This window comes from Corythoichthys intestinalis, chromosome 3 (assembly GCF_030265065.1).
Source record: "Corythoichthys intestinalis isolate RoL2023-P3 chromosome 3, ASM3026506v1, whole genome shotgun sequence".
Classification (NCBI taxonomy): Eukaryota; Metazoa; Chordata; class Actinopteri; order Syngnathiformes; family Syngnathidae; genus Corythoichthys; species Corythoichthys intestinalis.
The window spans coordinates 37,412,761-37,534,656 of NC_080397.1; the positions used below are offsets into that span (position 1 = coordinate 37,412,761).

At 40.1% G+C, this 121,896-nt stretch overlaps 3 protein-coding genes across 5 annotated transcripts; 2 read left to right on the forward strand and 1 right to left on the reverse strand.

Annotated features, from left to right (window-relative positions):
• Positions 1-1,414: 1,414 nt before the first annotated feature.
• npffr1l2 (neuropeptide FF receptor 1 like 2) lies at positions 1,415-18,005 on the forward strand. Its single transcript, XM_057833093.1, has 3 exons — positions 1,415-1,745; positions 10,265-10,364; positions 15,845-18,005. Exons 1-3 carry the CDS (start codon positions 1,415-1,417, stop codon positions 16,875-16,877), a joined length of 1,464 nt encoding a protein of 487 aa, XP_057689076.1. The 3' UTR covers positions 16,878-18,005.
• Positions 18,006-19,874: 1,869 nt separating this feature from the next.
• Positions 19,875-97,910, reverse strand: hk2 (hexokinase 2). The gene is made up of 18 exons (XM_057831749.1): positions 97,690-97,910; positions 91,067-91,229; positions 87,478-87,626; positions 86,735-86,854; positions 85,426-85,521; positions 84,932-85,031; positions 81,367-81,550; positions 66,533-66,694; positions 65,456-65,689; positions 63,726-64,030; positions 61,736-61,881; positions 61,343-61,462; positions 42,161-42,256; positions 31,901-32,000; positions 31,573-31,756; positions 29,966-30,121; positions 22,132-22,368; positions 19,875-22,051 (listed from the first exon to the last, which is right to left on the reverse strand). Exons 1-18 carry the CDS (start codon positions 97,747-97,749, stop codon positions 21,910-21,912), a joined length of 2,754 nt encoding a protein of 917 aa, XP_057687732.1. The 5' UTR covers positions 97,750-97,910; the 3' UTR covers positions 19,875-21,909.
• A 179-nt stretch (positions 97,911-98,089) lies between these two features.
• On the forward strand, positions 98,090-118,426 carry figla (folliculogenesis specific bHLH transcription factor). Of its 3 annotated transcripts, none has more exons than XM_057831785.1 (5): positions 98,090-98,382; positions 101,217-101,363; positions 101,451-101,540; positions 102,513-102,665; positions 118,116-118,426. In XM_057831785.1, exons 1-4 carry the CDS (start codon positions 98,197-98,199, stop codon positions 102,663-102,665), a joined length of 576 nt encoding a protein of 191 aa, XP_057687768.1. In that variant the 5' UTR covers positions 98,090-98,196; the 3' UTR covers positions 118,116-118,426. The 3 variants fall into 3 exon arrangements, with proteins under 3 accessions (XP_057687768.1, XP_057687769.1, XP_057687770.1); XM_057831786.1 differs by lacking the exon at positions 118,116-118,426 and adding an exon at positions 111,970-112,200; XM_057831787.1 differs by lacking the exon at positions 118,116-118,426 and adding an exon at positions 112,020-112,200.
• Positions 118,427-121,896: the final 3,470 nt, after the last annotated feature.

Here is a 121,896-nt window from a genome sequence, read left to right on the forward strand (position 1 = left end):
ACACCAGAGATAAAATTGTAGACCTGCACCAGGCTGGGAAGACTGAATCTGAAATAGGTAAAACACTTGGTGTAAAGAAATCAACTGTGGGAGCAATTATTATAAAATGGAAGACATACAAGACCACTGATAATCTCCCTCGATCTGGGGCTCCATGCAAGATCTCACCCCGTGGTGTCAAAATGATAACAAGAACGGTGAGCAAAAACCCAGAACCACACGGGGGGACCTAGTGAATGACCTACAGAGAGCTGGGACCACAATAACAAAGGCTACTATCAGTAACACAATGCGCCGCCAGGGACACAAATCCTGCACTGCCAGACGTGTCCCCCTGCTGAAGAAAGTACACGTCCAGGCCCACCTGCGGTTCGCTAGAGAGCATTTGGATGATCCAGAAGAGGATTGGGAGAATGTGTTATGGTCAGATGAAACCAAAATAGAACTTTTTGGTAGAAACACAGGTTCTCGTGTTTGGATGAGAAAGAATACTGAATTGCATCCAAAGAACACCATACCCACTGTGAAGCATGCGGGAAGAAACATCATGCTTTGGGGCTGTTTTTCTTCAAAGGGACCAAGACGACTGATCTGTGTAAAGGAAAGAATGAATGGGGCCATGTATCAAAAGATTTTGAATGAAAATCTCCTTCCATCAGCAAGGGAATTGAAGATGAGACGTGGCTGGGTCTTTCAGCATGACAATGATCCCAAACACACAGCCAGGGCAACAAAGGAGTGGCTTCGTAAGAAGCATTTCAAGGTCCTGGAGTAGCCTAGCCAGTCTCCAGATCTCAACCCCATAGAAAATCTGTGGAGGGAGTTGAAAGTCCGTCTTGCCCAACAGCAGCCCTAAAACATCACTGCTCTAGAGGAGATCTGCATGGAGGAATGGGCCAAAATACCAGCAACAGTGTGTGAAAAGCTTGTGAAGAGTTATAGAAAACGTTTGGCCTCCATTATTGCCAACAAAGGGTATATAACAAAGTATTGAGATGAACTTTTGGTATTGGACAAATACTTATTTTCCACCATGATTTGCAAATAAATTCTTTAAAAATCAAACAATGTGATTTTCTGTTTTTTTTTTTTTCACATTCTGTCGCTCATGGTTGAGGTTTACCCATGTTGACAATTACAGGCCTCTTTCATATTATCAAGTGGGAGAACTTGCACAATTAGTGGTTGACTAAATACTTATTTGCCCCACTGTATATACTGTAGCTAGCTGTCAAACGACGTGCCAAACTTACGATTACATATACTAAAAAAAAATCAATTTTGAGTTACCACCACCCTGTCTGGTCTTTGTTTCCTTGAGTTTGGGTCCACACCTCCTTAGTTTCTTGCCTGCTTGCTACATTCCCTGATATGTCTGTTCTTTTCCACATCTATTTCTATTCTCTAGGAGAGCATGGAAATACTCGACAGCTTGCAAAGCAAAATGGCGGAGATGGAAATTGAATCTGACAACATGACCTCAAACATCAGCCTCGAAAAATCCATGAACATAACGTTTTTCCCCTACTACCAACATTCACTATCTGTTGCTACAAGCTATATTCTGGCATATCTCTTCATCTTCTTGCTGTGTATGGTTGGAAACATTATGGTGTGCCTGACTGTGCTTGGAAGCCGTCATATGCGCACGGTCACGAACCTCTTCATCTTAAACCTGGCTGTCAGTGACCTCCTGGTCGGTATCTTCTGCATCCCAACAACGCTTGTGGACAATCTCATCACAGGTAATATCTATGAAACCTTTGAGGGAAGAACTGTTTCCAATATTTTGAGCTGTTTTATGTATAAGATTGTAGTCCAAAGACGAAATGGAAGTGTGCTCTTGGTTGAAGTGTGTTTTTTTTTTTTTTTTTAGTTTAGCAGTTAAATCCTCCTGCAGACATCGGCAGGGTTCCCACGGGGTCTTAAAAGGCCTTAAAAGCATTGAATTTAGGAATTTGGAAATAATACCTTAAGTCTTGGAAAAAGTATTGAATTTTCATATCTGGGTCTTAAAATTTATGATGTATGCAACTTCTCCGTGTATCATTTCTGCTGAAAGTGTCATTTGTCATTTTGAATAAATAACGTAGACCTAAATAAATAAATGGGGCGGAGGAGCCAATCATTCAGAACGCAACGCAGCCCCGGGACAAAATCCTGTCCCGCAGGATTCCCACATGAAGCTTGTGTCACAACGGGAGTCCCGACAAAATGTTATGCTTTAAACTTCACAGATTTTTTCCCCCCCCACATAGCCATACATTTCATGTTTGAGAGATGAGGAAATGGAAATTAACGAAGTGGGGTTGAGTAAACAATCCTTTCACCTTTGGCTCAAACCATTGGATAGCAGCGTGTTCGAGGCTTTTTGCATCAAATGCAAAAAAGAACAGATTTAGCTTGGTACAATTGGCATGAAGGCGCTAGAGTCTCATGCTAAATCGCCCAAGCACATAACCTCCATGAAAGGAAAGAAAAACTCCCTCCATTGTCGGCATTTTTCAATCTGCCTGTATAAGCCAGCTGCTCACAATCCTGAAGTGACAGAAGCTAACGCCAGTCAGCAAGCTGCTAATGTAAGCGAAGCGACAGCAGCTAACACTAGCCAGCTAGCTGATGGCACCCCTGCATCCTAACCCAGCTATGATTGCTAGTGTATTTATTCGAGTGCATCGACGGACATCGTTTGGGTCCACAGCAATTATGAAAGCAGAGGTGTTGTGGTTGCCCAAGAGTTTAGGGTGACGCTCGCCACGCTAAATGCTAATGCTATCAAGAATGCCTCTACTTGGCCTGTGGTCGGTGTGTGCGCTGTGGTGGTGTTGCGTGAGTAGCCTATTCAATACGCTGCATTCTTCTGCACATATTCCACATTTCCACTTTTGAGAAATAAATGACTACAAATGGACGGATTTTGTTTTTCTTTGTCGATATACCTTTGAAATGGGTATTAATTTTTTTGAAAAATGGTGTTAATTAGGTCTTAAAAAGTCTCTCGTTTAACTGAAGGAAACCTGTGAATTGGTGCAATACTTTCGGCGCATGACAAGCTTCCGTCTTTGTCACCCCCACGACCTTCGTCCCCTAAACGCGCTCCACGATTTACCTCCTCCAGGGGTCAATTACACTTCTCGTCTTATCTGCGATTGACTTGAACCGCCTCCGCATCCTGCAACACTCTCCACCGTTTACACGGCCAAAAGGAACTTCCGCCGGCTTTTTTGTCACCAAAAGTCACCTACTCCTCTGATCAACTTTAACCCCCACATCTCTTGTGCTTGCAAAATGACAATGATTCCACAGACCGTGTAAATGTGTTGGCATCAAGTGAGTGAATGTTTTATTTATATAGACAAGTTTCCTGAGCGAAACATGGGCGGCGCCATCTTGGAAAAATTCTACTTCAAACTTCCGGTTTAGAAAAACCTCATGAGTTGCGGTTGAAATTAGCAGTGAGTTGACAAAGTCAAAATCAAATCAAAGGAACCCACTGATTCTCCAAAAATGGATCGCATACAAGTAGTGTTGCCACCTTTCAGATATAGAAATAAGGCACGCCCCCCTCGCGCCCAAAGCCGTACAGGCGGATAAAAAAGGAAAATCTCAAAACTCCTAAAATGCATGGAAATGTATCTTTATCTGAGAATCTGGTATTTTGGCCCATTCCTCCATGCAGATCTCCTCTAGAGCAGGGATGTTTTGGGGCTGTCGTTGGGCAACACGGACTTTCAACTCCCTCCTCACCCCGTGGCATCAAAATGATAACAAGAACAGGGAGCAAAAATCCCAGAACCACACGGGGGTATCTAGTGAAAGACCTACAGAGAGCTGGGACCACAGTAACAAAGGCTACTATCAGTAACACAATGCGCCGCCAGGGACTCAAATCCTGCACTGCCAGACGTGTGCCCCTGTTGAAGAAAGTACAAGTCCAGGCCCGTCTGCGGTTCGCTAGAGAACATTTGGATGATCCAGAAGAGGACTGGGAGAATGTGTTATGGTCAGATGAAACTAAAATAGAACTTTTTGGTAGAAACACAGGTTCTCTTGTTTGGAGGAAAAAGAATACTGAATTGCACCATACCCACTGTGAAGCATGGGGGTGGAAACATCATGCTTTGGGGCTGTTTTTCTGCAAAGGGACCAGGACGACTGATCTGTGTAAAGGAAAGAATGAATGGGGCCATGTATTGAGAGATTTTGAGTGAAAATCTCCTTCCATCAGCAAGGGCATTGAAGATGAGACGTGGCTGGGTCTTTTAGCATGACAATGATCCCAAACACACAGCCAGGGCAACAAAGGAGTGGCTTCGTAAGAAGCATTTCAAGGTCCTGGAGTGGCCTAGCCAGTCTCCAGATCTCAACCCCATAGAAATTCTGTGGAGGGAGTTGAAAGTCCGTCTTGCCCAACGACAGCCCCAAAACATCACTGCTCTAGAGGTGATCTGCATGGAGGAATTAATGGGCCAAAATACCAGCAACAGTGTGTGAAAAGCTTATGAAGAGTTACAGAAAACGTTTGGCCTCCGTTATTGCCAACAAAGGGTACATAACAAAGTATTGAGATGAACTTTTGGTATTGACCAAATACTTATTTTCCACCATGATTTGCAAATAACTTCTTTAAAAATCAAACAATGTGATTTTCTGTTTTTTTTCCCACATTCTGTCCCTCATGGTTGAGGTTTAACCATGTTGACAATTACAGGCCTCGCTAATATTTTCAAGTGGGAGAACTTGCACAATTAGAGGTTAACTACAGTGCCTTGCAAAAGTATTCGGCCCCCTTGAATCTTGCAACCTTTCGCCACATTTCAGGCTTCAAACATAAAGATATGAAATTTAATTTTTTTGCCAAGAATCAACAACAAGTGGGCCCCTGCTAAAAGCTTTGAATAGCTTCTTTGGAGTGTCCGATTCGCCCACCTTAACATGTGAACTGCTAGCGTATGATCATGTACTGTATTTGTTGATGTGCGAATAAACTGAAACTGAAACTGAAACAATCGTGAAGTGGAACAACATTTATTGGATAATTTAAACTTTTTTAACAAATAAAAAACTGAAAAGTGGGGCGTGCAATATTATTCGGCCCCTTTACTTTCAGTCCAGCAAACTCACTCCAGAAGTTCAGTGAGGATCTCTGAATGATCCAATGTTGTCCTAAATGACCGATGATGATAAATAGAATCCACCTGTGTGTAATCAAGTCTCCGTATAAATGCACCTGCTCTGTGATAGTCTCAGGGTTCTGTTTAAAGTGCAGAGAGCATTATGAAAACCAAGGAACACACCAGGCAGGTCCGAGATACTGTTGTGGAGAAGTTTAAAGCCGGATTTGGATACAAAAAGATTTCCCAAGCTTTAAACATCTCAAGGAGCACTGTGCAAGCCATCATATTGAAATGGAAGTAGCATCAGACCACTGCAAATCTACCAAGACCCGGCCGTCCTTCCAAACTTTCTTCTCAAACAAGGAGAAAACTGATCAGAGATGCAGCCAAGAGGCCCATGATCACTCTGGATGAACTGCAGAGATCTACAGCTGAGGTGGGAGAGTCTGTCCATAGGACAACAATCAGTCATACACTGCACAAATCTGGCCTTTATGGAAGTGTGGCAAGAAGAAAGCCATTTCTCAAAGATATCCATAAAAAGTCTCGTTTAAAGTTTGCCACAAGCCACCTGGGAGACACACCAAACATGTGGAAGAAGGGGCTCTGGTCAAATGAAACCAAAATTGAACTTTTTGGCCACAATGCAAAACGATATGTTTGGCGTAAAAGCAACACAGCTCATCACGATGAACACACCATCCCCACTGTCAAACATGGTGGTGGCAGCATCATGGTTTGGGCCTGCTTTTCTTCAGCAGGGACAGGGAAGATGGTTAAAATTGACGGGAAGATGGATGCAGCCAAATACAGGAACATTCTGGAAGAAAACCTGTTGGTATCTGCACAAGACCTGAGACTGGGACGGAGATTTACCAGCTACAAAGCGCCACTGTGGATGTACCCCGCCATACGCCTTACATCAGAAACCAGTAGCAGACAATATGTCAAGAATGTGGATCGCTGCTCTAATCTTAAATTCGTCACCTAAAACATTGTATGTCTGTTGTTATTTTTAAGAAGCTAGTTTTACTAGCCTAGTAATTAGCATGTGTTGTTGTAGTAGCAGCTACAGCAGCAGCAGTAGTTACTAGCCTAGTAGTTAGCATGTGTTGTTGTAGTAGCAGCTACAGCAGCAGCAGTAGTTGTAATAAAAATTATTAAACTTCATACTTACATTGATCATCGTAATATCAATAGCAAAGGCAACAAGTCGTTTAATGCGCCAGATTTTCGTATTTTTGAAGCACATACCTTCCATAACACAGCGGCAGCATGACGACACGAACGCCGGGGACCCGTAATACACGTACAGCCTGCAGTTTTGACGTCTCCCCCCTTTGTTTCCAGCACCCATTCTTTGTGGTACAGAGCATTAAGCCACTGGCTTGGTTCTACATCCGCCTTCATGAAGACAAAATTCCCGCGTTCCTGTATGAGGACACATCCAACTTTGTGGCTGTGCAGCTACTGGAAGGCCTCGGAGCTTTTCAGGTTCCTGATGGCATTTCCGTCCTCTGCCATAGCCAATAAAATCATCCATTTCTTACTGTTGTCTTCCCATGTCGAGATGGCAGAAGGATACGGTATTTCCAAATCGTGGATTTTCAGGGTTTTCAGTGATTGATGCCGCTTCAGCGCCATTGAAGTAAATGGTAAAAAACTTGAAAACGGAAGTTGCTTGCAGACATACGGAAGTAGAGCGAAAGTACCTCGGAAACTTGTCTCTACAAATAAGGAATTTGTAACCATGAAGTCATAGTGAAAGCTTGCCTCTTGACTGAATACACCTCTCTGCGCACACAGAGCCCCTTGAAGCTAGCAGTGCAAATTGAGTCAATATTATATTTTTTTGGTATAATTGTGAAATAGCAAAGCTTGGTGTCATTTTTTTTTAGAGGATTGTAATCCGCGTCTCCTTGATGTGTATATCCCCACATGCATTGTCAACGCCCGCAAGCTTCCGACCGATACACTTTCTCCAAACAGCCAATCAGAGCAAAAAGTATAATTAACTCCAGTCAGCTGCATATTAATAAGAAAAACGGTTTTTGCAACGACCACCTAAAATAGCTTAGAAAGTGACATTCTGGACACTTTCAACACAAATTACCTACAAACCTGGTAAAATGGCATCTAATGTTATAAAAATGTAAAAAACAATTAAATGGTGCAAAATGTAGGATTTACACTTCTATTATTCATAAAAGGGCCATAATACTTCAATTGACATTCAAAAAATGTTTTTTTTTTTTTTTTTTTATATTTCTATAATAATTCTCAATGGTTAAACGGAGATTTTCCTGTTTTAAGACGATTTGCCCTTCATAAATTTGTTTCTGTTTTGCTTCCATGTTCATCATCAGCCAATCACGAGACCAGTTTCCAGTTTTCATTGGGGTTGCCACAGCTCTGTAGAAAAATTAAACATTTGTCTTAATACTAGTCTGGCAAACGATTAAAAATTTTAATCAAGTTAATCACAGCTTAAAAATTAATTAATCGTAATTAATCGCAATTCAAACCATCTCTAAAATATGCCAGATTTTTCGGTAAATTATTTTTGGAATGGAAAGATAAGACAAGATGGATATATACATTCAACATACTGTACATAAGTACTGTATTTGTTTATCATAACATTAAATCCACAAGACGGCATTTACATTAACATTCTTTCTGTGAAAGGGATCCACGGATAGAAAGACTTGTAATTCTTAAAAGACAAATGTGACTTTTTGGTAATTGGTGGTGCTGTGGACCGGCGATTCATGTTGGCTCCTTGTCCGATTACCTTCTGAGGAAGACGGCGGCGTACATATAAACACCGAGAGGCGTTGGATGGCTTTTTGTGGGTACTTTTATTAACAAAACAAAAGCATGTGGGGGACGCAGCACTTCAGCCTGTGCTACCTGCGCACTTTCTCTACTTTCTCGCTCCCTCTCTCGCTCGACCACTTTCATCCTCACTGCTCAATCTGACAAAGCCGGTCACATTGAAAATAACAGCGGCCCCCTTGGCGAGTGCCGGTAACACCTGCGTGCACTCCACTTGCTTGTCTCTGCCCTTAGCTCTCAATATACTTCAAACGGCGCCATTGTAGTCTGTTCGCAGCAATGCTTGAGTGGGTCGTTCCGCGCATGCGTTAATTGCGTTAAATATTTTAACGTGATTGATTTTAAAAATTAATTACCTCCCGTTAACGTGTTAATTTTGACAGCCCTACTCAATACCACTCAAAATTGTCTGTCTAAATAAAAAAAAACTTCTTAGGTTCACTCAGACTTCACTACATTTCTTACAGCTAAGTAGAGTTCACTATATTTCTCACAGTTTATTTTACGTTAACATAGTAGAAAACACATGCAGGGGGACACTTCTCCTAAGCAGCTTCCTACTCAGGTTAGCAAGTTCACATAGTTTAAATGTGATGCAAGTCGGACTTTCAGTAGCAAAATTTATGGTGCGTTTCCCACCTTCACAACAATGAATTTTAAAATTACGTACAGCGGCTGCTGGCAGAAAAAAAACTTCTAATATTCATCCTCTTCGAAGCGGGCGGAGGAGGTGGCATGTCGACATGTACCGTAATTCTGTACTGTGAAAGAATGCGTGTGTGTGTGTGGGTGGGGGGTGGAGGGGTTAAATCATCAGCCAATCAAATGTGCGTTTGAGGAAAAATACATGGACTAGCACATTCAGCAAGTGAAAAAGGGGTAAATGTAAGTCTGAAAATAAGGAAAATAATTGACTTAATAATGGTAGGTTTTGTGTTGGTTACCTCCTTGTGTGTCCCTGTGATTGCCAATTGATTTCACCTGTTGTACCTGCTCCTAGTGTATCCTCCAGCTTGCAGCCCCCTGTGTCACTCACCTGTTCCTCGTTGTCTCGTTACTCCTTGTCTGTGTGTGTGTATATAAGCTCATAGTTTATTTTCACTCCTTGTTGCGTCATTGTCCATGTCCATGTTCTGGTCAGCATTAATTCTCGTCCATCCCTGCCGTTGTGTTCTAAGTAACTTTTTTAAAAAACAGTCTTTTCGTTAGTAACAGTTTTGTTTCCCTCTGTGCTTTCTTTGGATCACCACAGCCTTGTACTTTTTTTTGTTGTTGGCTTTAATTAAATCGTTTTTGCATCTTTCATCTGCCTCACCTCCCTTTCCCTGCATTTGGGTCAACACTACCCGCGAAACTTGACGCTATCTAAATGACCTATATAACTTAACACATTATATAATGCAAATAAGGTTGCTTAAAAGGGGACAACTTGAGCATCCTGAAATGTTGGTAGTGTTTTGTCCCTACCGTCCCTACGCCCTTGATACAGAACCCACTTTTCAAATTTATAACTGTCATTTTAAGAGAATGCAGTTATGTTGATGATATAATTAAGCAAGTGTCATATTTTGTATCTAGGTTTTACTGTTATGTATCAGCACATTCATTCATTCAGTTAAGGTATTGGACATTCGGCCTTGGCATTGTCCAGTGCAGATCATTATTTCGGTACTTGCTGCATTATAAGTGACAAAATACATGGATTAGGAAAATCATCTAGCTGGCGGCATTTCATAACAACGATGTGTGTCAAGTAGGTATTCTAAATGTCTGCTCTTAGAAAGATTGGCAGAGTATGGATACAGCTTTAGTTTGATGAAGGTTGGCATAAACCGTGGAACAAATTTATTTTGGCTTAAACAATCTCTACCTCACTCACATTAGCACAGAGAAATCTGATCACTATTTAATGTGGGAAACGCAGCATGGGCAAGAGGTGAGAAGTTCTTTGTATTTCCCTACCAGTAGGCAGTAGCCTTCACAATGGATAGCGAAACTAAAAAAAAAATGTTTGAGATCTCTCAGAACTTTTAATGAAAACCCCTTTTCTTCCAGGCAAAAACAGGTTGAAAACCTGCTGGAACTTGCATTTACTTCATTCTAATATAAAAACTTACATTGGATTGGAGATTGGAAACTTGTCCATTGCCAAACTGCAAATACGTGTGAGTCGACTGTAAATATCCCATTTTTTGTTAAAATTAAATCTAAGACATCCAAATATCTTCGGACCCAACAGAACGCATTTTAGATTTAAACTCTTTGTATTTTTAGCCTGCGAGAATATCAGCCTCTTCTTTTTTTTTCAGGTTGGCCATTTTCCAACGTCGTGTGCAAGATGAGTGGTTTTGTGCAGGGTGTGTCTGTGTCTGCATCAGTCTTCACCTTGGTGGCAATAGCTGTCGAAAGGTTTGTTAAATTTTATTTTTTGATGGAATGCACTATTTACATACATTTCTTTGGCTGTGTTCCAAAAATGGTTTGAGTTGCCCTCGCTCACTTGCTATGATGTCACACGGAGGCCACTTGGAGGGCGGGGGAAAAGTGGGCAGAGGGGGAGGAAAATGGGTCAATGGATCAACTACATGTTGTTGAGGTGGCGCTATACTGCCTATTCCATATCACACAAAATATACAGAGACTCATGTCATTAAGGCTACTACTTCATACTACATGTCTTAATGCACAGATCCGATTTTTTGTCATATATGTTTTTTTTGGCATTGCCCGTTCAGACTGCCTTTGTCCATTGAGACCTTTCAAGTACTACGCATGCACACTAATTCGCTGTCCGACACGCGCTGACCAAGACGACCCGCATGCGCAGAAGCATCAAAACAAATGACTACACATGCTGGCTGTCATCCGTCATTCCAGGGAATCGTATTTTGCTTTTCAAAAGGAGGACACAAATAACATACATAAATAATCCCAGTTTAGGCTTATATTCAAAGTATATGGATCGATAGCATGCACGCTCTGTCCGTGCATGTCACAAACACATACGGGCAGTTTGCCCCGACTCTCGGCCGTGTAAGCAATGTTGAAATATTGCTTATATGGAGCAGACAGAAAACCGATCATTCTCAGGCTTATCCTCAACCTATTTGAATTTTTTTTATGACTGTTGTCAAATCCGACCCTTCCTAAAAAGCCGTGTTCAAGGCAAGCTAGGCGCTAATAATGCACAGCTGCACTGCTACCGTAGCGTTTCTCTCGCTTTTTAATGATGTAATTGCTGCATGAATTCCGATTTGAGAGACCGGACAGTACAGACTGCCGCGACAGTCTGGAAAAAATTGGCCCAGTTCGGATTTGAACCACAAAAGAAAGTGACCCAGATCAGATTTGAAATGGTCCAGTTCTATGCGACTTGTCATGTTCAGACCGTCAAGTTAATGCCTCACTCGAGTCGGAAAAACACGAAAAAATCAGAATCGTGCATTAAGACCTGTAGTATGAACGTAGCCTAAGACAGAGACGTATTCTGCGCTTGATGGTAATATGTGGGTACCTGGGAACTATCATAATTATTAGTTTTTTTTTAATCAAATTTAATTCGGGCAATTCATTATTTGGCTTCTTACAATGTGTAGACAGATTTGTTGTTTAAATACATTTAACAGACTTAAAGTATAATTGAAATTATTTTTAGTTTCAGTTTGGTATAACATTCAAACACTGTGCTGGCTCCTTAATTCATTTTCTTCTTCTTTAGTGGTAACTAGACAGCAACCAACGGTGTTTGAGCTTCTTTATCATGGACATATTTTCAGTGAACCACTGCAGTGCATTGTGGGGTATAGGGAGCGCTGAATTGACCATCATTATTGATTCGATCACTAAGCCCTCAAATGATCGATCTCACTTCAGCTGTTTAGAGAAATGGAACAGCCCTTAAGATGGTGGCGGGAATTCCCCCGAGGGAAAGTGAGCTAGGGCGACTAAAACTATTATTGAAACGCAGCCTTTGTTTGATGGTTCTGTTTCAAACAATGTCACCGGAATGGCCAAAGGGTAGCATTCCAGTTGGCCTCAGAGCATGTATCATGCTTTTGGTAGTAAATGTAAGTGGGGAAAAAAATCAAGGCGCCTTATTGCATCATGAAGTTGGTTATTGCTATAGTAACAGATTTAATTTATAGAAATTGTGAGAAAGAATAAAAATAATTAAATTAATTGATTAATATTACTGACATCTACCAACATCTGATCAACAGTCGAGCTGCAGTTTCTGGAACAGTTTCTATTCACCTCCAGTACCCTCCCGTAAGCCCCCTTCGGGCTTCCCACAGTTGCTTCCTTTATCGCTAATATCATCCACTCCTCTCTCATATCTGGCATAGTCCCTCTCGCGATCATAATTGCTACCATCACTTCAAGCCTTAAGAAACCTGGCCTTGATCACACCAATTTTAACAACCTCCGACCCATCTCCAATTTACACTTCATCTCAAAAATTCTAGAAAAATCTGTCACCTCTCAAAACTATGAACATCTTACCACCAATACCTTATACGACCAGTTTCAATCCGGTTTCTGCCTACTTTTCAGCACCGAAACAGCTTTACATAAAATAACCAACAGCCACCATATAGCTTCCAATTCCGGTCTACTATAAATTCTTGTTCTTCTCGACCTCACAGCTGCTTTCGACATCACCAAGATCCTTCTCGACCGACTTTTCAATTGGTATCATCCACACACCTGACACACTGGTCGCACACGATATGTTAAATTCGGTTCCCACCAATTCCATTCACTCCCCGTCTCCACTGGCGTGCCCCAGCCCCCAGGGCTGTGTACTGGGGCCGCTTCTCTTTATCATCTACATCTTCCCCCTCGGTTTCATTTTCCGTAAACATAAAATCAACTTTCATTGCTATGCGGACGACACTCAGCTCAACATTTCCTCGAAACCAACCACTTCCAATCCCACCCTCCTCTCTTACCCCCTGTTTACGAGAAAGCAACTCATGGCTCTCCACAAACTTCCTACTAAGTCCTTCTGGTAGCCACCCTCGCTAACCTCACAAATTACAAAACTTTATTCCAATCAACAATGTTTCCATCTCCCCCTCAACTTAGGTTAAGAGTCTGGGTGTCATCCTTGAAAGCATGCGCTCTTTCTGCTCCCATATCAACAATATCTATAGATCAGCCCACATCTACCTTCGCAATACTGCTCATCTCCGTTCATCTCTCAGTCCCCACACTGCCACCACTCTTGTTTGCAGTCCAGTCACCTCCCGGATCGACTACTGCAACTCACTACTCTTTGGTCTCCCCCATAAATACCTTCAGAAACTGCAGCTCCTCCAGAACTACACAGCACGCCTAATACAGGAACACACACCACATCACTGCCATCCTCCGTTAACTTCATTGGCTCCCTGTTAAACTAAGAAGTACAAAATACAGTGATCCCTCGCTACCGCTTCACCTTGAAGTTGAAGCGCCCTCCGTCCATCCGTGATGGACGGAGGGCGCTTCAAACTTCGCGCCCTCCGTCCATCGCGGATTTTTTTTTTCAATTAAAAAAATAATAAAATGTGCTGTCTGAGCCGATTGCGTTGTCTCACTTTCCTTCCATTCCTCTCTCTCCCTGCTCTTTCTTGGTCAGGCAGTGCACAGGAGATGCTTATTAACGTTAACGATGATTAACTGATGTCTGGGTTTGATCTTGCCAGAGACGCGAGTCGTTTAACTTGTTAAACCGTTGCTGTGGCAACTCCTTGTGTGTAAGTGAGCTGCATGAGTGGACTCACTAAATGAAGCATTTAATAAATCCAAGCATTTTTCTACTTTATTCTTTTCTTTAAAAATAATTTGGTGAGACAGTAACATGTTTAAAACTTATCATAATTATTACATTTGAAGTGCTTAAAAACCATTTATCAAAGTATATATAATATATATATATATATGCATAAAAGTTTTTTTTAAAAAATATACTTGGGAAAAAGTGACAAAACATTATATGTCTTAAATGTATCTCTTTCAAATGCTAAATGTGAATAAATACATTGAACACATAATGGGGGGGGGGCGCTAACACGCGATTATTCACTTATCGTGGTGGGTTCTGGTCCTCATTAACCGCATAAAATGAGGGATCACTATAGACCCTACTCACATGACGTCACAACCACGCCCCCGCGCCATATTGTCCGTCAACTCGTCACTGTTGATGCATTACCGCTACGTAAATTCCTCCTATTATGGCGTGTTTTTCTGCTCGTTAACATTAGTAGTCAAAATGGTGAAGGCGTGTGTGGCGGTCGGTTGCAATAACAGAGAAGATAGACGGAGAGACTTGAAGTTCTACCGGATTCCGAGAGACCCGGAGAGGAGAGCGAGATGGGCTGATGCAATTCGACTAGAAAACTGGGCTCCAAACGATTACCACAGATTATGTGGTAGTCATTTTATATCTGGTAAGATGCATTTAATATATATTTAGAGGGTTTTGGGCTGACAACCACAATTAAGATCACTGCTAGGCTAATCGCCGACAATATACACTCAGACGTTGTGAATGAACTACCTGAAAATATATAATTATAAGGGGATAATAAGACAGTTGTCATACAATTAATTTACAATTTCACTATTGAGGTCAAAAGCCAAAAAATAAATTCAACTAGGGACAATCTGGAGTAGTGCTATCGCACTTCATATTTATTAGATATTATATATGTATGTAGTGAGAGTGCTATCACTAAACCATATAAACATTAAAAGCCCTAGCTCCATTGACAAATGACATGAAATACATTAGACTTGACAGTGGATGTTAGCAAGAACAAAAGATTTCGAATTGAAAATTTCGTAAATCACCTTCCCGTGCACAAGATAGATTCCTGCCGAATTTTCGTGGACGAGGACCTGTTTCACCCAACCAGCAACTAAGTATTTATAAGCCTCCAAGCTCTTAAAAGTTTTTCAAACTTTCGTGAGAATAGGCTGATTTTGTGTGGACAAGATAGTTGTAAATATCAAGGTAGCAGATGTCAGGCTGAGACGGCGAAGACAGTGGGTTGAAAAACATCGATTTAGGCATCAAATATGGATCTGGCGAATGGATAAACTGAAGCTTTTCCACATAACGCCTTTTATGCAACGCATCAAATGAGTTTACAGCGTCAGATAACACCGGGGCTTCCATGAATTGCTCTATAAATTGCACAACTAATTGAAACCATTGAGAATAGGGCTAAAAAATGACAGACAAAATGGCGGCCGGATAAAGCGACACGTCATTTTGTGACGTAGGTGAGTAGGGTCTATACTCTTCATCACTTTCAAAGTGATTCATGGCCTGGCCACACCCCACATATCTGACCTCATTTGCATTGCCACTCCTCCCAGCCCTTTTCGCTCCTCCTCTACACCTCACCACTTTGTCCCTTGTATCCAACTTACTACTTTCGGTTCTAGAGCATTTTGTCATTCTGCCCTTCGGTTTTGGAACTCTGTACCCTCGGATCTTCCAAATACAACCTCTTGCTCACTTTTCAAATCCAAACTCGAAATATGTTTAAATTATCATATCCATCCTGATCCCCTGTTGTTGTGTGTTATGATTTATTTCTGCTATTTTGATCTAGTCCAACTTTTAATCATTTTGTTTATTTTGTTTTCATACCTTGTATGCAATATTTGGTTGTAAAGTGTCCCTGAGTGCCATGAAAAGTGCTTTGAAATAAAAAATATTTTTAATTTTGCAAGGCCTCACTCAAAATTTCATGGGGAAAGGAATTCATGCAAAAGTAAAACAAAAAACAAAAAACAACTTGTGATTTGGCTTATCTAATTGACATGCCTTATTTTTTAAATGAATGAATTCAATGTGTCCTTTTGTAACACCCACTACTTTTTCCAAATAGGTTTCGCTGCATTGTGTATTTGCACAACAAGTCAACCAAAGTCACTGCCAAAGCCGCCATTGCTTTTATCTGGGTACTAGCAATGGCAATCATGTGTCCTGCAGCAGTTGCGTTGACTGTGGAGGAGGTTCCTTTTCACTACATGGTCTACAATGATGACTTTAACCACACATTGGTACTCTACACTTGCTATGAAGACTTTGCCAACCCAAAGATGACAAAGTTTTATACTGCAATTCTTTTTGCTCTCATCTACCTAGTTCCATTGATGGTAATCACACTCATGTATGGTACCATTGGTGCCAAACTATGCTCATCTGTGCTTGCAAAAAGAAAGCCTCAGGAGGTCAACATCCAAGTCAGGGGTAGGAGACATGGGAAGCCAGTCTCCTCGCAGAAAAAGATTCATGCGATTAAAATGCTTTTTCTTGTGACTTTGCTTTTTATGTTGTCATGGTTGCCCCTCTGGACCGTCATGATGATGACAGACTATGGGGGCTTGAACAAAGACCAACTGGATTTACTGATCATCTACATCTTCCCTTTTGCTCATTGGCTGGCTTTCGCTAATTCTAGTATCAACCCCATAATCTACGGCTACTATAATGAGAACTTTAAAAGAGCATTCCAAGCAGTGTCCTTTTCCAGGGCTTTCTCCCATCTCGCACGGTGTCGCATGTGGAGGAGGATTACCGTATGTCATTGGAGACGAAGTTCTGCACAAGTACCTTTTGAAGGTACAAATTGCAGAAATAGCAGTGGCAATAACAGCCAGCAGACATTTGGATTGAGAAACAGAGTCTACAATGACAGGTTGAACATTGACAAACATGAGCCAAAAAGGAGGGCGAGGGTGTTGAGTACGGGGGTACGGTCAAGGATGAGTGTTTCCCATCAAGGGATAGAAATGGCAATGATGAAAAACAATGCTGTTCGTAGTGAAGAGGGGGGAAACGCCAGCCAGCTATCAGTTTCAGTAAAACAAGCGTGGGATAACAATTTACTTACGGAACACTTAGAAACATTAAATTAAAAATGATCACTATGTTTTCTTGTTGCCTTAGGAAGGAACACTGGCACTACATACGGAAAATTGCTCACGTTTTCAGCATTCATGCGGCAATCTAGTATTGACAGGCCACACACTGAGCAATAGCATCTGTAGAACTAGCTAGCTATATTGATCTATTTTCATGCATAGTATAAAACAACTGTCCCCCCATTTATGCAATGGACAGAATATTTAATTCAATGAGTGATGAAATGCTGCGCCTCATTGAATGTATCATTTTGTCTTTCACTCATAAAATATTCTTTCTATTGCATTCATAAAGATTCATTATTTTTACATGACCTAACGCCAAGAGGAAAAGTAATTGCCTCTAAACCTAATAACTGATTGGACTGCCCTAACAATAATTGTTCCTCCCCTTGCTATAACAGTTCCAGCATGAATACCTGCTTTTCAACCTTTGGTTTGTTTTGCTGACCTTGGATAGTGGTGGATGCATAGAACACCCACAAATAGATTTTCACTCATACACCCACCACATGACTAAAACTACTGATATATGATGGTTGCGTGTGTATATATTGCATTCAAACATATACTCTATTTATCCTAATTTGGGTTGCTTTGGACTAATTGTGTCTGATTTTATTAATTTATGTCAATGAAAATATTTGATAAAAGTTGCGCATGTGTCTCGATATTGCTACAGCTGCTGAGCCGAGGTCAATGCAATAACACAGAAGCGCAAACATTGTGATCCATTAGTCAATTGAGCAAATAATTTGCTCGACTGTATTTCTGAAAACTGGATAATATTGTTGGAACACCTGTCTGATATTACAGTCTTGTCCCAATGTGTTACTGAATGTGTTCTTGTTCACTTTGTCTATGGTACATTTGCTGTATTGATATTCTTGTATAGTGGTTTCTTTGTCACCTGTATGTGTGGAGTAAAAAAATGTTAACTTTTTGAATTCAAATGTAAAATTTGTCTGGCTGTAACATTTATGAAGTAATATCTTGATGCTATATATTTAGAGCGGCTTACATTATGGGGCGGCATTTGAAAAGCAGCACATGCTGAATATTGCCGCAACACTGTCACATTTAGCACCACACAGTGTTTAAAATATGGTGTGAAAATTTATGTCACTTACTTTTGTCATTTAAAAAAAAAAAAAAAAAAAAAAAAACATTTACAACAATATTTAGTAAATTATTAGAAATCAATTTTTCATTGTTGCACTTAAATGTTTAATCCAGAATTTAATGTTCAATTTAAATCTTAAGCATTATATCTAAATCTTAAATATCTTATACTAAATCTTAATTTTATATTCATATATATGTATATGAATTTCAAATGTTAAATCTATTATATAATAGATATATAATATATATATAATATATATACTGTATCTATCTAAACCGTATATGTATGTCCCAAATCTTGAAATGAGTCAAACTAAATATTTAACCAATATGCAATAAAAATCTAATGACCGGTGACCAGAAGTAACTAAATAAAAGCACTTTGCGTAAAACAGCTTACCTTAGGTGGGAGCGATGATTAAGTATTAGTATAAATCCTTTTATTGACTATAATTTCATGTAGATAAGCCAAAAGTTCAAGGATGTCCTTATTTATGAAATAAGATTCTAAAATATAGGCTCACATTTCCAATTCAACACATTACGTACGTAAAATTATGCGTTATCTCACTTTAGCTGTGATCTATGACGAAGTATTAGAAGAACTCTGCCTACTAATTATAATTTGATGTAGGTGAGTAAAGATTAAGGATTTCTATTTCCTTTAATCCACTTTTCAAACAGCCTCATGAGATACTCTCAATATTGTTGATTTTGACGGAGGCGGCGATATGCTACGTAAAGTACATAACACCTTATTTAGGTACATTAGCCGTACGTAATCATACGACACTTTAATCTTGTAGTCCTATTTTTTTCTATGGCCATATATGGCGAAACTGTCATTGCTGAAGCGTCATCAAAGCGCAAGTAGCACCTGTCATTAGGGTTTCCACCCGTCCCTTGAAATAAGGAACAATCCGTAATTGGGAATTAAATGTTGGGTTCCGTATCGAACCAATACGGAATATATATCAATACATTTCTATGCATTTTAGGAGTTTTGGGGATGTCCCTTTTTTTCTGCCTGTACAGCTTTGGGTGGGAAGGGGGGCGTCCCGTATTTCTATTTCTGAAAGGTGGCAACCGTACCTCTCATTGTTATATTGCATTGTGTTGATTGGTAGATTTTGATTTTTTTAAAGACATGATTAGCGTATTTGATCCTGCGCACACTATAGCTGAGATGGGAGTCGTCGGCCATCAGAGGAACTGCATTAAAGAGTAAAAGACCATCACATACTTAAAGACAAAACGTCAGCACAAAGAAAGATTACAACTCTGCAATTACATCTAAATTATGTAATGATCATAATATAGTTTATAGATTTTCTTTTCACTACTGAATATTTATTAAATGTATGCTATTCTTAGTAATTAAAGCTGACATGTATTAGTGAAGTGTTACATTCTTGAGACCGAAAAATTTATGTTAATAGATGTGCTTTTTGAAACCTATTTAAAGAATACAGGTAATTGAACAGAAGCTGAAAGATATGCACATATTTAGAATGATATTGTTTGGACAATTTAGATTAAAAAAAAAAAAAAGTTTCAGATTTGAATGTATTTCATTGGACTTTCATGTGATTGTTTTAAAATAAAACATTTGAAAACCTCTGGATGTCAGTTTGTTTTGAACTAGAATGTGTTCCTCTTGTTCTTAGTTGAAGCTCAGTCAAATAGTACAGTAATACAGTGTAGGGCTGTCCTAAACGACTAATTTTCTCCCGATTAGTCAGCCGAATATTTTTACGATTAGTCGACTAATCTAATAATTAAAATTTATTTTTTATTTATTTATTTTTTTTAAACTAATTTAGCAATGAAATTTTTGTTGACACTTATCAATTCACAAAAAACATATTGGAACACTCAAATTATTTATTAAAGTACAAATAAACACGTAAACAACAATAATAAATCACAAATAAACAATGAGTTCAAATGCTGATAGAATTAACTAGTGTAGCATCCCGATTGAAAAGATGGTCTCTTAAACTGATGGTTTACAACTTTTATTCCATCCTTGATGTAAACACACTGTAAGAGCTACGGTGCACACAAATAAAGCAACACAATTAGAAATTAACAAAAACTTTTCACCTTTTTCCTTTTAAACCTTATTTATATATCAATGAATTGCCTATATGAATTGCCTTTACCTTAATTTATTACCTTATCATTGACAATCTCTCCCTTGAGTGCAATCACTGTATATACTGTATATATTCATGACCTTTTAACCTCATATAATTTTCTATACCATAAAATAAACCATAACATGAAATAAACCTTTCAATTAGAATTAAGAACAATACTAATAGCACTTATAAGGCCCATTGTCAATGAAACATTATTATTTAGTAAGGCGACAGCACCCTCTGGTGTACAAAAAATGAAAAAAAAAATAAAAATTACAAACTGCGTGAAGGCGCTTGAGGTGTTTATTCACGGCCGACGTGCAGCCAAGCTTGGCATTGAAGAGACAGGACAGAAGAGTACTCTCCTTTGTTTCTTTGAAATAAGGCAAAGTTTTGGACACTCTGGTGCGCTTTTTTTGGCTTTGTGCCGCTTTCCCCGCTTGCAAACAGAGCATCCGACATTCTAACTTTCCACGCATATATTTTTTTTAACCCTTCATTAACCGTCGACGGGATGTTGTGCTCGTCGACGGATTTACGTCATCGATGACGTCGACTATGTCGACTAGTCGGGACAGCTCTAATACAGTGTATCACAAAAGTGAGTACACCTCTCGCATTTCTGCAGATATTTAAGTATATCTTTTCATGGGACAACATTGACAAAATGACACTTTGACACAATGAAAAGTAGTCTGTGTGCAGCTTATATAATACAGTTAATTTGTTTCCCCCTCAAAATAACTAAATACAGCCATTAATATCTAAACCCCTGGCAACAAAAGTGAGTACACCCCCTAGAAACTCATTCTCTACCATTTTCTCTCCAAAATGACACGTGACTCGTTACAGGAGTGCTGTCAGCATTGCTGCAGAGACTGAAGAGGTGGGGGGTCAGCCTGTTAGTGCTCAGACCATACGCTGCACTCTACATCAAATTGGTATGCATGGCTGTCACCCCAGGAGGAAGCCTTTTCTGAAGACTGCACACAACAAAGCCCGCAAACAGTTTGCTGAAGACATGTCAACAAAGCAAAAGGATTACTGGAACCATGTTCTATGGTTTGATGAGACGCGCGGGCTTTCTTGTGTACCGTCTCTGTCACCGATTGCTGGCTCATGTGGGTTTGTCTTTTAACTAGAGAGTTTAGTGATCTTACAAATGTGTGTTATTGTTATCAATTGCCGTTTTCACTGTTACTGCAAATTATGGGTGACTCTTGACAGCAACCAACTGTAGTTGTCCTTGGACAATCACAACACTTTAGGATAAGAACCTTTATTAATGCCACATGGGGGTTATTTGCACTGTTGTAACAGCAAAGAAAATAAAACATAGAATGCAGGAAATTAATTTTTTCGAGAAGCATTAATGAATGATGCATAAACTATCCAATCCAATCCAACTATCTAATGTACTGAAGGGCAAAACTTGTTGAGCTAGGGTTGGCCAACTTGTTCAAATGAATCAACTGTAGAAAATGGGTTTCACTATTGGTAGTCTGAATGTGTTCAGTCAACTTCTCAATGCTATTCATTCATCTTCAGAGTCACTTATAACATTTCTAATCCAAGGCAGTGCATCAATTTCCAAAGTTTCAACTTATTTAATACAGTAGTGCAATTTTTTTAAAGCAAACAAGCATTCACTGAATGGCAATTCACAGTAGAGGTTATCAGAACGACAGCAAAGCAGATGTGATAGACACAGGTCGATATTCTATGCAGCCACACAAGATACAGAAAATTTATTTGTGCTACTGTGCGTTACTCATGATTCTACACGCCACCGCGGTTATGAGTGCTGCTCCTTTTCCACTTCCATCCTCAGAATTATGGAACGTCACCTTGCACTGCGGTGCCAAATTCTGCAATGTCTCTTGCATGACTCCTGCAAAACTGTAGGTTTAAAAAAAATGAGGGTTAATGTTTTGTGTTTCTTTTTTTTTGGGTCAAATTGTGAGCCAAATAATACGTACTGAGGGTGCATTTTATAAAGAGTGCCGTCAACTCCAACTGTAACAGTGAGCTGCTGCAGGTTGCGATTCTGTCTCATTTTATCAACCACAGCAGCTAAACCAGCACCACAGAGCTGTGCTGCCCGGCGGGAGACAATGCTGCAAACCTCTTTAACGAGGACACTGTCATCACATGTTGAGGTGGTAAGACCAAGGTGCTGCAAGATGCAACGGATCTGACGCATGGCCAGACGATCACTTGGGCAAAGAGAGACAAAATCAATGGTACACAATCAAAGTGGGAATGTTTAGGTAGCTTGACTGTAGCACAAGTTGTAATCTCCAAATACAGACAATAAACAATGTTATTGCTTGAGCACAATCGAACCTGTAAGTACGGCTATATAATATTACTCCTAAACAACACCCACAAAAAAATCAGGAGGATGTTAAAATGCACCATTTCAGGTAAACCATAATTTTAAACTTCTTTACTTTGTAAATTTCACGGTGTCAGCAAATCCCCCCAAAAGTTAAATATAGGTAGCAATGAGAGCCTAAAAAATGTCAATTGCTTATACAGTGGTACCCCTACATAGAAATTTATATAATTCCAGGTCCTAGTTTGAAAGTCGAAATGGTTGTATGTCGAGCGAGATTTTCCCATAAAAATATATTATAATTTGATCATTTTGTTCCACAGCCCAAAAACCAATGCTAAAACCTTCATAAATCCTGCAGGTACAATTACAAATAGCAAAACAAATACATTATAAATACAAATAATAATAATAACAATTATAATAATAATCATAAATCAGTAATGAAAGAATTCACCCGCGGAACTATAGTTAAGGTTACGATGTTCCAGGGGGGAAGGTTTTTGTTTAAGGAAAAAGCTGGAGGTTGTTGGTTTTTACCTGTGCCCATGCTGACTGACTTGTGTGTAACATTGCTGCTAGAATGCCAAAAAAGCAGTATGGCTGCTTATTTTGACACACCGCCTCCCGTCCTTACTCTGCTCTACAACCTTAACTTACAGAGACTGGCGAACGGAGGTCGGAGGACACGGCGGGTGGAGGTCTTTTTACCCTTAATCCATATCAGCGAAAGGCATTCTATCACCTCCAAAATAGAGCTACAGCGTTTAGAGAGAATAGTCGTCCCCTTGGTTGCTTTGTCCATTTTGAAGGCTTCCATCTGCTTGAGGATGGTCTAGATCAGGGGTGTCCAAACATTTAGCAAAGGGGGCCAGATTTGGTGTGGTAAAAATGTGGGGGGCCGACCTTGACAGACGTCCTTTACGTAGAACAATATATTTAAGCAAATTTTAGCAATCCATTATGTTTGTCACATTTGCTTTATTATTATTTTTTAATTAATAATTTCAACAATCTCGCAACCATCCTATGTGGCGTTCTCTTTCGACTCTAGGGCTCTTGCGAAATACCACAGCTGAAAAGTTAAAACTAGCTTCAAGTTGCTTCAATTTCTCTATCTTCCTTGTAATCTTGTCATACATGTCAGCGTGTCTTGTTTAGTAATATCGCCTCACACTGAACTCTAAAAAACAGCAACTGTCTCTTTGCAAATGAGGCAGACACAGTTGTTGCGTATTTTAGTGAAGAAATAGTTGAATTTCCACCTATCCTTGAAGCGTCGGCCGTCGCAGTCAACTTTCTTTTTTTTGTTGATTAACGCCATTTTAGAAAATTGGGAGTAAAAGGTCACACTTGGTAATGTTGCTTAGAGTGCTGCTGCCTTTTAGTGGTTAAATGAGGAGCAGCATTTAGTGTGTATGCTACTTCATATGCTGGTAGCAGTACTGCTGACCAATTTATTAAGTCTGTGTGCGGGCCAGACGTTATTGATTTTATTACAGAGGCTGGGGGCCGGATGAAATTTGACCACGGGCCGCATTTGGCCCCCGGGCCGGACTTTGGACATGCCTGGTCTAGATCGTACACATATTCTGGCTGTATTGTCGAGCCAGTTCACTGACACGCACACCACGCTCATATTTTTGTAACATTTCCTTCTTAATTTCAATGCGAAGCGTCACCTTTTTCCCATTTTTATCACTTGCAGTAGCCTTCTACGGACCAATGTTGATTTTTCTCACAAGAAAATCCACCGTGCTGTCGTCTTGCGAGAAAATGAAATTGCATAAATCGTCATATTTCTAGCATGTCGTCATATGTCGAGACAAATGACAAATCAAATTTTACGTCGGATGTCGAAATGATCGTATGTCGATGCGTTCGTTGTTAGCGGTGTGGCAATACATCAATTCTTAGATTCATCGGGATTCAACACGTAACGATTCGATTACGATTCATAAATGTTCAAAAACGCTAATTTTCCCTAATAACAATGACAGCCGCTGCTAGTGGAACGAAATTCAAGACACGTCTGCTGCCCGGACACCTTAAGGGAGGCACAAGGTTGGGATGGCTGCAGCGGAAGTTACTGAGCGAGAGATTTTCTCCCGTACAAAAGACTCGAAAATACATTTGTGTATGTGACAGGCAAGCAAAGGCTGGTCGTGCTTTGAGTCCTCTTCTGTGCGCAACTTATTTTTTTAGAGAGAGGAGGGAAGAGAGATAGTTCGCAGCTACTTGACTTTCAGGCCAGCTGTAGGTTCATGTGATAATTGGAAAATGTCCCTAACTCCAAAAAGGCGCACCCGCAAAATCAGCTGAATCCTTAGTCCTTCTCATACAACAATACGGCTGTATAGTGAAGAGGACTCCTTCCTCCATACACGTCACAGCGCCCTCTTTCTCAACTCGAGACTGTTGCCGGAAGTCACTCATTTTCATGGCGCAGGATTCAAAAATTTCTAAAAATATAGCGATCGCTTCCACACACATCTACGCGGTCCATATCATTCAGGAGCATAAAATACCGCGTGTATTATGAAATAAACATGCTTTTTCGTGTCACAGGCACTTTAAGGGCAGCTTTTTGTTGTATGGGCATGTTTCCATCATTCCTACTGAATCATTAGGATATTTTAAATACATAATGGACATAAATTTGTTCGGCTACTTTGATAATTAATACTGTATGATGCTTGCCTGGCACAGCCAGACTATTCTCCCTGTATTTTTCAAACACTGTGAGAAATAGTCTGGGACCCAGCCCATTAACGGCCTCTCGAGCAAGGTACAAAATCAATCGTCCAATCAGATTTGCTTATTTGCGTGACGTGTTCTTAACGAGTAACGTCACTCTTGCGCGCCGAAAGTCGTGTCTACAACAACACAGATGGCGAACGGGAAAGCCGAGAATATGTTCCAATCCGCGGCAAAACCAGTTTTAAATGACCAAAAACACATCGAAACAAGTCATTGACAACAGTCAACATGGCTCGCGCTAGCCATGTTGCATAAACTTCTCCATTCTCACGCTAATTACTTGTCACTTTAACAACGTCACGTCTGCCCGTCGCTGATTGGTCCACTCTGCTGTCTGTTTGCTGTGGCTTGCTCCGCCCTCGGAATTTGATCCGCCGGACGGTCGCCAGACTCAATCACTGGAACAGCGGTGAGTCTGGTATACCAGACAAGTATGATGCATCTATAATTGTGATAATTGTAACCATCGTCAATACCGTGATCATTGTTCAATGATCGAATCGCAGCAACCTGAACTGTAATCGTTATGTTGAGGTACTACTGAATACCGAATAGCTGAAAGGCCAACATTTGACAAGAATGGGACAGCATTTCTATTTCTAAACTTGATAAACTGTTCTTCTTGGTCCACAGACGTTTGCAGATTGTTGTAAGAAGAAGAGGAGATGCTTCACAGTGGTAAAAATGGCCTTGTCCAAACTTGAGATTTGTTGAGACCATGGAATTTAAAATCAACATATGTTCCCCCCCTCTTAGAAGTACACATTTTTTTTCTCACTTTACAATTTTGATCTGTCATCTGTTCAGAGCAAACATTCACTGAAGCGGGTTTGTCTGTATGTGTATGTGTCCGTAGTGAGATGGGGAACAAGGAGTGCAATCATCATTTCAAGTCTGAAAACGGAGATAACTGAAAATTATGCGGTGTGTCTTGTGCTCAGTGAAAATACGAACAGTGCTTATCAGAGGTACACTAAGAAATACACTTCTACAGACTTTATGTGACATTCTATTTCAGGCAGACACACTTTTGTGAAAACAGCAAGTCCTCGAGTTACGAACGAATTCCGTTCCTACGCTGGTGGGCGATGTAACCAGAATTTCCGCGTAATTCGTACTTCACTGGTAAAGTCGACATTTAGGTTAAAATACTTTGTAGATAAAAAAGTGAAATGTTTTAAAGTTTTCTCCAAAAAATGCTGTTATTATTTCTAAGAGGTGATTGGAATGATAGGATTTTCACCTTTTTTTTTTGCAACTGAAAGCACGCAACACGGCTACTATAACATGCAGCTGACCCAAACAAAACCAACTCACCCATCCCTTCCACTCTTATTCCAGTCAGACATGCAGTGCGTTTAGGTACAGCCCATTAAACACAGCACTCAACATTACAACCTGAAACATATGTCACCTGATTTGTTACATTACTGTCCTTATTTCTACGGTATGTGAAACAGAAGTTGTTTGGTTTCTCAGACTTTTCACTGCTGGCGATGTGTGAAAACAAAACTAGATTTGGCGATGGACAATGCACGTGCGACTGTGTAACTTTGGTCTGAACATAGCAAATCTTTACCGATGTTCGTTGGTGTTCCAACCTTCTCCATTCTTTTCTATGATGTTCACATTTCTTTCCATTGTAATTGCTTTTCTTTTGGCTGGACCTAGAACACCCAGCTTTCTTTTTTTGGGGGGGGGGCCATAATGTGAAAAAAAGGAGGGTCAAAAGGCAAAGATACCAGTGGTGGAATGTAACAAAGTAAAAGTACTCCGTTACGAAGTCAAAGTGCTTCGTTACGGTACTTAAGTACATTTTTTGTGTATCTGTACTTTATTTGAGTACAAATATGAAGTGGTACTTTTTACTTTTCTAGATTTTACAAGACGCATCTGTACTTTTTACTCCACTAGTTTTCAAATTGTTACCTGCGTTACACGTTACTTTAGTTTGTTTTGTTTTTTTCATTGTGAATTGATAGTTTAGTTTTCAAGCCACTGGTGCAATCGATAAACCCAGTGCAACTATTGACTAATCCGAGCAAAAGGAAGTACCTGAAGTACTGAAGTACCCCATCCGCCATTGTAGGAGTGTGCCGCTGCCCTGCCCACAGCTAACGGCAGTTTACTTTACGGTTTACGGAATTCGTCAGCGGAATTAGACCGATTTTCTTTTCGCGTATACATATATTTTCATGATGTCGAATGAACATAAATGTTCCGTCATCAACTGTGCCAACAATAGCAGGAAAATCCTACGATGGAAGAAGAAAGTGTTCCTGCATCAAGCCTGCCTGTGTATGTTGCCATACAGTTCGCATCGATTTCCTGGACGGGCAAAGGACCAAGAAGTTTGAGTGAGGGTGAGTTTTTGTTAATAAAATTGAATTTCTTTGCAGCTGGATTGCTTCATTAAGTGTTTTCATCATCAAGTACACTAGCACTAGCCACCAGGGGTAGTTGTAAACACAGGTAGTTGGCTACTGTGTGCTTCATATTTGATTGAATGAATAATAACTGAGACGATGCAGCATGTGCAGATGTGTATTTGTTGTACAACACTGAATCTCATAATCGCCTAAAGCTACAAATTGTATTTCTCAATGTGGGCATCTAACGTATAAGCTAACGTGCCAGCTAGTTGGGCTACCCAGAGCAGAGAGAGCTTTTTCATCTTTCATAATTTTTTTTATCTGGGCCAGTGGGAATGGGCATTTAATGGTGTATTGTTGGGTTCACTTACTGTATTTACTGATTGTATTATTGTTTACTGTTCAAGGTATGTTGAATACATTTAATTGATGGCAAACCAACTAAAGGGGACCCCTACTCAGTATTGCACTTGGGATATAAACATCATTTTGTAAAATGTATTCCTTTTCCTGGCATATTCTTATCACAGGCTGTGGGGCACGGAATATTATGGGATGTGCAAAAATCGAGAAAAGCCATTTAAAAAGGAAAGTTGTATTTTTTTCTTCTGTCTCTTTACACAGGGGATAGAGACATCTGTCCATGCCCCGCCCAAACGAAGATTTTTTTGCATACCACACAGTCAATACCTCGGTGGTTAACAATTGTGCTGCTGAATCTACTCATGCAGAAGAGGATCTCAACAACCTGGAAAATATTCATCTGCAGAAGTGTGATGCCAGCATCCAGTAGCCAGATCTCACACACCACAATCTGTTTGCCTCCAGGAGTTACTTTAGACACTTCCTGAGCATGAAGTTAAACAAACGCGTCGCTTATCAAATGTCAGAATTTATGTGGCTAGAGCTATTAGGAGATCAAGGTTTTTTAAATTTTGAGTAATGTAATCTCTGGTAGGTTACAACATGTTAATGAGATCCTAGCTATTTGTGCAGGAGTTTTGTTATTTGCAACCTCAGTTAATCTGGGAGGAAACCGAAGGAGAAGAATCAGAGTTGGAAATTCATGAGCAAGAAGGTGATTTATATTTGTGGGATATGGCAGAGGAGATAGAGGAGATTTGAATGATCAAACATCAAATGGAAAAAAAGTTTTCTATAATAACATGTAAAACGTTTCAACAGTAAACAGCATGAAAGAACACTTTAACCTGATTTTTTTTTTTTTTTTAGTTCACATTAATTAAAGTCCAGACTGGTACTTGAGTCCAAACACTGTTATTACTCCATGTGATATTCTGGTTGCAATTGCTGGTAGCAGCTGCTCAAAGTAAACCTTTAGATGGAAAATGTGGTCTTCAGTCCACTTATAATTGTATTTTTTCCATTCACATTAATAAAAGTCCTTGAGTCTACACTTTCATGATTCCATGTGTTATCCTGATTGCATTCTTTGGAAACGTGCATGAAATCAAGTCTGCATTGAATGACACTGAGCTGCTACTTTAGGCGTTTCAACACTTAATTTATAGCGGGGGCGACATACACTAGTCAATATCGTAATTGAGCACTACAGGCAGCAACACAAGAACAGGCAAGATTAGGCAGGTGAACAAGATATTTACCAATAAAAACCAACAGTCAGAGCAGCGTGCCTTCTGATGGTGCTTTACACTCTTGTACAGAGTTAGGGTTTTACACCTGATGCTTGCAATCCGCCATTAAGCAAAGTTGTGGAGTTTTTTGAGCTTGTTAAGCTTCTGTTTACAGTGCAGTCAATTTTATTGCTCCTTTTTTCCATTCTGCACAGTTTTTAATAAAATTGAGCCGTCAATGAATGAATTTTCTGATTCTTTCAATATTGGATCAGATCTCCATATGTATTATATGTATATCACACTTTTGCATCAGGAGAAAATACTATTACTTTTTACTTAAAATTTTAAGCAAGTACTCTTGTACTTTTACTTGGGTAAAATTTTCCTTAGGTACAGTACTTTTACTTAAGTAAATTTTCTGCCCCTGTAACTGTACTTTTACTTCAGTAAAAAAAGTGAGTGCTTCATCCACCACTGAAAGATACTCTGAGTGCATAAACATAGACAAGCACTATCCACTAGCTAAGCAGAAACTATGGTGCCGGAGACTAAATGGAGGACAAAGCACGGGTGTTGTAAAGTTGAAAAATCGTAAGTCTAGGACAACGTAGCCCGAGGACTCTGTAGTTCAGATCATTGCACATATTTCTCTAAATAAATTCCATTGACTAGCGTTGTTGTTGGTAGAAATAAGTGCAAGTAGAAAGAAAAAAACAAAACAAATCAACAGTGAGGAAAGACTCACCTTTCAATTTGTGACAGGAATTTTGTCTCAAAGATGCCCCAGGTCTTGAGTCGCTCAGACTGTTTCCCTCGAAACAGTAAGCCCTTTGCGGTGAAATCCAATAGCACATGTCTAACTATCTCCCCCAGGTACATGCCACTGATCATCTTCTCATACCTTGATGGGGGGGAATGGATGGATTACATTACATTAAGTAGGAACTTAATTTGCCGAGGTTGGTTGTTTTCGTGAGAAAACTAAACAATATCTACTCTTAATGCACTACATTAGGCTAAGGTCACACTGCACTTATGAATTAGAACTGATTTGTCTGCTCTTGATTGACACACGAGGCCATGCTTGCTTCTGTGAACTCACGGAGACACATCACGTTATCACGGTTATCACATTGCATTTAACATGAAAGTTGATTTGTTTGTTGGAATAGGAATGACTAACCTCCGTGAAGTTGGCCCCCCTATCAGATGCAAATTGATAAAAAAATTAAAAATAATTAGTTTGTGCTAGGTTTGTGCTCATTCGTGCTGAAAGAATTTTCATTTGTGCTGCTATCGTTCTTGAGATATCAACAATTCTTTTTTAGGTCAATTGAGGTCAACCAGTCCCCACATTTTGATTAAAAATCGCTAAAAATTGTGTCAATCGTTTGTGCTGCTATCGTTTTTGAGATATTGATATATTAATTTCGAGTGATGACGTCACTCACGCAGCCCCCAATTTATTGCAAAATGGACCCGAAATGGTGCCATTCGTTTATGCTACGTTTGTGCTTGTTTGTGATGTAAAAATTTCAGTTTGTGCTGCTATTGTTTTATAGATATTGAGATATTAATTTCTAGTGATGACGTCAATCGCAGCAACTCCTTTGCGGCTGACGAAATGTACCAACTCTCTCAATAACAGAGGGGTGTCCCAACAACTAGCGCAAATGCAGCACAAACGAATGGTACCCCTTCGGGTCCATTTTGCAGTCAATGGGAGGCTTGAAATATTAATTTCGAGAGATAACGTGACTCGCAGCCCCCTATTTACTGCAAAACGGTTACTGCAAAATGGACCTGAAGGGGTTCCATTCCAGCCCACCATTTACTGCAAAATGGACCAAATGGGGTGCAATTCGTTTGTGCTACATTTGAGCTTGTTCTTGGGATAACCCTCTGTTGTTGAGAGTTGATACGCTTCGTCAGCCGCGACAGCGTTGCTGCGATTGAAGTCATCACTCGAAATTAATATCTCAATATCTCAAAAATGATAGCAGCACATATGAACATTTTTACAGCCCAAACCAGCACAAATGTAGTCCAAACCAGCACAAATGTAGCACAAACGATTGACACCATTTTTGGTCAAAATCGGGGGCTGGTTGACCTGAGATTGACGTATAAAAGAATTGTTAGTATCTCGAAAACGATAGCAGGACAAACGAATAACATCATTTTTCGAAAAATTTGCGTCTGATGGGAGGCTAAGTTCACGGAGGAGAATGACCTGACCACTTCGAAAAATTCCATTTTACAAAAGAAAAATCTGAATTGAGCATGGTGCAGTGTGAACATAGACGAAAACATTGACCATCAATGGAATGGAAAACCCTTTGTGTGCAGTACCTCTGTTTTCCAGGATTGTTAGAGGAGGCATCAACAAGACGATCGAAGTTTGTGAGGATACCATCTAGTTCGCCGTTTTCACCAAATGCTCCCCATTCCATATTTACACACATGCGCCCTTTATCACCATCAACCATTTCAATATTCTCCATCTCCTCCATGTAACAGGCATTGGTCCCCGTGCCTGATATATAAGTAGGCAATACATTTAATTACTTATGGCGAAAATACAGAACAATCTGCACCAAAATAATTCCCATGTTTTTATTCATTTATTTTAATTCCTATTAAAACAATAATAATAACAACAAAAGAGAAAGACACTTACCAACAATGAGTCCCACCTCACACTTAGGGTCCTCATAACCACAAGTCATCATGGTTCCTACAGTATCATTAACGACCGCCACAAAACTTAAGTCAAATTCCTGCAAGCAATAACACTAATCAGAGGGTAATTGGTTTAAATTTAATATCATAATTGAAATGTGTTCTATCCTGCAGTAAATTGTATTAGTAGATGAAAACTAAATGAGAACAAAATTAGATACAAGTCTGCAGGAGAAAATCGGAGCTATATAATCCTTCTAAAAAAATTAGCATATTGTGATAAAGTTCATTATTTTCTGTAATGTACTGATAAACATTAGACTTTCATATATTTTAGATTCATTACACACAACTGAAGTAGTTCAAGCCTTTTATTGTTTTAATTTTGACGATTTTGGCAAAAAAGTCCAGAAAAAACAAAAATTCCTATCTCAAAAAATTAGTATATCATGAAAAGGTACTCTAAAGAAGCTTCTAACCTAATCATCTGAATCAACGAATGTACTCAAAACCCCTGCGAAAGATTCCTGAGGCTTTTAAAAACTCCCAGCTGTTACAAGCCGCCGTCAGCGGCACTGATTTAGTCATTTCATATCCTGTTTTATTTTGTTAGGGTACTCTCTATTCACTTCAGTCAGCTTTTTCATCCTCCCCTAATCACCTGAGTGCCTGCACCTGTTTCCCATTAGATGCACTCCTTAAATACCCCTCTTGTCTCTTGTCATTTGCCAGTGCATTTTCAGTGTTTAGAGATCATTTGGAAACTACGCCACAAACAACCTTGAAGTTAAGTTTTTTGCCTTGCTATGTTTTGCCTTTGACTGTTAGTGTTGGAACTTTGAATTTTGTCATCACATTTCTTTTTCTGAATTAAATGTTTATTGGACAGTGCTAATCTCTCGTCTTGTGCATCTGAGTCTAGCCGTGTGTGCCCCAGTCCTTGACACCAGCCTGGTTCATTACTCAAAACCGCAATCATGCGCAAGACTGCCGACCTGACTGCTGTCCATAAGGCCATCACTGACAACCTCAACAAGAGGCCAAGACACAGAAAGAAATTTCTGATGGCCATCATTGACACCCTCAACAAGAGGCCAAGACACAGAAAGAAATTTCTGATGGCCATCATTGACACCTTCAACAAGAGGCCAAGACACAGAAAGAAATTTCTGATGGCCATCATTGACACACTCAACAAGAGGCCAAGACATGGAAAGAAATTTCTGAGTGAATAGGCTGTTCCCAGAGTGTTCAAGGCACCTCAGTGGAAAGTCTGTGGGAAGGAAAAAGTGTGGCAGGAAACCCTGCACAATCAGAAGAGGGGGCTGCACCCTGAGAAAGATTGTGGAGAAGGGCCGATTCCAGACCTTGGAGGACCAGCAGAAACAGTGGACTGAGTCTGGAGTAGAGGCATCCAGAGCCACCGTGCACAGGGGTGTGCTGGAAATGGCAGAAGCACCTGACCTAGGCTACAGATAAGCAGCACTGGACTGTTGCTGGTCCAATGTACTTTTTTCAGATGAAAGCAAATTTTGCATGTCATTCGGAAATCAAGGTGCCAGAGTTTGGAGGAAGGCTGGGGAGAAGGAAATGCCAAAATGCCTGAAGTCCAGTGTCTAGTACCCACAGTCAGTGATGGTCTGGGGTGCCATGTCAGTTGCTGGTGTTGGTCTACTGTGTTTTATCAAGGGCAGGGTCAATGCAGCTAGCTATCAGGAGATTTTTGAGCACTTGATGCTTCCATCTGCTGAAAAGCTTTATGGAGATGAAGATTTCATTTTTCAGCATGACCTGGCACCTGCTCACAGTGCCAAAACTACTGGTAAATGGTTTACTGACCATGGCATTACTGTGGTCAATTGGCCTGCCAACTCTCCTGACCTGATATAATTAATTGAAGGTAGACTTATTTTGTATTAAAAAACACTTTACTGTGTTGGTCGAATGAAATATGCAAATTTTTTGAGAAAGGGATTTTTGGTTTTTTTTAAATTTTTTTTGCCTAAATCCTCAATATTAAAACAATAAAAGGCTTGAACTAGTTCAGTTGTGTGTAATGAATCTAAAATATATGAAAGTCTAATGTTTATCAGTACATTACAGAAAATAATGAACTTTATCACAAGCAAATTTTTTGAGAAGGACTAGTACAATAAATTCGCGGGGTGGCGTGGCTCAGTGGTAGAGTAGTTGTCCCCCAACCCAGACGTTGTGGGTTCGATTCTTCGCCCTGATGAACTCGCCTAAGTATCCTTGAGCAAGATACTGAACCCCATGTTGCTCCTGGTGCTGCGTCACCAGTAGGTGAATAGTGAGATAGTGTAAAGCGCTTTGAGCGCCTTGAAAGGTGGAAAAGCGCTATATAAGTATAACACCAACACCAATAAATTAACACCTCTTTAGAAATCTACAATGCTTTAAAATCTTCTGAGAAATATTGTATGTTCAAAAATATTTTTGAAGGTATATGTATATATATATATATATACAGTGGGGAGAACAAGTATTTGATACAATGGGAATACCCATTGGCAGTGTATCAAATACTTGTTCTCCCTACTGTGTGTATATATATCTATATATGTATATATATAGATATTAGAGATGTCCCGATACGATATGGATCGGATCGGACGCCGATATGGGCAAAAAAATGCGCATCGGCATCGGATCGGAACACGGGAAAAATTCCGATCCTGTTTTTTTTGGGGGGGAAGTCCGGTCCGGGTTTTCCAGCACACACGATTTACATAATCCATTCCAGTTTTTGCTTCGGTTTCCCTAAAATCCGGTCCGCATTTTACGGCACACCTTCAACACATTACCATCTCCCAATTTACCGAGAAACTTTATCGGTAAAAATGTCAGCTGTGTGGGATCATTTCACCTTAAAGGACGACAAAGAAGAAGAGGCAGAGTGCAACATATGCCACAATAAAGTCAAGTGTGGTGGTAAAGCTGTAAGAAGTTTTAATACAACCAACCTAAGCAAGCATTTAGCGAAATACCGCCACAAACAATATGAGGAGTATGTTAAGATCATCATGAGATCATTAGTAGAAACACCAACAATACTCGCACACTTTTTTCTGTTGTTGACAAACTGACAAACCCACAAGCATCAATACCTCAGGAATTGGCATCTGAGGTGTCCTGTAATGATTTTGCAGCATTCTTTACACACAAAGTACTAAAGATTAGACAGACTGTGTGCAACCCCAGATTAACAATTGTTACACTAAATGCCTCCCAAAATGTCCCCCACGTCAATCTTAGACAGTTTAGCCTCTTGGACTATGCCACTTTAACAGAAATTGTGTGAAAGCCCACAACATGCTGCCTTGACATCCTTCCTTCAAACTTTTTCAAAACTGTTTTTCATTGCATAGCCCCAGACATACTTCAGATTATAAATACTTCTCTCCAAACAGGAGAGTTTCCACAGACTTTAAAAACTGCAGTAATAAAACCTCTCCTAAAAAAACCTAATCTGGATACCTCAACCATGAGCAATTACAGGCCAATATCAAATCTGACATTCCTGGGGAAAATTATCGAAAGGGTTGTGTTCGAACAGATCCAGACTTTCATGATGCAAAACAATCTTTTTGACTCATTTCAGTCTGGACTTCGGCCACAACACAGCACCGAGACCGTGCTTATCAAAGTCCGAAATGATATTCGTCGGAATACCGATGCAGGCAAATCATCTGTTCTGTTACTATTGGATCTCAGCGCCGCATTCAACACGGTTGATCACAACATACTACTCAGCAGATTGGAACAGTGGGTAGGGCTTACTGACACTATACTTCAGTGGTTCACATCCTATTTACATGATAGGGATTTCTTTGTGTCAATCGGAAACCATCAGTCAGAACGAACCAAATTCAGGTGTGGAGTCCATCAAGGGTCAATTCTTGGACCACTCTTATTTAACATCTCTATGCTTCCCTTAGCTCAGATAATGGAACAGTATGACATCTCCTATCACGCCTATGCAGATGACACACAACTGTACATTTCTGTGTCCCCACATGATTATAGTCCCTTAGTCTCCCTGAGTAAATGCATTCATCAAATCAATGAATGGATGTGCCAGAATTTTCTCCAGTTAAATGTGGAAAAGACAGAGGTGATCATTTTTGGGCCAAAAAAGGAAAGGTCAAAAATAAGCAGGCAACTTAGCTCAATGTCACTTACAGCTACAAATCAAGTCAGAAACCTTGGCGTAATTATTGACTCAGACCTAAAATTTGATAGCCATCTAAAGTCCGTCACTAAATCCGCTTATTACCACCTAAAAAATATAACCAGAATTAAGGGGCTTCTGACTCAACAAGACATGGAAAAACTTATGCATGCATTCATTTTCAGAAGATTGGACTATTGCAACGGTATATTTACGGGTCTTGATAAAAAATCAGTCAGGAAGCTGCAGCTAGTACAGAATGCTGCAGCCAGAGTCCTCACAAATACAAGGAAGCTGGACCACATTACACCGGTTTTGAAATCGCTACACTGGCTTCCAGTGATTCAAAGGATAGCCTATAAAATACTACTGCTCGTCTACAAAACACTTAATGGCCTTGGACCAAAATACATGCTTGATTTGTTAGATTCCTATGAGACATCTAGACCCCTAAGGTCGTCTGGAACCGGTCTTCTGCATGTTCCAATAACTAGAACCAAGCAGGGTGAGGCAGCATTTAGTTATTATGCTCCTCACCTCTGGAACAAGTTACCTGAACGTCTGAAGTATGCTCAAACTGTTAGCTCTTTTAAATCAGGGCTAAAAACGCTTTTGTTTAGCGCTGCATATCCATAACTGTCTATATATTTCAATCTACTTGCTTTCTATTCCTCTTGTGCTAATCTCCATTGCTGATTTCAATTATTATTATTAGTAGTAGTTTTTGTTTTATTTGTATTTATTTTTATTCTATTTGTTATTAAATGTGATTTTTATGTATTTGTATTTTATTTCCGATTTTGATTGTCTTGGTTTTTACGTTGTATTGATTTAAATGTGATTTTTATGATCTTCATGTGATGTAAAGCACTTTGAATTGCCTTGTGTTGAATTGTGCTATATAAATAAATTTGCCTTGCCTTGCCTAAGAAAACCGAAGACATAAAGAAAGGTCCTACGCAACTAACACTGGCAGAAACTTTTGCTATGCGTGACAAACTGGCACTCGACAGTCCCAAAGTCCAGGGAATAACAAGAGTCATTGCCGAAGAATTCATTCTGGATGACGAGCCATTATCTCACGTGAGTAAAGAGACGCACCATCCAACACGCGATTCGGCCGTGGAAGATTCGAGAACGATTCACAAACATCCAAATTCCGATTATTGAAATATGTCAAGTAAAGCGGAACTAATACACAGCGCGGTCTTCGGGAGGCAATGTGAAACTGACGGCATTGCGTTCCGAAAGTAAACATAACTTGTCTGAGACCCGGGTAATGCCAATGCTCAACTCACGGCTTTAGCTCAACTCATGCCGCTGGATAAAAAACACAAGAATAGACCCTACTCACGTGACGTCACAGCCACGCCCCCGCGCCATGTTGTCCGTCTACTCGTCATGTTAATGCATTAGCGCTTCATAAATTCCTCCTATTATGGCGTGTTTTTCTGCTCGTTAACATTAATCATCAAAATGGTGAAGTCGTGTGTGGCGGTCGGTTGCAAAAACAGAGAAGATAAACGGAGAGACTTGAAGTTTTACCGTATTCCGAGAGACCCGGAGAGGAGAGCGAGATGGACTGCTGCAATTCGACGAGAAAACTGGGCTCCAAACGACTACCACAGATTATGTAGTAGTCATTTTATATCTGGTAAGATGCATTTAATATATATTTAGAGGGTTTTGGGCTGACAACCACAATTAAGATCATTGCTAGGCTAATCGCCGACAACATACACTCAGACGTTGTGAATGAACTACCTGAAAATATATAATTATAAGGGGATAATAACTATTGAGGTCAAAAGCCAAAAAATAAATTCAACTAGGGACAATCTGGAGTAGTGCTATTGCACTTCATATTTATTACATATTATATATGTATGTAGTGAGAGTGCTATCGCTAAACCATATAAACATTAAAAGCCCTAGCTCCATTGACAAATGACATGAAATACATTAGACTTGACAGTGGATGTTAACAAGAACAAAAGATTTTGAATTGAAAATTTCATAACTCACCTTCCCGAGCACAAGATAGATTCCTGCCGAATTTTCGTGGATGAGGACCTGTTTCACCCAACCAGCAACGAAGTATTTATAAGCCTCCAAGCTCTTAAAGTTTTTCAAACTTTCGTGAGAATAGGCTGATTTTGTGTGGACAAGATAGTTGTAAATGTCAGGGTAGCAGATGTCAGGCAAAGACGGCGAAGACAGCGGGTCGAAAAAGATCGATTTAGGCATCAAATATGGAGCTGGTGAATGGATAAACTGAAGCTTTTCCACATAACGCCAATGAGTTTACAGCGTCAGATAACACCGGGGCTTCCATGAATTGCTCTATAACTTGCACGACTAATTGAAAACAATGAGAATAGGGCTAAAAAGTACGGAAAATATGGCGGCCGGATACAGCGACACGTCATTTTGTGACGTAGGTGAGTAGGGTCTATACCTGACTGCTGCTGATAGCTGCTACAAACTACGTCAACGTCGTTTTACTGGAGATAATAGATATCATATGTATATAGAACCAGATGCTACACAACAGACTCGACTGCGTTAGCAACATTGAAGTATTGAAAACCAGATGCGTTCGTAAACAGCCGCCATCTTAAAGCAGAAGACTTCCCTAGTAGGCTGTTGTGAACCTTCCAAGCGAACCTAATTAACATTTTATCTAAAATACTCCTAAATCGGCAAAATCTTGACATGAATCTATCTTCAAAACAGTTTTAAAACTTTCACATGTCGAAAGTAGACAGAAGGGAAATTATGGAATAACGGGAGCAATTTTAACAACTTTAACAGTTGATTCGCAAAATTAAATGAATTGAATGTAGTTTAAAGCTGCTGATACAGAATGGGGACTTGAGTATTTCATTTACTGTTTTAAAATGTTAACTTCATATTGAAATAGCCGTTTATTTAAACCTGAGAGGCTTTTTATACAATTTTTGTAACTAATGCACGAAACATTAAAAGCATCTAATAGCTTGGGGGATTTGTGGGATTTTCCACTGAGGTTGTTGGTGTGTTTTGCCTTTTTTAAGACAGTTTACAATATTATTTGCACGTTTTACTGACTGACTATGCCATTTCTGTTTGTTATTTATAATGTTTTGTGTTTGTCACTGAATAAACAGGCCAGTTTCTTGTTACCAACCCTTGTGTGTTATTCAAACTCACCTAATTCAGCTGGCTCGTTGTTATCAAGAGTACTAAAACCTTTTTCAACATGAGTCTGACAACTAAGTAAGGAGGCTAAATAACTTTAAACTTTAACACATGCTCAGATAGGTCGGTATCGGTATCGGCCAGTATCGGTATCGGATCGGAAGTGCAAGACAATATCGGTATCGGGTCGGAAGTGCAAAAACCTGGATCGGGACATCCCTAATGTATATATTTATGCACACACATTTATATACAGTGCCTTGCAAAAGTATTCGGCCCCCTTGAATCTTGCAACCTTTCGCCACATTTCAGGCTTCAAACAAAGATATGAAATTTAATTTTTTTGTCAAGAATCAACAACAAGTGGGACACAGTTGTGAAGTGGAACAACATTTATTGGATAATTTAAACTTTTTTAACAAATAAAAAACTGAAAAGTGGGGCGTGCAATATTATTCGGCCCCTTTACTTTCAGTGCAGCAAACTCACTCCAGAAGTTCAGTGAGGATCCAATGTTGTCCTAAATGACCGATGATGATAAATAGAATCCACAAGTGTGTAATCAAGTCTCCGTATAAATGCACCTGCTCTGTGATAGTCTCAGGGTTCTGTTTAAAGTGCAGAGAGATTTATGAAAACCAACGAACACACCAGGCAGGTCCGAGATACTGTTGTGGAGAAGTTTAAAGCTGGATTTGGATACAAAAAGATTTCCCAAGCTTTAAACATCTCAAGGAGCACTCTGCAAACCATCATATTGAAATGGAAGGAGCATCAGACCACTGCAAATCTACCAAGACCCGGCCGTCCTTCCAAACTTTCTTCTCAAACAAGGAGAAAACTGATCAGAGATGCAGCCAAGAGGCCCATGATCACTCTGGATGAACTGCAGAGATCTACAGCTGATGTGGGAGAGTCTGTCCATAGGACAACAATCAGTCGTACACTGCACAAATCTGGCCTTTATGGAAGAGTGGCAAGAAGAAAGCCATTTCTCAAAGATATCCATAAAAAGTCTCGTTTAAAGTTTGCCACAAGCCACCTGGGAGACACACCAAACATGTGGAAGAAGGTGCTCTGGTCAGATGAAACCAAATTTGAACTTTTTGGCCACAATGCAAAACGATATGTTTGGCGTAAAAGCAACACAGCTCATCACCCTGAACACACTATCCCCACTGTCAAACATGGTGGTGGCAGCATCATGGTTTGGGCCTGCTTTTCTTCAGCAGGGACAGGGAAGATGGTTAAAATTGACAGGAAGATGGATGCAGCCAAATACAGGAACATTCTGGAAGAAAACCTGTTGGTATCTGCACAAGACCTGAGACTGGGACGGAGATTTATCTTCCAACAGGACAATGATCCAAAACATAAAGCCAAATCTACAATGGAATGGTTGAAAAATAAACGTATCCAGGTGTTAGAATGGCCAAGTCAAAGCCCAGACCTGAATCCAATCGAGAATCTGTGGAAAGAGCTGAAGACTGCTGTTCACAAACACTCTCCATCCAACCTCACTGAGCTCGAGCTGTTTTGCAAGGAAGAATGGGCAAGAATGTCAGTCTCTCGATGTGCAAAACTGATAGAAACATACCCCAAGCGACTTGCAGCTGTAATTGGAGCAAAAGGTGGCGCTACAAAGTATTAACGCAAGGGGGCCGAATAATATTGCACGCCCCACTTTTCAGTTTTTTATTTGTTAAAAAAGTTTAAATTATCCAATAAATTTTGTTCCACTTCACGATTGTGTCCCACTTGTTGTTGATTCTTGACAAAAAATTAAAATTTTATATCTTTATGTTTGAAGCCTGAAATGTGGCGAAAGGTTGCAAGGTTCAAGGGGGCCGAATACTTTTGCAAGGCACTGTATATATATATATATATATATATATATATATATATATATATATATATATATATATATATATATATATATATATATATATATATATATATATATACTGGACTGTCTCAGAAAATTAGAATACACAATATTCTAATTTTTTGAGACAGTCCTGTGTATATATACAGGACTGTCTCAGGAAATTAGAATACACAATATTCTAATTTCCTGACTGTCTCAGGAAATTAGAATATTGTGTATTCTAATTTCCTGAGACAGTCCTGTATATATACACAGGACTGTCTCAAAAAATTAGAATATTGTGTATTCTAATTTCCTGAGACAGTCCAGTATATATATATATATATATATATATATATATATATATATATATATATATATATATATAGACATATATATATACACACACACACACACACATTGGCATGCAAATGTTTGGCCACCCCAGGGTACGTATTTCCATGACACTGTATATGAACCTGTATTTATCACCTTATGTGCAACACATGAGATAAAAATAACTAGCGGAAATGTGGTTAGACATTTGGCACTGCAACAGAGCACTTTCGATAAATCATTAAAATCCCTAATCGAATATTATATTTACTGTAAGGTCTAGATAAGCAAACAAGTGCTAGGACTTTTTAATTTTTCTAGTTTTGCTCTATCTGCAGTCCATTTATGTGTTTTATGTATCTTTTGAGCATTATACTCTTTTTACGTAGCTTTTGTGCATTTATCATATCTGTAAAGCATTTAAATAAACCTGGACCATGCAATTGAATTAGTTAGGCAATGTCAGTGTTTGTGTGTATGATATTTAATGTATTCAAATAACTGAAACAAGGCTTACAATGTTTTGAAAAGGTTAATATTGTGTGTACAGTCTGGACTTTCCTGCTAAAGCTGCTGCCCCTGCGACCCGACCTCGCATTAAGCGGTAGATAATGGATGGGTGGATAACATTTTTTCAAATGTTAAGGCTTGTCATAATACAAAGCAAGACTTTTTTAACTCACCCCTCGGCATCGCACAGCATCCTTAAGTAATGCAACAACATCATGTCCCTCACAACCAGTAGCTTTGAAACCCTTTGTCCACTTCAGAAGAATTCCCTGAAAATGAAAGAGGAATATATAACATCTGCATAAAATAAAACCTATATTCACATTTTTCAGTTTCAAGTTAAAAACTGGATTCCAAAAAAGTTGGTACTTTATTCCAATTGTGAATTAAAACTTAATACGATGATATGGAAGTTCGAAATTTCAATATCCGCTCAAAATATAACAGATGACAGATAAAAGTTTTGAGAACACGTTTCATTTTGATTGATTTTAGATTTCATGGTGTCAACAAATCAACAAATAAAAAAAGTTGGGACAGGTAGCGTTACAAGGTTGGAAAAGTTAATTGCACATATAAGAATTTGTGTAGTTTAAAGTCTTGGAGAATTGTTTTGTATATGGCTATTTGTTTTGTCATCTGTAATAATCAACTTAACAAATCACTGCCATCTTTGTTGGATGTTTAAAAAACAGTAGCTGTGAACTTTAATCATTAAAAAGGTTAAGAAAAAAATATTTGCTGTTTAGTGTTGACTTATTCAACTGTTCACACGAACGTCTCATTTATAGAATATATTTATTGCAATTAATTTATTCCTGTAGAATAATGCACAATGTATTTAGCAATAAATATCATCACATATTAAGGATACATAGCTACAACCTATTCAAATGAAGTCTTTCATATTTTCAAAAGACACCAATACCCAGTGGTTTTAAAACAGTAAAGTTTCATTTCAATGAAATGTCTAACATTACACAGAATTTCAACCTGTATTAGTTTATTGGTTGATATTTTTAACCAAAACTTGACTAACAATCAAAAAGGGCCTTCCTCAAATAAAACATCAAACGAGGATTGAGGCGATGTGTTTAGAAGTGTTCAAGTATAGTGGTACTGTATCTCAAAATACAATCGCACCGACATATGATCCATTCGAAATATAACGTAAAATTGGACTCGTCATTTGTCACAACATTTTCGAAATACGACGATTCATGACGGTGTCGCAATTGTATTGTTTTCCCGCAACACCATAGGCCACTGGTGTCAAACTAAGTCCATAAAGGGCCAAGGTGGTCCCAGATTTCGATCCAACCAATGTGGAGGTCATCTTTTCACCAATCTTATCTCCTACAAGTGTGATCAATTGCAGTTAGGTGCTGCTTGTTTCAGCAGAAAATTCATTGGTTAATCTGTTTGCGCAGTCTTGGTTGAAATGAAATCCAGGACCCTCTTGGCCCTTTGTGGAATTGGTTTGACACCCCTGCCATAGGCTGAGTTTGACTTTTGTGGGAGGGGGCAAAACATGTTGATGACCCCGAAACGCAGTGTCAGCAGTAAAATTAAATTACTATATGGCGGAAAACACTCAGGTGACTTGAAGTTCCGCTCTGAGACCCCCAGTTTAGCCAACTTTCAAAATTGTCCGATATGCATGTGTGATACATCATTGGAAAGCTTAAAATCTCAATTTTCTGGGGGAAGAAAAATTTTGAACAGGGGGGCTTTAAAAAAAAATAAATAAAATTTTAAACAGCAAAACCCTATCTAGAGGTGAGAGCACGCGACAGCAGAATTACAGACGCCATGACTTTAACGAGATATTATCGCGTACTTACCTTGCTTTGATCATAAAACTCCATGTAGCATGTATCACTGAGTGTCAAGACACAGCTGTGTGTGGCCACAGCCGGATTTTTTGTGGGATTTTATAACAATGGTCGCGATCCAGAAATCGCAGACATCAAGGAGTGATTGAGATTTTCTTTTTCATATATTCGCCCTTTTAAACGTTCTTTTTCAATTTTTCTTTGTTTGGATTGATTATTTATCATCTAACATATCGGAGAAAATCTGACAGTAACAAAAACAAAATACAATTAAGCGATAGTTATGAGGTAGATATCCGTGACTTTTTTACAGACGCCATTTTTTTCATTGTGACATAATTTGTTTAAAAGTTTAAAATATGTGAGTGAATAATTTTTTTAAATCGTTTTTTTTTTCAAACAAAATATTAGACATCAATTAGTGATTCTAAGCTAAAAACGACAGACATTTTGAATAATTATATCATTAATTACCTTCGTTTTATGGCTTGGTTGAAACAAAAGCGGTTGTGCGACATCTGTAAACGGGGGTTTTCAGGGTAAAACGGACAAATTAAAAACAGTTCGGGGCCTTCATGCGCCATGAATCTGCTATGGCAGCATATAGACATATTGCTCTATCAAACAACAGTTGTTTTGGCTTAAAATACAGCAGTTTCTTTTAAAGAGGAGTGCAAGAGCAGAAACCGCTTTTTCAGTCTTGTCTGTGTTTTCCGTCATATAAATATATATATATATATATATAATTATATATACATATATATAATTATATAATTATACCTGACCCCATATTTTGTTAAGTGAAAGTAGGACATGAACAAAAATCTGCTTTTACTTCGGAAAACAACAATTCACATTTTTGCCAATTTTCGGGCATCTAACTGTCTAAACTAGCTTCTTAATAAGGCTGCAAAGGTTCCCATGAATTTGATAATCGATACAGTTGTAGACTACAGTTACGCCAGGAAGCTAATAAACCGGCTTACAACTTCAAAGTAAATTGTGGAGGTAATTGAAAAAAGTGACATCGCCCAATTAATATATTATAAAAAATATATGAAATACATATATACTGTATGTATATATATATATATATATATATATATATAAATGTATGTGTGTGTGTGTGTGTGTGTACACATATACAATGGTACATCTACATACGAAGTTAAATCGTTCAAGGACCTTGTTTGTATGTCAAAATGGTCGTATGTCGAGCAGGATTCTCCCATAAGAATAAATTATAAATCCATTAATTCGTTCCACAGCCCAAAAACCTACACTAAATCCTTAATAAAAACTGCTGTTACTATTGCAAATAGCAATTACAAAGAGCAAAACAAATAAATTATTAATAAAAATCATGTTAATAATAATAATATAAAATAGTAATAATAATACCTGTAATACTGTAACGAATCGGGTTCTAATGTGGCGGACTTTTTTTTTTGCTGTACCTGAATGCACCGCGGGGCTGACGTGACGGTGACCAAGAGAGCGCAGTTCTATTTTACTTTCTGTTTTGATGCTGGCGCCAACAGCAGCGGACACTAGGCGTGTTGTGTTGAACAAGTTGATGGAATAAATGAATAGAAACCTGATGAAGCTGGCGATTTCTTTGACGATGTTACCACAATAAGAATTGTCACCGTCACTTATAAAGAGTGGCGAACGGAGGAGGACCGCCGGCCAAGATCGCCATTCTACAGCCCTATCTTCGACCCAGTTCATGGATGCACACACCATGCTTATATTTTGCTATCATTTACATCTTCATTTCAATGGTAAGCGTCACCTTTACTTTTTTTTCTCCACCTGCACTAACCTTTTTGGATCCAGTGTTGATTTCTCTTACAAGAAAATCAGCCGTGCGTCCGTCTTCCGGCAAAACAAAGAAACTTTGGCGCTGTCAAAAAACGTCCTATTTCGAGCTTGTCGTCAGATGTAGAAACAAATGGCGAGTGAAATTTTACGTCGGATGTCGAAAAGATTGTATGTCGAAGCACCACTGTGTGTGTTTTTACATATATAATATAGTATATACTGTATATATATATGTGTGTGTGTGGGTGTGTATATACATCTTGACACTGTTCGTGTTTGATCCTCTGTTCAAGCCTAGTTGTTGCTGAAGCTTTTGAAAGCTTTGGTTTAAAGAAATTCTAAATATCCATCTTGCCTCCTCAGGTGTAGTTTTGGCTAACCAAAGAAGTAGACAGTCTTTAAGATGCTAGCCACATGATCTGTTCGGAAAATAATTTTGACCTATTATGAAATACTTCATAGGATTCATATTCATTTCATTTACTTTTGTTGTTTTTTTATTGCTTCACAACCTTTATAAACATTTTAATGGCTAGGTTTTTATTTTAAAGTGGATGGTCAGAATTTTTGACATTAGGCTTAATGTTTAAGTTAGCAGGGGTTTAATTAGTTGGTGGAGTTGATTTCAAGAAATTCTGAGAAGTTTGTCAGTTATTTGGTTTTTTTAGGGCTCCGGAGTGGCTAAGCTAGCGCAAATAAATGGTGCCTGCTTAGCATGCTAATAAAAAACAAAATTAACAGATCTAACATAGTCAAATAAATTGACAAAATGCACATTATTGTTCGAAATACCCCTGCGGCCCAAACAATGTCACACCAAACTGCCGTAATTCATTTAATTCTGGAGGACTAATTTTTTTAGATGCGTAATGCGACCACACCATAGAGGAGTACTTCGGCCACTCTTGCTCAGTCTGCTGGGGAGTCCTTTTCATTCCCACAAAATAATCAGCAGTGAAAAAAAACACTATGTGATATCGCCCTGCTTGCCTAGACAGCCTGTTCCCTGCAGAGCTGCTGGAGTACAAATGTTGCTGTTCATAACTTCATACTACAATTATTGATATGCAATGGTAAGTTTGAACAACTTTATCCTGAAAACATAGCCGACACTATTGATTGCATAGGTCATGGGTGATTCTCATGCGTGCATATTAGCGGTGTTCCAATACATTCATTATTAGATTCAATGACATTCTACATGTGGCGATTCGATTAAAATTAATAAATGTTCATAAACGATGATTTGCCCTAATAACTTAATGACAGCCACTGCTAGCGGAACGAAATTCAAGACACGTCTGACGCCCGGACACCTTAAAGCAGCGGTCCCTAACCTTTCTGGCACCATGGACCGGTGTAATGTGGGCCTTTTTTTTTTCTTCATGGACCGGCAAGTGTAGGGATGGGAATCGAAATCCGATTCCAATTCGGAACCGGTTCCGAGTGTTTCGAGGCCTCGACATCACAATGAAAAAGCCTTAACTGTCATGCCACGTCACTTCCTGTTTTATTTTGAAAGCTTCACCCTCTTCATAGTCGCGTACTTGCCCTTCCTCTTGTCATCTAATCACCTATTGTTTCCACCTGTTCCTCATTACCTTGTGTGTGTATTTAATGCCCTAGTTCCCCTTGTCTTGTGCAGAAGTGTCTTTCATGTAAGGTCAGTCACGTCAGCCTCTCGCCATAGCATCATAGTTATTCGGTACATTATCCTCCATTGGAGTGCTTTGCGTTTGTAACTTTTTATCCTAGCCAGCTTGAATTTTTCCTCCTTGTGGAGCGCTTTATGTTTTTGCATTACCTCCCGTTTGGAGCGCTTTGTGTTTGAAACCTTATTTTCTTTCTAGTCACCCTGACTCATTCCTCCGTTGGAGCGCTTTTTGTTTGTGCTTTTTTTCATCCCCGCATGTCAGCGGAAGAACCTGTGTTTTCAAAATAAATTTTTGCCTGAACCTCCGCAGCTGAGTCCGCCTCGTCATCTCGGCCTGACAGAACACTTCTGCCAGAAATGGACCCAGCGGAGTCTCCCGATTTTTTTGCCACGATCCGAGAGCAATCGGCTCGTCTCACCTGCCAGGAGGACTTTCAAGCCACAATGGCTGCACAGCTGGTCCAAATGCACAATCAGCTGAAGGAGCTCACAGCCCAGCTGCTCCCAGCACAACTGGCTTCAGTTTCCAATACCCCTGCCTGCCCCCCTCCTGCTTCTTCCGCCCTGGTTCCTGGAAGAGGACCAAGATTGGCGCCGCCAGAGCGATTCTGCGGGGACCCAGGTACTAGCCAAGCTTTCGTCACGGAATGCAGTATGCACTTTGACTGTTCCCCCCATGAGTTCACGACTGACCGTTCTCGTATTGCCTTCATGGTGTCCCACATGTCGGGACGGGCCCGAGCCTGGGCCATGGCTGAGTGGGAGCGTGATTCGTGTTCGTGCCACAACTTGTCCTCATTCATAGATGCCCTAAAGACCACTTTCGACCCAGTATGCTCCGAAAGAGATCGAGCAAGAGAGCTCAGCAGCCTGCGTCAGGGTAAAGCCTCGGTCAATGACTATGCCATTCAGTTCCGTACCCTGGCCGCAGGTTGCGGCTGATGCCACACCGCACTCTATGACACCTTTTTTAAGGGGCTCTCCCACTCTATCCGGGATCGCCTGGTACCACTCGACCTCCCGGAGGGGTTGGACGATCTCATTGCCCTCGCCATACGCACCGACCATCGCCTTGAGGAGTTGAGCAGGAGCTGGCCAATTCAAGCTGTGAGGCCACCTCCCTAGTCGCTGGTGCAGTCAGGACCTCGCCGCACCCACATCCTACCGGCCTCACCTCCTAGGGATCCTAACAATGCCATACCCATGCAGCTTGGTCCCACACGCACCTCCCCTGAGGAACGCAAGCGCCGACAACTAGAGGGGCTATGCTTCTACTGTGGGAGTTCGGGACACCTTGTGGCAGGTTGCACCGCCCGCAGGCCCAGACCGAGCCATGCCAGTCAACCAGCGAACCCCACCCACCGCTCGACGACCACAGTCCAGGTAAAGCACAGAGCTTTGTCATGTACACTCGCTGCCCTGACAGACTCCGGCGCGGACGACTGTCTGATGCCTTGGGGGGTTTGCCATCTCATGGGCCTTCGTGCTATCCCTCTAGAACGACCCCTGGTGGCCAGATCTCTCAATGGTGAGAGACTGTTTTCTATCACCCACTCTTGCGAGCCTATAGAAGTCACTGTCCAAGGACACACTGAGACAATGTCTTTCCATTTGTTTTCTGCCCAAGCCCAGACATTGGTTTTAGGCCTCTCATGGCTCCGCAAGCACCAACCACATATAGATTGGAACTCTGGGTCCGTACTGGGGTGGGGTGCGGACTGCAAGGGACGTTGTCTGGTAGAGAAGAACCCTGGGGTCAAAGGTCCTGTTATTGGTGAGACCGCAATTAATAAGTTTTCTCTCTCTATCACTCCAGAACCAGATATTGATTTGAGCACCATCCCAGAGTGCTATCACCATTTGCGCCAGGTTTTTGACAAGGCTCGGGCCCAGGCTCTGCCACCCCACCGCCCCTATGACTGCGCCATTGATCTCGTCCCGGGCTCCACCATCCCTAGGGGGGGCCTCTATCCCATCTCCGGACCTGAGAAAGCTGCCATGCGCGAATACATCCAGACCTCCTTGAAAGCAGGGCTCATCCGTCCTTCTTCGTCCGCGGCTGGAGCAGGTTTCTTTTTTGTCGGAAAGAAGGACGGGTCGCTCCGCCCCTGTATCCGCCGGCTCAATGATATTACCGTAAAGAACCGCTATCCCCTCCCCCTCATGTCTTCGGTGTTCGACCAATTGCAGAAGGCCAGGGTCTTCACGAAGTTAGACCTGCGCAGCGCCTACCATCTAGTCCGCATCAGGGAGGGGGATGAGTGGAAGACTGCTTTTAACACCCCAGACGGCCACTATGAATACCTGGTCATGCCCTTCGGTCTCACGAACGCACCCGCATTCTTCCAGGCTTTGATCAACGATGTACTCCGTGACTTTCTTGACCGTTTCGTTTTTGTTTATCTAGATGACATCCTTATTTACTCCCCGGATATAACTACCCACAAGCAACATGTAGAATCTGTTTTAAAGCGTCTTCTCGCCAACAGTCTTTTTGTTAAAGCTGAAAAAAGTGAATTTCATGTCGACACGATTTCCTTTTTGGGCTTCATTGTAACTCCGGGGGGTGTTCAGATGGACCCTGCTAAAGTAGAAACAATAGTTAATTGGCCCACACCGGGCTGTCGAAAGAAACTTCAGCAGTTCCTCGGGTTCGCTAACTTTTACAGGCGGTTTATCCGCGGTTTTAGTAAGATTGCAGGCCCTCTCCACGCTCTTACTTCCTCCAAGGTGCGTTTCGAATGGACCCCTGCAGCTGAAGCGGCTTTCCTGGCCTTGAAGACCCGCTTCACCACAGCCCCCATCCTGACCATGCCTGATCCCTGTCGTCAGTTCGTGGTGGAGGTCGACGCCTCCAGTGAGGGCATCGGGGCTATACTGTCCCAACGAGCGGAGCATGATGGGAAGTTGCATCCCTGCGCCTTCCTCTCCCGCCGCCTGTCTCCAGCAGAGCGTAACTACAACTACAACTTCTCGCCATCAAGACCGCTCTGGAGGAGTGGCGGCATTGGCTCGAGGGGGCGGAGCAACCCTTCATAGTTTGGACAGATCATCGCAATCTGGAGTATCTCAGGACAGCTAAGAGACTCAATTCTTGCCAGGCCAGGTGGGCGCTCTTTTTTGACCGATTCTCCTTCTCTATCTCTTACAGGCCGGGGTCCCAGAACATCAAAGCAGATGCCCTCTCTCGCCTTTACGACCCCGAGCCTGTAGCCAAGGAACCTGAACCCATCCTGCCACTGAATTGTGTGGTAGGGGCGGTAACTTGGCAAATAGAAACGGAGGTTAAGCAGGCATTAGGGGGGGTCCGGACACCTCGGGGGTGCCCTGAGAACCTACTTTTCGTCCCGGCTAACCTACGCCCCCGGGTGATCCAATGGGCCCACTCCACGCCGCTTTCCTGTCATCCGGGAGTCAGGCGCACCATGCACGCCATCTCCCGGAGGTTCTGGTGGCCAGGCATGGAGCCGGAGGTCCGGGAGTACGTCGAGGCTTGCTCGGTCTGCGCCCGAAACAAGACGTCCACCAGACCACGCATGGGCCTCCTTCAACCTCTCCCGATTCCCTCCAGACCATGGGCTGAAATATCTTTGGACTTTGTCACGGGGCTCCCTGTCTCCCAGGGAAACACCACGATCCTGACAGTAGTCGACCGGTTCTCCAAAATGGCCCACTTCATAGCCCAGCCAGCCTTACCCTCTGCTAAGGACACTGCAGGAATCATGATACGACAGATCTTCCGCATTCATGGCTTCCCCCGGGACATAGTCTCTGACCGGGGGCCACAGTTTGTGTCACGCTTTTGGAAGGAGTTCTGCCGTCTCATCGGAGCCAAGGCAAGCCTCACGTCGGGATACCATCCAGAGTCCAACGGCCAGACCGAGCGCCTCAACCAACAGTTGGAGACCGGCCTCCGGTGTCTGGTATCCCAGAACCCATCCACATGGAGCAACCACCTGGTCTGGGTCGAATATGCCCACAACACGCTTCCCACCTCCGCCACAGGTATGTCACCCTTCAAATGCGTCCATGGCTACGATCCGCCTTTGTTTAGTGCACAGGAGCGTGAGGTCTCTGTCCCGTCGGCCCATGCCTTGGTCCGCCGTAGCAGGCGCATCTGGGAAGCAGCTCGACAAGCCCTCGTCCGACAAGGGGATCGGGTGAAGAAGGCCGCAGACCGCCACCGACATCCAGCACCCGCCTACCAGGCGAGACAGCGAGTATGGCTAAGCGCCCGAAACCTTCCCCTCCGTGCCACCTGCCGGAAGTTGGCCCCCCGCTTCGTGGGTCCATATCCAGTCTCGAAGGTCATAGGCCCGGCAGCAGTGCGTCTACGTCTTCCACGCTCCCTGAGGGTCCACCCCACCTTCCACGTCAGCCAAGTCAAGCCTGTGGTGGAGAGCTCCATGGTACCTGTGCCACCCCCTCCACCTCCTCTGGAAATCGACGGTGGCCCTGCCTACCAGGTCAAGAGGCTGCTGGCGGTGCGGCCCCGAGGTCGTGGCTTCCAATACCTAGTGGACTGGGTGGGCTACGGCCCGGAGGAGAGACAATGGGTTCCCTCACGATTCATCCTGGACCCCTCCTTGATCAGGGACTTTCACAGGGACCACCCCGACCTGCCTGGACCGTCTGGCAGCCGGTCCTAAAGGGGGGGGTTCTGTCATGCCACGTCACTTCCTGTTTTATTTTGAAAGCTTCACCCTCTTCATAGTCGCGTACTTGCCCTTCCTCTTGTCATCTAATCACCTATTGTTTCCAACTGTTCCTCATTACCTTGTGTGTGTATTTAATGCCCTAGTTCCCCTTGTCTTGTGCAGAAGTGTCTTTCATGTAAGGTCAGTCACGTCAGCCTCTCGCCATAGCATCATAGTTATTCGGTACATTATCCTCCATTGGAGTGCTTTGCGTTTGTAACTTTTTATCCTAGCCAGCTTGAATTTTTCCTCCTTGTGGAGCGCTTTATGTTTTTGCATTACCTCCCGTTTGGAGCGCTTTGTGTTTGAAACCTTATTTTCTTTCTAGTCACCCTGACTCATTCCTCCGTTGGAGCGCTTTTTGTTTGTGCTTTTTTTCATCCCCGCATGTCAGCGGAAGAACCTGTGTTTTCAAAATAAATTTTTGCCTGAACCTCCGCAGCTGAGTCCGCCTCGTCGTCTCGGCCTGACATTAACGATCCCATTAACGATTCCTAAAGACGCGTATTGCGTCGTGACGTGTCTTGTTGTCCAGACGCATCAAACTAGCATGGCGCCAAGAACCACTCGCTCCAAAGTTTGACTACACTTCACCAGGAAAGAGTGTGAAAATAAAAGGTTACGACGGGTAAGCACGAGCATTGCAGCCATAAACATAACAATGACAGCACGTAGGTTCAAACGCTCGAAAGTGTGTCTTCACTTCACGAGGAAAAATTACAACAAAGCGACTTGCAGTCATTGCAAGGTGGAGATAACTGCATCGGGAGGGAATACGACTGCGCTGTCCTCACAGAGAGGCTAAGGCTCAGTTCTGGCTATACAGCTAGCTAAACTCCCAAATGACGATGTAGAAGATGTTGGTATAATTTGCTGACTTTATTCAACCATCACTTGAAGAGTGAAACTAAGAATAGAAATGAAACAAATCAATTTCGTCCCCAATAACAAACAGGTTTGCATCAACGTAAATCAGCGATGATTAGCTGCTAATAACAGTATGGTTAGCATTCGTTCGCTAGCATTAGCACATCGTTCAAACCACTACACAACTGGATTTAAGTGTCCGATCGCGAGTGAAAACACAACAACAACAACACAAAAGATGATACATACAGGCGTTGCCTCTGTAGATATTAACATTAACAAAGAACGTAAGCTCGTAGAAGTGTTTCCCTCTCTCACTTCGCTCGCTCACTCGCGTGGATGCGGCATTTCTTCGGGTGCCAAAACTGCGGCCCGCGGCCGAAATACAGCCCGCCTCCACATTTGGTCCGGCCATTTTGAAATTTTTTTTTTCTCAATCGTGTTATTTATTTCCTGGCCTTTTTCCTTGAAGAATTCAGAGAGGGTTATTTGGTTATTATCTATTTAATTAATAGTGTTTTTATTATTCATTATTATTATTATATTATTATTTTTATTTTATTTACTTTCATTCCGTAAAGAATCCAGAAAGGGTTATTTGATTGTGGCTTTCTGAAAAACAATATTTTTTTACATTTATGCACTTCTGCAATCGTCACACTTTTTCTTTTACAAACTGACCCCGGCCCCTCATCAGAGAAGGGAAAAGTTATGTGGCCCTCACAGGAAAACATTTGGGGACCCCTGCTTTAACACATATTGCCAAAGGCGGAACAACAACCTATCTGCCAATATACACCAATATTTTTTATTGCTATTAGATAAATGTTTCAGTAAAATGTTACACATTCTTGTGTATTTGCCACTTATTGCCACAGTTAACATTGAGGCTTTGGGCCTCTTTTGAGCTCGTTGTGAGTTTGTAAGGTTGTGAGTTCTGATTAAACAAACTCGATGCCAATCAAAACGTTTGTTCTTCTTTTCCCCCAAATTAGAATCGATAAGAGAATCGATAAAGAATCGAATCGTTAAGCAACATCGATAATGGAATCGGAATCGTAAAAATCCTATCAATTCCCATCCCTAGGCAAGTGTGTGTCACATTAAATATAAAATGACATGACGGGGCTAGAAATAAACATTAAGTGCGAGGAAAATGTAACTCACCATACACTGAATCAACCCTTTTTACCAGCACCCTCTCATAAACCTTGAGAGCAAATATCCTTGGTCGCAGGCATGATAAGTTCTTGTCCAATCGTGAAAGCTTTTTGGCTTTAGCAATACAGTTCGCCACAAAGTAATATGCTCTCAATGCATTCGCTTTTTTTGCCTTGTTTGCTAGCTTTTAGCCGCGTAATATGCAGAATGGAGTTGGTTGCAGGCTCCTCTTCTGGTTAAGTAGGTGGCCTTATCCCCATAAAAAAGCTGTGCAAAGACGTCGCCGTCCGCAGCACACGGATGACAGCGGCTAATGGTACTGTTTACATTGACTGACGCCGAGCTGCTGACGGCCACCCATTAGATGGCGACTTACACAAATCTCTACTTGGATTAGTCAAAAGAGTAGACTGGCATATTGATGTGTTAAGAGGCACTGGCCAGATTGCTGTCATTAACAAATGATTTATTATTTCTCTGTGGCCCGGTAGCAAATGCGCCGCGGACTGGTACCGGTTCATGACACGGTGGTTGGGGATCATTGCCTTAAGGGATGCACAAGGTTGGGATGGCTGCAGCAGAAGTTACTGAGCGAAAGATTTACTCCTGGACAAAGGACTCGAAAATAAATTTGTGTATGTGACAGGCAAGCAAAGGCTGGTCACGCTTAGGGTCCTCTTCTGTGCGCAAGTTATTTTTTCAGAGCGAGGAGGGAAGAGAGATAGTTAGCAGCTCCTTGCCTTTCAATTGTCCAGTAGTAGGTTCATGGGATAATTGGAAAATGTCCCTAGCATGTTGCTAAGTCCCATGTGAGTCTATAGGAGGTAAGTACACCAACCCTCTTGTACTGTTTAGCCTTTATTGTTGTTGTTTTTGAGATATTACTAGTTAGCGCCGAGCACTATGCTAATTAGCGAATTCGCTAACCTGTCCATTTGTGCATTGTTTGATTGTGTACAAAAATTACTCCAGATGCAGAACGTGTAAAACCAGGATCAAGTACAGCGGTAACACTACAAATATGCAGAAAATGTGGAATTCATTCCACTATTGTAAATTTTATTGTATTGATTAGAGAAATAAGTACTGCCTTCGAAATGGTTAAGGTTTTTCTTGTTTAAAAAAAAAAAAAAAAAAAAAAAAAAAAAAAAAAAAAAAAAAAAGCAGCTTAATTAAGGGCAGCTTTTTGTTGTTAGGCCATGTTTCAATTGCTCCTGCTGAATAATTAGGATATATTAAATAAATAATGGACATACATTTGTTTAGCTGTAGAACTGTATAATGCATCGATAATCGTAATAATCGTTAATATCATGATCATTGAATTGTAGCACCCTGAATCATAATCGAATCGAATCGTGGTGTGCCTTAGATGGCACACCCCTCTGCATATGTTGCGCGTGCATAGCCACTCTGGAGCCCAGAAGCAGACAATCTGCACAGAATTCTTTATAATCAACTCCACCGACTAATCAAACCCCCGTTAACTCGAAGATTAAGCCTTATGTAAAAAAAATCTTAACTTCCACTTTAAATTCATTTATAGAAAAGTCAAGTGCCACCAAGGGGCTGGGGCGGCTTTGCCAACCCCCCGCCTCCCTCAATCTCCGCATATGCGCAAGACTGACGCATGGTGGATTTTCTTGTGAGAAAAATCAACATGGGTGATGCTTACCATTGAAAGTAAGAGATGATAATGACAGAAAAATATGAGCGTGGTCTGAGTGAACTGGCTCGACAATACTAGTATAGTCGGTTTCCGCCAACCTCCGTTCGCCCGTCTCTATAATTTGAGACAATAGCAACGCTTTTTTCTAAATATCCGATTTATTATTAGTATTATTGTAATATTGGCAAGGAAATCGCCAGCTTTTTCAGGTCTTTTATATTTAATTTCAGAACTTGTGTAACACAACACGGTTCCTATTCACCGTAGCCGATGCCAACAAGAGAAAGTAAAAACTTCCCACTCTACTGCAACTCTCTCTCTCTCTCTCATAAGTCACACGGTGCGGTTAGGAACAGCATGCAAAACACACCCGCCACATTAGAACCCGATTTGTTACATTATTTTATTATTATTAAAATTCTGATGTGTATTTATTTATATTTATTTGTTTTGCTATGTGTAATTCATTCATTCATTTTCCATGCCGCTTATTCCTCACGAGGGTCGCGGAGGTGCTGGAGCCTATCCAGGTAACTTCGGGCAGTAGGCAGGGGACACCCTGAATTGGTTGCCAGCCAATTGCAGGGCACAAGGAGACACACAACCATTCACGCACACACTCACACCTATGGACAATTTAGAGTGTTCAATCAGCCTACCATGCATGTTTTTGGGATGTGGGAGGAAACCGGAGTTCCCGGAGGAAACCCACGCAGGCACGGGGAGAACATGCAAACTCCACACAGGAAGGCCAAAGCCCGGGATTGAACCCTTGATCTCAGAACTGTGAGGCAGACGTGCTAACCACTCAGCCACCGTGCCGCCGCTATGTATAATTGCTATTTTTAATTGTACCAGCAGTATTTATTAAGGTTTTAGCATATGTTTTTGGGCTGTGGAACAAAGTAATCGAATTATAGTGTATTCTCATGAGAAAATACCACTTGACAAACGACCAATTTTGACTTAAACAACAGGTCCTGGAACGAATTAAATTCATATGAAGAGATACCACTTTATAAGGTTTTACACTAATTTGAAGGCATTTTTTAGAGGTGACATAAGACAAAAAGATCAGTATAGGGAAATCTTAAACTTAAATTTGGGTGACCTTGAAAATGGCCTGTAATTTGGTGTTGGCAGAGCTGGTGTTACAAATAGTATTTCATGCTTAGGTGGGAACTTTTTTAAAAATTTGATTTCAGGCAGTAACATTCAGTTTTACAAATACAGTCCTGCTTTCAACAACGGCAAAAAACTAAAAATGCCTGAAAGAGGGTGCGACGAAGAAAACGTATTAAATCCCACCCCGAATTCTCAATTGTCTTACAAATAAGTAAAATATTATCCAGCAACCAGAAAGATCAGAACCCACAATGGCAATTTCCTGTGTCAGCAAGAGAGAAAAAAATGACAATTACTTTGAAAACAAAGGAGAGGAGGAAAATTATATACAGTGCCTTGCAAAAGTATTCGGCCCCCTTGAATCTTGCAACCTTTCGCCACATTTCAGGCTTCAAACATAAAGATATGAAATTTAATTTTTTTGTCAAGAATCAACAACAAGTGGGACACAATTGTGAAGTGGAACAACATTTATTGGATAATTTAAACTTTTTTAACAAATAAAAAACTGAAAAGTGGGGCGTGCAATATTATTCGGCCCCTTTACTTTCAGTGCAGCAAACTCACTCCAGAAGTTCAGTGAGGATCCAATGTTGTCCTAAATGACCGATGATGATAAATAGAATCCACGTGTGTGTAATCAAGTCTCCGCATAAATGCACCTGCTCTGTGATAGTCTCAGGGTTCTGTTTAAAGTGCAGAGAGCATTATGAAAACCAAGGAACACACCAGGCAGTTCCGAGATACTGTTGTGGAGAAGTTTAAAGCCGGATTTGGATACAAAAAGATTTCCCAAGCTTTAAACATCTCAAGGAGCACTGTGCAATCCATCATATTGAAATGGAAGGAGCATCAGACCACTGCAAATCTACCAAGACCCGGCCGTCCTTCCAAACTTTCTTCTCAAACAAGGAGAAAACTGATCAGAGATGCAGCCAAGAGGCCCATGATCACTCTGGATGAACTGCAGAGATCTACAGCTGAGGTGGGAGAGTCTGTCCATAGGACAACAATCAGTCGTACACTGCACAAATCTGGCCTTTATGGAAAAGTGGCAAGAAGAAAGCCATTTCTCAAAGATATCCATAAAAAGTCTCGTTTAAAGTTTGCCACAAGCCACCTGGGAGACACACCAAACATGTGGAAGAAGGTGCTCTGGTCAGATGAAACCAAAATTGAACTTTTTGGCCACAATGCAAAACGATATGTTTGGCGTAAAAGCAACACAGCTCATCACCCTGAACACACCATCCCCACTGTCAAACATGGTGGTGGCAGCATCATGGTTTGGGCCTGCTTTTCTTCAGCAGGGACAGGGAAGATGGTTAAAATTGACGGGGAGATGGATGCAGCCAAATACAGGAACATTCTGGAAGAAATCCTGTTGGTATCTGCACAAGACCTGAGACTGGGACGGAGATTTATCTTCCAACAGGACAATGATCCAAAACATAAAGCCAAATCTACAATGGAATGGTTAAAAAATAAACGTATCCAGGTGTTAGAATGGCCAAGTCAAAGTCCAGACCTGAATCCAATCGAGAATCTGTGGAAAGAGCTGAAGACTGCTGTTCACAAACACTCTCCATCCAACCTCACTGAGCTCGAGCTGTTTTGCAAGGAAGAATGGGCAAGAATGTCAGTCTCTCGATGTGCAAAACTGATAGAAACATACCCCAAGCGACTTGCAGCTGTAATTGGAGCAAAAGGTGGCGCTACAAAGTATTAACGCAATGGGGCCGAATAATATTGCACGCCCCACTTTTCAGTTTTTTATTTGTTAAAAAAGTTTAAATTATCCAATAAATTTTGTTCCACTTCACGATTGTGTCCCACTTGTTGTTGATTCTTGACAAAAAATTAAAATTTTATATCTTTATGTTTGAAGCCTGAAATGTGGCGAAATGTTGCAAGGTTCAAGGGGGCCGAATACTTTTGCAAGGCACTGTACATATATATACATATATACATATATATATATATATATATATATATATATATATATATATACACATACATACATACATAAATACATATACATGTACATATACAGTGGGGAGAACAAGTATTTGATACACTGCCAATGGGTTTTCCCATTGACTTGTGGCAGCTACGCGTTTTACTGACGTCGGCCGGTTTGTCCAGGGTACTCTCCAGCTGCTTCCCCGGCGAGCTTTCCTGTCCGTAGTAGCAGGGGAACGAGCTGTAACTTGCTCTCCGTGGGTTGCCGATTGGTGAAGACAATCAACAACCCCGCGGCAGTGTGAAATGATCCGGGCTCGTTTTGTGTGATTTTTCGCTTCAAAAGCGAAAATAAGACTTTGAAGCATCACTTGGTTCGTGTTAGCATGTCGGCTAGCTGTCACGCCTCTTGGTTTGTTTACATTCTCCGAAGCCGGGGGGCAGGGAAATGTCAAAAGCCTGACTAACTACGGCGACATAATATAGCGTTCAGGAGGTGCGACAGTAAAGGTGAAGTCGACAGTTTTGACCATTATGGAGTAATTTTGCCATGTAGTACTGAATAAATGCCTTCTTATTATTTCATATTCCATTTCACACAAGATTGTTATTTGTCATGACCATACCATTTATTTAGCAAATGGGAAAAATACTTAGACAAAAAGAATATCCTTTACAAATATTGGAGTAGAGAGACTGAAACAATGACATTTTGCGGCTCTTTTGGTCGCATTTTCCTCATTATGAATAATTCCCCCTCAATGGGCTGCATACTAAATCAGATGAAACCATTCTCCCGCTGACGTCATCCACCTGTTCGGGACGCTAGAGCCCTATAGTGGTAGGCGTGGCTAGACGGCGGATTAAAACACTAATTTCTCGTCATCTGCGCTTTGCCAAATTGTTGTATGTAGTTGAATCGTCTCAAAATATGATTCTAATTCACATAATAATGCTATTTAAGACTTTTTTATCCTGTCGTACGCACTTTAAATATGTGAGTATTTTTACAATGCTTAAGTGGTTAACTCAGACTGTTCCGTAATTTAACTCCGCGTACAGACACACAGAAGCTTTTGCAAGTTGTTCTAAATTTAGGAAGCGTGAACTCCCCGTAAGCTCTAAATTCATGAGCTCTTTCTTGAATGGTGCAATGTGTTTGTAAATTTGTCGGTAACATATTATTAAAAGCTTTATACAGAATTATAGATGTGTTATAATCGACTAGGTCTTGAAATGTAAACAATTTAGATTGCAGAAATAGTTCATGGGTGTGTTTCAGATATCCACTACTATGAATGATGTGAATACTCGTTTCTGTACTGTGACTAATGAATTTGTCGTACAGTGATATGTGTTCCCCCATACTTCGGCACAGTATGTAAAATCTATGGTAGAATATGGAAGAATCGAGGTACAGTACAGAGTGCATTCTGATCGAGATATATTCTAACTTTATTCAAAATTGAGAGGCTTCTTGAAATCTTGGTTTGTATGTGTCTGACATGGGTTTACCCAGACAGTTTATTATCAATTGTAACTCCCCAAAAATTTGTTCTCAGCAACATTTTCAATTTGTACACCTTCAATATTAAATGTTAGTTAAGTGTCAATTTTTGCATTCCCCAAAATCATTGCTTTAGTTTTACTTATATTCAATGAAAATTTATTTATATCCATCCATTCTTTAGTTAAGTTTAGTTCCTTGTTCACAGTAGTTACAAGTTCAGTGTAACGATTGCTACTGTAAAAATGTTTGTGTCATCTGTGAACAGAGTGAGTTTTATTACTTGGGATACATTAAAAATATCATTTATATAAACAGAGAAAAGTTTAGACCCCAACACTGATCCCTGTGGAACCCCCCATGAAATACCCAATTTATCTGATGAATATGAGCCTATTTTCACATATTGTACCCTACCTGTTAAATAACTTTTCACCAGTCCCCAGCTACCCCCCGAACACCATATTTTTCAAAATTTTCAAGTAAAATTAAATGATTTATTGTGTCAAAGGCCTTCTTGAGGTCCACAAAAATACCAACCGCATATCTATTTTAGTCAAGTGCATTAGTCATTTCCTCTACTGCCTCAATTATTGCCATTGAAGTAGTTCTTTGTGTTCTAAACCCATTTTGTCCTGCATTTAGTATTTGATATTTCTCCAAGAACTTTTCAAGTCTAGAATTAAAAGGTTTTTCTAAATTTTTTTTAAAAAATAGAGGCAATAGAGAAATTAGTGTATAATCTGTAAAATTGTGTTTGTCGTTGGTATATGCTAATAATGGTATTACTTTAGCAATTCTCATTTTGGGGGGAAAACAACCAGACTGAAGTGATAAGTTTCAGAAATATGTTAAGAGCTTCAAAATGGAAAATATAATCTTTTTAATTACTAACGTGTTGATATCATGATAATCCATTGATGATTTACGTTTGCATTTCAATATGAAATTAATAATGTCCTGATAATCTGTAGCTGTGAGGAACATTAACGATGGATTTCTTTTAATTGTTAGGGGTGACTGTTTTTAACAAAGGAAAATTGAACAAGCTCACCTGATCCAGTTTAGTTTGGTGACAGGGGAAGGAAAATGTAAATCCCAGAGGTAAGGATGCTCCTTTCAAACCCATCCTTTCCAAAAAGTTGGCCATGCAATCCACAATATATCTAAAAAGCTGCCACCCAGAAATATGCAGGAAAATCAGTATTCATGTGGAATAAAATTCATTACAATTAACAGTAGTGGTTCATAGGAAGGTTTTATGGAAATGTATTAAATTTGTGATGTTTAAAAAATACTTGTGGATCACATTGTATACTTGGAGCAATTTACAAAAAAAAAAAAAAAAAGCTCAATATTGTACAGTGTACAAGTCGTTTTAAATATTATGGATATAAAAGAGGCAACAAAATATTTCTTAAGGTGTGCAACCTGTGAGATACTTAACCTCTTCTCCTGTGCCCTGCATTGTCTCCTGAGGAATAATGTAGTTCTTAGCGTGCATCTCCACATGTCTCTTTTCACGGTGCACACGCACGAGCAACACTCTAAAACTTGAGCCGCCAAGGTCCAAAGCCAAGAATTCTCCATGCTCTGAAAGCATGAAATAGTTTTATGCACTACTCAAGTCAAGGGAAGCAAATAAATTGTATATACAGTGATCCCTCCCTACTTTGCACTTTAAACTTTGTGTCCTCAGTCCATCGCAATTTTTTTTTCAATTACAAAAATAAATAAATAAATACAGATGAGCTGTCCTGAGCCAATCGCGTTGTCTCTTTCTCTCTCCCTCCCATCTCTTTGTTTGTTAGGTAATGCATTGGAGTTACGTATTAAAGTTAACAATGATTGACAGACGTTTAAATTTTGATCTTGCCACGGATGCCTGGAACCCAAAACTTCAAAACGCTGCATGTGTCAATCATCGTTTAACTCGTTAAACAGTTGCTGTGGCAACTCATTGTGTGTAAGTGAGCAACTTGAGTGGATTTGACTGGACTCACTCAATGAAGCATTTAATAAAGCCAAGCATTTTTATACTTTCCTCTTGTTTAAAAGTAATTCGGTGGGGCAGAAACATGTTTAAAACGTACAATTATTACATCTGAAGTGTTTAAAAACCATTTATTAAAATATATATATATATATATACAGTAGGGAGAACAAGTATTTGATACACTGCCAATGGGTTTTCCTATTGTGAGTGTATCAAATACTTGTTCTCCCCACTGTATATATATACAGTGGTACCTCTACATACGAAGTTAATCCGTTCCAGGACCTTGTTTGTAAGTCGAAATGGTCGTATGTCGAGCAGGATTTTCCCATAGGAATACATTATAATTCCATTAATTCGTTCCACTGCCCAAAAACCTTCACTAAATCCTTAAAAAATACTGCTGGTATTATTACAAATGGCAATTACACATAGCAAAATAAATAAATTATAAATCAAAATCGGAATAATAATAATAATAATTATAATAATAATAATAATAATTCCTGTATTAATGTAACGAATCGGGTTCTAATGTGGCGGACGTTTTTTGCTGACCCTGAACGCACCGCGGGGCTCACGTGCCAGAGACAGACCGGTGAGCTTGAGTTTCACTTTCACTTTGAATGTTTTCTTGAGAACGCCTCAATTGCGGCAGACAGAAGGTGTTTTTGTTTTGAATAAGTTGTGAAATAAATGATAAAAACGTGGCGAAGTTGGCGATTTCTCTGGAGATGTTACCACAAAAGGAATTGTCAGCTTAACTTATAAAGACTGGCGAACGATGGTCGGAGGAGGACCGTGGAGATGTATTTTTGAGCCATTTCACGGATGCCCACCCTACGCTCATATTTTTCTGTCATTTGCATCTTCATTTAGAAGGTAAGCGTCAACTTTTTCCTTGTTTCACCACCTGTACCAACCTTTTCTGAAACCAGTGTTGATTTGTCACACAAGAAAATCCGCCGTGCATTCGTCTGCGGTGCTGCCATTGTCGTCGTATTTCGAGCATGTCGTCGGATGTAGAAACAAATGGCGAGTCAAATTTTACGTCGGATGTCGAAAAGTTCGTGTGTCGAAGCGATCGTATGTAGAGGTACCACTGTATACACGTTTTTTTGGGGGGAAAAAAGACATGACTTATATGTATCTCTTTCCAGTGCTAGATCTGAATAAATACATTGAACACACACATAAAAAAAATTGAGGGGGAGGGGGGGGTCGCTACTTCGCGGTTTTTCAGTTATCACGACGGGTTCTGGTCCCCACTAACCGCGAAAAACGAGGGATCACTGTAGATATTAATCTTCCAAGGGAGATAGATATTCAGTGTCTGGCTGCAGAATCATTCATGTGCAACACGCACAATAAATAACAAACAATGCTTAGATAAAGGTTACCATCAACAGTAATAAAGTCCTCATATCAAAGAGTCAAGTACCTGATCCATCTGGGGTCGAGCCAACAAATGTTGGAAGCATCTTGATGCTAGCCTGATTGTGGGCTTTCTTTGACAAGCCTCGAACCATATTTTCACTTATCAGCCTTTTCACTTCCATCAGCTGCTCATCATTCAAACGCAGGCTGTCAAGTATGTGCTGACGCTCAGCATTCTGAGCAGCAAGGCGTAAGGCTACAGCTGTTACCATGGCTGCACCTTTCCCGCTTCCAACCTCAGATCTCAAAAAACGCACATCACAGTCAGGCACTAGTCTCCGTACCATCTTGTGAAGCCTCCTCGAAAACCTTGGCAAAGGGAATTAATAACATAATAAGATCAAGTCTCAGATGTAATTCAGATCAAATTCGGTTAATGCTGAAAGCAGTACCAAATTCTTAAAAAGGAAATTATGAAATAAAAGAAGAATAAGAACAAAGAAGAAAGACACATCTGATTAGTCATTCACTCGTAATTTCTGTATGTTCTTTGCACCCAATTTGTTTTAATGACATATTGGCAAACAATTATAGAGCAGTTACTGAAAACGGTTTGAAGGTATGATTGGCAAGTTTAACCAAAGCAAGTATGACCAATTTAAATTTACAGAGTTCTAATAGAAAGATTGCTCTAAATTAATTGCTATTGCATCTGAGTGTCTGAGGCCTGAAACACAAATCGATGATTTAAAATTGTTGGAAAGGAATGTCATTCTAGCTCGGTTGTGTCGCACAATTATTTCAGTCACCATCAGCCAATACACTCCCCTGGCATGTGTTGCATTGGAGCAAATGAAATCATTGCTGTAATTGTATTTGAATTTTTTACCTACCCATCCTGCTCAGATGCTTAGCCAAAGAGAATGGGAATTTGTTTAGGTAAGCATTTATTTAAATTCACCTGTTGTGCTAGTACTGCCATCATATATTAAGTAGTATAATTGGTGATAAAATAGATTATATTTACTTCAAGTCTAGTATCATACAAGGACATTTAAATACATGTGGACTTGAGAGAAATGATTCATTCTTTAAAGGAAAAGACAACACCTAGTAAAAATGACCTTAATGTGCAAGATGATTGCTCAAAGTATTGAAGTAGGCAAATCATGCATTTATTTAGACCTCTGAAAATGGGAAGAAAAAAAAAGCACTTCTAACGAGTGCAGCCATTGTGTGATGAACATGACGTCAATCACATGTACAAATGTACAACACAAACACTGACACACTGGAAACAGGGAAAACTTAGTTTTAAAAAAAACAGGCACACACTCGTGATACTTTTGTACCTGTTGAATATGTCATTGTCTTTCTTCTTTCTCCATCTGACTCTTAAGACTTTACTTCCGATGTTCATTCAAGCTTTTCCCCAATAGTTGCGCATACTAAGGTAGGCAACCAATGTGTAGACGGGACCTTCTGACTTACTCGCATTTGATCGGCTAAAATAGCAGTGGCATTCCAAATGTCTGACAACGGCTATTTCGTCTACCTGCGGGAAATATTGGCTTTTATCTAGGTTTTTCTTCACTGTCAGACAAGGGAAAAATAAAATTCTGTGTTTTTCACTTCATGAAACAAGATTGTTTCCTCGGAGGTCCACACAACAGAGGTGTTGTCTTTCTCTTTAAGAACACAGCAGGGAGCTGTGTTTAACAGCAATTCAAATAAATAATCAAAATATTGTCTTGCTTGTAATAAATCACACTTCGCATTAAAGGGGTAACTTACTCTTGATGATTTTTGTATACAGAGCCATCCACTCCAATGGTTGTTCGCAATTTCTCAGCTGCTTTGTTGTCCCTGATTTGTCGGAGCACCGCAACCAATGTAGCTGCACACAAATGTGCAGCCCGTGTAGAAACCATTTGACATACTCTCTGGGTCGCTATGCAGTCCTCAATTGTTGGGTTGAGGTCAAGGCCTTTCAGCACACTTTCAGCACTCAACAGACCCTCCTCTCTGCTGTGGATGAAACAAATACATATAATATAAAATACAAACGATTAAGGTAAAATTATCAAATAAAAAAGATTGGCCATGACTTCATCAAGACCTCTCTTCCGGCATTTGGTAAACATTCATTACAAAAGACTTTAGTTCATGTGTAAAAAAAAATAAAAAAAAGTAATAATGGACATATTGAGTCATTCATGTAAATTAGTGAGTGATATGGTTACCAAGATTAGTTGACTAGTTGTAACGATGTTGACAATCAAATTTTTCGACAACTTAAAATTTAAATTTGTCGGGTTTTTTTGTGTTTTATTTTTCTCTGTCTTATAACAAGCTTTGTAAACAGGCCGTTTTGTTTTAATCAGCTTGGCCTGACTGTTAGCAATGTAAGCTAAACATTTTCTTATTATGTTACCCACATCTTGGTTTCAGCGAAGAGTGTGCACACTGCATGCTACATGCCCATCTCAGTTGAATGCCACTTTTTTGAGTGTATACACATAGTTGGAAAGAGCGAGCGGTTTTGCATATCTTTATTGATTTAAAACAAGGGTGCTCATTGTTTTTGCTCAAATATCCACTTTTCAAGGAGACAACCTCCCGTGATCTACCTTAACAGCGTGGGGGGGGGTGGGGGGGGGTTCATAACCACATATGTTGCCCACACAACATAATTAACTATGTACATTAAAAATTATATATTTGATGCCACGATCTACCCACACTAGGGTTGAGACAGACTGGTAGATCGCAATCGACGTACAGTAATCAGCAACGCCTTGTAATAGTGCATTATTCGTAGTTCGTTAAGAATTCCTTAAAAATGCTACTAAAAAAACAAAAATCACTTACTTTTCACTGTCTATGGAATAGATGTAGTTGGTGGAGAACTGTCCAGTCATTAGGAGCTTAGCTGTAGTCTTGCCTTTAAAAAGTAGTTGGTCTTTTGTCATTTTCACAAGGATGAGACGTACCAGTTCCCCCATGTACATTCCACCTATCATCTTCTCAAAACTGGAAACAAAAAAAATAAAGCAATCTGATTAGAAATGCTCTGCCTCTATGTAAGCAAGTGCACATTTGGGAGTCAGATTTGTGAGGTCTCCCCCCCCCCCCCCCCTCAATATTACTTTCTACTAATGACCTTTAGCAGGATCCATACAGTAATAAGTTGTATAGCATTATATTTGTGCCACTATTCTGAGCGAGCAACGATAGATTTTGAGCAAAGTAAAATAGATTTCAAGCACAGAAAAATATATTGAGCAAGCAATTAAAGATTTTGAGTGAGCAGTAATAGATTTTAAGCACAGAAAATAACCAATGCAATGTCTTGATCCATTTGTCGTCTTGCTTTTCAGAGTCACTGAAGAAGATGAATTTCCTACCACGTTAAACGTTTGGTGTGAAGACTGCCCACATGTCTGGGTCCATTAATTGATCTCATACGAAACAGAACTTCTACTCCTACTCAAGAAATTGCTAAATTGGCTTCTGCCGATTCAGACACGTGTTTCCCACCGCAGTCATTTTCACGCAAGTCCACTTTCAAAAAGAAATGGCAAACTCAAGGCACCTCGGGGCACATTCAGCCCGACTTCCAATAACAGTATATCCTATTCTGATACATAGTGACTAGAGGCGCACGATAATTATCGGTCCGATAATTATCGGTCCGATAGTAGGAATTATGACGCCATCCCAATAAATCCAATAACAATATATGTTATCGGTCCTTTTAATAATATTTTTGGTGTCGGAATGGGATGTGTGCGTTTGTTTCCACTCCTGTTTTGCCAGTATGCAAAGTTTTGTTACTGTTCTAGAGGCCGTATTTTTCCTTCACTGAGTTACGTATAAACCTTTCTATGGCAATTAGCAAATGTTTGCATTTTACAGTGTTATGCTTACGAGTTATTGAAAGGCCTTTTGGTTATTGATAGGCTTGCTGTTCTATAATTGCCAGGCTAAGAAAGTTGTTTCATGGACCAAGACCACAAAAGTCTCCCGTTGCACCAAATGTTTTATCTGCTGACAAAGCACAATACCTGTTGGGTTTATGTTTGTTTTAGATCAGTGCTCATTGTTCAGGGGAACACATCGTCAGCGATATTGACTGATTGATATACATTAAAAAAATTATATATATTATCGGTTATCATATTGGTATCGGCCTTGAGGAGCAGGAAGTTATCAATATCGGTTTCAAAAAATGGATATCGTGCATCCCTAATAGTGACCGTAGATTTTCAGCTTTAATTACAGGGTATATACTCCCAAATAACAGGAACACCAACTGTGTAAAGATAAGTTACAAAAGTATCATATGCTTGCCACCTTTTAAATGTACAAGGGTAATGGGAGAAAATATACAACAACAACACTTGATGAACTCCTTGAACGGTGCCTTTTTGGAGCAAGCTCCTTTTGTCTAAACTAGAACCCTTGCACTCTCATACCACACACTGGATGGCTATTCGTTTGAAATCTGGCTAGTCATAAATTGCTTCACTTTCGCAAAGATGACAACCCAGTGAGTTCCTCAGTAATCCAAAGAGTTTTTGGAAAATAAAGGAACACTTGCACAATATTTTGGGCAATATTTTGTTTTTACATCAATTTACTCAATGTAAATTGCCGTACACACCTAGTAATATGGCATCCTATGTTGTGAAAAAAAAAATGTAAAAAAAATAAAATCAAATTTAAAGTGCGAATGACACCAAAAATCATGTTTATTACATATTTCACGCAGTGTTTTATGCTCGTGAATGAAATGGACCGATTCATATATTCAATTTTTGAATCCCGCGCCATGAAAATGAGTTACTTCCGGCTCCAGTCTCGGGTTTAGGACGAATGCGAACGTGACGTCACCCGTGTCAGCGTCTCACAAATTCACAATACAGCATTGTTTTATAGCATGCAGTTGGACTGCGGATTCAGCTGATTTTGCGGATTAATTTGTTTATTTTTCGCATCACGCCAGCCAAACGGCTGAAGGCTTTTGTGGCTGCACGAGGGAGAGGCGTGTGAGCCTTTTTGGGCTTCAGAAAGTTCCCGTTCACCCTCAGATCGGCCAAAACAACTGTGCGACAACTGTGGGACCATTGGACTTACGAGGAAGTGAGTAAACATCGTGTTTTGTATGATGTGAAATAGGGCTGCAGCTCTCGAATATTTTAGTAATCGAGTAATCAACTGAAAATCCTATCGATTAATCGAGTAATCGGATAAAACATTTTTTTTTTTTTTTTTTTAGGTGAAGAGCAATTATAAATATACATGAGAAAAACAAGACAGTTCATCTAATATTGAACCATTTTCAGTCAATCAATGTCTTTATTTTCGATGTACATTGTTGAATGCACCGCGTGACGTGCGGGGGTGAAGGGAGGTGCGGGAGAGCGAGAGACCTGCCTTCCTGTTGTTGTTGTCGTTCCACAAGTTCCCAAAAAAGAAATAATTGCAACCTAACGAAATGGGTGACTCTTTGTCAACGTTACAGTATGGTACCTGTTGTATTGGAGCACATTAGGGACCAGGGCTACTTGGTGTTTTATCCAGCAATTACTACTCAGCTAAAATTGACAGTTAGCTTTATCATATTTTCATTTTACACCCTCATCACTCTACAGCAGGGGTGTCCAAACCTTTTGCAAAGAGGGCCAGATTTGGTGCGGTAAAAATGTGTGGGGCCGACCTTGGCTGACGTCCTTTACGCAGAACAATATATTTAAGCAAATTTTAGCAAGCCACTCTGTGTGTCACATTTGCTTTATTTATTTATTTTTTTAATTAATAATTTCAACAATCTCGCAACTAGCGTTCTCTTTCAACTCTCGGGCTCTTGCGAAATACTGCTGCTGTGAAATTAAACTAGCTTCAAAAGTTGCTTCAACTTCTCGCTGCGTATCTTCCCCGTATTCTTGTCGTACATGTCAGCGTGTCTTTTTTGGTAATATCGCCTCACATTGAATTCTTTAAAAACAGTGACTGTCTCTTTGCAAATGAGGCAGACACAGTTGTTGCGTATTTTATTGAATAGTCCAATTTCCACCTATCCTTGAAGCGTCAGCCGTCGCAGTCAACTTTTTGTTGTTGTTGATTGTCGCCATTTTAGAAAATTGGAAGTCAAGGATCACACGGGGTAATGTTGATTAGAGTGCTGCTGCCTTTTAGTGGGTAAATGAGGAGCAGCATTTAGTGTGTAAGCTATTTCATATAGTGGTAGCAGTTCTGCTGACCAATTTATTAAGTCTGTGTGCGGGCCAGACGTTATTAATTTTATGACAAAGGCTGGGGGCCGAATGAAATTTGACCACGGGCCGCATTTGGCCCCCGGGCCGCACTTTGGACATGTCTGCTCTACAGCGCTATGTTTTCACAGATTAAATAAAGCCTGTATGTAAGACACAGACACGTTCGCCACGCATCGACAGTGGTCTTAATAGAAACCTAGCCCTCCACAGGGCTAACGTTACGTGAGCGAGTGACAGTAACGTTAATCTTATTTATTAGCGCTGAGAAGTGTACTGCTTTAAGATGGCGGCTGTTTACTAACACCGCTGACTCTGTCATTTCGCATCTAGTTCAACATACATGTGATATCTATGAGACGCATCAGATGTGCTACCACCGTAGCATCATGCGGGCCACAATCTGGATTTATGAAAAATAGGCACATTTCAAACAACATTAGACTTGTTTTGGATGTCCTTGATTACTCCGACTACTCAGACAATTCCTTTATCCTCTTCTTAGATTTCTACAAAGCTTTTGATTCAATTTACCACGAATTCATATTTTTAACACTTTCGAAATTTGGCTTTGGAAATTTCTTTTGTAAAGCAGTCAAAGCTCTTTATGCTAATATTAACTGCTCTGTTAAACTGAAATTTGGCACAACTACCAGATTTAACCTTAACCGTCGTATCAGACAAGAGTGCCCAATCAGCTCTTACCTATTTTTGATTTGCTCTCAAATTCTTGCGTCACACGTCCATAGGAGTAACTTAAAAGAAATTGAAATAGCAGAAAGGGATATTCTTATCAGCCAATTGGCAGATGACACTGAAATTTTTCTAAAGGATAGAAATCAAGTACCTGAAGCTTTGCAGTGCATAAACAGTTTTTCCGAAGGTTTGGGTTTAACATTGAACCTAAATAAATGTCAGCTTCTCCCAATTAAAGAATGTGACGCATTAAATGTTTGTGGCATTAGAGTTCTAAAAGAAGTGCATTATTTGGGTATCTTCATTTCGAAGGATTCAAAGATAAGACTTTCCTCTAACTTTGTCCCGATCATTAAAAAACCCCAAACCAAATTAAACCAGTGGCTTCAAAGAAATTTATCTTTAAGGGGACGTATTCTACTCTCTAAGGCAGAAGGATTGTCCAGGCTGATTTATGCTTCTTATTCTCTTCATGTAGATTCCAAAACGTGCAAGGATGTTGACCGAATACTATTTGACTTCATTTGGAAGAATCGAACTCACTACATTAGAAAAAATGTACTTATGAACACATATGAACAGGGAGGTCTGAATGCCATTGATTTTTCTAGTCTGAACTGCACCTTCAAGGTTAACTGGGCCAAACGTTTCCTTAAAAATCCACTTTCAATGTGGAATTTTATCCCTAATTTTATTTTTTCTAAGTATGGTGGCCAGAACTTTATTCTGAGTTGCAGCTATGATGTTGACAAATTGGCAGGAAAGGTCTCTGTTTCACAAACAAGTATTGTTAGCATGGTCCATGACATACAAACACAACTTCTCACCACACACACACACACATAATCTGGAATAACAGGACAATTCTTTATAAAAACAAATCCTTATTTTTGGACAATTGGGTGCAAAATAATATCATTTTTGTGTCCCAACTTTTTAATCGCAACAGGCACCTCATGTCTTATACAGAGTTTTTGGATTGTTTTAAGTTCCCAGTTAGACCACAGCAATATGCCATTGTTTTTTATGCTATTCCGTCAGGTATCATGATGCTATGCAGAAATGTAAACTTGCCATTGCAAAGTTTGGCTCCTCCGAATATATTAAACTCATGTGTGGGGAAATTGTGTTTGCGTCATAACAAGTGTTATGTTTCCTATATTGTACCATCTTTATCAGTTGCTAAAGCGCCCCATCTTGTGGCCGGTTTAATTATTGTTTCCGCCAAAACAGTAGAAGAAGAATGCAAATAGGAAGTTCTTCAAACGTGATTCGGTGTGTTACATGGCAGCTTCGCTCTCAGAACTTCTGTGGAATTTGTGTTTGTTAGAGCAACGTCTGTAAGTATTTTGTGGTCAAATTGAGAGTTTCACTCAGCATATTGTGTTTAGGTTGCATATTTGAGACTGAATGTGTTTTATATTAATAATTAAGCATTATTTCATACAAGCCAATTGTATTTGTATGTATGGATGGCTTCTTTTGTTACTTCCAGCACTGACGCTGATTGCATGTATTTTTTATTGTTTTAGTTTCACAAAAAAAAAGGAAAAGAGAGACACATAAAGGATTTTGGAAAACATCCGGAGTGTGAGCCTTTTCAATGTTTAGCTGTTTGGATAGCGGAAGCGAGGCCATTTACAGTGAAAAGACTGCAATACGGCATACAGCAGAGCTACAGAAGCCACTACGTGGAGCCACTGCCATCTCAAAGAGCTAAGTGAAATACACTGAGGCATCAGACTTAACTTAGCACATTATATGTGATTTAACTGAATCAAAATGACTGAAAACAAATCTCGCAAAAGTTACACTCAGTCATTCGCCTCAAGTAAATCTTCATCACACGCAAGCTCAAAGGCGAGCATTGAACTGCTAAGAGCTAAAGCAAGAGCAGAAGCTGCCCAAGCCAGGGCTTCCTACGCACAAAAAGAAATTGAAATAAAAGTTGAACAAGCTCGTTTACAAGCCACTCTTGATGCACTTAGAGCTGAGCAAGAAAAGGAGGCTGCTTTAGCCGAAGCTAATGCTCTTGAAGCTGGCCTACATGAATTAGGCCTTGAAACACGCAGTGAAACTTATGAGATCTCTCTGCCTGATAACCAGCAACAACGAACTGCCCAATATGTTTTAGAGCAAGCTACTGTCGCTGCAGCTCAACAGATCAGTTTCCCCAAGGCTGATAATCTCTCTCGAACACCTCCTTCTCAGTCAGAAGACGTAAAGCAAGAAGATATGTCAAGCCACCTGTTAAACAGCGCTGCACTCGACAACAGCCTCAATGCACGTCAGTCAGCTAGCTTTAAACCACTCATGCCTGTTATCCAAACTGCTCCTAAAGCATTCAATCACAGTGAATGTGCGCCAACTCAGCCAACCTACGACCTTGCCAAGTACCTCGCCCGCAGTCAGCTCATAACCACCGGTCTTTCTGCCTTCGACGACCAGCCGATGAACTACTGGGCGTGGAAATCATCTTTCAAGAACGCTGTAGCAGGGCTAGACCTTTCCGCGGTAGAAGAGCTTGATTTGCTAATCCGGTATCTTGGAAAAAACTCAGCCAGACAAGTCAAACAGATGAAGGCAGTGAACATCAGGTGCCCTGAAGCTGGTTTGAGGATGGCCTGGGAGAGGCTTGAAGAAACATACGGCTCTATAGAGGCCATAGAACAAGCTCTGTTCTATAAGATAGAAAGCTTCCCCAAAATCGCAACACGAGAACCTTTCAAATTTCGAGACCTGGCTGATCTACTATTAGAGCTAGAGGCTGCTAAGCTTGATGGTTACTTACCTGGCTTGTCGTATTTAGACACATCTAGGGGGATCCAACCGATCGTTGACAAATTGCCTTACAACATACAGGAGAAGTGGATGGCCTACGGCTCCAAGTACAAGCGTGACCATGGTGCCAGCTTTCCACCTTTCACCGTTTTTGCCAACTTCATACGTATTGAAGCCAAAATACGTACTGACCCCAGTTTCAACCTGTACAGCTCTAACCAGCCAGCACCTGAAAGAAAATATGGTCCTAAAACACCCATATCCGTTCATAAAACTCAAGTGTCATTAGAGGACAAGTCAGAGGGAGAAAAGATGAAAACGCCAGCAAACCCAAACAAACAATGTCCGGTTCACAATAAACCCCATCCATTGAAACGTTGCAGAGGATTCAGAGAGAAATGTCTGGATGAACGGAAACAGATTCTCAAGAAGTTCAACGTCTGCTGTCGTTGCTGCTCATCCTCCGATCACCTAGCAAAGAACTGCACCGCAGAAATTGTATGTACAGAATGTGGCAGTAATACTCACATCGATGCCCTCCATCCAGGTTCTGCTCCCTGGGAGTCTAAAGCGTCCCTTCCCATCACAAGGCAAGGCGGGGAGAACGACAAAGCGGACACCCAAGAAGTTACTTCGAGCTGCACTGAGGTCTGCGGAGAAGGTGTGAGTGCAAGGGAATGTTCAAAGATAACGCTGGTGAATGTGTACCCTGCTGGTCAGAAGGAGCTGACAAGAAAAATGTACGCAATCTTGGATGAACAGAGCAACCGCTCACTTGCTCGCTCTCAGTTCTTTGACCTGTTTCAGATCCAAGCAACAAGTCATCCCTACGTGCTAAGAACGTGCGCTGGGCTCACAGGAGTAACAGGAAGAAGAGCTTGTGGCTTCATGGTAGAGTCAGTGAACGAAAAGTTAAACATTCCTCTGCCGACACTCCTCGAATGCAATGAAATTCCTAACAATCGTTCAGAAATTCCTACACCAGAAGCTGCACGTCATCACTCTCATCTGCAACAGATCGCTGACATGATCCCGCCACTAGAACCCACAGCTGACATACTGCTTTTGCTCGGCAGAGATGTTCTAAGGGTGCATAAAGTCAGACAGCAAATAAACGGACCAGGTGACTCCCCATTTGCTCAAAGACTTGATTTAGGATGGGTGGTGGTAGGTGACGTCTGTCTGGACGGAGTGCATAAACCTTCACAAGTCAATGCCTACAAAACCTTCATCCTCGAGAATGGCCGCACAAGCTATTTCCAACCATGCAGCAGTCAAATCAGAGTCAAAGAGACGTTCACAGAGGTTCTAGAACACCTTCACAGCTCACCACAAATCGTCCCAAGTGTTCACAGTCCAACGTATAATGTGGACAACGTCGGCCATCAGATTTTTGCACGTACAGCAGATGATCACAAACTTGCTCCTTCATTCGAGGACGCACAGTTTCTCCAAATCATGGACTCGGAGTTTTATCAGGACAGTGATAATAGCTGGGTGGGCCCCTTACCCTTCAAGTCGCCACGACAACGGCTTCCCAATAACAGACAACTGGCTAATGACCGGCTCATGTCTCTCAGACGCACTCTAGACAAACGTCCTGAAATGAAGGCACACTTCATCGAGTTTATGGAAAACATGCTCAGCAGAGGACACGCAGAAGTTGCGCCACCTCTTGAAAGGAATCAAGAATGCTGGTACCTTCCTCTGTTTGGAGTTTATCACCCTAAGAAACCTGGCAAAATCAGAATTGTGTTCGACTCAAGTGCTCCTTACGAAGGAGTTTCGCTCAATGATGTGTTGCTAACAGGCCCTGACCTCAACAATAGTCTCGTGGGTGTACTAATGAGGTTCAGAAAGGAACAAGTCGCGACAACAGCTGATATTGAACACATGTTTCACTGTTTCGTCGTCAAAGCCAACCACAGAGACTTTCTCCGCTTCCTATGGTACAAAGATAACGACATTTCTTCAAAAGTCGCTGAATACCGTATGTGCGTGCACATATTTGGAAACAGTCCTTCACCTTCTGTCGCAATGTACGGCCTGAAAAGAGCTGCAGCTAGTGGTGAAGAGGATTATGGAAGTGATGTAAGACAGTTTATTGAGCGAGATTTCTACGTTGACGATGCTTTGAGGTCATTTCCTACTGAGGAGGAAGCAGTCCACGTCCTCAAACGAGCACAAAGCACCCTTGCATCTTCAAACCTCAGACTACACAAAATCACGTCAAACCGTTCATCTGCCTTAGAGGCCTTTCCACCTGAGGACAGAGCGAAAGACATCGAGAACTTAGATTTGTGTGCTCAAGATCTACCAGTTCAACGCAGTCTATGGCTGTTATGGAATATTGGTACAGACTCTTTCGTATTCAACGTCGATGAAGATCAAAAACCCTTTACACGTAGAGGCGTCCTCTCTACTGTTAATAGTCTGTACGACCCACTTGGGTTTCTCGCCCCAATCACGATCCAAGGTAGATTCATCCTGAGAGAACTCAACACAGTTACAGCAGACTGGGATACAGCTCTTCCAGACAACATGAATGCAGAGTGGAGTAACTGGAAAAACTCACTCCAAGACTTACAAGGTCTGCAAATACCACGTCCATACACATCCATTTCCACAGTGAGTGCTCAGAAAAAAGAACTTTGTGTATTCGCCGACGCCTCCGTGAAAGCCATTGCTGCTGTTGCCTACATAAAAGTATCCACTGCAGACAAAACAGAAGTGGGCTTTGTATTCGGTAAAGCAAAGCTGGCTCCTCAGGCAGGTCTGACCATCCCGAGGTTGGAGTTATGCGCAGCGGTTCTCGCAGTCGAAGTTGCAGAACTAGTTGTTGCAGAAATGGACATTACATTCGACAACATTGAATTTTACACGGACAGTAAAGTTGTACTAGGCTACATATACAATCAGTCCCGAAGATTTTATGTGTACGTGCATAACAGAGTGCAACGCATCCTCCAATCAGCACGTCCCAACCAGTGGAAATACATTCCATCTGAGCTCAACCCAGCGGACTATGGGTCCCGGTCTGTACCAGCTGCACAGCTTAGCACCACAACGTGGTTAGAAGGACCAGCTTTCCTAACCAAGTCTTCTGTGCAGTTTCCATCTCCCGACACGTACCATCTTGTTGATCCTGCCCTCGACACAGAAATACGTCCCGCAGTGACAACAAACTTCACTCGTGTGACAACGTCTACACTAAGTCCCACACGCTTTGAAAAGTTCTCCAACTACAGGACTCTTCTCAGAGCACTAGCTTGTCTAATCCACGTGGCTCATTGTTTTCACCACTCCAACCAAACTTCTAGCTGTCACGGTTGGCACCGCTGTCGACCTACAGAAGAAGAGCTGATTAAAGCCAAAGTTTGTGTTGTAAAGACTGTTCAATACGAGTGCTACAAAGAAGAATTCAGATGCATACAAGAGAAGACCAAAATACCTCCCTCAAGCAGTCTTTGGAAACTGAACCCCATTCTCGACAAAGACGGACTTCTAAGAGTAGGAGGTCGTATTACACAGTCTGAACTTGGTATTGACATCACCAACCCTCTCATCATCCCAGCGCGGCACCACTTCGCTATGCTTCTAATACGCCACTACCATGAGTCTATGAAACATCAGGGGAGACATTTCACAGAAGGTGCTATTAGAGCGGCTGGATTCTGGCTGGTAGGAGCCAAACGAAGCATCAGCTCAGTTCTTTTCAAGTGTGTCACCTGCAGGAAATTGCGAGGTAAAACAGAATGTCAACAAATGGGAGAATTGCCATGTGAGCGAATCCAAGTGGCACCCCCTTTCACATATGTCGGCGTCGATGTTTTCGGACCATGGGATGTCATGTCGCGTCGTACAAGAGGAGGACAAGCTAACTCCAAAAGATGGGCAGTGATGTTTTCATGTCTGTCGACAAGAGCAGTCCACACCGAGTTAATTGAAACAATGAGCACCGACAGTTTCATCAATTCCTTGAGACGCCTGTTCGCAGTCAGAGGTCCTGCGAAGCAAATAAGATCTGACTGTGGCACAAACTTTATTGGCGCTGCCAGAGAAATGAAACTGGATAAGACAAACCTCAACATGAAAGACATTGAGAGCTACTTAAATGGACAAAACTGCTCATGGGTCTTCAATCCGCCGCACGCCTCACATATGGGTGGTGCCTGGGAGCGAATGATTGGAATTGCCAGACGTATTCTCGACTCCATGCTCCAAAATTGTAAGAAGATGCAGTTAACACATGAACTTTTGTCAACATTCATGGCTGAAGTATCCGCCATCATGAATGCTCGCCCACTAGTTCCTGTGTCGACCGATCCAGAGTCACCCCTCATCCTTACACCTTCGATGTTGCTCACAATGAAGACGGGCTCAGCATCACCACCTCCAGGCAACTTTGAAAATGGGATGCTCCTGAAAGAACAGTGGAAAAGAGTACAAACTCTCGCCGACACGTTTTGGTCCAAATGGAGACAAGACTATCTTCATGCTCTTCAGTTGAGACACAAATGGCAGGATAAGAAGACAAGTTTCAAAGTAGGAGATGCTGTTTTGCTTAAAGACTCGCAAGCGAAAAGGAACGAGTGGCCTATGGCTATCATCTCGGACATCTTCCCAAGTCAAGACGGATTAGTGAGAAAAGTCGACGTAACAACTTCTCATGCAGGCATCAAAAAGACTTTTCGTCGGCCTGTAACTGAACTGGTCTTACTTTTATCTCCCGAGTAGTGTATATCGTTTATACAGTTTATGTGGGATTATAATCCCAGGCGGGGAGTGTTATGTTTCCTATATTGTACCATCTTTATCAGTTGCTAAAACGCCCCATCTTGTGGCCGGTTTAATTATTGTTTCCGCCAAAACAGTAGAAGAAGAATGCAAATAGGAAGTTCTTCAAACGTGATTCGGTGTGTTACATGGCAGCTTCACTCTCAGAACTTCTGTGGAATTTGTGTTTGTTAGAGCAACGTCTGTAAGTATTTTGTGGTCAAATTGAGAGTTTCACTCAGCATATTGTGTTTAGGTTGCATATTTGAGACTGAATGTGTTTTATATTAATAATTAAGCATTATTTCATACAAGCCAATTGTATTTGTATGTATGGATGGCTTCTTTTGTTACTTCCACCACTGACGCTGATTGCATGTATTTTTTATTGTTTTAGTTTCACAAAAAAAAAAGGAAAAGAGAGACACATAAAGGATTTTGGAAAACATCCGGAGTGTGAGCCTTTTCAATGTTTAGCTGTTTGGATAGCGGAAGCGAGGCCATTTACAACAAGAATTCAAATAGATATGTTTGATCGCTTTTTCAGAATCAACTTAGATTCACGGCATATGTTCAATCGTTTTGGAATCGATTTGTTGGAGATATAATTTTTAATTTTTATAATTTGGACTATCCCCAACATGTTTCTGTTGACTTCACGAATGAAGATATTTTTATCATTAATCTACTTCTTTTGTTGTCGAAATTCTACATCCACAAATGTATGTTCAGCAAGCTGTTATCATCTTTTTCTCACTTCCACAATGAAACGGTATGCTACATAAACTTGTAGAAAAAAATTAAAGAATAGGAAAGCGGTGAAAATAATTGATATTTGTGAAAAGCTGTGACTTTTTTGTGAATAGTTGCTTATAGTATTATTCATTCTTTTTTTCTTCTCTGATGTGCAGTGTTCGGTATGTTGATACCCCCTGGCATATTTGTGTTTGTATTCTTTTTTTTTTTTGGTTTCTGTCATGTTGTCGTTGTTAATAAAAAAAATAAAAAAAAATTAAATCATGCGAGCTAGTTTTTAGCAACGTCTGCTTAGTTTGTTGCGGCTGTCAGCTGCAGAAACGTTTTTTTAAAAATATTTTTTTATTGCTTCTTCCGCTACGCACGTGACATCAGAGAGTTGTCCCACATTAAAAGTAGTCCGGGCAAAACATGATGCTTAGAGCTGGTGTGACGGCCCCTGGCCGTTTAATGGTTAACTTCTGAGACTCTTCCAGACAGCTGATCGCCGCCTCCACCAGCTGGCTGTTTACCCTCCCACTGTGATGACAGCTGATCGACGCAGGACGGACCGACGACGTCACCGCCGCTGATTGGCCACGGAAAAAGGCGCCAAGCTTCTTAAACCTGCCGCTGTCAACGTTCTGGGAGGTCGCAATTTGGCAGCATTCTGTCGCGTTCCTCCTCGCTAGCTGTTTGCTCGCCATTCACGCTCGTTTGCATTTTGATCGCTAGTTTGATACACTCCCGCTTTTTCGGTGAGGTCTTTTGTGTTTATTCATTATTGGATCGTTTTTGTTCACCACTGTAAATAAGAGCACTGAAGCAAGTAAGGGTAAGTCGCCATTTCTGTTCAACCCGTTTTCTCCTGTTTTGTATAGAGTAGGAAGTTAGGTTAGACGCTGTCTTTTCTTTGTTCCTTTTACATGACCAGGGTTTAGTTAGCAGGTGGGGTTTAAGTGTAGTTCCTTTTGTTTGTTGTTTTGGCCTGGGCTTACCCTGAAGTCACGCTTCGTCGGCATTCTGTATATATTCATTGCGAGTTTTATCATTGTGTAAATAAATTTGTGTCCACTTGTACCTTTGTGTGGATTGTTTTATGTTACGCCTTTCGCGAGCCATCTTTGGCACGTAACAGCTGGCAAAATTAAACAATTCCTCGAGGTGAATAAAATTACTCGGATCAGTTTTTAAACTCGAGTTACTCAAGTTCCTCGAGTATTCGTTTCAGCTCTAATGTCAAATACTGGGATCATTTTAATACGGAGGTGTCTTGCATTTTGTGGCTGACATGCTCATTGTCCACTCCACAGATGACTGGCGGCTTGTCGCACATCCCCCCGCCAGGACAGCACAATACTTGGCTTATTGCCCTCTTCCTGTGCCCGGTGTTCTATCAAATTTTCAACCCCATCAGAAATTGCAACTTTGTGTTAAAAATGGCTGCGAATACAGCGATTACAAAGTAAACACTACAAACTTTCTTTAAATGAAGGACTATTTACTTACATTTGATCATGGACGATATGTAGAAAAGTTTTCAGACACATCCTGTCATGTTAGCTGCACAACAACTGCAGCCGCGCTCTCACCGTTAACGTCTTCGCCGTGGAGTTAAGCATTAATTTACGCTATATTCGTGTTGACCATGTGGCAGCTACGCGCTCCTCCGACGTCGGCCGGTTTGTTCGGGGGTAATTCTCCAGCTGCTTCCCCGGCAAACATGCTCTCCTGCCTGCAGCAGGGACGGGCTGTAACTCGGGTTGCCGATCGGCAAAGACAATCGACAACCGCGCCGCTGTGTGACATTATCCTGAGTAGTTCTGAGTGTTTTTTCGCTTCGAATGCCGAGAATAGACTTTGAAACATCACTCGGTTCGGGTTAGCATGTCGGCTAGCTGTCACGCCTCCTGGTTTGTTTACGCTCTCCGAAGCCGGGGCAGGGAAATGACAAAAGCCTGACAAATTCCGGTGGCATAAAATATCGTTTGGGAGGTGCGACAGTGAAGGTGAAGTCGGCAGTTTTGACCATTATGGAGTAATTTTGCCATGTCGTACTGAATAAATGCATTTTTTAATATTTCATATTCCATTTAGCACAAGACTGTTATTTGTCATGTCCATACCATTTAGCAATTGGGGAAAATACTTAGATAAAAAGAATATCTTGTAAAAATATTGGAGTTGAATAATTCCCCCTCAATGGGGTGAAGTCTAAGATGAAACATTCTCCTGCCGACGTCATCCTCCTGTTGGGGACACTAGAGCCCTATAATGGTAGGCGTGGCTAAACTGCAGAATAAAAGACTAATTTCTCATCATCTGCGCTGTGCCAATTTGTTGTATATAGTTGAATCGTCTCAAAATAATATTCTATTTCACATAATAATGCTATTTAAGACTTTTTTTATCCTGTCGTACGCACTTTAAGATACTCACAGCTGTTTGCCAGGGTTTAGAGAGCCAGCATCTATTTCTCTGTCAAAATGTGTTCGCAGGTCCTCCAGGGCACCGTCATCTCCAAAAGCGCCCCACTCTGTATTGACACACATCTGACCTTCATCACGATCTAGCAACTCAAGGTTCCTCATTTGTTCCATGTAACAGGCATTTGTTCCTGTCCCTGTAAAAAATAAAATAAAATAAAATAAAATTAAAAAAAAAAAAAAGTAACTAAATGTTTTGGAAAATGTGTCCTCGTTCTTAAGAAAGTACAATAATCAGAAGTGAAAAAGACACCAACATGATTAATAAAATTCTTCTGAAAACTTAATAGTGAACAGAAGTAGAAAAATGTATGTTTTGATGTCCTGTATCTTGATGTAAAAGTATACAATTTGGAAACTAGGAGTAGGAATGTCATCAAATAGTCAGTGGTGAACATAATAGCAATAATTGTAAAGTTAAGCCCTTATTTTAGCTAATCGGCAAAATCAACCCTCTGACAGGGAGCCATAAAATTTCTAAGTCTTGTCGATAATTTCCACATAGCCACATACAAAATTAAAAGAGGGAACGTGTGTCCGTTTTCACAAAAGAAGCACAATTGTGTCCCAGCACACTGACAGGCTGAAGGCTTAGCTCTCAAGCCCTCGACTGGCTAACTCGTAGCCTACAGGCACTAAAAATAAGCAATAATTAATCAGCCTTGATACCAAGAATCAAAAATCGGGCTCTAAAGATAGAAACCAAGCAGGAAGGGATTTGAAGCCTCAATCTCAAAACTATGAGGAGGAAAAGAGAACCACGTCTCTGTGCTGTCCACTTTTTCACTTTTTACACAGAAAAAATGTTTCCATCTAAACTAAATCTTTTAACAATATTTAAAATTAAGTGTTGGGACGCTTCCTGTATATAAACTGTTTAGTCACGTTTTGTCCGACAAAAATTAAATCCACAAATTCCTCCAGCATAAGTACTGCAGATTCACTGGCCGATCATAGCAACTCTTCCCAGAGATCAGTGCTCTTTAAGCGGCCATATGCTATATACTAATCGACTGGAAGTACCCCGTCTGCCATTGCTGGGGTGTGCTGCCCACAGCACACAGAGCCAGCAGATACTACAGTTGCCAACCGTCCATTGAAATATTGGATAGTCCCGTAATAAAAAATCGTCCTGTTTTAAGCTTACGAGGGACGCACTCTGTCCTGTATTGCCACGAAAATTGAAAATAGTGTTTTGTATGTAGAACAAACGAATACTGGTATGGTGCTTTTCAACAATTTGTAGGGGAACGCATTCCCCCGCCTCTCCTGTTTTCTGACCAGTGACCTGAAAGAACAATGACAATCTTTTTGTGAAGCATTTTCACATTATATTTGGAGTGATCATTTAAGAAACTTATTGCGGAGGAGACTTTAAACGCACCTCAGTTTATGTTCGAACTTTTAGGTAAGTATTGAAAAAACATTGCCAATAATTAGTTTTATAGTACAATTACTGAATGAATTTTAAAAAACCCAAACACTTTTTACATACATTATCAGGCCGGTTGGCTCTACCAATGAGGTGTCCCTTTACTTTTGAACATATTACCCCTGTGCTATCATCGCTCCACTAGACTTCAAGTTAATTTTAGAACTGATTTCAACTTTTACTGTTTGTTTTTAATTCTAATAATGGCCTGACTCCTTTTTATTTGTCGGAGATTTTAATCCTCAGTAACTCTGGCATGGTTCTTTGTTCTACCAGCCAGCTTCTTCTGCAACTCTAAAGGTCGAGACTTAAACAGTTGAGTGATCGATCTTTTGCGGTTGCTGCCCCCAGGTTGTGGAATAGTCTGCCCCCTGAAATCCGCACCATTACGAATATTGGCCTTTTTAAATCGCGATTAAAGACCCACTTTTTTACTTCTTCCAGACTTGGGTAGCCTGGTTTTATTTCTTAAAGGGTACCTCAGACTTAAAGACTTGTAGGCTCTAATAAGCCACAATTGTTCTCCTTTACTAAAATATGTTATTAGAAACAGATAAAATATTGCCATTGATTTAAAAATCTATAATATTTAGTAGTACATGTTTTGACCTACGGAGGGAACCATGTTTTAAGCGTGCAATTGACGCTCGGGGTGATGACGTAGATTGTCACTGTCACTCGACGAATACTACCGGGTTCCAGCAATTCCTTCTAAGCATCTAAGCGACCCCAAACTTTTGTATCATGATCACATATGATACAAAAGTTTGGGGTCGCTTAGGCCCCAAATTTTTGAACGGTAGTGTACTATTAATGTTTTTATTGAATCTTTGATTACCTTTTCATTGCCTCAAAATACTTTTTTTTGTATGCGTTTCCCTCTCATATTTTCAAGCATTGTGTTTTCTTGTGGTATTTTTAAAGCAGATTGTTGATCCGTTGACCACATTGATCACATAGCATATTTAAGTCACCCTTATTTGATATTACTATGTTTAAGTATTTTCTTAAGGTATCTTTAGTATTTTTCTGTCTGTACGCATGTAAGAAAAACAAGCTGAAAGTGCACGGTCGTATTTTGGGTGTCAAATTCGCCTCTTGTAGGGCGTTTCGCCAGTGTAGCAAATTTTGGCAGAACACCGTTTTTTTTTGCCTGACTCTCATCTCATCCCGTTTTTCCTGTTCATTTTGCTTTTGCTGCTCGTTTTGTGTAATATTGACAGTGCTGTCATGCTCATTAATGTTCCTCTCGGGTTGAACGGATGACATATTTATGTCGCTAGAGTCATTCTCTGGTCGCCCGGCAGCGTAATTTCACCGCCCTGCAACGTCAACAACAATGGCGACCTATTAGTTAAACTAATTTTATAAATTTAAACATCAAACAAATAAAAACATCAAGAGAGGTTTTAATATCAAATTATTCTAACTCATAATAACGTTTATCTTTTAAGAACTACAAGTCTTTCTATCCGTGGATCACTTGGAGGGCTTTATGGTTTTGCATTTTATGTTTTATTGTTTTATTTGCTATTTTGACTTTTATCACGATGCGTTGTTTTTGTTATCGTTTTTTTTTTTTTGTCAATGTCATTGTATAATACTTTCCTGCCTTTTATTTATTATTCGTAATTAGTTAATAATTCCTTTTAAAAAGACATATATATATATATATATATATATATATATATATATATATATATATATATATATATATATATATATATATATATATATATATTTTTTTTTTTTTATTGAAATGTCAGCAACAGATCATTCAATGAAAATGAGATAATCACCAAACTTAATGTTGTGTGTGTGCCTAACTGTGGAAAGTGATCTATACGGATCATGGATCAAAATGATCCACTGAACCAATGGCGGAAAAGGAAAAAAGGATCAATCGATTTTGGATGCGTTAAAAATTTAACTACAATCAAATTGTGACATGACTTGACATTTCCACTCGAAACATATATAAACAACCCATTATAAACATTTTCACTGAATTGTACAGCTACTGTCCATACACACAATGTTTTATGAGCAAGTATTCCAGTAGTATAGATATATTAAAAACACCCACCTACAATGAGACCAATTTCACAATTATGATCATCATAGCCACACGTCATCATAGCTCCCACTGTGTCATTAATGACAGCCATAATGTCCACACTGATGTCCTGCAATAGATAAGTAAGCAAGCAAATCCAATTATATAATTTCAGTAAGTCAAGGACACTCCGATATTGCATATATAGAAATCTCAGCAGTATATTATAGCAGAAAACCGATGAATTTATTCAGATGCAGATAAAAAAAAAAAAAATACTAAATGATTCTTCTTTTAAGGCTGCTGCACATAAAGCTATACGACCAGTGAATAAACGTTAAGAAAACCGTTAAGAAAATGCACATCTGGTTTGATGCCTTAAATGTATTTTACTTACTTTTTAAAATGCCATTTTAGGTCTATTTAGACATACCCTGTATAAATATAACCTGCCTAAAGACTAAATATTTATTGTCATCTTTGGTTCATGATCATCTCTTTCTTAGGATCTATAGCAAACATACCCCTCGCTTCTTCACAGATCTCTGCAGAAGTTTGACTACGTCTTTTCCTTCAACTCCGGATGCCTTGAAGGCTTTTGTCCAGGAGATCAATATACTCTGAAAAAGACATATATAAATGGTATTAAAACAAAACAAAAAAAAAAACAACAAAAAAAATTTCAACATCCGTGTATACTGTACATAGTGGTTTACAGTGTTGTTAATAATGGCGTTAAGAGTATAACAGCATTACTAACGGCGTTACTTTTTTTCACAATTTTTTTCACTAGTGAGTAATATAATTAATTACTCTTCTCATCGTTGCAACGCCGTTACTGTTACAGAGGATGTAAAGGCGTGCGTTACTATGCTACTATGTTGGTTGAATGACGCGAGAAATGTCTGAGAGACGCGGACTCACAGAGAAAGCAGAGCGTGAGTGGGGAGGAGGAAAAGGAGTTATGACGCCGTTGCAAACATGATGCATTGGGTGGCTCCAATAAGAACTGACTGTAGCCGATAGCCTACAAACTATGCCCACATGATGCTACGATAGATATCACATGTATAGAGAACTAGATGCGAAATGATAGACTCACCGGCGTTAGTAAACAGCCGCCATCTTAAAGCAGTAGACTTCTCAGGAAGGCTCTGGTGTAGAGAACCTTTCTAGCGAATCTAAGTAACTTTTTATCTAAGATACTCATAAATCGGCAATGTCTTGACTTGAATCTATCTTTAAATGATGAAACAGTTTTAAAAATGTCACGTGTCGGAACTAGACAGAAGGGAACTAATGCAATAACGAGAGCAATTTTAACAACTTTAACGGTTGATTCACAACATTGAATGACTGCCAAACATAGCAAATGTTACTATTGAGTTATCGCAATATCCGTAGTACCCCTGTGTCTAGTTAAGTTTAGGGTAAAAAATTGGGCTAGGGCTAATTGTGCCAAAAACCTTTTGAACTTTCATAGTGTGACCTGTTTTTTTTTATTTATTATTAAAAAATTAAAAATTAAATGTAATTAAAAATTTAAAAAGTGTTGCTTATATCTTACTTTAAAAAAGTTAACTAATTATAGTAATTAATTTAATTACTGTAATTAGTTAAGTTTTTTAAAGTAAGATTGACAACACTGGTGGTTTAACACTTTTTTATGAAACGCAATCACACATAATGCATCACAAATAGGACAAAATCTTTGGTGTTAACTACAACAAAAATTAGTTGAAAAAAATTCTAAGTCATGGAACTTCATCTGTGGTTATGTCTGTCCCTGGCATTGCATAAATTAGACTAAATTTACACTGCAACATTACTCACCTCATCCAACTTGCTCTGTTGACAAGGAAAAGAGAAGGTAAAGCCCAAAGGCAGCCTTTTGTCCTTTATTCCTAACTTCTCCATGAAATTAGCCAGGCATTCAGCTATATAGTCAAATAACTGGAAGTTAAAAAGAAGGGTACAAAATGTCACGTGTACATTGGTGTACATTATATTCATTAATGTGAAAATCGTTTGGTTATCATACATTGACACCACCCCTCTGGCGACTGTTGCTGGTGTCATTAGCAGCTAATATTTTTATTTGACAACGATTACATACAGTATTCCTAACTCATTCACTACCATATAAAAATGTTGTTTATGATGTTCAATTGCTCATAACTAAAGAACGAAAAACAGTAAAAACTAACCTTTTTTATGATTAAAGATGGGAATCTAATCTTTTTATAAATTCTGGGTTCTTTTAGCCAAACACACAATAGTCTGTGGCACATGAAAGAAGGGGATGTCTTGTTAAAAAAAAACCCCAAAAAAAACAAAAAAAAAGGCTGGAGTGAGTGAATTTTGCATGTACTAAGTGCATCATATCTCTCCAACCTTGCTCTGTGATCATATTTTGAAGAAGAAATTGCCCTTCCTTGAGTCATTATGGAACTTGATTATTTGATATAATTTTCAGTAAGATATAGCAAAACAAAAAAATTCAATATATTCTGCAATTCTTAGATCTTAATTTGTTGGGTTTATTAATAAAACAGGCATTGTGAAGTTAATCCTACCTCAGATCCGCAGCCTCTCTTGAGATGTTCAGGAATATCATAAATCTGATTTTCCATGTCCACTTTTTGCTCGCCATTAGCCATAACGGTAACTAGAAGCACTCGGAATGTGGACCCACCAAGGTCCAAAGCCAAAAATTCTCCTTGTTCTAAACACAACAGCAAGCAAAGTACATTCAAAAAACACTTCATAAGAGACATACACCATAAAAAGGCACTTAAATGATTGATTAGCATGATTATTTATTAATACCAGGGCAAAAATGACATTTCAACACGAACATCTGAATACTGATTTGCAATGAAACTGGTTCATATCAAAATGTAGTATTGCTTCATTGTTTTTGTTTCTGAGCAACAAATTTGACAACCAGCTATATACACACTGCAGTTTTAACGATAGTTACCAAAACATAATAGTGATGTGCATAAAAACAAAAATACAATGGAGCGTGAGGTAAATATGATATGTTGGTCATTCCATATTTAGAAATTAACTTTCGGTTTCTGTTCTTATTTGAATCACGCCGCAGGCCCGCAGCAAGCGTGTCATGTAGGCTGGTGGCGACAATATTGTATATGTGATCAAGACCATGCTAGAGAATGCCCGTGCGTACCCCCCCAAAAGAATGAAATTGTTTAACTGTGTCCTAAATCAAAATGCAAGCATGAGCCATGATCCTATAGAAATATGAAAGATGATGCTGAAGTTGTCTCTCAATATTACAGCGGTGGGGGAGGAACAAGGGAGCGGAAAAAGAATAACAGGGTCTGACACTCAGTGACACTTGCTTCTGAATTCTCGACGTGCAGCCAATGATGAGCCTGTGTGCAAGAGGGGGAGGGACCAAGAAATGTCACTTCCCGTTCTGTTAAGTTACTAAGCGGTCTTTGGTGATTCGTTCGGCAACGTCACTTTCCGTTCACTAACCAAACAAATTATTTGGTGGGGTGGGGGAGGGGGGAATTGGGGGGGCGAACGTTTTGTTGAACGATTGGTTTGAACGAATCTTTCTCCAGAATTAATTCTAATGGATTCGTTCCCTCAACTTAACTGTTTATCCCGCCACTAATGTCCACCTCACAGTTTTGTGGTCAGGGTTGAAATCTAGGTTTAGGCTTTTCTCTTTGCACACAAAGAAGCAATATGTAATATTGGTGGCCAAAAATGGTACTGCAACAGGATAAAAATATTGAAGCGTACAACATCCCCTTCGGGGTGCAAGATACAGAAGTGCATTTCAATCAGAAACTAGAAAATGCATGGGTAGCTTTGCTCTGCTGTTCAGCATACTTGTAGTACAAGTACGTATACAGTGTACTTGTAGTACAAGTATACGCGCAGTGCAGATAGACCTGCGCGCAGTGCAGGTGTGCGTGCTCGTAGCACGAGTACACGTAGCTTTGGATTACATGAAAAGCTACCATTTAATTAATTATTCAACAATGCAAGGAATGGATGTTTATTAATGCAATAAATAGAATATTTCATTGAATGGAGCATTTAAGCTATCACCAAATGAAATTCTATTCAGTGGATGATTGAAAAATGCATTTTTGATTTGTTTTATAAGGCAGCTGAAAATACATCACTTGACACAGCTAATTAGCTACTAGTAGGAAAGGTCTGTCAATACATTACTTAATTGTCGGAAGCATGCTGTGGCAGTGTTTCAAAGGTGCATGGCGGAGTCAAGGACAGAGTATGGGGAAATAAATTAAAAAATATGCCCAATTTCCTAATCATTTTTTACAAACGTTCGAAAACAGATAGTAATCAATATGCAACACTTAATTTCTATAAATCTCTGCTGGTCATTACATTTTCAAGTTATTACTTCAACAATATTCCGAACAAAATTACAATGATTTATTACTGGTGAGTAGTGGCGGATGCTGGTATTTGAAGGAGGGGAAGCTCAAATTGTGTCCGCCAGTGAGTGCTTTGTGACGATGGAGGGGCTCCGCGACACCCGCCGCTTCGTAGGGAAACAAACTAGAGTGACAAAAATCATTCTACAAACACAAACAGCCACAAAAGAAAAAAAAAAAACACCAGAATAAGAAGTTTGATTTTCACTCATCGTCTTTAACAAAGAAAGTGTCGCTAGGATGATTAGGAAAGTCTCCGGTTCAACTCAAAGCAAAGGAATGAAGATTGAAAAATTTGTCCTGCGGATGTTAAACAACAAAGTCGCTGATTCGCTTATTTCGCTTTCAATCAAAGAGGGATTAAGCCTTAGACAGATCATCCAATCATCATGCAGAGAAGCAGGCATCCGGGACAGTCAAGCCCCGTCATTGCCCAGAGACGTACAGCGTCTGATGGGTAGGACAAACCCAGCCTATAGCCAATGACTCGTCTTGTTTCGTAATGGTGGAACAATGCACTCTCCATTCTGGAGATATACAGCGTCCACAATGTTTAAAGGACCGTGGAGCTGTGCGAATGGATGAAAAGTAAGCCACATCATAACCAGTGATAAAGAATCTGGTTCTGAAAAAAAGTTAAACGCATTGTAGCACACATTTCGTCAATGACATGTACACACAACAGTATGCATTTGATCCCTTATTTTCTGACATTTTAGGGGAAGCTGAGCTACCCTTTCAGAACTAGAGCAATCGCCTCTGCTGGCGAGCTACTTTCTGAACAGGGCCACATTGATGACCCTTGGTACAGCAAATCAGAAGCAGATCAAATAAAAACAACAAAGGACTGATAAATGAGTCCTCAGGGACACAGCAACGGAGCAATTCTGAGGAGAGCTTCAAACCCCTTTATGTCCAACCATAGGTAAAATGGAGGGATAATGATCCATGATCCAGCAAGTCAAAGGATGCTGTCAAGTCTTTTAAGGATACCATGATCCAGCATGTGAAAGGATACCGCCAGGTCGTAATGACTCAGTCCTCAGAGTTAGGCTATAAACGACATCAGACAATTTGACAAGGCTGACAGGTATAGTATGTATTGCTCATCGGAAAAGAGCTTCTTAGATGAGTGTTCTGTAGAACATTTTTCAGTAATTAAGAGTTTGAGGAAAGCTCAGTATAATTGTGTGAAGATTGGTAACTTGGTAACACCAGGGATCTTTTCTGGCCACCCTACTTGAATATTTCTCTATCAATTAAAATATTTACACATTATATCTTCAATAAACTCTTTAAGATTACTGATTATTTCATTTTTACATCTTAAATATTCAATCAAGCAATTTTATTCTGGGGAATAATTTAATTTATTATTATTATTTTTCCCAGGCTATTCAGTTACACTGCTTCGTGTTTACAGATAGTACGAGTTAGTTTTGAATACCAAATATTAGTGAAATGGGCAAAATGTGCAGCAGTTACACAACAGTTGTCAAATTGTGGATTATTATATATACAATTATTTCTTAGTTCTAGAGACACGCACTCAAAAAATATTTCTCTTATCTGTTAAAACACATTTTGATATTGCTAATATGGATATCCTGTCTCCTCCACTCAAACTCGAAAAAATCCTAACTAGTTGGGCATGTGACTTTCACAGTACTGTATATTGGGCCACATACAAAAACAGTAGTAAGGATAAAAGCATTACCTGTCCTATCTGGTGTTGAGAGTACATATGTAGGCAGCATCCGTACAGCTGCTGTGGGGTTAGTATCTCTGCAAAGGCCTTTGTCCATTTCTCGTCGAAACCTTATTGATATATCCATCAGAGTTTTATCAGGCAGCTGAAGATGGTGCAAGTACTTGTCCAACTAAACACCAGAATATATTAGACGTGTTACACAGGGAGTTTCAATCCTTATTTAACAGTAAGGATATGTTATTTGCAACATGAACAGCTTTTTTCACACATATTGTCAAACAAGAAAAAGAAATGTCAATTTGCCAACAACATAAAAGTGCTGCGACACAGCCATTGGTCATAGTAGTTAATGATTTATAGAAGGAAGGGTAAATGTTGATCTTTACAAAGGAGCCAGGTGGTTTCCTTCAAGCCAACATCCTTATCCACCATGCTCAAATCTTTGATGATGGGAAAGGGTGAGAAGTCAAGTAAATGTATATTATATTAATGTATAATGTATATTATATTAGATATACAGTGGTATGAAAAAAAAAAATATCTGAACCTTTTGGAATTTCTCAAATTTCTGCACAAAATCACCATCAAATGCGAGCTTGTAAAAAACAATACTATTGCAAATTACTGGAAGACAACAAAACCTACACGTGTAGACTGTGGAAAATACTAAACGGGATGATAAAAAGAAATAGGGAGTCAGGGAAATCTTACCCTGAGTTCTTTTATGGAGATAACAGTGAGATGAGGAACAAAGAAGAGATTGCAAACAAATTCAATGAATTCTTTGTAACTGTTGGGCCTAAACTAGCTGAGAACATTCCCTCTGTAGCTACTCATATGCGCCCTGACCCCATTCTAAAATCCATGTTTTTGGAGCCAATACAGGCAGCCGAGGTAAAGAGTAATTATGCAGTGCGACAACAAAGATTCCACCGACCTACAGGAAATTGACATGAATCTCATTAAAAGCATTCATAATGAAATACTACTCCGCATAACTCATATTTTCAATACATCTTTTGAGACAGGAATCTTCCCTGATGAAATGAAAATTGCTAAAGTTATCCCAATCTTCAAAGGTGGGAACCCACATGAGTTCAACAACTATAGACCTATCTCTATCCTGCCTCAACTATCAAAAATTCTCGAAAAACTCTTCAACAACCGACTTGACAAATACATAACAAAACATCATTTGTTATATGATAGCCAATATGGGTTTAGAAAAAAAACACTCCACTACGCAGGCCCTAGCAGAGTCTGTAGAACTGATCACAGATGCTGTTGATCGAAAAGAATACTCAGTGGGCATTTTCCTGGACCTAAAAAAAGCCTTTGATACTGTTAACCACAATATCCTACTGGACAAACTAGAGAAACTTGGAATGCGAGGCATCGTTCTAAACTGGATAAGTAGCTACCTGGAAAATTGTTCGCAATATGTAGCATATGATGGGTGCAGATCGACTACACGTCAAATTACATGCGGCGTGCCCCAAGGCTCTGTCCTGGGACCGTAATTATTCATCCTATACATAAATGACTGACATCAAGCATCTAAAGTAAAGATACACGATAATATCGGTCACCGATAATTATCGGCCGATAATGGCAATTATGACATCACACAGATAATCCAGATAATTAAAAAATTCAACCGATAATGCAATCCGATAATTATATACTTGATTTTGCCTCCAAATGTGCGCAACCGAAGAATTCAGCACGTCGCCTCCTCAACCCCTCCCCTCTCTGAAGCCCCTGAGGGAGGAGGGGTTGAGGAGGCGGAGTTACAAGACAAGAAGTAGTTGAATATTATGGCGGCTGTTACTAAAAAAACGACGCTCTCGCCATCTGCAAAACGTACCGTATAAGTTCCACGAGGCAGAAAGAACGCGTCCTCATTCAAAACCACTAACCCAGCAGCCATTTAAAACTGCATCACAAAGAATTTTGGAACAAATACGAGGCTGCTGCTAGCAGGAATGCTAAAGCTATTGTAAACACTAAGTTAAACTACAGGGCTTGTGACGATACAGAGTCGGGCTGTTTGGGAATGCAGCCCAAGGTGGGTGGTAAATTCGCATCTAAAGCTAAACACCGGCACTACTGGAGACCGATAGTCGGCAAGTAGCAGTCTTCTGACGGAGCCCGCCGCTCTGGCCAGTCCGGCAGGCCGCCGCCGCCTCGCCATAGGCGGGGCGGGCTGAGACCGGTTCCCCTGCCTTTGGACCTCCGGCGAACACCCCGGTTTCTCGAGCGTTCCCCCACGGCGTGCAAGCAGAGCCAGGACCCGAATACGCCGCGGCGAACCGGCCGGATTATCCGGGACGAATGTAGCTGCCGCCGCCGCCGAGACGAGACACAGTTTTTTTTTTTTTTACCTTAATGACCCGAGAACCAAAGCCCTGGATAAAAGAAATAATGCAGTTTATACAACCACCATTCTTCATGAAAAAGTGATGTCCGGTAAGCAAGCTTATCATGACGGCACAGTGGTTATAAGATAATTTAAACATGGAGAAAACGAAGTGAGCCAGTCAATAATGCATTCACAATGTGAAATGACGAGCGGTCAGATGACTTTGTAACGCTGCCTTTATTTTCGGCTTAATAAAACTCAGGCACAAAACAACACGCACGTGGATGCGAGCTCCAACTCCGTCCAAATAGTACTGCCGTGTAGCAGTTTAGCTGCTGTAACGCAAATGTCGTGAAAGCCGCAAATGTAAACAAAGCGCTCCAGAATGGGTACATGACATCTCGCTCTTTTGAGGTAATCATTTTCACAGTGTGCAACAAAGCATATAACATTAGCAATCACTTTTCAAATTATTTAACTTATTTCTCTGCTCAATTACAGTCACAGTAGGTAATCAAATTCTTAAATCGATATTCTGTAGCCACAAATATTATTCAAAATCTTTCCTTCTTCAATTTTTTTTTTTTTAGGATTAAGTATAATAATGTATTGCTTAAAACAAGGCTGTTAAGATTATTTTCAGCTAGCTATTTTTCTTCCAAGAAATCTGAGAGAAATACACTTGAAGCGATGGCAGATAATTTCACTTATTGCCAATAGATTTACACTTAAAACTGACTAGTTTTAAGGAGGTGTGTTTTGCAGCGGATTAATGTTATATATGTTAGGAATGGCTTACTTTTAAATGCATTTTTGTGCAACTTAGGTATTTACTCTGTAAGTAATTGTTGCCAAAGGTTTACCATTACACAATGTCAGACAATCTGTCATTATTTAGATGTTTGAACTGACGACTTGTTCATACTTTATGTTGAAAAAAAGAGCAATAAATTATATTTTTGCACAGTAATATTTTCTTTTGTGTCTACTTTAAAATTTTACATAAAACTTTTAATAGAATTATCGGCTTGACATTATCGGTTATCGGTTGGAATGAGGAGGAAATTATCGGTTATCGGTATCGGTTGAAAACTGCATTATCGTGCATCACTAATCTAAACTACTTAAAATGGTTCTTTTTGCAGACGACACCAACATCTTTTGTTCTGGAAAGGACCTACACAGTCTATCTATACAAATAAATGCAGAACTAGCAAAACTGCAAAAATGGTTCGATGCAAATAAATTATCCCTGAATCTCGAGAAAACTAAATACATACTATTTGGCAGAAAAGGACTGAATGAGAACCTAAACATACAAATAAATAATGTTGTGATACAAAGAGTACAACAGCACAAAGTCTTAGGTATTGTTCTCGATCACCGCCTCACTTGGAAGCCTCATGTGGAGCAATTGCGCAACAAACTCGCTAGGAGCATCTCCATTCTCTTTAGAGTTCAAAACATGCTAGATACGAGGGCTCTCCAAACCCTATACTGCGCGCTCGTTCTGCCGCACCTCAACTACTGCTTGGAGATCTGGGGACACACATATGCAACACATCTATGTCCACTCTTTATCCTTAAAAAAAAGCCATTAGAATTATTCATAGAGCACCGTTCAGAGCACATACCAATGAACTTTTCATCAAGTCCAAGCTATTAAAATTTCATGACCTGGTTAACTACAAAACTGCTCAAATGATGTACAAGGCCAACACAAACAGTCTCCCGACTAACCTACAAGCATTGTTCCAATTAAGAGAATCCTCCTACGATCTGAGAGGAAACAGACCGTTTTCCTATCAGACCATTAGGACTACGATGAAATCGTTCTCGATTGTAAACACTGGGGCTCGCCTATGGAATACATGTGATGCAGCGCTAACGAATATAAATTCATTAAGTTACTTCAAAAAAATGTACAAACAAAATATAATAAAACATTACATTGACCGTCATAAGCACAGAGCGCACACACATCACAGATATGATGTTCTCACAGCAAAGGATGATTAAATGTCAGGGTCAGAGAATAAGACATAACAATTGCTCTTAGGATATGCCCTCCAGCAAAATCGCATTACTGAGCTGCCATTGCAACAAGAGTGCCGTGTTTGACCTGCGAATTGACAATATGTGAAAATCCATGGCAATCAATGACTTTCGAACGAAATGTGAAGATTATGACTGGACTGATACACAATATGCTGTTTGTGCGTCCCGGGCTGATGGGGGACGGGTTTCGATAAGCATCTGCTTTTCCCGCCTTTCCTTGTCTGTCTTCGTCTTACCTTCGGGTAAAAATTCCACACTCTGAAACTGTCAATGATTTTGATGATGATGACAATGACAAAAAAAAAAAAAAAAAAAATTCAAATGTTATCGGATCTTTGTCAAAATCACACAGATGAAAAAACTGTGTTTGCTTTAACTAAAACCACCCAAACATTTCTAAGTTTTCATATTTTAATGAGGATAGTATGCAAACAATGACAGAAGGGGGAAAATAAGTGAACCCTCACATTTAATATTTTGTGGCCCCCCATTTGGCAGCAATAACTTCAACCAGACGCTTCCTGTAGCTGCAGATCAGTCTGGCACATCGATCAGGACTAATCTTAGCCCATTCTTCTCTACAAAACAGCTGTAGTTTAGTCACATTCCTGGGATGCCTGGGATGAATCGCTGTCTTTAGGTCATGCTACAGCATCTCATTGGGGTTCAAGTCTGGACTTTGACTTGGCCACTCCAGAACATGTATTTCGTTCTTCTGAAACCATTCTGAAGTTGATTTACTTCTGTGTTTAGGATCGTCTTGTTGCAGCACTTTTTAGCTTCAACTGTCTGACAGACGGCCTCAGGTTTTCCTGCAAAACATCCTAATAAACTTTTGAATTCATTCTTCCATTAATGACTGCAAGTTGTCCAGTCCCAGAGGCAGCAAAACAGCCCCAAATGACGATGCTCCCTCCACCATGCTTCACAGTGAGGATGAGGTGTTGATGTTGGCGAGTTGTTCAATGTTTCCTCCACAGATGACTTTGTGTGTTACTCCAAAACAATTCAGCTTTGGTTTCATAAGTCCAAAAAATATTTTGCCAAAACTTCTGTGGAGAGTCCAAGTGCCTTTTTGCGAAAATTAAACGAGCAAAAATGTTTTTCTTAGACAGCAGTGCCTTCCTCTCCTCCCATGAAGACCATTCTTGGCTATAGTTTTACATACAGTTGTGTGTGCACACAGATAGTGGACTGTGCCAGTGATTTCTGTAAGTCTTTAGCAGACACTCTAGGGTTCTTTTTACCTCTCTGAGTATTCTGCGCTGAACTCTTGGCACCATCTTTGGTGGACGGCCACTCCTTGGGAGAGAAGCAACAGTGACAAACTCTCTCCATTTGTAGACACCTTCTCTTGACTGTCGATTGATGAACATCCAGACTTTTAGAGATGGTTTTGTATCCTTTCCCAGCTTTATACAAATCAACAATCCTTGATCAGACGTCTTCAGACAGCTCTTTTGACCAAGCCATGATGCACTGACTTAAATTTTTTTGGTAAAAATTGGTTTCAATTGCTCTTTACGTCTCCTTAGGCAGAGGGTTCACTTATTCTTCCCCCTTCTGTCATTGTTTGCATGCTATCTTCATTAAAATCTATCTATCTATCTATCTATCTATCTATCTATCTATCTATAAATGTGTGGGTGGTTTTAGTTAAAGTAGACACCGTTTTAACATCTGTGTGATTTTGACAAAGATCAGATCACATTTGATAGTGTTTTTATGCAGAAATGTGAGAAATTCCAAAAGGTTCAGATACTTTTTCATGCCACTGTACTAGATATAATATTGTGGCGTCACTATGTCTTAATTCCTGTTATATTGCTACTCTATAATCTAAACAACCAAAACACTTCTGAAATCCGACTTCTAATAAGCAAATTTACACTAATTTTTACACAAAGGTCTATGCGACCGAGAATACTTCATAGAAAACACAACTAATAATAAACACACGAACATGCAGTTTCGCTACTGAAATTACATTAATATCGTTTCTCACAGGTGAACAGCGACCAATTTAAAGATTTTCTACGCAACAAGACACACCGACGTTCGTTCGTCGAGTGTACTGTACTGTGCACAACAAGGGTGCTAGCTGTATTACCCTTCACGGTGACATACCTTATGGAACACTCAGTAAACTTCTTTAAAATCATTGTATTTTTTCGATTTTTTTAAAACAACCATTCGTTTCATTACTCACTTTATTTTCTTGGTCATCATAAAGTTCGGGAGAGTAGTTAGTGAGCAAACTCGAGGACATAGTTGATGTTTGTTTAGTCGTTCTTCCTTTGTCGAAAGATTAACTATGGATTATAGTTAATAAATAATTGATTAAACTTTGGATTTAAATAGCTCCGTTTCCCTTGTTGGTTTTTGTAAGTTACTTAGGAAAAAATACAGTTAGAGCTTCCGGGACTTGTGTGGTTGGTGATGTCACGTAAATTCAAATCGCTGATTGGCTGCGAAGGAGGCAAAGGCTTCCCGGTTTGGCAAGAATAGATATGAATAGGTAGATACGACACGCCCCATTGGAGCGCCAATATTTCCTGCTGAGTGACAAATTACAGCGCTAAATCAGGAACTACTGCCCAGGTGTCGATTTCCAACTCATTAATAATCCCCTTTGTTCCAGCCGCTCTCACGGATTGAAGCTTCGATAGTTCGTTCACGACAATCGAGAACTTAAATTTATACATTACTCGATAAAATGAAGGTACCTGATGTGGTTTTAATGAGTGATATTTTGAAGCGTATGACAGGCGAATCTGCTTTGCCGGTTTATTGCAACATAGAGAAATTCAAACGAGTCAATAACGGTTTCTATGTAGTCGCTGAGGATTTTCACGAAAGTGTCAGGAAAAGAGAACAGGTCAATGCCAAGGAACGGCTCCGGGTGAGTGAATGAGAGTGAAACTTGATGTCAAGTTGTTATATCTAAACTATAGAAACTACTCCAATTCAAAACGATGTACTAAAAAGCACCGCAGAGTAACTAGGCCTAGTGTGGCTATTGCCACAAATCGACATGAGGACACCTGGCTGGCATTTAGGGAGGAAAGTAAAATCGCAACACCCAACACAAATATACCCCCAACAACAATGCGATTTTCTAGATGATAGTAGTATCACAATACAATGATCCTGACCTGCTTTGTTCATCACAAGACTAAGTATAAAAATAGTCATGTATTTGTTTGCAGTAGTATTGCCATTGCATCGCTCTTGCAAAGTGCAGTCCCACAAAGAACAACATGGCTTTCAATGAGCAAATTAAATTGGCATTGAATTAAATAAAATGCAGTAACACAAATACCAGTTCCAACCAGTAATTTTAGACCGCCATTAGGGAGGTCTCAAGTTCTCGCTCACTTTGTTATTTTAGGTGAGAGTGCTACTCCTGCGTTATTTATGTATGGATCAGAATTAGATTTGTAAGGTATGGTTGGGGATGTACATAGATAATCAGAGCCATATTTTTTGTCTTGGTGCTGATTAATTACATTAATCAATTACAGATTTAACATTTCTACTCTCATTCGCGGACGGCACATCATGAAATTTGGTAGGTATATTCTACAGATGTACTGTATACGCATCGAGCTTTGTTGCAGTGTAGCTTGGGCCAGTATCTTGATTCTTGGAGCCTGATTTTTTTTTTTTTTTTTAAATCATGTATCAGAGCTGATTGTTTAATTGTGGATTTAATGGTGCCTGTGTTGCCTGTAAGTTACAATTTAGCCAGTAGAGGGCATGCACTCACAGCCTTCAGCCAGTGTGCTGTGGCACAGTCGTGCTTGTTTTGTCCAGGGATTAGGTTAATTAATTGCAAACTTTTGTTGCCTGTAGGTTCCAAGTTAGCCAGCAGAGGGCTTGCGAACTCTACGGTTGTGGTTATCATGTCTCTAGGCTGAGTTTAGGGAGCGACCCATGTGGTCATAGGTCATGAACTTGTTTATGTTAACAACAAGACAGGGAATAACACCATGCTGCAGATAAGAAGACCTCAACACGGCTAGATCACAGATGGGAATGGGGACAGCTTGTTCACATTTTCAACCATTGAGAAATAAGTGAAACCGTTTGTAGCTGCCCAATAATATTTTCAACCAGAGGCTCAACTTTTATGGGCCGGAGATTGATTTAAGTAGCCAACCCCCAAGCTCTCCCAGTTCAATGCCAACATCACAAACCCAAACACATCTTTTCCAGTCTGCAGTAACTAATTGCATTTTTTTTCTTGTCATACAAACCACCAGACATCAGATTTCTTCACTACTTCTCACACACTTCTCACAATCTGCATAAGTTGTAGCCATAGCTGATAATATTACACAAATAGGCAACAAAACAGATCATCTAAGTAGATCTGATTTTGAAAAAAAGGCAACAAGTTCCCACCTTGGTAGGACCTGACACTTTAATTTTGACAAGTTGCAATATTTGCAGCTTTACCCTGAATCTTTGGTTTGGCGAAAGTTGTCTACTGTGCTTTCAAATCCTGCACTTTTTAAGCTTGTAAAGCCATTTTTGCCAGGGAATGCCTATAAAAGCTGCTATTTACAGTTTTAAACTGTGGCTCCAGATTCCCTTTCTTTTCCAATGCCGTTGTTGCATTACAGATCAAACAAACAGGCTTTGATTGAGAATAAAAATATATTATCCTCCCACTCGGGCTTGTTTGCTGCCTGATCAAGGTTTAGAAGTGTCTATTTGTAGCCGCTCTGATCACTTACCGCTTGCTACTGCTCCGATCCTGCTGAGTATGAAGAGGAACCGCAATTTATCCAGTTATGCTGCCTTGCATTCCAAAGGGAGGACAAATAAGCATCTGTTTTGAAATTGTGCTAGATGCTGGACAGGTCATTTAACCTCCAGTCTCTCTGGCCTAAATCTGGATGTATGACTATTGACCACCATAAAGCTAACATTGGCCAAGACGTGACTCAATGTTGGCAGTTCATATAGCTGTCTTCATAAGTGTAATTGTTCAAAATGAATTTATGAGTTGAATGCCATATTACTCATGATTGAGCGTCTTCGTTTTGACATGGTCATTTCTGTACAAAGCAATATTCTTTTATCGCGGCTATTACCAAAATAGAGTGAAATAAATTCCATTTACCTTGCACATTGACAGCAAGAGACATAGAAACCATTTTAACTGAGACGGCTGGCAGTGAATAAGCAATTCATGGCAATGGACGTCAAATCCATTTTGACAGGTCGGTGCATGAAAAGAAAGTCGATTTTTCCTTTTTACAGGTTTTTTAGTTTGTTTTTTTTCGCTTAACGAACAACAGATGACGACATACAATTCAGGAACAAAAAGAAAGCATTAGTCACCTTAGGTATATAGATATATTAAGGAAAGTCATTCAAAGCTGATCTATCATGACACATCTCCCAAAACATCATGAAGTGACCCCAGCAGAAGCGCCCCAAATCTCTGCGCACATACAGTTTACATTGCTGTTTAGTGCCCGCCATAGTTAGACAAAACAAAAAGAGCAGAAATCCTTGTACTGTAGATAGAACACAGCTATGAAAAGATCACACACAACCATATGAAATGAACAGATATGTATTTGTGCAAAAAAGTATGTTTATTTCCGCATTGGTCAAAATGGATTTGATGGTGACTGAGTTAATGATTCATTGTGGTTGCTATTGAAAGGTAGAGTCACCTGTAGCATGCAGGTAATTGCCACTGTGTTTTTTATTTTGCAGATCCGTAACCTTAACACCATGTTCTCGCGCTTGAAGCGAATGGTACCACTGATGCGACCAGACCGCAAGCCCAGTAAAGTGGACACTCTTAAAGCTGCAACCGAGTACATTCGGTTACTTCTTGCAGTTTTGCAAGACACTGACACTGTATGTCATCTCTGCTTTTCCACTCAGTTTTGTTGTTGTTTTGTTTTTTTTAAGTATCTTAAAGTTATCACTTTACTTTTTCATTAGACTAAGGGGAGCGAGACAGATTTCCTAAAGAATGCAATGGCCTATGGCCAGACTGAAGGCTTCGATAGTGATCTTTGGAAAATCGAAGATGTAAGTCTATATTTTACTGTTCTCTATTATCTTTATAATTTATTAAAAAATAGTAACCATTTAGTCTGTGTTTACTATGCATGGTATGTCCTGGCAAAAAATAACATTTTCTTAAAACTCTTTTAGAAATACTGAGTGTATTGAGTTTTTCTTTTTTTGACAAATTATGCATGCAGCCTTTTGTTTTAGTGTTAAGCTGTGTTTAAGTTCATATTTTCGAAGAAAGTTAGTGTATAAGGGAAAATAATATATCATGATTATTATCATTGCTTTCGTTTAATATCTCATAATTACAATATGACAATATCCAACAAAAAACATTCTAAATCTCAACTGATTTCCCAGGATATTTATGGCTTGACAGAGCACAGGGCAACAGCTTTTATTTAATTTTTTTAATTATTATTTTGTAAGTGCTTTACACAGTGGGGAGAACAAGTATTTGATAGACTGCCAACATCGGCAGTGTATCAAATACTTGTTCTCCCCACTGTACATCTGCAAAAAAAATGCACAATATCCTATAGCATTATCTAGCAATGGAAAAACCTCAAGTTACTGTTCAGTATGTTTAGCACAGTTCTGCTTAATAGTACCTAGCTAGTGGTATGTTCATCTTGTAAAACAATGGATGTTCACGCACAAATGCAACGGGAACACTCAGAAACGTGCAATACAGTATGCTGTTCATGTGCTATTAATCAAGCTCTACAATGGCTTTCCTTTTCCATTTTGTAACTATCAGTGTATACCTCCATAATGCTGTGCACAACAGGAGCAATGCTACAGTCAAGGCACACACAAAAGAATGGCAATGAATGCTTAATAATGTAAAATTCATTATTGTTAAAGCAATGTTCAAGATAATATGTATTGCTGGCGATGTCTCCATTAGTACTAGGCCTAGGGCGAAGAAAAGTAAATCTGAATTGGCAAGGAATTAACTACTTTGTTTTTCATTTCCACTGCTAGTTTCTGAATATGTCAGAGGACCAAACCATCGATGGCTTCGCTATGCCCACGGAAACGGGAACAGAAGAGGGAGATATTAGCAGATTGGTGCTACAACACTGTGCCATGCCTGCATACCAGTTCATCATTCAAGTAGCACCTGGCCAATCTTAGGTAACTTGTGAGTTCTTTGCGCTTTTCCTTTCGGTTATGGAATATGAAATATTCATACAACTATCAAAACTTGTTCAAACAGACTTCATAATGATATTGACGGGGCGCGGGGCCTATTACTAGGGGGCCTATCTCCGTCAAAGCTGACTAAGTCGAAACACAAAGAGCTTTTTCTGTTGAAAATTTTTGTGAATAAATGCGTGAATCCCTCAATTCTTTATAGATATGGATGTAAAACAGTCTCGATTCTTGGTTAAAAGTAGAGATGTCCTGATCGATCGGCATCCCGACCAATCGATCGGCATCCCGATCAGACCCGATCACGTCATTTTCAAAGTATCGGAATCGGCAAAAAATATCGGACATGCCTTTTTTTAAATATATATATATTTTTTTTTAATTAAATCGTTTTCTAATTGTATTTAACGTTACAGACGTAATATGTTACACTCATCCAGTCTTTAGTTTAGGCTTAAGGTAGGGTTATCAAATTTATCCCGTTAACGGCGATAATTTTTTAAAAATCACATTAAAATATTTAACGCAATTAACGCATGCGCTGCACGACCCACTAATGCATTGTCGCGTTCAATCTGTAATGGCGCCGTTTTACCTTTATATAGAGCTAGAAGGCGGCGCAAAATGAGTAGAGTGAATTTTAGCAGCCTTTGGAGCCTTTTTTTAAATTGGCTAAAGTCTTAAATCCTTCTCCCTACGATTAGAAATATCGTGGGAAGCAATGTGGGGAAGAAAGGTAGTAATTGATCTATTTCTTAACACCCTATGTTATTTCCCAACGCAGAGAAGATATATCAATTGGTACCACTACGCACAGTCATGGTTGAACTTCCCATCATGCATTTGGGCAGAACGGTTAAATGGCTACAGTATCATTTACTGAAAGCTCAACAAATATACTAGATGGCAATATTTAGTCACAATATACAAAGTCACAAGTCTTTCTATCCGTGGATCCCTCTCACAGAAAGAATGTTTATTATGTAAATGCCATCTTGAGGATTTATTGTCATAATAAACAACCACAGTACTTATGTACTGTATGTTGAATGTATATATTCTTCCGAGTTTTATTCATTTTTAAACGACTTAAATGACTTAAATACATGAAGGCTCTAATAAACCACAATTGTTCTCTTGAACAAAAATATGTTGTTAGAAACACATAAAATGTTAAATCAATGGCAATATTTTATAATATTTAGTCCATATTTTGACCGTTAGTTGGCGCCATGGTTTGCGGGCTCGCAGTGATGACGTAATTGGTATCTTTCCAAATTTGTAGGTGTTAAACAATTGCTTATTGCTGCCTAAACTCGCGAAGTAAAATGCCACGATGTGCTGCTTTTGGATGCAGTTTCCAGTCAAATGGAAACAAGGGGAGTGAAGTGAGTGGTCAAGGTGGAATTATTATTTTTAGTGAATAAATGTGCATAAGTGGAGCTTCTCCCCCTTTTTGGTCCCTGTATGCACGTACCCTACCCACCACGCGTTACAACTGGCGCCCGAACATGTTTCCTGGATCCTCAGTCAAGTAAGGGATCCGTCTATTTTCTGGATCCGACGGTCCCACCACGTCTGCAATATTAGTTTCGGATCTGTCCATTTTTTGATTCGTCGGTCCCACAACGGCTTTTCGGATCAGTCTATTTTGTGGAATCGACGGCCGCGACATTGCCATGGGATCGGTCTAATTCCTGGATCTTCGAGTGAGTAAAAAAACGCGGATTTGGATTACTATTGCTATCTTTTATGTTGACTATAGTTTGTGTGAGTTTTCCCCAAATCATACTAAATAATTTAAGCACTATGGCACGCTACAGTGATGACAGTGACTCTGACGTGGACCTCACAACAATGTTGGGAGTTCGCCAGGGAACGCTTGTTTGCTTACTGCTGAGCTCCCGAGTGAAGAGTGGTCAAGGTGGAAATATTATGTTTTTGTGAATAAATGTGCATAGTCGAAGCTTCTCCCCTTTTTGGTACTTTTATACACGTATGCTAGCTACCACGCGTTACAATGTACAAGACATGGATTACACAAGGTGTGCTCTTTGGCCTGTACTGTATGTAAAGCACATGACAGCTCTGGATGCTAACAATCTACATAATTATATCGGGGTAAGTTTGAAAACGCAATATGCTTACCTTGAATATCTGCTAATAAAACCGGGCAGCATACACTCTCGCTCCCAACCAGAGTTCCCAACAGGACTCTCGCATCACCAGTTTTGCCCAACTTTTGTCTTATCAGGTATTTGCTGCACGCATTTTTCCCTGAAGCTCGTCTTGTGAACGACCGACAGTGCTGTCCTGCTCTTCACTTTTCAGATCTGGTTCAAATAGGAAGGGTAGAACTGATGACATGTTGGGAAAGCTAATGAGTGACACGCTGGAATTTCGGCAACGGGACCAGTGACGTCACACACTGCGACGTAACAAGAATGGCGACCTATCACTTAAAATAATTTTACAAACTTTATTAAAACAAAAACATTAAGAGGGGTTTTAATACCAAATTATTATAACTCATACTAACATGCATCTTTTAAGAATTGTCTTAAAAATAGAGGATCCCTTTAATGCATTGCCAAAATATATATGATCGGGAAAAATTATTGTGAATGATTGGAATTGAATCGGGAGCAAAAAAACAAGCAATCGGATCAGGAAATATCGGGATATGCAGATACTCAGACTAAAACGATCGGGATCGGATCGGGAGCAAAAAAACATGATCGAAACAACCCTAGTTAAAGGGTATGTAGCGGCAAAGGGGGTGTGAGACATCAGTAGAACCGTTATGTGCCAAGATAACAAATATTGATAAAGCTAACGAAAAAATCAATCACATTAATGAGTAATTATCGAAAATAGATCGAAAATGACGAACATTTCCGATAGTGTTCAGGAAACAGCCGAATGGGGCGGGGACGTCACGACAAGTGATTGACAGTCGAGGCGGAGCCAGGTGCCATTGTTTTTTTATCGACAAGAGAGTAGCGTTCGGGTTTGTTTGACCAAAACACCACTAGAATGGTTCAAAACTGCTGTGCTATGTGGTGTACAAATAGCTATTTATCGGAATATAGTATCCATGAGTTCCTGAACGCGAAAAAAAAGCTGGACTACGCAGACAATGGGTAAAGTTCGTCCGTGCAAAGAGGGCTAATTTTCTAGACCCAGCCTCCGGCACGGTTTTCTGTTATTTTCCACCTGAAAGCTTCTCGAACTATGGACAAGTGAAATCGGTTTTGCTAAAAGATTGCTGCTCAAAGGAGATGCGGTGCCGACCATACACGCGCAGCCACCTAAATGTCCCGAGATATCAAGAAAGAGGACGATGACTGGCAAAGGAGGCTAAGGCTAAGCAAAGGAGGGGAGCAGCCAAGCTCGAAATGGCCAGAGTGAGTACTCTTTTATAATAAAAAAAACATGTCACGCATTGGATACAGGACTGGACAAATGTATAAATTATCGTTCGTAAAATATACAGAACAAATCCTCTGATCCCATTCATATTTGTGTCTGTTGGCAGAGCGAAAAGCTATGATAGCGCAATAAATGATAATTATTCTAAGCATTCCTTTATTTTGCAGTCACGGTGTATGAGCTTCACAAAAAGAAATGCAAAACAAATCATTGTTGTTTCCTACACGATCTGCTGCCGGTGTTTCATCAGTGTCATTGCTCCCCTCAATGACCGTTTCATTACGCTGCATTGGCGTTCGTTTGGGCTCAATTTGGTAACCTAAAACACTGATTAAAGCTTCGTAACTCTCCTCGTCACCATTAGATGAATATTCGTTACGTCCTTCTACGTCGGATTCGTCGCTGAAACTAGAAACAAAATTGTCTGCCATCATCGCCGCCATTCAGTATTAAAGCACTGAGCCTTTTTCTTGTTGAAGAAACACCCCTCACTGTCAATTCTGAATTCTCTTTTATTGACAACTGGAATATGTGCAGGACGAACACAATGCATCAGCATAAACAGCTCAAAACACCCCTAATTCTCCACTCACTAGAATTATATTGATGCAGACAGGCGCTGCCCCTCTAGTGGCCGGTGGCACTCTCTTCACTTGTCGTGACGTCACGCACACAATCTGCCAGATCTCGGGCGCCGGTCGTTTTAGCTTGACAATCGAGCCAAATTTCTCTCATTTTCTTGTGTGTAATTACACGAAGTGGCATGATATGAATACAAAAGGCATGCGTTTATGGATAAATGATGGAATATTAACATTTTCCCAGGGCATGACATACCCTTTAAAAGCAAAAAATTCGTGCATTAACATTTATTTTACATATGTCAAATGTGCTGCTAGTGTTTAAGCCACTGTAGCGCCGCCTTATGACCACAAAGAGCTTTTTCCATTGAAAATTCTTGTGAATAAATGCGTAAATCCCTGAATTGTTAATAGATATGGACGTAAAACAGTGTCGATTCTTGGTTAAAACAAACAAAAACAAAAAAAAAAACGTGCAGTTAGCATTTATGTTATGTAAAAATTGCGAACTATGACGCCCCTGCCGTAGCGGCTAATTTCGCAGATTGATTTTTCCCGTAATGTTTCAAAATGCATGCATGGTACAAAAAAATAGAATAATTACCTTGAATCCTCGAACAAATCATTCCTGAGACAATCCTTCCTGTTTGTATGCGGTACAGCTTTCGTACTTTTTCAACCTAAATCCGGCGTTAGATTGCTGCGTGCGTGTTTGAGAATAACTACTCTTGATATGGGCAGTAGTGTTGTATCGGTCGCGAACGATTCGTTCTTTTTGAACGAATTGTTTTGGTGAACGAGACCGAACTAATCATCATCTGCACTGATTCGTTCTATGAAGGTGGTGCTTGTTCGCTGCGTGGGAGGGCGTTGAGCAAGCGGCAGCGTCTTCTGACATCGCACACGACCAATCAGACGCCAGCCTCATCGCGGGCAGGGGAGGGAGCGGAAACAGAATCAGGGCGTTTGTCACTCACGTCCACGTGTGGCCAATAAGCAGCCAGCGTGCAGGCAGGGGGGCAAGACTGAGTTTTGTCACTTCCCGTTCAGTGACTCGGTCCTCCGGTTCCTGATCTAGCTTGCTGCTAACTTGATTTTCCAGTAATGACTATGCGGTGAACGAATCAGAAAATGAAAGGAAATGACTTTGTCACATATTTGTTAACGTGGAGCCTATCAAATGCTGCTCAAACAGACAAAAACACCACACAAATCTAGCGAGCATTGTTTAGAGTAGTACTTTTCTCAACAAACTCGTGACTGCCTATGACGACATACTATCAAATTTACAGTAATTTAAAACACGGGTAGCTACGAGGCAAGCAAAAGCTGAGCTGCGGTCGCGTGACGGCAGTGAAGCGGGCAGAGAACTGTCACTATATGGAGGCTTCATGGCAGCGATATTTACCTCATATGTGCACAGAAAAAAATATTTAGTATGATCACCATGATACTGATTTGTAATGAAACTATATACATGTCAATTTTTTCCCGAGTGTTTTATTTATTTTTTTTTCGTGTCAGCGTGTCGGGTGTTGGTTGGTTTGACAAATTATGTCAATCCGTCCATCATGTGCTACTCAAGCGCCCAAAACAACGCACGCAGACACGGGAGATGTCGCAATATGTCTACATTTTTCTTAACAGACTAACGAGAGTAGAAAGGCGACATCGTAAAGAGCTAACAATTATTTCTCGTCAGCATTTGACGATCTGAGATGCGGGGACGGCAGGGGAGCTGACCGGATTATTTTATTTATTAATACCAGTGCAAAAAAACAATATGATCACCATAATACTGATTTGCAATGAAACTGTATAAACATGTAATTTTTTTCCGAGTGTTTTTTTTTTTTTTTTTCGTGTCAGGTGTTGGTTGGTTTGACAAATTATGTCAATCCGTCCATCATGTGCTACTCAAGCGCCCAAAAACAAAGCACGCGGACACGGGAGATGTCGCAATATGTCTACATTTTTCTTAACAGACTAATGAGACTAGAAAGGCGACATCGTAAAGAGCAAACAATTATTTCTCGTCAGCATTTGACGATCTGAGATGCGGGGACGACAGGGGAGCTGACCGGATTATTTTATTTATTAATACCAGTGCAAAAATTCAACACGATCATCTTAATACTAAAAAACAAAAATACAACAGAGCGAGATGTAAATATGATGTGTTGGTCGTTCCATATTCAGAAATTAAACTTTCGATGTATTTTTGTTTTCGTGACAGCAAACATGCTGTATATGTATGTGTGATCAAGAACCTGCTAAAGAAAGTCCGTGCGCCCCCGCCCCCTACTCCCCTCACAAAAGGAAAATGTTTAACCGTGTCCTAAATCGAAATGCAAGCACGAGCCATGACTTTGAGCCCATAGAACTAGGACAGACGACGCGGAAGTTCTCCCTCGCTTTTGCAGCAGCAGGAGGGAGACGAGGCTGTCTGTGAAAGCAGATTGATACCGCCTGTCACTCATTTCTGAAACTACGACGAGTGGTCAATGTGGAAGAGAGGGAGGGACCAAGCAATGTCACTTCCCGTTCAGTTATACTGCGAAGCGGTCTTTGGTGATTCGTTCGGCAACGTCACTTCCCGTTCAGTAACCGAACGATTCGTTTGGGCGGGGAGGGAGATGAGGGGGGCGAACGATTCGTTGAACGATTTGTTTGAACGAATCTTTTTACTGAACGAACCGGAATGGATTCGTTTACTCAAGTGAACGACAAATCTCGTCACTAATGGGCAGGCCCCCTACTTGAAGGCGTGGCGCAGTTTATGACTGGTGTGACCCGTCAATATAATTATGAAGTCTATGGTTCAAATGTTTGGGTCTCAAGCCACAACCCCTATCAAAAAGTATGGAATCACCAGTCTCGGACGAGCACTCAGACATTTTATCATGTACAACAAACTCAGATAAAAAGCTTGAAAAATAAAATTAGTTCAAAAGTGCAACTCTGTAGCATTCAAAAACACTAAAAGAAATGAATAATAAACATCGTGGTAGTCAGTAAATGTTAATTTCATAGAGCAAGTGCAGGGTAATATATATGGAATCACTACATTCTGAGGAAAAAATATGGAATGAGAAACAAATAACAATCAAAACACATCTGTAGTATTTAGTAGCACCGCCTCTGGCTTTTATGACAGCTTGCAGTCTCTGAGGCATGGACTTGATGAGTATTCTTCATCAATTTGGTGCCAACTCTCTTTGATTACAGTTGCTAGATCTGTGGACCATTTTTTTCAATTTCCACCACAGGTTATCAATAGGGTTGAGATCTGGGTTATTTGCAGGCCATGACATTGACTGGGGGAGTCTTTCTCCAAGGAATGCTTTAACAGTTTTAGCTCTGTGGCATGATGCATTGTCATCTTGGAAAATAAACATAGTTTCAATTGAAGGGATAAGAAAGCGCTCTAAAATTTCAATGGAAACTTGTGCATTTATTGAAGATTTAACCACAGCCATCTCCCCAGTGCCTTTGCCTGACATGCAGCCCCATATCATCAAGGACTGAGAGAATTTGATGAGATTTTGATGTCTTCTTCAGGCAGTCATCTTTGTAAATCTCACTGGAACAGCACCAAACAAAAGTTCCAGCATCATCACCTTGTCCAATGCAGATTCTTGACTCTTGACCAATGCAGATTCTTCACTCTTGACAAGAATCTTGACAAAGACGCTTGACAATCTCACTGGAACAGCACCAAACAAAAGTTCCAGCCTCATCACTTTGTCCAATGCAGATTCTTGACTCTTGACCAATGCAGATACTAGACTCTTGACCAATGCAGATCCTTGACTCTTGACAGGGTGATGATGCTGGAACTTTTGTTTGGTCCTGTTCCAGTGAGATTTACAAAGATGACTGCTTGAAAAAGACATCAAAATTCCCTCAGTCCTTGATGATATGGGGCTTCATGTCAGGCAAAGGCACTGGGGAGATGGATGTGGTTAAATCTTCAATAAATGCACAAGTTTACATTGAAGTTTTAGACAGCTTTCTTGTCCCTTCAATTGAAAATATTTTTGTCAATTTTCAAGATGAGAATGCATCATGCCACAAAGCTAAAACTCTTAAAGCATTCCTTTGAGAAAGACTCATGCAGTCAATGGCAGGCCTGTAAATAGCCCAGATCTCAACCCTATTGATAACCTGTGGCTGAAATTGGGGGGGGGGGGGGGGGGGGAAAGGTTCACAGCAAGGCTGCGACCAGCAAGGATGATCTGGCAACTGCAATCAAAGAGAGTTGGCACCAAATTGATGAAGAATACTCATCAGGTCCATGCCTCAGAGACTGCAAGCTGTCATAAAAGCCAGAGGTGGTGCGACTAAATAGTAGAGATGTGTTTTGATTGTTATTTGTTTGTTTCTCATGATTCTATATTATTTTCCTCTTAATATATATTATAATTATATATTTCGCTGCACTTGCTCTATAAAATTAACATTTACTGACCACCACAATGTTTTTTCATTCATTTATTTTAGTGTTTCTGAATGATAGCTGCACTTTTGAACTTATTAATTGTTTTTTCAAGCTTTTTATCCGAGTTTGTTCTACATGAGAAAATGTCTGAGTGATTCCTCGTCCAAGACTGAATATTCCATGCTTTTTGTAGTAGGCCATGCAACAGAAAAATTACAGGAATTTGTTATTCCAGTGGCAACGTACATAAAATACATACAGGATTACCGGTAGTTTGGGGCGCATAGCACGCATCACTTAGCTAGTGTTACTAATAAATTTGGAGGAAAAAAACTCTTAAACCATACCTGAAACAGTTTGCTTGTGAACCGAACCTAACCAAAATGGTTCAATACGTCCATATACATGAACCCGAGTGAAAGGTTCAGTTTTTAAGTAACTTCAGAAGTCTTGTATTTTCTTTATGATAGGTTTTAGAAGGGAAGAGAAGAAAAGCTTTCAACATAAATGAATAGCTTTTGCTGCTTGGCCTTACTAAAACAAGGAAAATTGGCAGTTTTCAAGAATATTAGTATGAATTATTGCCATCATTGCACAATTCTACCATGAAATTGACGTGCTCTTTACATTTTTGTTCTCAAGCTATTTTTACCATTTGGCCATGTGGAAAATATTCTGGGTAATCATCATAAATATCAGACTCTGGATATGGACAAATTTCCTCCTCATTATCTGTCTTGTTCTTTCTGTAGCATTGCTAAAGCTTTCCTAGCATCACTATGTGCTAGCTAATAGCTAGCACATAGTAATTACTTGTATGTACTGTTGCAAGGTCGTCTGACCAGTGGTCCCCAACCTTTTTCTCACCGCCGACTGGTAAAGGCATTCCAATTTTTCTGGCGGACCGGCGGGGTGCCAAGGACGGGTGGGGGATGCAAAAGACACCTCGCTGCGGCCAGGAAACGAAATTCCAACTACAAATGCATTTATTGTTTTTATGGTGTTAGAATCATGCCAAAACTAAAAAGAGAAAGTGTGGTTTGCAAATGAAAAGTGTCATTCAAAAATGAAAATGTATGGTTTGCAAATACGATCATTTAAAACAGAAATAAATGTAGTTTGCAAATGAAATGTGTAATTCAAAAAAGAAAATGTGCTTTGCAAATAAAAACAATTCATAAAAGAATGAGTATTGATTTGCTTACAGATCGAACTGCTTTCCCTTGCTGATCGAACTGCTTTCGCTTGCTGATCGAAATTCTTTCCCTTGTGGATGAGAGAGCTTACTCTTGCATATCGAACTGCTTTCTCTTTTCACTCAGACTAGACGATATGGGGCTGCCAAAAATCTTCTCCCAAACAGCAGATGGCGGTTTTCACTACTCAAAGGCCACCAGGACTAGAGACGTCAAAACCGGAAGTTTCACCCTAGTTTTATCGATGTGTTCCTTGCAACATAGGGTTGTCATTACACGATCGTTATATTCTCCGAATCGTATGGCAAGTGGAATTTAACACAGCGGCGCAGTGGCCGAGTGGTTAGCACTACCTGTTCTGAGATCAAGAGTTCAATCCCGGGCTTTGGCCTTCCTGTGTGGAGTTTGCATGTTTTCCCCGTGCTTGGGTTTTCTCCGGGGACTCTGGTTTCCTCCCACATCCCAAAAACATCCGTTGTAGGCTGATTGAACACTAAATTGTCCGTAGGTATGAGTATGTGCGTGAATGGTTGTATGTCTCATTGTGCCCTGCGATTGGCTGCCAACCAATTCAGGGTGTACCTCGCCTACTGCATGTAGTTAGCTGGGAAAGGCTCCAGCACCTCCGCGACCCTCGTGAGGAAAAGCAGCATGGAAAATGAATTGATGAATGAATTTAACACATAAATCACCTTTGGGGCATCGTGACACGTTAAAATTTTAGCCAAAGCAAGCGCCTTTCAGGTGCAAAAAAAAAACAAACTCCTAGTTTTTTATGATATCTACAAAGAGAGTCTTCGCAAATACAACCAGGAACTGAAAAATGCTAGACAATCATATTTTTCAGAGATCATTAGTAGAAACACCAACAATACTCGCACACTATTTTCTGTTGTTGACAAACTGACAAACCCACAAGCATCAATACCTCAAGAATTGGCATCTGAGGTGTCCTGTAATAATTTTGCAGCATTCTTTACACACAAAGTACTAAAGATTAGACAGACTGTGTGCAACTCCGGATTAACAAATGTTACACTAAATGCCTCCCAACATGTCCCCCACGTCAATCTTAGACAGTTTAGCCTCTTGGACTATGCCACTTTAACAGAAATTGTGTCGAAATTAAAGCCCACAACATGCTGCCTTGACATCCTTCCTTCAAACTTTTTCAAAACTGTTTTTCATTGCATAGCCCCAGACATACTTCAGATTATAAATACTTCCCTCCAAACAGGAGAGTTTCCTCAGACTTTAAAAACTGCAGTAATAAAACCTCTCCTAAAAAAACCTAATCTGGATGCCTCAACCATTAGTAATTACAGGCCAATATCAAATCTGACATTCCTGGGGAAAATTATCGAAAAGGTTGTGTTTGAACAGATCCAGACTTTTATGATCCAAAACAATCTTTTTAACTCATTTCAGTCTGGATTTCGGCCACAACACAGCACCGAGACTGTGCTTATCAAAGTCCTAAATGATATTCGTCGGAATACCGATGCAGGCAAATCATCTGTTCTGCTACTATTGGATCTCAGCGCCGCATTTGACACGGTTGATCACAACATACTACTCAGCAGATTGGAACAGTGGGTAGGGCTTACTGACACTATTCTTCAGTGGTTCACATCCTATTTACATGATAGGGATTTCTTTGTGTCAATCGGAAATTATCAGTCAGAACGAACCAAATTCACTTGTGGAGTCCCTCAAGGGTCAATTCTTGGACCGCTCTTATTTAACATCTATATGCTTCCGTTAGCTCAGATAATGGAACAGTATGACATCTCCTATCACGCCTATGCAGATGACACACAACTGTACATTTCTGTGTCCCCACATGATTATAGTCCCTTAGTCTCCCTGAGTAAATGCATTCATCAAATCAATGAATGGATGTGCCAGAATTTTCTCCAGTTAAATGTGGAGAAAACAGAGGTGATCATTTTTGGGCCAAAAAAGGAAAGGTCAAAGATAAGCAGCCAACTTAGCACAATGTCACTTACAGCTACAAATCAAGTCAGAAACCTTGGCGTAATTATTGACTCAGACCTAAAATTTGATAGCCATCTAAAGTCCGTCACTAAATCCGCTTATTACCACCTAAAAAATATAACCAGAATTAAGGGGCTTCTGACTCAACAAGACATGGAAAAACTTATGCATGCATTCGTTTTCAGCAGATTGGACTACTGCAACGGTATATTTACAGGTCTTGATAAAAAATCAGTCAGGAAGCTGCAGCTAGTACAGAATGCTGCAGCCAGAGTTCTCACAAATACAAGGAAGCTGGACCACATTACACCGGTTTTGAAATCGCTACACTGGCTTCCAGTGAGTCAAAGGATAGACTATAAAATACTACTGCTCGTCTACAAAACACTTAATGGCCTTGGACCAAAATACATGCTTGACTTGTTAGATTCCTATGAGACATCTAGACCCCTAAGGTCGTCTGGAACGGGTCTTCTGCATGTTCCAAGAACAAGAACCAAGCAGGGTGAGGCAGCATTTAGTTATTATGCTCCTCACCTCTGGAACAAGTTACCCGAACGTCTGAAGTATGCTCAAACTGTTAGCTCCTTTAAATCAGGGCTAAAAACGCTTTTGTTTAGCACTGCATATCCATAACTGTCTATATATTTCAATCTACCTGCCTTCTATTCCTCTTGTGCTTATCTCCATTGCTGATTTCAATCATTATTAGTAGTAGTAGTTTTTGCTTTATTTCTATTTTTGTTTTTTTTATTTATTTATTTTTATTCTGTGATTAAATGCGATCTTTTGTCTTGGTTTTTACGTTGTGTTGATTTAAATGTGATTTTTATGGTTTTCATGTGATGTAAAGCACTTTGAATTGCCTTGTGTTGAATTGTGCTATATAAATAAATTTGCCTTGCCTTGCCTTGCCTTGCATGCTGCCAACTGATGTACAAGAATGCACCCATTCCTCCACCCTTACGGTCTATACTGTACATCAACTTAAAATCTTTCAAGAATTTAAAAAGTGCTTTCCTTTCATTTCTGTCTTCCTATCCCTAATTAAACCCTTCAAAGACCATTCACGCTGTTAAAATTTAAACGATAAACTTTATAAAAACATTTTTATAATATACATGGTTTATCAGATATCTATAGTTTAACTGGCCTTTTTGGTCTTTGATAAGATTTATATAAGAAACTGTGTTATAAAAATATACGAAGCCTTCAGAATCTATACTTGCATATGTGAGTAAAGTTTGAGTTTGCTCTACATATGTACATTAAAACGTTTTCAACATTTGAAGGTATCCTTTTCTTCCATCTACTGCATAATCATTGGATGCTGTCTTATATCATTTAAAAATGATCACCCAAAAAAAGAAAAATGTATTTTTTATGAACTTTTCTGCCGTCATCACTCGAGAGAAAGTGACGTCAGCCAGTCACGATCGTATAGTGACACCACTCCCGTTTCTCATGGAGCAGATCATAAAAATAGAGTGCAACTTCTGGTTTTGACGTGTCTACTCCTGGTAGCCTTTGAATAGTGAAAAGCGCCATCTGCTATTTGGGAGGGGATTTTTGGCTGCCCCATATCATCTGGGCTGAGTGGAAAGAGCAGTTTGATACGCAAGAGAAAGCGCTCTCATCCACAAGGGAAAGCGGTTCATTCTGCAATAGAATGTACTTCGTTCATCAAGCAAATCAAAATTTATTCTTTTATGAATAATTGATTTTATTTTAAAAGCCCCCCCCTTTTTTTTTTTTGAATGACACTTTTCATTTGCAAACTAATTTCTTTTTTTATGATTGCTTTTATTTGCAAACTACACCTTTTTCTTTTTTAAATAACACTTCATTTGCAAACCACGCATTTTCTCTTTTTAATTTTGACATAATTCTAACTCTTTGAATAGTGAAACAGTAAAGGAAAAAACAAATTAAGAATGTATGATGATTAAAAACAGGTTAATTGAGGAGTTCCTTGAATACTGAGCGCTGAAATGAATTCATTGCAGAAATATACAAAATAAAAACTCAGCCAGGTCACTTTTGACCCATGTTTCACATCAAACTTTTGTATAAGATTTACAGACCAACTAGAGACAAATGGTATCAAATTATTTTGTGTAAAATGGGAATTTGGCAATATTTGGACTATGAATGGTTCCACCTGACAACAGTACCGGTAATATTACCAATTATTTTGTCCTAAAAACTCAAACATGGAATTTTTTAAACTATCCAGTTGAACTCCAACAGCTGAGCGATTTCACAAATACAACTCGTTTGACTAACAGAGCAGTTGTCTGACTGAGAGAAATAAACAAGAAAAGACAAACATACTGGCTGACAAGTAGGAGCAACATTCACCTGGTGAAATGCTTACTTATGTCTGTTTAAAGATGTCTTATGAAATGCTCGCAGTGGAACGTCTCAAATTTCGCAATCAGATGCATTTAAGATGTGACATATAAATGACGTTGAACACAAAGGATTTGATTGTGTTTGTGTCACACAGTGCACGGTAATGATACACCAAAATTGACAAATTCTTTGTCTTGTGAAGTGGATGATTGAAGGTGAAGAGATTGTGATTGGGGTAGCTCCAACGTGGCAATTTTCAGCAATTTACTGTTTTAGCAAAAGATAAGAGATTAAATGTGGGATGTGCCTGCTCTTTTGCCAAATGCTCAACTTGGAGCTCGTACATCCTGAACTGTCAAATGGCAAGGAATGTCAGCTTTATTTATACACAAGTAATTTAATGTGTTGTACAGTATATGTTTAACTCTTTCAGTGCCATTGATGATAAAACATCAACATGTGGCCCTTTTCATCCTTTTGCTATAAATTTCAATGTTTTCACTAACAAAAAAAAAATGGATTTAAAAAAAATAGTTTGAACTGACATAACTTTTGTTGGAGATAATTTTGTGAGTAGCGTATCAGCCAAATGCTGCTTTTCTCCATGTTTGTGTTAAAACTCTGAACTCCACTATCAGACCCAAGTCTGCAGATGGCAGAGTGCTACTGGGTTTATATTCTTTGAGCATTTCTTGAATGTTTTCAGGACCCATGCAATTCTGTGATTTATAGACAAGTCTCAGAACTGTGAAAGTCTAGTTTAAAGATCACTTGGAGCCAGAGTAAAGACTTTAGTTCAGGAGTAATATACTCAGTCCTTTTTGTTCTGGTTAGAATCTGCGCTGAAACGGTTTAATGCTGTTTTGAGAAATCTGCTAAGGACTTATTTCTCCAGCATGCTGAATGACACTGAAGTACAGTAGTTGTGAGGAAAATGAAAGTACAAAAGCTTCACACTGGTTTATAATAATACAAACAAACCTTTATGTCTTGTGATCTAATGATATTATACCAATATTTTTTTGTTGCCCAAAAATGAGCTCAAAGATGAAAATGAGTTGATGAAGTGTTACAGTGCCCTCCTGTGGTAAAGTATTTCACTACTTTCGCACAGGACAACTGTATTACTGGACTATTAATGAGTCAGTTTGACTCATAACTGACAGTTTCACTCATTTTTTTTATACCACATTCCGAATGAGATTCGCAAAGGCCTACAAACTTCCGCTACACGAAAATTGTATGCATGCGTTGTGTGTACTGTGTATGTTAAAAAAAATGTGTGCATTTCTAAAGTGGTTGGCATTTTGTGATGTCAATTGAATAATTTTGATTGCAACTTTACTATGTAATGTTTAGTTATCTGACTGGCTTTCAATATATCTAATTTTTGTTTAAAACATATTCAAATTCATTTTTTCCCTCCTAGGTGTCATTGCTATGAGGAGCAATTTTCAGGGAGATGCCAGAAGGTGACTTTTTATTTATTGTACTTTTGAAAGTATTAGTTTGTGGTAACTGGTAGTTACTATACCAAAAAAGTATGTTATTGGCAACATAACTTGAATTTATTTGCATGTAAAAGTATCTTGGTTACACACACATGTTCAAGTTAAATGGGGAAATTTTATTTAAATCAAGCTATGATCAGCTTTTGTGCTTTTTGTTAAGACATTTAATTCCCTTTACCTGATTACAAAATTGTTTCTGAAGTGCTGTACTTCTATGGTGTCCCCACTGCCAATGTTATTTGAACGATAACAAATATAAAATATAAATGTGTGGACGTCATTTAACATTTAGTTTTTTGAAACCATGTTCATTAAATGGTCTTCTGAGAGCTTTGTGTATTGTCATTGCATATCGTTTACATAACAGGAAATTAGGGATGTCCCGATCGCAAATTTTTATATCTGAGTCCGAGTCACCTGATTTTGAGAATTTTGAGAGTCCCGATCCGAAACCGGAAAAAAATTGTTCCAAATTTTTTAAAAAACATGTTACTGTCCCACCGAATTATTTTTAAACAAGAATAAATGTAGAAAAATACTTGCCTTTATTAAATGCTTCATTGAGTGAGTCCACTCAAATTTGCTCACACTGCTGAGAACCTTTATTCACAAACACAATGAGTTGCCACAGCACACTACCGCTAGTGTTTAACAAGCTCTATTGTGTGAGTGTCCAATTACTCACATAGAGAGGAGAGCGGGGCTCTGTCTGACGCGCTGCATCCACGACGACTCGGGTGAGGCTGGGTCGGTCATCCGATGGCTTCCATTTGTCTAATTCCTTAATATGATCGCGTGTATAATAAACTTTGGTCACATTACTACTTTTAAATTTGTCACTTTCACGTCCGCTTAAGCTGAACTAGTGACACGTTCGTATACGCTGTATCGCAATAGTGTGCACCGTCACCGTGATCGTGTCAAACTTAAAGTGAAGTTGAACCGAACATAAACTATCAAATATTAGCGTATAGAGCGAATCTAATACGATGGGATGGAATACTAAATGCAATGCTGGCGTTAGCGGTCAACAGAAAATTGGCACCCTGCCTCCTCTCTTTCTACCTCAATCAAACTTTCCCAGGTAGTCACAGGTGGTATTAATCAGTTGACAGAGTGACAGTGACACACCCACCCCATGCACACACACTCATTAACCCTTTGCACCCCAAAACAAGTAGTGCTCAAATTCCTGCCTCTAACATTCCGGCCCCTAATTATTAACATAATAATTACTGAACTATAATAGAGGCATAGACCAAATTGAATACAAAACGCATGCAATATTAACACCATATTTTTTCTCATTTTGTTTTTTCTAAAATACAATACTCCATCAGTGCCCGTAAGCAAAGGGGATCATCACGTGCTCTTAAAATCACTAGGCTTGAGGTTCCATAATTCATGGAGCCTAGTAAATCAAAGTCAATGCCATAAGATGAATCAATTATGTCAGCACGGAATCATCAGGTTACTTCAGATTCTTGCAGGAGACAAATTTTTGTGACAGGCCTGTCCAGATAGTTAGTCTTGGTCTTAATCTTGACTTGTCGAACAAGTCCTTTCCTATCTTGAACAGTCTTGACAACTCTGCCCATGATCCATGAGTTGCGAGGTGGAGAATCATCTACAATGAGCACAATGTCTCCAGGAATGAAATTCCGCTTGATTGTATTCCACTTGTGACGTTCTTGAAGCTGTGGGAGGTACTCCTTCGTCCACCTCTTCCAGAACAAGTCTGACATGTATTGTACTTGTCGCCATCTACGCACAGCATACAAGTCCTCTTTTTGAAAAACACCAGGAGGAAAAGATGGCTGGCCTTTAAGTAGCAGGAGATGGTTTGGAGTCAAGGCCTCTAAGTCATTAGGATCTGGTGATGCTTTCGTTAATGGCCTGCTGTTAAGAATGGCTTCCACTTCACACAGCACGGTGTGAAGAGCGTCATCATCCAGAGCCTGCTCTCTCAATGTTGAGTTGAGGACTTTCCTGATTGATCGAATTAATCTCTCCCAAGCTCCGCCATGATGGGACCCGGCTGGAGGATTGAATTTCCACTTGATACCTTTCTGCAGGAGTTCATCATGGATCTGAGACTGATTCCATAGTTCCAACGCTCTTTTCAACTCTCTATCAGCGCCCACAAAGTTTGTTCCATTGTCTGAGCAGAGCTCTTTAACTTGGCCTCTTCGTGATATAAAGCGACGTAGGGTGTTGATAAAAGAGTCCGTTTCCAACGATGCAGCCACTTCAATATGGACCGCTCTAAGAGCTAAGCAGGTGAATATCACGCCATATCTTTTAACTTTGGATCTTCCACGTTTTACCTCAAATGGACCGAAACAGTCAACTCCCACAGAGGTGAATGGTGGTTCATCAGGGGAAATCCTGTTCCGTGGTAGGTCCGCCATTTGTTGGCTAGCTGGCACAGCCAAAACACGTCGACAAACGACGCATTTAGCCAGAATCTTGCGTATAGCCATACCGGCCCCAATGATCCAATATTTCTGTCGTAGTTTAGCCAACATGTGGGTTCTACCACCATGACCAACTTCCTTGTGTACATGTCGTAAGATTAGATCAGAGATATGAATATCCTTGGTCAATATGGCTGGATGCTTTGCTTCTTCTGGCATTGCTGCCCAGCTGAGTCTTCCACCAACTCTTAAAATGCCATTATCAAGTTTTGGATTAAGTCTGTGTATATGACTTGTTTGTTTCACAGACTGATGCTTTTGGAGACTTGAAAACTCCTCTGGAAATCCTTTTCTTTGACATAGTTCAATTATTTTTAGTTCTGCCTCTTGGATGTCCTCTACACTGAGGGACACTTGGAACAAGTCTTTGACATGCTGCAGTTCTTTATTCATGATCTCGTTCTGTTCTTGCTCATCCTTTTTCCAGTCCCGCAGCAGTACATTGATCTCCTTCCTCTTCTTCATGAGACTTAAGAGCCTTTGTCTGAATCTTAAAATCCAACTCATCACCCTTCTCAGATGGTTCCATGATGAGGACCGGGCAATCAAGCGAGAAATTGAATCAACTTCTGCTGCTGTAACAACGTTAACAGAGATGTTCATTTTGAGTTCAGGATCATTGTGCTCCAAGAGCTCTTCTATGCAGTCTTGGTTTGTGGGCCATTGTTCATCTGCCATCAGGAATTGTGGGCCACACAACCATTGTTCATTCTTTAGGAAACACTTCATTCCAAGTCCTCTGGATGCTATATCTGCTGGATTTAATGAAGTGCTTACATATTTCCATTGAGATGCGTAGGATGCTTTCAGGATGTCAGACACTCTATTTGCCACAAATGTCTTAAATCTGGTGGTTTCATTTTTCACATACTTTAACACTGACGTGCTATCAGTCCAGAAAATAGAGTCAAGCAATGTCATTCGCATCTCCTTTCTCCATAACCTGTCCATGCGTGATGCCAGTACTGCTGCTGTTAACTCCAGTCTGGGAATGGTAACTGGTTTTAAAGGAGCCACCCTTGCCTTTCCCATTACGAGGGTGCTACACAGCCTTCCAACGTCGTTACGCAACAACAGATAAGTAGCAGTTCCATAAGCAGCTTCACTAGCATCTGCAAAATGATGTAACTGGGCAGACGCTATGCTACCAAAGTCATCTGGCTTAAAGCATCTTCTGATATTGAACTCTTCCAGCATGTGGAGATCCTGCATCCAGTTTGTC

Excerpts from the sequence above, each read along its gene's own strand:
- figla (XM_057831785.1), top strand. The coding sequence starts at position 98,197 with ATGAAGGTACCTGATGTGGTTTTAATGAGTGATATTTTGAAGCGTATG. Across the intron at positions 98,383-101,216 it reads ATGCCAAGGAACGGCTCCGG|ATCCGTAACCTTAACACCAT; the intron begins GTGAGTGAATGA and ends TTTATTTTGCAG. Across the intron at positions 101,541-102,512 it reads ATCTTTGGAAAATCGAAGAT|TTTCTGAATATGTCAGAGGA; the intron begins GTAAGTCTATAT and ends TTCCACTGCTAG.
- npffr1l2 (XM_057833093.1), top strand. The coding sequence starts at position 1,415 with ATGGAAATACTCGACAGCTTGCAAAGCAAAATGGCGGAGATGGAAATT. Across the intron at positions 1,746-10,264 it reads TGTGGACAATCTCATCACAG|GTTGGCCATTTTCCAACGTC; the intron begins GTAATATCTATG and ends TTTTTTTTTCAG. Across the intron at positions 10,365-15,844 it reads GTGGCAATAGCTGTCGAAAG|GTTTCGCTGCATTGTGTATT; the intron begins GTTTGTTAAATT and ends TTTTCCAAATAG.
- hk2 (XM_057831749.1), bottom strand. The coding sequence starts at position 97,749 with ATGTCCTCGAGTTTGCTCACTAACTACTCTCCCGAACTTTATGATGAC. Across the intron at positions 85,032-85,425 it reads GATCTGTGAAGAAGCGAGGG|GACATCAGTGTGGACATTAT; the intron begins GTATGTTTGCTA and ends TATCTATTGCAG. Across the intron at positions 64,031-65,455 it reads GTATACAAAAATCATCAAGA|GTTTTCGAGGAGGCTTCACA; the intron begins GTAAGTTACCCC and ends CCCTTTGCCAAG.